Source organism: Plectrocnemia conspersa, unplaced genomic scaffold (assembly GCF_051122295.1).
Source record: "Plectrocnemia conspersa isolate PC_06_02 unplaced genomic scaffold, ASM5112229v1 ptg000003l, whole genome shotgun sequence".
In the NCBI taxonomy this organism is placed as follows: Eukaryota; Metazoa; Arthropoda; class Insecta; order Trichoptera; family Polycentropodidae; genus Plectrocnemia; species Plectrocnemia conspersa.
The window spans coordinates 10,721,754-10,843,649 of record NW_028277167.1 but is presented as its reverse complement, the minus strand read 5'-3'; the positions used below and the strand labels follow the sequence as shown (position 1 = coordinate 10,843,649).

The window sequence follows — 121,896 nt, the reverse complement described above, 5'->3', positions numbered from 1 at the left end:
CCAATGCAATGTAAAATGTTTTCAGATAAACCTATAAAATTGGTTTCATATTTCGTACTTCGAAATGGTGCGCTCAGAACACCATCCGAGTTGAACAAAACCCAAGGCTGTGGTGAGCCTGACTCGCATAACGAATGGTAAGGGTTAAGAGCTAACTTATCAGCGCTTTAATTTTTTTTATTATTATGACTGCCTCCTTTGATTAGTAGACAAGATTTTGAATCCAAAAGTAACAAATTGATATTTTAAATGAAGTTAGTTTAATACTAATTCAGTGTATTTAGATTGCTATAATAAAAAAAGTCTTGATTTGTTTTTTATGACGAATTTTGTTAGTAAAGTAAAACGCAGTTTGCTTAAAAATATATTTATTACAATTTTAATAATTTTTATAATGTGTCAATCGATACAAATGAGCAAATCTTTTAGTAGTGCCAAAACTCATATAACCACTGTTAGGAGAAAAGTTCAACGTCGTACAATAACCGTAATCAGCCGGGTATGTTGGGAAATTAGAGAATACTTGAAACGATGGTATATGTGCTAATCTAATGGCATTTGTATAATCTGAAGAATAAAACCCAAGTAACTCAGATTGCGGATTGAACCTCAATCCTGATATTTTTGTAGTCAAATTCGATAATATCTTTTTAGGCTTTGGATTTTTTGAAGATAGTGTATCTTTAGTTTCATATATGTTGACTATTCCTTGATCGCTTCCCGTGGCGAAATATTCATTAGACGGACTAATTGTAATAGCTGAACCGGAGATACAGCCGTCGTCCATCCAACAATGAGTGACTCTCAGCGATTTCATGTCCCAAACGGAAACAGTTCCATTAGAGCTGTGAGCGAATAATTTGGAAGTGTCAGAGTTGAAGCACATGGCTTTAACATCACCTTCTTGTTTCAACGTTTTAATTTGCTCTTTCGATTTCGCGCATAGAATATGAATTTCTCCAAATCGACCAGCAATGGCCAAGTATTTTCCACATGGCGATATTTCAAACATGGTCATTTTCGTGATGTTGTGAGGCAGCGGTATTCGTAAAGCTTTAGCATTCATCAGATCATATACGAAATAATGCGGCAAGTTCGATCCTAGATAAGCGTGTTCACCATCGGGTGTAAAATGACCACATATGATCGGATACTTCTTAAATGATACACAATGGAGTTTCTCATTGTTTCTTCCGTTGACCGTTAAGAGTGATAAAATCCCAGCCGTGCCCGCTACTAAAGCGACGCTAGATTTAGAATGAAACTCGACGACTTTGATAAGCTTTTCTTTAAGAAATGTGCTTGAATTTAAATGCTTAACTTTCTTATGCGCGATAATTCCTTTTTTAAGATAAGAAGATCCAGATTTTGTGATATGACCGACTCTTTGCAAAATATCATCGTCGCTATTATACCCTTCTTGATTATCTAAGTTAGCCCAATCCGGCGTACCAATCATGGCTGCAAATTTGTTTTTTAGATAATCAGAATACTGCTTCGAGTGATCATTTTTACCTCCTTTTGGCAAACGTCTCCCCTGTGCTTCCAAAGCGGTTCCTATATTAATTTCATCATCGTCTTCGTCGTGCCATGCTATTTTGTGTTTATTTTTACGCTTCAATGAGCTATCTTCGTCGTCAGCCTCATCTAGCTCAATTTGCTTGTCTTTGCTGCAATTTTCGAGTAAATTCTCACTATTGCCGAAGAGGAGACGCGATATTCTAAAATAAATCATTAAAAATATATGAAATATATAATTTTATACAATAAAAGTTAATATAAATTACATACTTGGCCTCTTCTTCAAATTTTGCCATTTTTGCGGGCAACATGTTGACAACGATATGTCAAACGGACGTTTGAGGTTATGTTACCGCGTGATGTTTTTGAACATAGCACGTCACTGTACGACCAGTACTTCATTTAAATTATTTATAACTAAATATAATTTTGATTACTATTTATTTCTATTATTATGAACAATATTTAATATAATTCAATATTTTATTTAAAAAAATAATAAGTTATACAAGTATTTAAAATAAAATAAAATTTTAATTATATGAGTAATATTGAAATAATAGATTTAGCTCCATATTTTGTCATATACGGCCATAAAAGTTTATATGAAAATTATTTATCTCACTGCATATAATGCTATAAAGTTGCGTTAGTTATGCCTAGAAAAAGCTGCAAAACTCTTAGTGAATGAATGTTACCCCCTTTCTCTATTATAAATAAAATTTTATTTTATTTTTTTAAATCAAAACAGCATCAGTCATTCAGCAAATTACTTAAAAAAATGCTAGAACACAGTCGCCATATTAAAATTTTGTATGTTTCTTGATTTTATTAATTTTTACATATTACGGCTAAAAGTTATATAAATACTTTATAAAATACAACTATTAGGTCATCAAGTATAAAATTTGTAGAAAAAAACAAAGTTTGTTAATGTTTCATAAAAATAAGAAATGGTTTATTCATCAAAGTATACACCTATGTTGTCTATAATACACTTTTGCCATTTCAGCAGTAGCTTGTTCAGTCCGGTGGTGTAAAAGCCTGGAAATAGAGAGTCAACGAAATCTTCGAAGGCATGTTTCACAGCATTGTCGGAATTAAATTGTTTTCCTATGAAAAAGTTATACAAATTCAGGAAAAAGTGAGGGGCAAGATCCAATCAGTATGGTGGATGACGGAGAACTTCCTACTTCAACTTAAATTTGAATGTATGTATTTTTAATTTTGTTAATTTTTTTTATAAAAAATAGTAAAACACAGTTTTTGTATGTTGACACCAAAAGTCGTTTATAAATGGCGTCACATGATTTTGACTATTTTTCTCTTTTCTCTCTCTTATTGGCACATTTCGTCACGAAATCTTTGACCTTTCCTGTTTAAATTATGTGAAATTTTTGTCTATTCAAATAAAGGTTAGATTTTTATAGTATAATACCATTTTTCATATTTATATTAACAAATATATTAGCCTCCTAATGAACTATTAATTATTTTATGTGAATCAAAAACAATTATGGATATTAAATATTATACCGCAACATTATCATCGTAGTGTTCACGATATATTATATAAGTACGCAGTATTAATTTTTTTATATTAAAACTGTACGAATGTCGCAGACCCATCTTATTTGTGACCATGACAACGCGGTCAATGGTGCAAGCGTCCTACGTGAGCGAACTCGACACGAACGCGAATCGAAACGGTGCTACGCGAAAATAACAAACAATCGCTACCGCTTGAAGTGTCCTACGTGACCAAATGCTTAAGGGTGGGGTGCGGTGCGAAGCGAAGCGAACGCGATCAGTCGGTTTGATATTTTCAAACACGACGTAGACGTGAACGCGATCAGTTGATATATTTTCACACGCGACGTAAATATTTATTCATTATTTTATATTAAATATATGAGTTTTCCATTAAAAATGTACTATGTCAAATGGGCTCAGATATTAGAACATGGAACAATAATACTCTCTTTGAGCAAATATAAATATTTGTTGAATGTTGTTGAATTTTCCATATTTTTAGTTAAAATTAGATTTAAACTTAACATTTTTATACAAAAAATAAGCATTAGCAGAATTTGAGTCGAAATAGTATATATAATATATATACTATTTCGTATAAATAAATAAACTATTATTTTTCTTCAAGTTTTTGCTCTAATTTTTCAAAGCGTTGACAATAAACCTATGCAGTAATCCTTTCACGAAATTTGTAGATCAGGGGTTTGATTTGTAGAAAGCCATCTTTTTTTCCGTCTAAAATTTTTATAAACAGAAGTTCAGCGGTTTATCGTCAAATTTTAAGGGTCGTCATGATCCCTTTGAACTTTTATATGCGCAATTTAAATTTTCTAAGCCAACGCTTGTTTACTGTTAGTACTGCTTCGTAAGCTTCTTTAATGACCATAGTGGCTTTGCTAGCATTCATACAAAGAGAGTATACAATGCCTGTTGTGTCCTTCGTCAATTTCAAGCTCTGACATTTTTTCCTGGTGCTTAACAATGAAATAAAATTTATTCCTTAAACAATAAAGCGAACTAATGGTACTATATAAAAAATCTTACAAATAATGTTCCTAAAAGCAATGGTGTTATTTACAGTCCCTCAATATATACATACATATATATATATATATATACAAAAATCTACACAACGATAAAGATATTTATATAAATAAATATAGAAATGTTCATTAAAAATAATGCATTAAAAAGGTAGATAGATAAACCGTTCTAGGTAAAAGCGTTGTATTTATTTTTCTTCTCATTTTTAAAAGCTCATCATTGATTGCGAGATTTTTATTTAAAATAAATAATTCATTGCTTAATCAAACTTTTTGTTTTTACTTAATTTGTTATAAACTAATTTTAAAATATTGTTACAACAGGATTAAATAATATTGTAAGAGTAAAAGAAGGTACAATAAGGCACACTTGAATTGTCCAAATATTTGCTTATGAGTTTAGTAAAATGATTATATGGATCATGAAAAGTATTTTTGAATTAAAATCGATTTATTGTATATAAAATTGCACTGCTAAATAATTTTTGGAAGCATGTATGTATTTTTAATATTTTTTTATATACATAGCTATATTTTTTAATCTTTTGTACGCCCTTAATTTGGTCCACATTTGAAAGAGAGTTTAACAGTACTGTGAAAATTTCAATGCATCGTTGTAAAGCTTGTTTTCCAAAAATAGAATGCCTTCGTTATCAAATCCTATTGTTTCATACGCGATCCTTTGTTCGACCGTCCGCTTGAAATGAATGCATAGGCATTTTTATATGAAAGTACGTGTATTTAAAAAATATTATATTTTCCGAATTATATTTGTAATGTTAACTTTATTTTTACTTACATCTGCCACTACCATTTAGCATGTTTATTATTAATAAAATATTTTTACTATTTTTTCATGTTTTATAGGCAAAACATATATAATAATGTATGCTCCTAGCTGTCGTATGATACGGCCGGGGTGGATTCCTCGACGTCCCCCTGTGGGATTTTTGCTGCAGACTGTCTGGAGACAACAATACATTTATTTCTCATTATGTTTAATACAAGTTTAAAACAGTGTTAGTCTCAAGGATGTCATTATAAACATTTATGAGAGCAATTAATGGGATCAATAACGCAGTAACATAGGTATCTGTATCGTTAAAACGTTAGGGTATACCCTAACGAAAAACAGTTAGCCCCAAATTGTCATTGATCAGGTGTCGATATCATAATTGCTAGATTTTCCCAATTTATATTCAGCCTGTTTTATAGGAATAAAGTAAAATAAATATACGTATTCAATCAGTGGTTCAAATTTTTTTAATTTTCGGTCCTTGATAAATTAAGGCTTTCCCAATACAGCATATGTCAAATTCTAACAAACACATTTGGATTAATTTATATAATTAACACAAATTTCACGAAACTTCTATAATATCGTAGCGCCCACATGGCTTGAGATAAAACAATTGCCACATTGACCGTGAACAAAAGACGCATATACGCGTTAAAAGCGCAATAAAAAAACTATTAGTCTTTATGACTCACCCGCAAAATTTGTGAGTGACGATCAATAGTGCAATAGCAAAGGAATGTACACCGTTAAACTATTGGGACGTATTCTATAAAAATGGTCAGAATCGGATTTACCAACGGTTTTATGTAAAATTTTAAGCTTTGCGAAAATTTTGTTATAGCTACGCTTTTATGAGAAAGCTGAGGCTCACTAGGGTGCTGCGGCATATGGTAGTAGACAAAAACAAAGATTATAGTTCTCCCTTTATTTGCCTATGTCAAATGAAGATTAGAAATAACGTTGGTTTCCTCCCTTACCTCAATTTCATGCGAGTTAAAACGCTGCCATACTACATCACTTCCATATCACTTCGCTTCCGACTTGGATTATATGAGATTTTAGCTAAGCGTAGCGACACCAGTTTGTGGAAATACATATCAAAGGTAGTAAAACCATGTATTTTGGATGAATATGCCAATGTGCTCTAGTAAAATTAATACATATATCAATCCTTCAGTGGTCTATCTGTATACAACTCATGTGTCGTCGGAAACTTGTGAGGAGGCAATTAAATAGTACAATATTATATTCATTTACTCGGCCGAGTACTACACAATACGTTTAAGATATATGAGTACTCGGCCGAGCTCTGCTGAGCACACGTTTTGGGTTTTTGTGTTATTTTATTTTTTCGACCATTTATTATTTAAATATTAATTTAGTTGTTATTAAGTAATTAGTATCTCCAGCAGATTTAATACTAGTTTTATACAACGGTTATTAGTATGCGTTTTTTATTGTAGACTGTTTAAGCTTTCTAATATTTCTAAAGCGATTGCATGATTCAAAATATATTTTGGCAAAATCTAAATTGTGTTTATTGTTACACAGTTAATTTTAAATGTCCACCTTGTTTTTATTTTCCTGTCAGATGCACATCAGTAATATTAAATGTGAATGGATTTTTTAGCAGCTGTTTCGCGTGATACGCTCATAATCTTACGCTAGATAATAATCACAAAAAGCAACGATAGTCGAGTAAAAGCCTAATAAAACAGGCCGCAATTGGCAAAGCTATTAGTGATAATCTGGTCGTGTTTGGTCAAATACGCGCATAAAATATTTATCTGGCATTTACAACAAAATATATTGCGTTTTCCATTGCTTTATGATTGAAATCATAAAAATATTGTTTTATTACGTGGCTGAATTAAATTTGGTAACATTATTAAAAAGGTTTTAATGACCACGTATAAATTAGAGTATTAATGAGGCATTAAGAATACTATGTGCGAACTCAATAAATGTTTCGAGAATAGATTTTTATCATTTGAGCAGTAGTATTATGATATAATTAAAAAATGACACCATGTTGAATTCGCCCTTAATCAAGCGAAACCATATGTAACTGTTTCATATTGCATTGTTATTCAAAGATCAATTTTTATTATCTAAAACGACAGTCTCATAGACATGGTACATATTTTCGGACTCAATTTATATGCGCAAAAATCCCATCATAGCGGACAAACAGCCGCGCCGAAAATATTCATTCACTACGTGCAAAACATACTTTCAGCCAACCCTGTGCGAAAACAGTATCCTGATTGCGTCATAAGCATGCGCCCTCGAGCTTTGCAGTTATCTTCTTTGGGTTCACATTTTCCACGACCGTCGAAGCCTTCGCTCGTATCGCACGCGGCTCGGCTGAAAGGACTCTCGTCGCGAAATAGGTCACGAGTTTTTTCTGAACAACCTGTACCTGGTGGCCGGTCTAAAATTTGCATCCAGTGACCGAATTCGAGTGACACAAGTAAGTGCAATTAAATTTTGTTATTATAAAGAAGTTTTGAACTTTTGAACAAGATTTGATTAGATTATTTTTAACTTGAATGGGAATCAGAAATATGATTTAAATGATTCATAAATAATATTGAATCATATTTCATTTCACTTTTGTAAAAAATATTTTACACAGTATTTTTTTTTATACATATATAAGCTAGCATATGTCTGAAATTTTTCAGCAGTCTTTACTGATGAATGCAATTTTTCAATTAAATTAAAATGTTTCAAAGTTGTTGTTATTTATGTTATATTTTTGTTCAAATAATTTTAACTGTACTATAATTTATTATTAAATGGTTTCTAATTTAATAATAGTAGCATACTTCTATAAAGATAATTATTACTTCAACCGGAAGTAATTAAAAATGTGAATCCATTATATTAAATAGACATAGTGTATACAACATTTATCTTACAAAATAATATAATAATTTAGGAAATCCATTTCATTTGCCTTTTAAAAAAAAATTCTGCGTGACGAGAAAATGACGAGTCAAATACACGCTTATTGTGAAATATCATATAAATATACAATTTAACCCCTGACATTTAAAAAAAAAGAATATATTATAATATATGTATATATATATTATTAATAAATAAAATTAATAAGATTTTAAACAGACATAGTAGATTATTAACATTTCAGTTTCATGCGTTGCTTGGGCAATTTTGCGTCGGAGATTTCTTTATCTCTCGTTTGGTCGCATGAATGACTATTGTCACCCACTTAGTGTTAAACGTTTGCCATATTTTCATGAAATAAAGAGTTGGTTGAAGGTTTTTGGACTAGTATTAGAGTACTATTTTACTTTTCCAATGTTTGGTTTTGTTAATTCAAGCTAAATACGCTTGGCAACTTTTCTCCATTTTAAATACATATTTTTATTGTGTTAAAAAAATTGGATGCGTTTAGCAAGGAATTATTTTAAGGAATATGTGCATTTAAATAAGTAATTTGTTCCATAAAACGAATTGTTTGCGCGTTACAATAATAAAAATTGAGCATTAAATAAATATACTTATGTTCAATTAAATTATTTTATTTAAAATATAATATTACAAAATGCGCATTAGTTATATAGCATCACTGTAACAGTTGCGAAACGTTCATTTGCTGTTCAAACCCAAACCCAACTTTACGAAAGTCAATAATTAAAAAGAATATTGAAAATAGTGTAATACTCATTTTTTAATATTTTAATGCGCAGATAATTCATTTTAGTGCACACTACATATAACATGTTGCTCAATTAAATATTTTTATTGAACCTAGATATATTTATTTAATAGTTTTTCTTTATTATTGTAATGCACATTTAAATTGCCCTCAAAAAAATTGAACGAGCGATTGTTTTTACAACATTTAGTATCTTATTACTGTATGAAAAGCTATAAAAAATAATCGCTATCTCTATTGTTATGCATGAGTTTTATTATAAAATAAGTAAAAATAAAAAATGGGTCTATTGAAGATAAAAGTGAAATGGGTGACTCTTGTCATCCGCGCGATCTTTTGTGTTTGAATAGTGGGCCAAGAAAATTCAATGGAGGGTTAAGAAAAGTAGCAGTTTTAAAACATTTTTTTTATAATAGTATATATTATAGAGGTTCACGGAAATATTTTTACGGTCCGCGATTAAATTTATTTTCTAATAAAATTCTAAATATCTATTTTTATTATTCGCAGCTACTAATTATTTTAGTTAATTTCTTCGTACGAATAAAATCACTTTTGAAGTGACATGAAATTACTTAAATTACCTGCTCTTTAATTTGCCCCCTGAGATGATAGAAAAAAAAAATGACCCACAAGCTAAAACAAGTAAGACAGCGCTGGATAATAGGATTCGGGGATTCATAATATTTATAAACTTCAAAAACAATGGCGGTACTTTGAAAAATCACACCTCAAAATCATAAGCTAATTTTATTTTATTTAAAAAATCATCAAAATAAATGAGTTGTCAATATAGTTTTTTTTCCGCGTGCATAATTTTTTTTAAAGTATTCTATTCTTATTTTTATATAATAATATAGTCTTTGTGTGGTTATATTTTGATTTTTTTCTTAATTATTATGATAGAATTATTGTTCCGATCTAGCAGGCAGCATGTTTATTTTTATAAATATGCCAAAGTTATTTAGTTAAAAAATATGATTATTATTGTGCAAGAATATGAGTCTCGTACACTTTGTGTAATTATTATAAATACGCGTTTGCATCTGAGGCATTCAGACGTCTTTGAAGATCGGACTGGGTTGACGTGAAGTGGGAAGCGGCCGCTTTTTCGGTCGATGCTTGACGTATATTTGTTTGGTGAACTCTGAACTCTCGTGTGTCCCGAGTCGGAAGTAACTAATGGAAGTTCTCTATGGAGGTTTTCGTCGGAAATGATTTTTATTGTGATTGATTTGTGCGTATAAAAACGCATAAATCAATCACAATAAAATCATATATACGTGTATTATACGTGTCAACGCTACATTTCAGAAAAATCTTTTTAACTGGTCAAGCGTAACGATAAAATTAAATTTAGCGTAAAGCCCATGTAAAGGTTGCTCAATACAACCTTTGTGATGAATCGTTCACGGTGTGTTGCCTACAAAACGTACCCATCACAAAGCATTCTTTATTGTAAAAATATCGACCGGTCGATAATAGAAAATACAACGCAAAAATGATATATTGAATATTAAAATGGAAACGAGATGGGCGTCGGAAGTACGCGCGAGATTAATTTCCGCATGTAATTTCATTACAATTGAAGTTATTGTTTCAAATCGTTTTCGCACAGCTGTTATTGATGATAAATTAGTTTTCAATATTATGTGCCTCCCCTACAGCTGACAATGATGTGTACAATGAATTTTCATTGTTCTGAATAAGCAATACTTTGTAAGTTTACAGTATTATGGCATAAATTTGTATCATTGTTTCTATAAATTTATACAATATGTCTCATTTGACATTGTTTTATAATACTCATGTAATAAATACAATTTTGCTCCCAGAGGCTTCTAACTTTCTCTGTGTATCGTATCCCTAGGAAATGTATGATTTATGTTCAACTACAAAATATGAATAAGGGTGTAAAAACTTGTCTGAACCCGAGTTTATTGCACAAGTTCGGCGCACTAACTGCTCAATTTGAAATCTGAAGCCCGACTTATCGAATCTGTGTGAACGCCAATTTCGCCGCCTTTTCGCTCTGTAACAAGGCGGTGGTCTCGAATATACATGGCATGCAAATACGAAATATATTTATAATGACAGTTAGGCACTTGGAATAAATATATATGTACATTATTTTTCATGCCATTTTGAATTAAGTTGTTAATTCCTGTTCTATAAAGACCTATAATAAAAATGTCATTATAAAATTTTGTCCAATGCGTAATGATTAACGACAGATTGAAACGGAATATTGGAGATCGGATTACGTCATTCAGTCCTTATAATTATCTCTCGAGAATAGTAACTTAAATGCTTTCCCTTATGAGTTTTCTGAGAAAAAGGGTTAATGAAATGATTTATTTAATATTTATCTCTTCTACTAAATTGAAGATGTTTATAAATACTATCATTAAGTAATGATCGATGGAAAAAATAGTATTTGTTTGGAAGTCATTGTATTTTATATGACGCAATTTAATTAAGGATATGATTTTACTACCTAAACTAGAACTTCTCGTATAAAAGTATTGATCCATTCAGTAGATACTTAATATCAAAACAGTATTCGAAAGAATACATTTGTATTTTAAATAATATTATTATTAATCAGTAATAATTCTATGGTACAAGCATATGTAGTTGAAAAATTGAAAATAATATTTATTTATTATTAAATTTTAAGAACTAATTTTCATTGATGAAAGTATTCATTTTATAATTCTACATGTTGTTTATTATTAAACTTGAGATAATAAAATAATAATTTCATTAAAAGTAAATTTTATAAAAGTAACGTAAAACTATGTAGTAATGGAAATAAGCCATTTAGGCAAGACAATAGAAAGAAGTTTTCTGAAGTTACGCGCGGGATTAATTTTATTATATGTCACTACCATTTTGTTTTATAAAGATCTTTTTGAAATTACTTAGTCAAAAATTACGTTTCAATAATGGAAAAAAGTAATTAAGATGAGCTCATGATTGACGTTTTTTTGCATTTTTTCACGAAGTAAAAATATTGATTCATTAGATTTAATTCAAGTTGATTGCTATTTTATTTAATAAAATAATAAAAATATTCTTTGTCCGGAATAATCTATGTCCGCAAAAACTCCTGTTTAGAAAGTTTCTATCCGCAAAATTCGTATCCGGAATAATCATGTAACCGAACCGTCTATATATGATTCGAACCCAGGGCTTTCAGGTAATAGACATCGACTCACACTCGTCTATATTGCTGGAATTTGTACTATAATTCTTAAAGTGTGCTATAATATTTTACTGAAAACTCGTAATATGACTTTTACACAATGTTCTGCTGTGAATTTATAAAAAAAATATTTTAACAAAACTCTATATAAATATAATAATTTATATAATTATTCAAGTTACAAACATACAGGATATATTATATAACAACTAAATGCTTCTAAAATTAGTATTACTTGCGCCAATCAATGTGAAAATTTAGGAAATATTTTATTCGCTTTAAGAGACTATGTAGCTAGCATGTTCCTTTAATTATATTGAAAATATAATGGTTTCAGAAAAGCTAGTAATTACTCAATTAATTAATTATATTCCATAAATCCAAGTGGATTACCTCATCAAAAACTAATCCTCAAGGTTGTAACACTACTATACAGCAATCTTAATAATCATTAGCGATTTAAATTATCTTTTGAAGCGGTTTCTTATCTTTGCTATAATAATAAATAAGTCATAAGAAGGGACGCTCAATGTCACATTAATTTACTTGAAAGAATAACGCTTCTCTCATTGATAATATTATGTCGCAATTTCACTAAAGTATATGTATATGTTAAGTACATAAATAATATATTATTCAACAATTGTCAAGTGATAAAACGATATGATATAAATGGGAACAAAACGTGAGCGAACCCGTGTAAGAAATATAAGCAGAATAATAATAAAAAATACATAATTTTGTATTTATTTATATACCTTTTATTAAATTTCATTATTGCTTTTTTATTAATATAACTCGTTTATTTCTAATATTATATTACAAAAATGCGAAATTCGAGCACATATTATTTATACAATACGTATTGCTATTTTATTTTGATACAATCAATCTTGATATTATGTGAAGTGAATATCTAGGATTTGATCTCAGTGTTGTTGATGATTTTATTTTTTGATATAATATAGCATTGCGTGTAGTACAATATAAAAATAGCGATATATTTTTTTGACATAAAATTGTATGAAAATGGGAAAATTCATGTCACGGTGGTATTGCGGGAACTGGAACATATTTATTTTCAATTTCAATTTATATATTATTTAAATTTATATACATACAAGTGGTGTTGATTATTTAGATTGTGTAGTCTCTGTGGTGCGGCTCTAGGAATATTGATAGGGGCCCATCTGCTAAGTTGTCACATTTTAAAGTAATTTTCATTGATGAATGATCACGTATCTTGCCACTGAGGGCATTAGAATTTCGTTGGTGTGACACATGTTGGACGCCATAAAGGTATTCATATTAATTTTAATTTTATTTAAATAAACAGTCAAAAAATGTTAATAAAAAACATTTGTCAGTCAGTATAAAATAGGATTAGGAATGAATTAGAGAAAACCGAAATGCGGTTCCGGTTTGTTTAAGTTATTATAAATTATGTATGAATACAAACACCTAACTACAGTAAATATGCTATTTTAAGTTTTACAAACGCATTTTATTTTGTCAGTAGGTTTCTGTCATTATTCTTTATAATTAATATGGTTGTTTTTTGACATATTTATTTATTTCAAAGACTTTACAATAATTTAAAACACTACTACATTACACCAACATAATTAAAGTGAACTGTTGTCGTGTTCAAGATTTTCAGAATCACCGGGTTGCATTTCAATTATTTCAGCGCCTTTGAAAATGCTTTGTATATATTTGTATACCCATTGACTATGTAATATAATTCTTGGTATTTACATTTATTTGAATACCTCACGGGCATTGTTAGCTCGGTCACACAGCTTACTTTAATTTTAATCAGATTCTTACATAATTATTGTAGTTTATATATAAATTAATATTTTGCGCTCGTACCTCTTTAAAGTGGTTTATTTGAGGGTACTTCCACGAAGTATATCTTTAATTCAACCATAAAGCTTTAATGGGAAAAGGGTGTCCCTTTTGAGTCACGGTGGGTGAGCTGCATTTAAATATTTTTCTGTTAACCATACCGAATTCATTTAGTATGGTTAACAGAAAAATAATTAATATTTAATTATACTATTGTATTTCTTATAAGAGAATAACACTATCATTCCGCAGTTATTTTGATAAACGCATAATGTCAGAGAGATAACGCAAATAAAGCTCTTAGTGTCGCACGTATTTTTTATCCGCTTGACCCACACGATTGAATAATAGAAAATAAAATAATACGCGATATATGTACAGAAAATATATATGTATGTATGTATGTGTCACATGAAAAATTACTGGGCTGAATTGTATCAGTTATTCATCCCAAAGGGTTTGTTTGATCCGTTCGCATTGTGTATTGTTGCTTTCGAATCCTAATACACTTCGAGTGGTATTATTGCAAGAAAATTGAGGGAATACGCAATGGGAATATACATATGTAAAGGTCTTTCAACCATAGCCTAGTCTTAGTATTATTATAATAAAAGCCCAATCCCTATTTATAACAGAGTGTTAATATATTTAGCATGTATTTTTAACTAACCTTTGTTGATTCAACCATAATATTTCGAAAAAGAGCTGATGTATTATATGTATATATATATATACTTTGATTTAAATTAAAAATAGTATTATGATGAAAGACCTTGACGTTATAATATGTAAATATTATATGTTTTATGTATATGCCCTCAGCTGCAGTGATATCTATTGATTATAACTTGTATAACATATAATAATGGCACCCCGACAAAGCCGCGCAGGACAATCCCGCGCCGCCTAAGCCGCGCCGTCATAGCCGCGCAAAGTGAAAACAAAATTCATTTTATAACATGGTTTTTATTAATTACAAATATATATAGAAAAAGGGAGGCGTCTCGCTACCGCTCGCGCCGACTTTCACTGTAGAACCAAACAACCTAACCTTTTTTTAATGATATTGTATTAATTTATTCTCATTTCGGTATATTTTGTTACTGTCCAGCATCATCCAATCTATGACTAACTGTTCAAAAAGCGAATTACTAGTGATAGAGCTGTCCACAAAACAAAATAATGAAAATTAAAAAAATCATTTTCTTTCATTTTATAATTTTGATTTGCGCGGCAATGTCGGCGCGGCTTTATCGTCGCGGCAATGTCGGGGTTGTATTGCGCGGCTATGTCGGGGCGGCTTAGTCGGCGCGGGATTGTCGGGTCCCCTATAATAATATAGATGTCACCGATTCCTAGATTTTCAGTCTGGTGGTTAATACTTAATTGTAGGTATTCATTAAGTGTAAATGACTTACTAAGTTGGTACAGAGCCAGTTGTCATGCACTGGGCTTACGCCTGTCAGGTTACAATGGAAAATTAAAAAAAAATTAGCAGTTTTTGCAGTTTCTACACTGGCGCATGAGTAGATCACTGCAAAAAATCTGTCAGAGACTCTCCTAGAATATTTACAGGATTTTTAAACACCTTCTTATGAATTGGTTATTTTTTTCTTGTTTGTGTGAGCTATTCCTCACAAATATCATCCTATTGGCAGATTCTTGATTAACAGACTGCCGTGGACCATTGCCTGTACCTTCCCTTTTAGCCATATTCAATACGGCTTTATGCCACAACGAAGCACTATCGATGTTCTTCGTGAATCTGCAGAAAAAAATAAGGACGGTTTTTAAAGACATAAACTGATACTCGCAGTTTTACTCGACATCAAAGGAGCGTTTAATAATGCACGATAGTTACACGGTGTTGTATTTTATAGGCCGGACATCTATCCCGCATGAACGACTCGTTGCCTGCAAAGCGGTTAACTATTGAAAAGTCAAGGATATATTTGGCTGCGTCAGGAACTTATGTATTTCGTTGCTATATCGCCGTCGGCAAATGCCATTTTTCTCAGTACTTTTAACTTAAAAGTTTGCAGCCGTAGAGGATTGTTGATGTAAAATAAAACAGAATCAGTCTTACTTAATTTTATAAATGTGTATTACTTATTTTAAATATGCAAATACTATTGAAATATTTGTGTAGATTTGACATTATAATACAATTTCTTACTAACCATGTTTTTAGTTTATAGGAAAGATTTTTATATAATTTGTTTTTATCACAAAATTCAGGATTATCTTTCTGAAATTATCAAAACTAAATTCTTAAAAAGTTAGTCATTTTGAACATAGTGAACATATTTCAGAATATTTCTCTAGGCTATGTTAGAATTGCAAATTTTTTGTAGTAAATTATTAATTTTTTAACGTTTCTTAGTTCTTAACGCCTTGTCTCTTGTGCAACACAATGACAATTATGATATACGTGATGTGATATTTTCGCTGTAATGTTGTATCGTAAGAGCCATAAAGTCGTCTCAAAGTTCAAATCTTAGAGATTCGGAATGACTGCTTGGCTGGACCAGGAAGTGGAAGCGGCTGATTTATCTGGACTTATAAACGTAGTCTCTGTCGATTCAGCGAAAGCTCCACATTAATGTAATCAGTACTGAACTTTTGTAGTAAAAATGAAAGTTTTTCTATATATAAACTAATATATCAGCATTTTTATACATCATAAGTGAAACGTTCTTCCTCAATATCTTGATTTATATATTAGACCCCCCAATAACACGGTAAATTGGGGACGTGCTATTTGTGTGCGTATAGTTGGTGGATTAGAAAATACTAACAATTTTTTGCAATTCGTACGTACGAATAGTGAGATATTTTCCCATAAGTAACGGGCATCCAAATACTTCGTCCTCAATTTACCGTGTTATTGGGGGGTCTACTGTATATTGTAGATGATTTGGGACAGAACTGAAGTAATTGTTATATTTTATTTTAATTTATAGATTGCTCAAGTTTGACAATAATGGAATTTGTATTAGTTCGAATCAGAGAGACGGTATTTGGCTTGTCATATTTTTTGTTTTTGCTAAGAAGATGCACATTTGGTATTATATTGTTCTTAGTTTATTTTGGGCCGCCGCTAAAACGCCGATACTTTGCAAATTCAAGAAGCAAAAATCAAGTACTTTTTGTCACGCTTTTGCAATGCGGCGCTTATGGGGCCGTATATGTTTCTGTGGAACATTTGGTTAACGAACTAAATCAGTTTACGGTGTTGATTATTCAACTAACGATTGATTAGCTTATATTTTTTTATTTGAAAAAAAAACGTAGGTAATATGGCTTTGCTATTTTAAGTTTGTCTGCCCAATGGCTCAGATCCGTAAGAGCAGAGTTTAACGCAACTCTTTTTATCATCTCGAAATAATCTGTTGTAATACTGTTCCACTTTTAAAGTGTCTTAAAGATACGTATTAAGAGTTAGTATAGCTACATGGTCTGCCCACTCGAGATTTTGAGCTCTGGAAAATGTCGATAAACGGACACATCCATACATATGCAGTAAATCTAATTTTCCTCTTGGGAATTATTTGTTATTTACAGCAAAATAACAATACAAAAATACAATATTCGCTATATTTCATTTTGTGCGAGGTTTACACCCGTCAAAGTCAATTTGGCGCGACTGAAAAGGTTCGGTTCGGTTCTGGAAATCCTCAAACACAATTACTACCCAGATCCCGGTGGTAAAAATCACGTCCGCATTTCTATCGGCTTGCGTGATGCTTCGGAACTTTATTTTACGAAAATAGAACTCGGTAAAAAAATAGTATTATTATTGTTCGCGATTACCGAAACGACACGATATCCGTCAAATGTGACCCCGTGGTTCTTGAATGTCCTTAATGTGTAAGGTAGTTATGATAAGACTGAGCGCTTTCCGCTCGACCTCAGATAAGGGTTTATGAAGCCTTAGTGCACTTCAAAACGTTTCATTTTTACCTCTCGTCTTATAAATGAAGCTCACATATAAAATATCATGGTCCCAGAAGAGTATTTAGATCAAGATAAGTTTAAATTACATTACCGCCTCATCGGGTGCTATACTTAACATTATATTCTTGCAGTGGTGCGTAAATTTTTATAGCATAAGGCGGCGCCTGTATCTCTTTTCTTTTTATTTCTTATATAAAAGGCAAAATTAAGTTATGTCTGTCAGTACTGCTTTTACCTCAGAAAGCATTGGTAAAGCTGAAACGATTTTGATGTGGTCTTTTTCCCCGGAAAGCTTTTAAATCGGAAGGGTTTTGCTAACGCGAATATGTAGTTTTATTATATAGGATTCAAATAATTACATTTTCTTGTAACCAAAATATATTTTCTTTAAAATCAAACTTACTGTTGTGTTTTAAACTTATCTATATATTATTATTAATATAATATAGCAATACATAGTTACTAATTTCATAGCAGATATGGGGGTGACTTAATATACTTAATTAGCCGCATTTATCACTTTCTAGAACTTGTTGTCGGGCAACTATACGCAAATCGATAATAAATATAGATACGAAACAAAATGAAAGCTCATAAAGAACCATGGATTTTTATGCATGGACCAAATATATAGCATATACGAATATTCGATCAATTATTCGAATAATCGAATATTCGTATATTTATATTATCAATGATCATCTTAAAAGTCTTGTTGTCAAAGACGATGGCTTAAATGACTTATGGAGAAAAATTTCGGCATTGGTATAGAAACAATCTTAGTCAAGCACTTAGTTTGGATTATCCGTATTTTTTAATTATCCGTATCATTCGTTTCCAGTATTAGCCAGGATAATTAAGAGTAGTATTTTTCATCATATATTATTTTGTCAATTTAATGCAACTGTCATAATCTCTTTAATTTAATACTGTAGTATTACTCATTATTTAAGCTGAATTGTTTTATCGAATACTAAGAATGATGTAATTTAGTATTTAACTACATAAAATCGATTACTAAACAACTGTATGAATCACACAGGGAAAACGTACGCCGTCATTAGTAAATATATTTTTTAAAATGGTCTAAACATGAAAAGAGTAATTATCTTTTATATATTAATAATTTAATGATAGCAATTATATTTTATTTTTCACGGAGTTTTTCAGTTATTGTAAATAAATTTACATTAACCGTGTTTTTGTACCTCAAGCAAAAAGAAATTGAACCAACTACGCGTTAGTCCGTTTGCCTGTTTGATGTCAACAAATAAAATTAAAAAAATAACCATTTGAGAAATGGTGGCATATTGCTTTGGTATGCGTTTAGTAGCGTTTAAACGTAGGCGATGTACTTAATTAGATACGTGTTACGATTTCCTGAATATGTAAATTTAAGGATAGATGCGTTCGACGTTGTGTAAATATTTTTGCGCTTTCACGTTTAATCAGAAATCAAGCAAATGTTATTTTCGCCCTGCGTGTTTTAACTGAATTATTAATTAAAGCGTTCGATTTTTGATGGGGTTAGTAAATTTAATAACGCGTAGCAATTATAAAGTAAAAATTACTGACGCAATTTAAGTTTAGCTATTAATATTGATCAAATATAATGAAATTTGCAACAAAAGCTGATTTTCAAAGCCATTTAGTATTCGATATAAATAGCTATGCTCAGATATTTTGGATGAGAAAAATTTTAATCGCTCCTCTGATTTCAAAAAGAGCCATTGAACTACTGTATGCTAGAGCAAGTCAGTATATTCGACTTCCATTTCTGATGAAAAAAGTCACGAAACTGACGATTGTTAAGTTTACCGCTGACACAACTGGTGCAATAACACATGATAGATTGAGATATATCCCACAAAGAACCCGCTAGTACAATGAATATTAAGTATGAGCCTCAACTTGTTCCGAATATATTTTTATAACCATCAGATGTGACACATTTTTAATGTTTTCTCAACTGTATTAAAAATATTTTCCAAACTAATTTTTCAGTCACTTCAAATAAAGTATTGCTAGTATAAAATAAACAGCTGCTCACTAGAGCACCGCGGCTTCCTTACAAAAGTTTTATTAGTTTATAATTTCCATGTGGTACAAATTAGTAACCAACTGTTTTTGTAAGCCTTTAAAAATGGTATTAAATTATGTAACTCTTTAATTATACAACATATTCGTTGTTTGGCACAGTGCATTTGATAATTTGACATATCTTGTCTTTAGAAAAAACGGAATTAACAAGGGCGTTGAGAGTTAAAATTTATGAGGAAAGTCAGAAATAATCTTTCAAAATCATTTCCTTTGCTATTAAATTGCCTATTGATGTTACTCACAATGTGCTCAATATTTTTAGCAACTACTCACATCGAAAGACTGGTAGATGAAAATAAGGCTGCGACAATCATACACGATAAAAAAAAATCCTTTTTAAACTTTGAAACTTTTCTTATCAGTTGTGATTATCGTGTCGAGTGCTTAGTCTGGTAATGCTGACATATATTGTATTATTTTAGTACAGATATAATGTTGTCGCAAAATTAGTAATGCTTTGTCATCTAATTCGACAACAAAATAATTCGCTATTCACTCTGCTTTAAAAACACGACATTTAATGTCCATTACTCTCTTTTTTTCTTTTCTTCTTTTCAATGACAAGATAAATATCCACGGGTATCCATAAAATTAGAACAAAATATTGCAAAAAGCGTTACACGGGACACTGAAGATAGTGAATTGCGAAGCAATAGGAGCACCACATATAGGTCATATAGGACATATTTTACAATTTTAAGGAGTTTGAAAATATGAATTCAATTCCCAGCTCGCAGCTTGGATGGTTTGGTGACCTCTGATCTAAACTACAAAAATTACCCTAGATTAACTATTAAACTGTTTCATCACTTGAATGATACATTTATGTATTTTATTATGTTCATGACAAAATTGACATTTAAAGTTTACAATAAAAATAATTGCTCTAGATTCTAGCTTATTGCGTAATATTTTACTTAAATGTCAATGATATGATACAGAAATGTCAAGCATTACAAAATTATTATATAATATAGCAAGCTTTTAATGATAATTTAAAATATATAAATTTGATTAAGGGTTAGATATGGGTTGACATATATACATATTAGATACGTACGTATTATATAATAGTAATAACAAGTTCCCATAAGTAGAGGGCGGAAAAATATTTAATTGTGTATGTAGAGTAGTCATTATATTAACACTCTATTTATAGCTCAGTACATTACACATATTCTTCGTATCAATTTTCGGGCACGTTCGCAAACAACTTTCCTCACTTTGACAATTTTCTTCCAATCGAATCAAATCAAACTGACGCGCACTGGCGTAACTTTTCTCTTGAAAGCATGAATAGAAAATCGTGAGCATTTTTCAAAGCATTTACATTTGAATTCATATACATACGCATATAAAACATATGTTAAAAAGTGATATAAATAGAATTTCGATACGTGTTTATATTTATCACTTCAGCCTTGAAATATGATATTTAAATTAGTTTAATTTCTCGGTAAGTGAGCGTAGGAGAAGTTAAATACACTTTGTAATATGTTAACTATGGGATTTATCCAGGGGAATTTTATTTAAAAAATATTATGCTTCATCTTATATATAATAATTTGTTCTTGCTTTACTGTTCTGCACATGTGGCATGCTGCAGCAATGCAGTCAAAAATAAATCTGAAAGACAACTTACAAATTCAACAGATGTAAATGAATATCGAAAAGCAGTCTAGCATTAAACTAGCGCGTACTCGTGTTTATGTCTCGGAGAATAATAAACTTTGCTGTAAATTAGGGGAAACTACAACTTAAACTGTTGAAAACTGTATACGACACGTTGAACACTTAAGTCGTTCCACTTTGTTTGAATGGTTTAAACGTCTCAAATATGGACGTGAGGATGTATAAGATTACAATATGTATAACATATTTAATCACTATAGTTATGGTAGAACATATCGTTATTAAATTACGGCAGAAGTTTAAGTTTCTGTTTTTGATTTAAGCAAATACATAATTCAAGTAAATTGTTATGAATGTTAAGGTGAGATAAAGATTCCGAGAAAAGAGTATTTTTTGTTTCACGAATATTTTTCATTAAACTATTTCTTCTTAAGTCCCCCACCATATTATATTTTACCTTATTTAAGTGAAACTTGTTTTCAAAGGGAAACTATTTTAGAGCGTATATTATTTGTATCCTTTATTGACTGCTTTAAAATTTGTATCAACCAAGGTGTACGCCTCACTTCCTATATAATATTATATGTTTGCAAATACTTTTAAAGATATACTACATAATATCACGCTAAAGAAAACTACTTAACGCAAACTAGGACTCTCTATTTAAACATAACGCGATATGAGGACCTCCAGAAGTAGAGATCGCCACAGATTTTCTAGAACCTAAAAATATAACCTCTACTTGATCCTCCAAAAAAAATTGTCTATATTAAAAAAAATATTATATAATGGCGTAAAATGATATTGAAGCCATAAAATAATACTCATTTATAAATTGTCACCCTGAAGAAACACAAACGCACTGGATGACAAGAGTTTGAGGGCAGAAATTGGCCATGTAAAATATTAATCTAATGACTGCATTCAAGGATAAAAGAAAACAATAATTTATTAGAAGAATATAGAAAAATGTTGCGCTGCACGTCAAAATACACTCGCAAAATTTCTACAACATAGTCTCGGAAAAAGGTGCCATATAAATTTACAAAGTCATTTATAACAGCTTGTAAATAAAGCGTTAGAAACTATGAAAAGCAGAACCATAATTAATATTATTCCAGTTGTCTGCAAAATAACAAAATTATACTCATCAATAAAAGCAAGTGGAAGGAAAAATAATAGGCAAATATTATTGACCACAGAGTTGCATTAAAACCCATTACCTGAATACTATCGCCGTACAATGAAGAACACAACAAAAAGTTTGTTGTGCAAACAACATAAAACTCTCGCACAAGAAGGATGTCTTTTTAAAACAGGAGCGTGCCAAAAGAGCAGTGTCTCCTTTAACACGGATGTGAAACTTTAACTATACTCTTGAAAAGCATGAATAGACTCGACATCAAGGGTTCACAAACAGTGTTTTTTTTTGAAATAGTATATATCTGTATTTATATAAATTAAAAAAAGTAGATGCTGTGAAGATTGCTTGAAATTTGGGTGCACTTCAGTTTTTATATTCAAAAATGTTATTTACAACGCCGAAATTGATAATAATAGTTTATTTTATAGATGCAATTTATCACAGTATCGACAGTGTTGTATCACGAATGCGGCTCTTAAAAGTCAGAGAGTTTTATATACGCAGGGTCAAACGTATGTCTCTGATGCCTATCTTCTTTTAGAAATTCTAGTTTTTGTGCTGCTAAGATCTCCATTTCGTTGTGTTATGTACTTGATGATGAGATTTCTCTATTCGTTGTTCAAGTGGTCATTATAGTGATCTCTAAATTGTGTCCAATTGTGTATGTGGTTCATCTGGTGAATAGTTATCATGCACTGGTATTAAAAATATTTCATTCAATAGTGCAATCAAATATTATATGTATATGCACGGCTATTCAAATGGTAGACTTCACATGACTTAGAATCACATTCTTCTATTAAGTGTTGTTTTATTACACAGACGTGAGCTGACTCTCATATGGAATAGTCTTTAGTTTTTTTTCAGTCTAATAAGGCAGAAATTAAAATTCATGTCAGAATTATTAGAGGTGTGGATCATAATGCCTGCACTACACTCTCTGGAAGTTGTCCGAACCGAAGTCGGCCGAGACCTATGACTTCGAGTAAGCGACCACACTGTCGCAAATTTCATATGGCGTCCGGACGGCGGCTTCTGTCACGCACAGCCGGCATATTTGCGCGCGCTCGAAAAATGTGCCAAATAATCGCAATTTTTAAATTGTCATATTATTAAAATTACGCTACTGATAATTATAAAAGTTTGTGTGGGCACTCACCAATACAATATCAGTGAAAACTTTTCGGTCGTAAATATTCAATTTACGCAAAATCTTTGTCGGCTTTTGCAAAATGCCATAAGGCATAAAAATGATACTTCAGAATACGAACACCACATCTGTGACTATCCTAGAATTTGTAGCCATCGATTCTAAATAAGAATTCGTTATGATATTCGAAATGATTTTTACCAAAATCAAGTTTCACTAATTATTTTTAAATATTTAATTTTACATGAAAATTGCATGTGGTATTATAACTTGACCACGTGACCACTATGCAGCGCTCGACGTGCATGTTAACCATAGGACGCATACTGAAATTGAACCGAAATACTCGTTCTATCTCAGTTTGCGAAGTACCATATCATTATCTCTCTCTCTCGTCACTTAGCACGAGAGAGAGCGAAAGAGGAAGTATCTCACCGCTCGCGCTCGAAAGAGCAGCTCCGACTTCGGTCCCTTTGACTCAAAGATGAAATAATGCCGACAATATTCGGAAGCGCTCGAAGCTTGCCAAGTCGACTGAATTACCCCTACTTCCGAGAGATTTTAGAGCGGGCAGAACCGAACTCGATCGAAGTAACCCACTATATTCTCCGTCCTTGGCTAACCTTGGCCAACTTCCAGAGAGTGTAGTGCAGACATAAGGATTTTTCAAATGTGTCAAAGCAACCACTGCTATAGACAAAAGGTAGAGGCTTTTTTAACTTTTTATGGAGCATTTTTAAAATTTTATGATACCCTAATGGTGTATTCTAAGAACTTTGCCCAAGTAAAATGGTAAAATATAAAGTGAGCATTACATTGGATAAAAAAATTGTAAATGAAAAAGAAGCAAAAAATATCATCTGAGTGAGCAGATCAATCATAAAAGTCTATCTTAAATCTTTCGGAAGCCGTCGTACATGATACAAGATCGTTTAACACCGTTTTGAGGATAGAGCCTCGTTTTATTATATTATTACATAATAATAATATATAATAGCCAGATTTAAGCTGGCATTTTGTCGCTGGCTTTGCGCAAAGGCTCTGTGTATTTTTTTTATATTTTAGACAAAAATACATTTTATATTTTTTTACGGTATCGTTCAAAATTTAATCCCCGTCGCGCATTCAAAACGCGAGGCTCAAAGGCAAGGCGGCAAATGGAATTAGGATCTTCTGTGCTTTTGTCTGCCAGGAAAATTCCGAGCTGTCGCTGATGGAAAGAAAATAATTTCAACGACGGCGTAAAACTGAATTAACCGCTTCGACAGATGGCGTCACTGTGACGTCACGCGGGGGGTAAATTCTTTGCGAAGAAATGTCGTGCCGTGTTTTTCGATTAGAGGGAAGCCAAGCGATAGTTTGCGGGTAGATAAGCGTTAAGGCATTAACTTATTATATGTTCACCTATAGCAATTTTACACAGTGACAGTAAAGCGCCAACGATTTTAAATCAAAATTTAACGTTACCCTAAAATATTACAAAAAATATATAATACTTGCTTTCGTACCCGGTTTGATTCCAGTTATATCGTATACTTCAATACTTGAACCTCTTTGCATATATAAATATGTATTTTAGATGCTCTGCTCATCACATTGCGACACAAAATTGACACGAGGGAAACATTCATCTCTTATGTAAATTATTGTAACGTTGAGTGACTGTTCATGGCGTATAAAACTCGATTTGGGAATTAAAACGAAAAGGCAAATCGCTATGAATCGATACGATTCTGGGAATAAATATATGTGGTCAGTGCCTTTACTACTAACCATGATTTATTACATTTTTAGTGGATTAAAATTTTTCAGAAATAAACTAGCGGTCACAATCCAACTAGATTAAATAATTTAATCGTTGTAATTTCTAGCGTAGTTTTTGTCGACTCTCTTTTGAATTGAGTAGTTAAATGAAAACTTTTTTTTTATAGTTTCCACTATAAATTTGATACTTTCCACATAAATACTTAAAACGCATTTAGTAAAATACTGTGAATTCTAATGAAATCGGAATATTAAAAAAAATACCTCAGACCAGCCAATTTTGCCCTTCCCCGCAAAAAAAACTGAAATGAGTTTTCTGTATTAGACAAATTTGTTTGTAAAAAAACAAAATTGTATATATTTTATGGGCCAGGGGCTTCAAACTATATTAAATGATACAATCATATATTATAAATAATAATTATTAATAATTAACTATAAGTATTTAATATATGATAACAATATAGTGTATTCAACGAAACATATGTAAACAAAGCAAATTCGTGTGTTCACGGTTGAATTATAGAGGATTCTTAGGTATATCTAATTATTAATGTAACTCTCAATGTATGTATTTTCATTCAAATTATTTTGATTGTCTCGTAGAATAAACTTCAAGCCAGAGAAAGCCCTTTCAACACTAACTAGTGTTGCTGGAGCTCCTAAAACCAGCACTGCAATTTTGTATAAATGCGGATATGTATTTTTATTGCTCTCCCAAAATGTTTTTTTCTGTATAATATTTGTACATGGTTAAGGTTATTCAATATGAATCAATGTCCACATCTGTAGAAATATGAATATTTGTGTCTCTGTTGCCAATTCTTTACTTCTAAAAAATCCTTTTCATTGGATGTTTCACTAGATTATGTTTGAGGTTGGAATTGATTTCTTTAAAAATTATAATTTGTTCCAGATATTTTTTAAATGTTTTGGGGCTGAACCGAAATAAACTGATATTTTTTCGGTTTTGCTCTGTTATCGGATCAGTTCTGGTGCAAAGCCCTGATAAATATATCTACAATAGTATACTGTATTATTATAATCACATACTATATATTACATATATTTTTTTATTTTCAAATTTTTTTGAGATTTCTCGAAAAAATCAAAAAGTGTATTCATTCATGAAAAACATCGAGAAAAAACTACTCACATTATATCCAAATCATATTACAATACGCAGCTAATAATAGCATTTTCCAATTGTTCTACATAATAACATCGTCAGATACCAGTCAATTACATACATTCATTCAACAATGATCAATATACACCTATTCTAGCAATTAGTTGTCAGTCAAATATAATTGAGTTAGATCAATAACTGACGCAATTTCCATACATTATACATGCATTTACATGAACGACAAACACATATACATAATTTATTGCGTTCGACTGTACCCGCAATAAACGCTTCGATGTTCATTTATGCAAATCAAATTAACCACGGCTCGGCTAAGAACGCAAAGCGAATTTCCCGCGGGAATTCGTATTGAATCATACAATACCCTTTGTGCGAAGCCCTTATTTTAAATAAAAAATGTACATAATGCATGACTTGATTATTAGCGCTCTAAAATCCTCTATTAAGAACACTAATCGAGTTTTAGCCGTCGCTTAATCAACGAGACGCGTCGTTAGGAAAATTTGAAATTGCGCATCATGGCACTAAATTTTTTTCATCTTGCTTGTATTCATTATTAAAAAATATTATATTGTGTATTTTTTAATAATAAAGGCAAACAACAAAAGAGGAACTGTTAATAAAGAAAATTAAAATTTATTCATTTCTCCACGGTAAATTTGAACCGAAAAGTTAAAAGTACAGTCATTGAAAAGTGAATAAGCCTCGAGGCGATTACATATATTATATTATATAATGTTTGAAATTAAATTAAACATTATTCCTATTATGTTTTATAATAGGATTAAGACTTATGATTTTAACTATTATTCTCAAACCACATTTTGTCTATCAAAAGTTAAGCTTTTAATTCTGAATCTTAATGAAAGGCAACACATAGGCGAACCATGTAATTATTATCTAATCCTTAACCTTCCACCGTTCTTTGCTCAAGGATAAAATTTCGATATTCAATTTGAGCGAAGAGGGAAAATATTAAGCAAGAGCCATTTGATAATATTTAATTACAAATTAAGTATAAAATATTAATTAAAATTGAAAATATAACCAGATATATAATAGAGTACAAAAAAAAAAACACAAAAAATCAACTTCAAAATAATCATACTATGTATATAACCAAAGATATATTATTATTATAGTGAATTTATATTTAAATTATAATTTATTTTTAATATTAACAAATATAATATACAAAGAATACAAAATTAATGATAAAATAGGAAAATTTGGTCAAAAATTACGAAAAAATTATTATTTAATTCTAAAACATTATGTTTTGTAAAATTATTTTAATATCTTTTATTACCACTAATATATAGTATTTACGTAAAATATTATTTTTTGCACCACCTTTAGCTTTAATTACTGCAAAAATACGGAATAGCATTAAATTTATCAATGATTTAACGAGTTTTTGGTATAATTTGTCGTGGCAAACTTTTTTGGTAACTTATATTTAAAGTTAAACTTAACTAAGTATTAGTTTGCTTGTTGAACCGTGTAATCGATTTTCTTAATCATAGTTAAAAATATTAAATTTCATATATTTAATTGAAGACTATTATATATATGTATTTTTTTGAGTTTTGCTTAATTTTTTTTTTATTTTATCTTAAATGCATTAATTGAATTGATAAAATATACATTACTGAATATTTTACATAATAAAAGGTATATTGTTGTAGTATAAATAGAATCCCTTTTTACTATTCCGTCAATGAAGTGGATACCTTCCATTCCGGAATATAAAAAGCACCCTCAGATATTTGTCTATCTGAATTCTGCACAGTTGCATGAAGGCAATTTACGCTGAATCCTTCGCCAATTTGACGATAAACTTACTGTACCTTATTTGAATCGTAGCTGCTCTTTCGAGCGCGAGCGGTGAGATACTTCCCCCTTCGCTCTCTCGCGTGTTAAGTGACGAGAGTGATAAAGATAATGATATAGTGTTTCGCAAACTGAGATAGAACGAGTAACTCGCTTCAATTTCAGTATGCGCGTAGGCGTCCTATGGTTAACACGCATGTCGAGCGCTGCATCGTGGTCACGTGATCAAGTTATAATACCACATGCTTATCGGGGACTTCAACAGACTCTTACTGACATCTTTGAATATTTTAGGGCACCAAAAGGGATTAATTATATTTTTGATAGTATATTCTTGTAACAGATATCGTTATTATATTTTTTTTTCATATTAAATTGAATAATTAAAAAATAATTAGTGGTACTTAATTTTGTTAAAAAAAATCGTTTCGAATATCCATATGTATTTTCCTAGATCAGTTTATATAAATGTCACACCATTACGATTTTTTATTTAGAATCGATGGCGACAAATTCTAGGATAGTCACAGATGTGGTGTTCCTATTCTAAAGTCTCATTTTGATGCCTTATGGCATTATGCAAAAGCCGACAAAGATTTTGCGTAAATTGAATATTTACGACCGAAAAGTTTTCACTGATATTGTATTGGTGAGTACCCACACAAAGTTTTATAATTTTTAGTGGCGTAATTTTAATAATATGACAATTTAAAAATTGCAATTATTTGGCACATTTTTCGATCGCGCGCAAATATGCCAGCTGTACGTGACAGCAGCCGCCGTGCGGATGTCATTCTCGACCGCCGTCCGGACGGCATATGAAATTTGTGGCAGTGTGGCCACTACTCGGAAGTCGGCAACCTCGACCGACTTCAGTTTAACTTCGGTTTGGACAACTTCCATAGAGTGTAGTGCAAGCATAAAACAATCTACATTTTGTATCTATTAAGCCATTAGCATGCGTTTTAGACGCATTTCTATGGTCATTAATGGATGTATACGACTGTATACTGTGTAAACCCATTTTTTCTACAAGTGTTGTCCACATTTGTCTGTTTATCAATATGCTCAAAATACTTACCAGTAAAATTTACAGAATATACTTTTACGAAGGGTTTATTTTCACACTTGGCCCAATTTATTAAACCCATTTTGAAAATTTTCTAAAACTCTTTGGGTATAACCGACAGACTGTATTTTTTTCTGTTATTATCTATTGAGATCTAAATTATGAATACACAGTAATGTAACAATTTTTACTTTAACTAATTTGTGGACCAAGTAATTTGTTTCACCACGAAAGCTGACGATCAATTGGCAAGTTAAAAATAAATAATATACATATTAGTTCTATTCTTTATTATTTTTACTTGCCTTAGACATTAGATTTTTTTTAATAAGAAAGTTTTTTATGTTTAGAATCTATTTTTTTATAGAGCATAAGAATATTTGTAGATGCTTATCTTAGAATGTCAAATATTTGTTAAAACAAATTAGTTGTGTTATTACGGTTTTATGTTTATCCCTCATATATTATAACGATATTTATATAATTTTAAATCATAAACCACACGCTAAAAATAAACATAGGAACATTTTACGAACGTTTCATTATGCTAAACATTACCTTCGACGTCATAAAAGCTCACACACGAGCTTTCGCTCCCTTCATAAAACGCCCATACTCTCTACTTTTATCTCAAGTTTGCATAACTATATTTTACATCTTCAAATAAAATGCGCAGTATGAACTTTTTTGCGCTAACCCATTTCATCCATTAGGGACACATTTTTTCCATTCACATCTCTAAAAATATTATTATCTTAAATCGTTCGCTTTAAGTATAATTGGTGAAAAACCTAATTTACCATCACAATATCTACGATGTCTGCGATATAATTGACTTTTTAAATTAATATTCTGAATAGTCGGACGTCTGTCGGTGACAGGGCTTTTCAAAATAGGGCAATCTCTGTTTCAAAGGAAGTTCATGTTGTAGTATAGTTAATTATGTTTCTAAACTGGAAGCGACTTTGGTTATAATTGTTGTGAATATTATACATATAAAAACTAAGGTTTAGCAAATACGACGTTAAAAAAGTTGCGCGTAGCAACGAGGGAAAACTTCCATATGAATTAATTATGGAGCACGTGTGCTTGCATATAAAATGTTTATATGAGTATACGCAAATTAACTTGGTAATGGTGAACGACCTTGTAATGTATAATGGACGCTAAGTTTTAATGAATTGGAACATTATATAAATTAATTTAAGGGGTTAAGTAAAATTTAATTTTCTGAAAGATTAAACAGTATCAATTATATTGTATGTTAAGTGTTTGGTATTACACATAATTGTCTCTTATTTGCATTACCATATAACAGCAAAATTACATTTTTTTAATTATAAAAGGGTCAGTGAAAAACTCTATTGAAACCATGCGATATAAAATATAAAATACTGGCCCTGAGCAGTTTGTCCTCGCTTAGTAGTCTTCACTTCAGTACATTGTGTTGACTGAAGCTAAGCCCAACCTCCTACCTGGGTCGTCGCGAGTAGCAGCAGCTATCGGGTAAAGGTCTCCACTAACTTTACTCAACCATACTAGGATGCCCTCAAAGATTCACAGTGTTAAAATCGTTATTTGTTTCCAATAACTTCATATATATATATGAAGCTATTGGTATATATTATAAATTATTAATATAAATATTTACATATATTCTAATAGTATAAAAACGTTAGTATTTATTATTAAGTTTGACTTTTTAATCGTTTTAGTGTGGTTGTGGTATTCAATATTTGTAAATTACTTATAAGGTGTTTTATATTAAATTTATCTCCCTTAGAAATGAACTATAATATAATAGTACCTGTACATTCCATTATATATTTTAAAAATCAACAGCATCCCTCCATGATTTATGGGTATTGTGTGATATAAAAATAATTGGGTCATACACAACCATGAGGCTGTAGTGAAGCACGTATTTTCCACGACCGCGTTTTTCCGACGCGAAACATGAAAATTTTCATTTTAACCCCGTTTCCTCAAAAGCGAAAAACGTCTAGAATTTGCTTAAGCGCTTCGTGTTTCCGCTAAATTGTCTTCTAACCGACAAGTCTAACTCTGTCGAGTCTTATAAACGCATGTAAATAAATTTACATAAACACGTCCGGTCCCGAAATAGTTTTCTGTTTCGGAGATGTATAAAAATACTACATTGTGAATAATATATATTCTGCATACACGAGTCTGTGTCGTCTGAAATGTATTATATTATATTTTTTTTGTAGCCGAAGGGTTAAATTGGATCTCTATGATTTTTTATGCAAAAGATAAATATTTATTTACAGAAAATAAATATACAAAAGGAGTGAATATTTCGCTCTTTACTTAATAAAAAGGACTTTAAATTTGTAAATGGATATTTTTGATATATAAAATGTGCCAGTTCAAGGAACATAGCATCGCAAATTAAAAGTTGTTCAAGGTGTGTTTAATGGCCTTAAAAATTAAAATACAAAGGCTCATTTAGTCATCAGAAGGTTTACATTTACAAGTCAATAAAAAAATTGCTTATTTAATTATATTTCATTAATATTTGCAAAATATTTAACTTGTTACAAATTGCCGTCAATAATTCTTGAAAACACATCGATATGGTTTTGAGTTACGAATGTTATTTTAAAAATCTTAAGTTAGTTAAATACAAAATGTATAAAAAATATTTTTTTTATTATTTTCCATTTATAAAAATAGTCGTTGCAAGAAGTTTATTTATTAAATTTATTTGAAATATATGAACAGTTTTTTTAAGTAAAAAATAAAATAACCGCTCCTTGCTCTCTTTATCCGAGTGCTGATGTGAGTAAGTGTCAAGTCTTTTAAGCTTTTAAACTACTCGTGGGTCGAAATATACACATATTAGACACTATATATACAATAGTAAATTTTTAGGCAAAAAAATCATACTTAATTAAGCCACATTGCTAGAATTTTTTTAAAAACTGTTATGGAAAAGTTTTTTTTTGCTTAGAATGAAAATTTTGAATACATATATACTATTATATTATTTGTAAGGAATGCGTAAAAAATTTTTTAGAGAAATGTTACTAATTTAAATTGAAATTTTATTAATTATGCTTCGTGGCAACGCAGCACATAAAAAATGCTTGCAGCATAGTGATATTTTTGTTAATTTTTTGTATTAATGACATTTATATAGACTTATTACTAAAGTAATAACACTGTTATGCTGATTTTTAAAAGAGTTTTTTTTAATATTTTTTTTAATTAGAAAATGATTATAAACCAGTAATTTGTACTTAATTTTACTTAAATATACGAGAATAAAAATGTCATATGCTTACACCTATCTCTTGATTTACGTGGTAGATAAGTTCCTGAAAATATCGTGTATTCCAAAATGCAACTTCGGACACTGCATGGGCAGTGGAAGAGGTTCCATATGTAAGTCAAGTGCAAGCAGTGGTAGTAAGCAATTAAATGCGCTTCACGTGTAGTACATTATATGGTTCTATTTGTAGTATTTTAAAAAATGTTTTTTTTAAGCCGAGTAAAAGTGAAACAGGGTGAAGTAATGCGTAAATCGAGTGACAAGTGTACTTTGTTGATTGTTTTCTATTTTGCTTCTATTACAGAATACTCAATAAAATAATATCAGTTAATTTATGAATTTTCAATATAATTAAACTAAAATAAAATATAAAGCCGGCGTTCAAAGTTTTATCGTTTAAAAAAAAATTGTATTACTTTTTACTGCAAATCGAGTTGAAATTGCTTAATAACTAATCCTTATCTGACTTGTAAACCGATCCCCTTTTTTCACAATGAAAATTGCAAAATGTCTCAAAACGCATTATTAGATGGTAAAGTTTCCTTGCGTGTAAAATTTTTACACGCAATTTTCTACGAAGGTCGCAGCCAGAAAATATTTGACGTCCGCCTAATGGAAATTCGCTTCCAAATAAATCCCACGATTAATTTTCTCTTTCGGTCTTTTTCGTCGTGGAGAACATCCAATACCACGGTAATTTGATCGTAGGTAATTACTCTTAGGGAGTCTCCGCCCTTAACGAGCCCGAAGGCATTGAAAGGAATGTATTTAAAAACATTTGCAAATATATACCTACAAAGGTACACATCGACAAAGTAAATCTAAATTAAATAAGGATAAAAATATATCTCAAGTGTGTATTTTTAGTCACTGGTTGTGTAAAAGATCGGCAAATGAAGGTAGAAAATAGCCACCGATTGTTTTTACTCTACTTTTGTGCAAACAAAAGATTGGAACAGTTGTACACATATACACTTTGTGGCATTTCCCTCTAATAAACGACTGACCTCCATTATGATGAAAGCTTTAATAAGACTAGTTTTATTTCTGACTTTGCATTCAATTGGTGCTATTGTAATGGATGCACTCTACGAGATGACGTCATATTTTATTCCATTCCGATTTTGCATAGGATCGCATTGAAAATCTATTTCAGTGACTTGAGTAAACATAAAAGCCCGCAGCTAAATGAAAAACCTTTTAACTGTAAATATGAAAAGAAGGTATTAAATATTCTCACAGATTCATTTATATGTAATAGAAATAAATTTGACGTAAATTGAAATAAAACTAGATTAATTACATAGTTCAGATACGTACGAGTATTCCACATAATATAAAGAATTTAATTCGAATTCCATTGTGGTAGTTAAAGAATTTATATTGGATTGTGATGCTGGACTATCAAGTGCTTTTAAAGTAGTAATTGAAAGAAACAAATAAAGTTGTTGAATATATATAATGTGTTAAAAGAATTTAAATAATAACATGTTAAAACAAAGTAAAATGGGGCAAAAAACTGAATCGCCAAGAATTGGCTAATGTGCTGTATGTTTCATGTTATGTATCAGGGCAGCTCAACCTTTTCGTAGTTGCAATCTATTTTTATAAAAAATCAGCGCGATCTACCAATATATACTGTTTACAAATAAAGAATATTTATTTAAAATTTCAGTACAAAAAAATACAATTTAAAATATAGCAAATAGTAAATTAGAAATTATTGGCAATATTTTTCTTCTGGATTATATGACGAAAGATTGTAATTGAGTTAATTTCTGCTAATTCAATAACAAATTTTTGCTTGCTAATTGTGGGTAACTATAATTTTTTATGTTTTATAATAAATTAAAAACATCACGGATAATCGATTTCTGCTACGCCAACGTACATTAGTGTACAACAAAAGTTCCATTACATTATCCTTATTTTTGATGTAAATATGCGTCTCTGAAGGGCACTGCTTCGAATAGAATATTTTAAAGATAATTTCCATAGCATTATGTGTATTAAGTTTTTTTTAACATGAAACTTTGGCGGATAATGTAGTGGTATGGTTAAAAGTTTAGATGATTATCATATTGTTGGCACAAAACCTTTGAAATGGAAATAATTTATAAATAGAAAATTTCGTTTCTAATATAAAGTTATTAAAAACTGTAAATGTATCTCCTCATCTCGATTTCCGTGCATAGTTATTATTACAGTATTACAGATAAATATCATTAATTGTAGACTAACCATAATATTTTTTTTCTCAAACCGAGAATTTTGGGAGTTGCTCAAAACAGAAAGTAACGTGTCTTAGTTTAAGTACATAAATAAAAAATAATTACGTAGAAACAATTTTTAATTCATTTTAACTGAACATAACTTATTAATGAAAAGTTAAGCATATTTATCACCAGCTTTAACGTTTATTAAAAATCTTTATTTTTAATCGCATCGATAAATTCACTTCAATTTTGTAGCGCAATAAAGCTTTTAGTGTTGATTCACCCATTCTACTTCTTTGATTTTCAAAAACACCCTTTCCTGGCAGGATATGCCTGATGTGCCTGGCAGGCTAAAAATGTATTCTTTAATTTGGGCAAGATTTGGCTATGAAATGTTTTTTCCACGAAATGACTGAATAGTTGTATCCATTTTCCTTTGCAATTTGTATTTTTCAAAGTGTCATATATTGCCGATCGAAAAACTTTTACAATCACAACTTCATCAAACAGTTCATTCGTATTTATTGTATTATTTGTAACAGTTTCATTATTTTTTACCAGAAGTTTTAATATTAGATCAAGTTAAAAGATTCTAATTTTATATTTTTTTAAGCTTAGGACTGTTTTTAACTATTTATTATACTTGACTGGAGAGCTGGAGCTACAGAAAAATATATTTATACTTCTATTCTAAAGCAAGATGTGTTCGGACATTAATTTTTTATACTTAAATTTATGTTCAGTATTTTCATAATCACCAATTTTATATTATGGTTTCGAGTTGTTTTTATATATAATATTTTTCGATATGATTATGGCAATGTTTTTTAATTGTTAGTATTAGAAAACTTGTTTTAGTTTGTCAAATAGACTTTTTTAATATTAGTATACAAAGGTGTGTTATATATTATTTTCGATGAAGCTTAGAATGTATTACTGACTTAACTCTTTACTAGGCAAGCGTATGTTATTACTAGTTTAATTAGCTGTTTAAATAGTGATTATTTTGTTAAAGCAATGTTTAATATCGATTTTTAAGTTTTGCGATATGTTTAATGAGCGATTTCAACATTATCTTTGTCGGCACTATATACAACATATTAATATATTAGTAACCGTTTTGAAAATAGCGGTTCTCATTTTATTAAATTTTTGCAATGAGTTTATCAGTGTTTTATATAAATAAATGGACTTTCTTTGATTATTCAGGTCTTTTGTTGTTTATAATTCACGTTTTATAACGTCATTGTCCAACAGAAACAGGCTGGAGATGAATTTCAGTAGTCGTTTATCATTTTATTTTTAAAATTTGAAATGCGTGAATATCAAATAATGTATTACAACAAAGTAAATCTAAATATAACCATTGTGCTTACACAGTGGAATAACTCGACCGTGGTTTAAGATTTGCATACATAACGAGAGATATATTCCAGGTTTTAATTTTAATCCTAGAACACATTTCATCCTTTACACCTCGATGGTTTTCAATAGATGTTTTATTAAGTTTCTTGCAAACAATTTATTTTTTAAATCGCAAATAGTTTGATATTTTATTGCTATGAAAATTCTTATTATATAATGATAACGATATACTTTTAGAATATGTATTGTAGTAATTTAATTTGTAAAAATATCACATTAAAAAATATTTAACAATGATATTTTGAAAAATTTTCATATACGAAACGTGACTTTTCAAAGCGCATTTTGTAAATTTTTTAAAGGTGAAAACTACTCTTTATAGCAACTTCATTGATTTATAAAAAATAGGTCAGGAAATAGAAACGATCGATGAACTAAGAAGCGTTAGTGTATATAATAAAATGTCTACGAATTAATTTACCATCAGTAAATAGTTTTCCTTTATTGCTTATTAGATAAGCTACCCGTGAATTTATTTTAGGTTTTCGCAAAAAAATGTTTTAAGCTTTCCAACTTTTATGATCGTTGCTTTTTGCGAGCTTTGAATATTGTTTTGGGTGCTTAGTCTGGTATTGACGATGTATATTGTATTGTTTTAGTACAGACATAATATCATCGCACAATTAACAATACTTTGTTATCTAATCCGATAGCAAATTAACTCATACTCTGCTTTAAAAGCATGAAATTAAAAGTCCACATGTCTCTTATTATTTGGCTTTGACAGTGACATATTCATAAGTAAATACATATTGCAAAAATCACACGGGACACTGAAGCCGCTGATGAAATATAATTACGTAACGTTACAGCAGAATACGAGCAATAAGAGCACCACACACGGTCTTAACTCGACATCATCGATAAAAATGGTTCATACATAATTGATACTATAACATTATTAATTTATTTCTGAATTCCCAAATATATGATTTTAAAAATACATTTGAAAATCAAATACAATATTTATTAGTACAGAATGTTAATATTGCAAATTTTAAGTAATAATATAAAATATTTTTAATATAAAGTCTATGTACTTTAAATAAATGATACCGTAAAACCTTCATTTAACGTGGAATAGCTATAAAATAAAACGAGATACAGACAAATTAGACTTTAGTAGTACATTCAAAGCAACGAACATGAATATTTTTCAAAGAATAACAAGAAGCAATAGGCGTAACCGAAAAAGTTTTATTAAGAAGAGAAATTTATTTACTAAAATAAAAAAGCACGTATTAAATTACCATGAATTATTTATGATTTAATTCTAATGTAAATTATTAGTGTTTATTTATAAAATTACGATTCACACAGCAATCTTTTAAACAGCTTTTTCACTCGCCCCAATGTTGTTGATTGTTATTACCGGTTTTGAGTAGTGGAGAAACGCTTTTTGCGGTTGTTCGAGATTAATTAGCACGCCGGAACAATAAAATTTGATTGTTCAGCACAAAAGATGGGTTGGTCGGACAAGATGGTGCGTTTTGTTGTGTGACGCCAGCAAGCCGACGCTTTGCGTGGGCGTAAGCTTCCAAAGCTTACCCATCACGACTCTAACCATCCCCCAAAAACACCCTTGAGGTGCCTTTTCGGGAGGAAAACGCCTCCATAGACCACCCCTCTCGTTCGCCCACGCTCCAAACGTCCAACGGCTTTTCAGTTTAGGGTGTGTGTTTGAATTTACCAAAGACAAACGCGTTTCGACAAATATGCCTATATTAAAAACCGACTTTTTTCAAAGTAATCTATGTATTTGGTCATTCTTTAATTTGGACTAAAATAGACGAATGTAATTTGTACTATGTATTGTCTATTAGAACTGATGAAACAGCACAGCTATCCTAAATAAGCATCTATTCAAATTAACATCTAAAATAACATAAAATAGTATAAGACTAGACATATATATGTATTACAAGTAACAATACACGTTGAATGAATATTAATCATAAAATATGATAATATTATAGTTATTTGATTTTTTTATATATTAACTTAAATACTTATTAATGGTTTTTGTTCATAAATTTTATATTGTGACAAAATCCCTCGATTCTAAAATCCAGACTGATGTAGCCTATACCGGCTTTCAAAAAGGATCAGACAAAGTTTGTCATGAACTACTTCTTCAGAAGTTAATCAACTTTGATTTCTAAAACAGCCTTGTTAGTTCAAGTTACCACCGTCAGTATGTGGACTATGGTAGTCGTCGCTCATTCTAGCGTACCACAAGGATCTAATCTGGGTCCTTTGTTTTTTTATCTTCATCAATGACATACATGCGGCAATTAGAAACTCGGAATAATTATTATATGCTAATGATGAAATATGGATTTTTTTTTTTCAAAAAAAAAAAGTCGATTGACAATCGATTCTCCTTCAGCACCCCCAAGTGTCACGTTGTCACATTTTCTAGATCCAGCGGAATTTTCCTATAATTTTGTCGGAGGTGTTTTAAGCAGAAATACTTCCGTAAATGACTGAAGTGACATTTGAGCATGGATGAAGATTTTGTATGCACATTGTCAAAGTTTGAAATAATTCGAGTTTTGTACAATACGCTAGAGTTCTCGAATATACCTTTGCGGGTTCGTCAATTAAACCATCTTCTATTCATAATCTAATTTATTAATAAAATATGCCTGTTCGAGGCTTCTTTGGGCGTACCTTATGACATAACTAATTAAGTTACAAGAAGTGGCGTAGCTATGGGGGGCGGGCCGCCCCGTGCGGCACTTGCTTAGGGGCGGCATATTCGCGATGGGATCGTCTAGTGTGGTTCTTAACCCTGAATGCACTAAAACATATATAAACCCACGAATAACAAGAGCTTAATATTAAGCAATTTATTATTTAAAAAAATGCTGATTTTATGACCCTGCAAAAAATGTATGGGTGGGGGGGGGGCGGCAATTTTAAGCGGCACATACCATAGCTGCGCCACTGGTTACAAGGTACACGCCATAAATCAGAAAAGATTTAAATATACATCGCCATGAGGAGCGATAAACCGCAAATTCTGGTTAAACCTCAAGATGACCGTTCGTAATGTTTATTGGCTAACAGCAATTAATTTACAAAAAACCCTTCTATAATTAGTCATCCTACTGAAAAGGAGCAAATTAAAAAAATATCATGGATATAAATACTAATACGCGAAGAACCAGGAACTTATCACTTCATTTCAGACACATCTAAGGACCTCCTCTCTGAGATTTTATCAAACACTACTAACAGCTACAGTTGAATATCTTATAATTTTTTAAACGTATAAAAAACTATAATTTTTAAACGTTTTTCTTGGTTGAGTTGCTCCTTGGTCGCGATTATTTTTTTGTAGTATGTATTTATATGCAAAGTTTTATTACCCCGACTTCTCAAATTTTGGAGAATTCTTAAGAAATTTTAATGGATAAAAAAATGTATGCAAATATTGCAGCTACATTATTACATATAATTCTTAAAATAACCCTTTAAAACACATGCCATCTAAAGTAGAATCAAACATCCTTGTCCTTTTTTTGGTAAAAATATTTCTACCGTGGAAAAAATCCTCTCGTTTTATGTTGATGTTGGTTTATTCGACAACAAAGCTTTAAATAACCACTGTAAATTATTTCTTCTCTTCCCCGTCGATTAAAATATTTTAAATTATTTTTCCATTAATTCGTAAGATGTTGGTTTTCTTACACTACTTTCTGTAAGACTGAAAGAAATTTCTTTCTCTAATTGTTGCGCCAATGATACATTTTCATTTTCTTTAATGGAGTTGCGACGGTTCTTAGAATTCGCGGACCATTAAATAGTCTGCGAATAATTTCTTTCCCCATTACATATATTTATGCTTTTGAAGAAAAACTAAAGAAATCAATTTATACAGAATTGATATTTTCCAATCGTTTCAACAAAAAATTTAAGGGCCCTTTGGCTGTCAAAAATAATCGTGAGACAATTGGCAATAATAGCTGTTGCTTCTTCACAAACAAATATAAAAGAAACTTTTTGGATTATCAATAAAGAAAAAAAAACCCTCAATTATTTTGTATTCTCCCCATGCGTAATTTTTTCTTATCAGAGCGGGTTTTTAGATCATCAAAGCAAAGATAAAGCCGCCGGCCGGTTATAGTAATAAAAAAAATCGCAAAAATTGTTGGTCATTTAAATAATGTAGATCTTCCGAGAAAGTATGCATCTTTTCAAACATTTAATTATCTGAGTGTCTCATTTTATTACTTATGCAAAAATAATTCGAGTGTTGAAAATTTTTTAATAATATTTTACAAATTTATTTTTTAAGAATTAAACATTCCCAGACCCCTAAAACCTTTCAAGAAGTTTGCATATTAGGCATGAACCTATCTTTTTAAAAAGGGCACTGGTTGTAAAGCTTTTAAAAATATTAGTATAAATTAAATTTTATATAATAAAAAATGACTTATAAAATTTCTCGAGAGATGAAAATTCTCGATTTGACATTTTTCTCAAAAAATAATATTAACTATAATATAATATTGTTTTGATCTTAAGTTGATAAATGAAACGAATGGTCTGGTATCAATTTAAGGTAACAAATAAATGATTTTGCATTATATGTCGATATGATTAATTCAATAAATATTTTTTTATGCTTCAAATGTAAATATCAGTGATATCACACATGGAAAAAATAAAAAATTGGATAATGGATGCTGTAATATTTTATATAAAGAATAACTAAAAAAAAGTTTAAAATAAAGTTGAAAACTCTATAGCGCTTCAAGATGATCATAACATATTTCTTTATATTATATTTGTGTACCTTCCTATAAAAATATAGATAGCATGGGAAAATACTATTGAACTACCATTTTGCCTTTTTGATAAGAGGCGAGTCTATTAGGGGGTTTGATAAGATCATTTGGAGAGCTTACAAGTGTGGTAAAAGGTAAATTGATTTCTGAAGTATATAGAATTATATAATACTATACGTATATTTCGTTATACTATAATATTAAATTGATAAAATAATATACCGTACCATTAGTTTCAAGATAAGTAATAATTTTCATGTTCTAAAGGCCAAGCAAGATTTGCACAATAATGAGAATTTCAAGAAAGGATTTTCTTCATTCTTTACGCTCTATTTTCCCATGAAAAATGGAAAATAGCTCCTTTGAGCTCATTTATCTTGAGATGCATACAGTATAAATCTTTACAACGCCACTATGTATCCTTTCCGAGAGCTGCCTTATATATAAATATTGTATACTGTTTACCCTTCTAACAACCCTGTAAATATGTTGTTTTTATCATTTATAATAAATATTCTCCTGGGAGATATTTAGTTCTTTAGACATCCAGTAAAAAACAGTAACAAATTAATGACTCCACGCAATAGACATAGTCGAAATAAAACCCCTTTTTTGCAAAAAGGTCGCGCATAAATTGCGACCTTTAAAACATACGTCACATAAACATATTATACTTATATACCTACATATTGGCAGTATTTGTGAGTTTCGATTTCGAAAGAACGTTAAAATTTTCCACCCAGTTTCCTGTAAGCTGAATTTACGTATCTTTTTTTTACGTAATGCACGAACACCCTTTTACGTTTTACGACTTTGCGTAAATTGAATACGCGTGTATGAGCGCGAAATGTCCGCGCCGAATAGAATTTGAGTTACTATATTTTTGTTATGAAATATAAAAAAATATATATATGGACATTGCAAAGGGATCGAGAATATCTAATTTCAAGTCACCGGCACAATAAATAAAGGTTATTGATTTTTCACGTTTCTAATAACGGCCAATACCAAAAAAGAGGATATTTATTGGTTAGATTGAATTTATTCTGCTGTAGAATTAAATGTTTAAATAAACATTGTAAAATATCTTACAATACAAGAAATAATATAATCATGATATTGAGAAACATTTATTTTAAAATGTTATAATGAAGTATCTCTATTATATTTTGCAAAGAATATAAAAGTGTATTAGAATAGTTTTTGATATATTTTTTACAGTCCATCTTCTGTGTATATTAAGTTGATATATCATTCTTATATTCTGTTTAGAATATGTATCATATATATATATTTAGAATATGTAATAATACAATACAATTTAGGATCTTATCTAAGCACACTTTGTTATTGATTATATCAGAGTTTTAATCATAATTTTTTCCTGCAATGAAACACTTCAAAAATCATAAAATTTATGCTGAATTATTAACACGTATTTTCAAGCTGTTTTTTGATATTTCAACAGACTTGACTATTTTGGCAACTGCCGACAGACTAATGATAGTCGTCTGTCTCGTCGAAAAGATAGCCCTTTTTTATCGCCAGTTATTATAAGGTCAAACATGTTTGAATTTTATTTGTGAAACCCTGGATTAGATTGTTTATGTATAAAATACATTATAAAATATTATTAAAATTATTTATCTGCTCTCTGAAAAGATAAAATAATTAAAATTATGATAGAATATGGTGTACAATCTTAATATTATAATATAAATATTTTATTTTTTATTTCAGGTGCATAATGGGTCGCTTTGTGATATTATTGTTCGTAATCGGTGTAATGACATCTCACAAAAGTTTTGTGGATCCAGCAGCGCTACCCCAGACTCATGCAGATAAAGGTAATTTCTTTTAAATCGTTCACAACCATTTCATAAATATTAAATCGCTAATTATAAGAATATTTATTCTGAAAATAACTCCCGAACAAACAATTGGCTTACGAATAATGTGAAATTATCAAAGATAACTTCAATAAATAACGAAAATTAAGTTCAAAATGGAACAATAAGAATATTCATTGTAAATATCAGGGATTGGATTTAACAATGGGAAATTTTCATACGGGGCTTAAATTTTGTGTATTGTTAGAGTTGAATAAAAGAGACTTGCTATAAAAATATAATATCATATTTAAAAGTATAAATCTTAAATAAAATTCATTTTAATTACTTTCACAAGTACTACAATCAGTATGTGAATGCAAATTATCTACTTGTTTTTTCCATCATTTCATGAATAAATTTCGCGTTTGATTTATTGCCGTTGAACCTTATTTGCATCTTAAAAGACGACAGAGACAATCTCTTTGCGACTTTCACACGTCAAGTTAAGGTCAAGCTTTTTTCATAATCTAAAACTCGAGTGTTTAAATATATACATAATGATATAAAATATGGTAATATATTTAGCTTTAAAAGATAGTTCATTTATCTACATATTTTATTATTTTTTATTAAAAGAGTAAAGCGCATATATTATTATTTATTTATAATAAACAAATAATAATATATACGCTTAAGCTAAATTTCTTTCAGCCCCGTAACCTGATATACTATATATTACATAGAACGCAGAAAGAGCTTTATCGAAAGCTTTTAGTAGATACTAGATGATATTTTAAATAAAAATGTTGCGTCAAATGAAAAGACTACTATTGTCCAAACGGTATCGGGTGTAATCTTTTTTAAGAGCAACTTTACCAATTTACTAGAGCTTTAGATACAAGTTTTCATCCGGTTAAGATTCACAATCTGTGATTAGACCCGCATTAAACCCACGCAATGTTGATCCTTTGTATCACAATAATGTATGTTGAAAAAATTAATATAGCCAGCTTCAGGCCACGTCCGCTAGTGATCGATTTATGAGATAATAAATAAGGGATGTACGCAAATCATCTCATGAAATTTTAATTAAGTAAAGCCACTGAGAGCTTTGCAAAACTTAGCAAGCTTAGCTTTAAAAATTGTTTTCGAAATATTCACGCTACGGTGAATAACAAATACAAATGTATTACGGTGTTCATGATAAAATAAATTTAGGTGAAAGTAGCTGATTTAATTACTAATATAATAAGTCAAATTCAGTATTATATTTAATAGCTCGATATACAAAAAAAGTTGGTCTACATATTTTTTCAAAAGAAAATTTTTAAGCATTTAATTTACCTGATAACAAATAGCGTATTTATAAATATATTATGATAACTATTATTTTCTTTATTTGAATCAATCCATAACAATGAGTATTTACGTTGACAAAGGATTAAATGTGTCATGTTATCGTTAACAAAGCCAATCACGTGTTGATTAAGCCTCGGAACTAACGAGAAAATTTTAACAAGCTGTATCCATAACTTTGGGCAAGTGTATCACGTTTTATTCCAGATTTTATTTAATCTTTATATCTGTGATGCTTAATAGTTTATTTTATAACAAAAGTTCACAATATGTTTTACAAAAAAATATTTACCTTATTAAATTAATATTTTTCTTCTGGTACAAAATAAAATTATAGTAATAAAAAAATTATACTCCACATCGTCTCTCTTCCTATTTTATTTTCGAAATAATAAAATTTCTATGTTAAGTACTGTGGTGAACTTTGCTAATGTTGTCACACATGTGTACTCGAAACATGACTTATACTTTTTCTGTAACTTTCACGACAACCGCCCTTAGAACGTAACGTAATTTAAACCGCAGATCTCTCGGTATTTACATATCAAACAACTTGCGGTATCTCATTGTCAGCATCACTATTACATATTCGCACAATAGAAAAGCTATAATTAAATGTGAATCATTTTAGCAAAAATCTTTTAGATCTGCTTACAGATAGATTGATTAATGGCTGTTATGCTATATTAACAAACAAAGAAAAATAAATATTGATCTCTTCCATGATAGAGCAATAATCATTAACGTCAGTTACAATAAAATATGCAACAACAATTTTTTACATTGCCTGTTTTTCTTATAATTTTTTTTTTATGTATTTATATACAATTTGCATATATTTACCTCTTAAGGATAACATATTCTATCTAATAAAAACATGTAAAATACGAAAAAATATTAAAATTAGCAGAAAATTATGAGCAAATAATACAATAACAATTATATGTACAGTATTAATCTTCATCACTCGTGACACATTCACTGTCTATTTTAATATATTTTACTGTATTATTATCTGATGTTGAATTTTCATTAAATTGGCAGGATCTTGAAGGTATGTTGTTAAGCTTAATAAATTAGATTTTTTTGAGCCTTTAAAGAAATAGCTTATATGCTCGTAAAAACTTTTAATGAATGATCAATTTTGGATATACGAATTTGTCTAAGTTTTAAATGTTGAATGGAAACTTGGTTTATGAGTATTTTTCATAGAATAAAAATATCCGTTTTCTAGAATGAAAAGTATTGGTGTTTTTCTCTTCTTCAAAATAATTTTTTCCAATCTTTTAGTATATCAGCAAGAACACTCTTTCTGTAAGGGTTAAATAAATGAAATTCTGTGTTGTTTGGTAAAAATTGTTGACCTCTAATTGGAAAAATGTGTATTAAGCGATCATTATATAGCTATTGGTAAATACCGATAAATACGTGTCTCTGTTCTTTGACTTTATATTATAAAAATGCTTAAACAAACTCATTCGAGTGATTTCATCTGTAAAATAATTTTATAATACATATGATACATTTACAGTAAATAACAATTATTATGAAAAAAATAATATTTTGACAAAACACTATTTGATTTTATTTTAACATGAAACAGAAAATGGTTCATTAGGTATTATGTTACCTAAAATTCGTCAAAATTAGTTTTTTTACAAAAAATAATAAATTACTTTTTATTTTTTCCTCATATATATAGTATGTATATATGTTAATGTGTCAATTGTCAACGAAAATAATGATAAATTGTTTGAACTTTCTATCTTAATTTCTTAAATAATACTGCAACATTAACAATAGTTTAACATAAAAAAATATGGTTTCATATTCCATATTAAATGAAATATAAATATTACTTAAATACATGCAATTGTGAGAACTTCCCTTCACCTTTGCCATTCTAATTAACTCTTATTTTTTTTAAATGCGTTTTTATTTGTTTATTAATTTTTTAATCGTAGAATTTTCCATTATAGAATGTAAAGTGTTAAAAAATCACAACCCAATCACTCGATTTGCAATTAATGTATTTTTCAAATTTAAAATGCATCTGGTTAGAGATTATTTGTATATGTTGTACATTTTTTTGGTTATGTAATAAATTAGATCACCTCATTTAAAGAAACGGTATTTTATTGATTTAACAGAAACATGATATGTGCGCAAAGACTAGAGAATATCTGTTTCGTATATGCACGTGATGCGTTTGCTCTTGTGTTTTTGCGGCGTTTTTGTAATATGAGCTTCTCAATCTTTCTATACAAAAAAGGGTAGACAGTTTCTAAAATTATACATACATTATTTTATTCTTTATTTCACTCTTGTAATTGTGATCAACTTCCATTTAACAGAAACTAGGTATATACAATTTGTTGTACTAAATTATTATTATATTTACGCAAAATATAAATAAAAAATATTTTAACCTTATTCATTTTTAAGAAAGAAGACATACATATTTTATCATTTAAGATAAAAGATCTTCAAATATATAGTTTAAAAAAAAATATTTTTTCTTAACCGCATTAAAGTGAAACCGCATAAATCGATTATGAATTATGAGATTATGGTCAAGCAATCACAGCGGATGCGTATTAAAAATTGTTGCAATGACCTAAATAGTCCATGACAAATAAAATATATATCATTGTAAATAAGACTAGTCAGTTTTTACAGTGCTTTATAAATGATAAAAATATAAATTTCGGGTGACTTGATTCGTCGCCGCTAGGGTAATTGTATCTCCGATTAATATTTCACTCATTCTGGGGTACCACAAGAGTCCAATACTCTGCTTTTTTAGTCTTTATCATTGATATACATGCAGAAATTATATACTCGGAATATTGATTATATGCTGATTATCTGAAAGTGTTTAAGAGTATTAGCACAAATTCAGATTCGCTCTTTTTTTAAAAAAATACCTGAAGTCGTTATCATGGTAGTTGTGACAATCGACTATTTCTTAGCATCGCCAAGTGACACTTTGTCACATTTTATCTAGATCCCGTTGTCCGACAGAATGCTCTTACAGTTTAAACGGAGGTGTTTTAACATAAATATTTTCGTTTACTTACCAAAGTTTGCGATAAAGCGTCGAAGATGCTCGCTTTCATTATGCGGAGCGCTTGTTACTCTAATAATTTATTGTCGATTCACGTTCTATATGATGCAGTAGTTCGTAGAGTTCTCGAACTTGGCTCCATTCTCTGGAATTCTAAAGCAGAAAAATACTCCTTGTTGTTGTAGAGAATTCAAAGAAAATTTGTACAAATCGGAGTAGGGGTCTTATCCGTATTTATATCCTAGTGCTTTTTTTTATAAGAGCGTTGAGATACAATTAATTGCACTTTCGGCATAGCATATGCAATAAAGCACTTTTTAAAGTTGTCGGGGAGCGGTATCGACAATATGACAATGTTTGGGTATTCTTAAATACAAGTTTAAAATGCCCTAGAAAGTCGCGATTGCGCCCCTAATTCTTAACGGCCAAGATGTCAGCGCTCGAGAACGCTTCTTTTGCATTAGACATCCAGATTCTAAGCGGGCTTGCCAAATACGAGGTTTTGGGCGATAGCCATGAGAAGTTGGAAAACTATCTTAGGTGTGCACCATATTTTTTTTAATGGACAGTAATGATCAGATTTGTAATAAAAAATAAAAAACTTTTATTGTTTCAAAAAATAGTACATTGTAAAAAACGGTTGTATAAAATGTTTTTTTTTGTGTTTGATGACATATGTTTTAAAATTGAAAATATAGTCAATTATAACGCTTATAATATATTATTTTCTATGGTTATGTTTAATTTTTGTATAAATTCATATTTTTAAAATTGGTTTCATAATTAAATACTTAAAGTATTTTTTTGATTAAATATTATTATTTTTAATATTGATTAAATATTACATTGTAACCACAATACAAAATAGTTACAAGAGCACATTACTAGACAAAGATAGTGGGGTTTACGTGTTGGCACAAGATATCATGTATTATTAGACTTTGACAGTGCAACTTAGCATAGTAATGAATTCATGAATGAATATTTGTTCGCGAGTGTGAAACAACGCAATTATCGTTATCAAACTTGCTAAAGTAAACATTGCTCAATAATGAATTACAATATTCGTGGCGATTTATCGATCCTTGAAAATCGTATTAAAACGTACCACAACTGGCCTTCGAGTTTGGCAGACAGGGACAGATTTGCTGAGTCCGGTTTTTTCTACACCAACTCAACGTTGGAATGTTTTGCTTGCGGTACTTCACTATTAAATTGTAAAGAAGGAGAAGACGTGGAACAGACACATTTGCTCTCGTCGCCTAATTGCCCTTATGTGAACCGACCCAAGGAAAATCAACAAAGCAGAGAGGGTTTTCCTCATTACGCAGACTATTCCACGCACTCTTGGCGATTGAAAACGTTTAATAATTGGCCTCATGATAGTCAACGTAAAAATATATCATTGACTGGACTATTTCATTTAGGCGAAGGAGACAAGGCCATGTGCTATTGGTGCGGTGGAATAGTGTATCACTGGAACACGAACGACGATCCTTGGAAAGAGCACGCTAGGTGGTTTCCGGAATGTTACTACATATTGCTCATGAAAGGCAAAGAGTTTGCTGAGGGGGTCAAAAACGAAACTACTTTCGAAACTGTCTCGCTGGACCGCAACATCTGCAAGATATGTTTTTCAAAGAATATGAGTTGCTTGTTATTCCCTTGTGGTCATGTAGCTACTTGTACGCTATGCGCGCAATCTGTTAAAAATTGTCCGATTTGCCAGAAGGAAGCTAATTCCACGAGGAGAATATATTACTCTTAATTGTGTGTGTATTAAAATACAGACGCTAGAAAGCTTTCAACCGCTAAAGTTGGCGACGTAAATTAATGAAATTATTTACTGTAAGCGATTTGAGCTGAGAGTGCGCTGTGTAATATAGCACATTTAAGCTCTAAACTATGTACATACACAACATTTGTATTTTATGAACTTACATTAAAAATATACGTATACAAAACTGTAAAATCATAGTTCTAATTTATTTTATTGCTTCATAAAATTTAATCTTCTAAGTCTTTTAATTTGTTTGAGTGTATGCGTATCACTAAATATTAGGTTAATGTTAATATTGTTATTTTTAATATAGACTCTCATTTATATTAATAATAAAACTTGAAAAATCAATGATAAAATACAGACAAATAATAATGAAACTCTAATAATTGTTAGGACAATTAATATATCTTAAAAATCGTTTTGAAAAAAAAAGTCTGATACAAGTCGGTTTTATCACTGCCACCGCCACGCATACGCAAAAGTCGGCTTATTTATTCGTGTCTTCATAGTCTGTTGTATTATATATCATTATTTATTTTAAATTTTATATTTATATTTGCATATCCTTTCTATAGATTCGGTAGATCTCTGCCATTTTAAAACAACTTTGTGTCCTCTGATAAATGATGCTTGCCCTACAAGCATTTATATTCCATGGTATATTTAGTAAACATATTTACGATTTATCATTTTTTGTGGTTTACCTCTTATCAATTTTTATCTCTTAAAACCGCGTAAACAATTTTTGTTATGTATTTATATATCAGCTCGACGAACGCATTTTACAGAATAAATTATGTTATCTGATCCTTCAGAGGTTTTCTGCATTTTACACTAATGGTTGTGCTACAGACTATAATTTAAAAAATCCGTACCATATTTTTTTCAAATAATTTAGTTTAAATATAAAAGTAGGTTTAAACAATCACTTATGTTCCATTTTGATTGATGACCTTTTTTATTTTTTTTTGTAGCAAAAATATTATTTTTTAAATGATTTCCGGGACTTTATTTCATCAAGAGTTCAAATAAGTTAATTTACAAAATATAATCTGATGGGTAAGGTCATGAATTTATACAGAAACCTGCTGTTATGGTGGAATATAATAAATTTCTCTTTCTGTCAATCGCTTCTATTAGTAGAATCAAAGATTAGTTTGATGGTAGCATCTTGTAGTAGACGATATTCTTTCAATCTTACCAGATACATAGCATAGCCTTATTTGGGTGTAATTCTGCAAATTCCGCAGTCACCATGATCTTTTTTTACTAATGTTGTTATGCTGAATCCATTTTTCATCGCTTAAATGGTACGTCTATAGAATCCAGTTGTCTCTGAAGATCAAGTTGAAATTTAGATTCTGGACGTAATAGTTTGACCAGGGTTGAGGTGAAGAGTGAAGCAGCTGCTTTTTCTGTCTTCAGCGTCTTTGTCGATGATCGGCTTAACTCTACTTAGTGAGATTCGGATGTGAACTCTCTTGTGTATTAAGTGGAGGATATCAGATGGAACTCAAATTTTAATGTATGTGAATTTGGAGACGAATATACTAGATATTTTGTTTGTTGTGTTATAGTTGAGTTATGTTGTCAATGTCTATTTAATTGAGCGCAAATAATTTGTAACATATTGTAGCGGCTTATACATAACAACACAAATCAAAACCTAGCAGCCGTCAATAAGTATGACTACGATCCCTTCCAATATACACGGCTTACTCTAATGATGCTGTGTACTTTTAATATTGTTGAAATATTTGTCGTTGCGTGAGCGTTGGAGATTTGGCAACCTCTCAATTGCTGTCCCGCATTCAACTTATTGCCAACTTAATACATTCTTGTGCGTGTTTACAGGGCAATGTTGTTAGCTTATATTTCTTTTGTTATGTATGGCATAGCAAAAAGCATACCGATTCACTGGCATGACTAATGGTTTATGCCGCTTTTAACGCAAAATATGAGATTTGCTTTTTTTCTCACAGTAAATTTTAATGAAAGCTTCTTGTACCCGCTGATAATCGATGGAACCACTAGTAGTAACATATTTCTTGATTAATCTTATTTGTCAAATGGCGGTTACTGTCAATCATCTTGATTTATCTACATCTGTAGTGACAAGGTGTTTGCTTTACCTTTATACAGAATAAATTTTGCTTTTACCAAGCGGAAAAACGGGACGGATATATGTTATAACACCACATTTTTATCATTCTTGAAATTCTTCCCATACCACATTTAAGAGAGACAGATTAAGTGATTTAGGTGAATGTAGAGATACATTAAATCTGCATGCATCTACGAATTTTAGAATCACCGTTCATTTTTTATTAATTAGTTCATTAGTAAGAATGGATGATTTCACTCATTTATTTGTAATGAACGTCACCTACTAAATGTTGTCAATACGTCAGAAGCAAGTTGTCAAAACATTTCAGCAGCAGTTCCTCATAAAATAAACGAACCTCTTACTTGACGGGATTAGATATTGACACGGACATTTTGAGCTCAATGTTGATGTTGCGAAGGCCCTGTAAGCTCATCACCTAGTGAAAACGCGTGTTTCAAATATTACAGCTAAAGTTAGCATTAGAATAAGTCTATAAATAATAATACGACGAATTTGAGTAGCAAAATAATAAATATCATTATTCGCGGCGATCTGTTAGTCCTAGAAAATCTGATTAAAAGGCATTCTGGTTAAGTAGACAGGAACAAATTGGCTGAATCCGGTTTTCTCTACACCAACTCGGAGACATTATATTTTTGCTTGCGGTACTTTTCTATTAAATAGAAAATCAGGAATAGACATTTGCTTTTATCGCTTAATTGCTCTTATGTGAGCCCACTAAAGGTAAAGTTGGAAAGCGGATATCCTAATTACGCAAACTTATCCACTAACTCTTGACGATTGAAAACGTTCGATAATTGTCCGTATGAGTCTGTTAATTTATATGTATAAGACAAGGTTATGTAATACTATTAGGGTGGCATACTGACAACGTGAATTATGATTCTTATAAAAATAATGCTAGATGGTTTCCTGGATATTACTATGTAGTGCTTATGAAAGACAAGTATGCTGAGTGGGTTAAAAACGAAATTATTCTCGCAACTGACTAGCTGGACCACAACACCTTAAATTTATGCTTCTCAAAGGATGTGGTCTGCTTGTTATTCCCATGTGGTAATTAAGCTGTTAATACGGTTTTACAGTATCCTCTATAAATGTTTTCTATATTCCAGAAGGAAATTAATTCCATATATTTTTATTATTTGTACAATATGACGGCAATTTATTAATGCAAAAGGTTTGTGCTTAGAGCATTATGGTGTAACTAGTGTTTTTCATTTTTGGATGTTTTCTATTTCTCGAGAAATGACAAATTGTGCCAAATTTTTCGGGACATATAAAAGTATTAGGAAAATATCTTTGTATATGTAAAGTATTTTAACTGGTTTTATTTACAACAATCTCGTCTAAGATTTATGCATGTAAATTATATTATAGTAAGTGTTTCTTCTCAAGTTTTTTTCGAGAAAAATGCTAAATCAAAATTCTCATTCCTACAGAAATTTACTGATTTCTAGAGGAATGAGTTTTTTTTTGTGAAAAATTAAATTTGAACGAAATATGCATTTGAAAATGTGCGTAGAAAATACCAAAAAAATGTTTACGATTTTCATAACAACTCTAATCGGCCTTATCTTTGATGAGATAATATAAGAGCTACATATTTTTATTTTCACCATTAAAATTGGTCTTAATGACCAACTATTAATTTTAGTATATATTTAATAATTTATATTTTGAACACTATATTCATGCATTGGCGAACAAAAGTTTTCTGTTCTATACTACAAAATCACTAATAGTAAATGAGTTCGAAGTCTTTTAAAGTTGTTCACATTGAGGAGTTTGCTGCCTCGATGTTGACGTGCTGTTGGAGCCTCGTTTCATGTTGCGAACAGCACTGGTGGCGAACATTTTGCATTATTTTAATCATTTTAATTGAACACTGTTTGGCACATCCCCAGAGTTGTATGCCATAGACCCAACTGCTTTTAGGATTTAATTGTATTTTGATAGTTTAGAGTTTTTTCCCAAAAGTCAATATAAGTAAGTTATTCTGTTATATTTTTTATATGTTCCTTCCACGCAGTCCACTGTCATGCGAAGGTATTTACCTGTATTTCAAAATGGGAAACTATATTAATAATAATAAAAAAAACACCCAGCGTGAAAATTAGCAGATTGCATTTGTATGGAAGCTATCCTTCGTTATTCTTTTCACTGAAAATTTCTCAACAAAAAAATAAACAAGGATGGCCGATACCATTTTAGATTGTATGTGTTTTATAAAAGTTATTTTAGGAATTATGTGTAATAATGTACATACTAAAATGCTTTAATAAACGATAAATGTTTACCTATTTTTCAAGTTCCTGAATATTTTAATAAATATTATTAATATAATTAAAATAATGCTAAAATATTATTGTAAATATTTTAAATTTATAAAAATATCTACAATATTATACTGTGGTATTATAATAATATATACTTTTATGATTTAAATTTTATTAAATGAAATATAAGCGAACGTAAAATATGGTAATACATTTATTAAAACACATGAGTACATACGTATGAATGGATTAATTGACTTAAAATATTCACATTAGAGATTATTAATATTCTGATTGAAATATTTAATGAATGTTTTATAACGGTCAGTTTTCATCTCACTATATTTTTCGTATGAATTATATAGCATTTACATATAAAAATTGACTCTTGTTTCATTTAGCCAGCGAACGAATCTTAGCCAATGACTCAAAAATAAAATCACTCTTAAGTTATTATTCTTTGCATTTTAAATGTTTTATTGTCTAGTAAATGTTCATAGAATTCGAAAGAAATTGTTTGCTAATCATAGTTCCTAGAGTATACATACAGTAAAACATATTGTCAAAAAATTTAAGTCTGTAACGCCTCAGACTAGTAATTCTGAGGTTTCGGGTTCGAGTCCCAGCAGCGGCTCTGAAAAAACTGTAAATTTAGCTATTAAAATATTCGTTAAAATTATTTTTTTACCAAAAACATTTAATGGGAATTATTGGGAAATAATAAAAAAAAACTTAATTTTACATATTTTTCTAAAAATTATTAAGAAGAAACACTATGTGTAACATTTGTATGTGCACACATACAATTTGTATTTTATTAATATAAAATTTGACTAATAACAACAATATTGACTCGAAATCAATATAAAGTAAATTACTAATATGTAAACATATGTCGACAGCATTAATAATTTATACAGTTGTGTACAAGTTGATAAACCCAACAAGTTTATTATTCTATGCTTAACATTTTATTTCCACATATCTTGTCGACAAATACGGTGTAGAAAGCAACGTCAACTCACTATTTCTCATTAGCTTTCTAGAGAAACTAAATTAAGGCGTTTAGAATTTATATGGTTTTATTTATGATATAAATCAATATTTATTTTAAGTATTTTACTAACGAGATCTGAGCTTTAACAATAAGCATTAATTAATAAATTGTAATTATTTATTTCTCGTTAAGGTTCTAAAAAACTTTTTGTATTAATAAAATAAATATTTTTAAAAGATACGAAACTTATTACATCATTAAAAATTTTGTAACATTGTAATTGCCTTTAAAAGTAGTTTAATAATTATATTAATGCAATATAGAATTAAATTTCTATTTATATTATCTACTCATAATATTTACCTGATAATTAGTCGTGTTTTCAACGACACAATTTTATAGCTTCTAACGTGAATTTTTTTCTTCTGACAAGGGATAATTGTTTTTGCGCTCTCCTATTGATCAAAATTCGATTATGAAAATACTCACCACATAAGAAACGTTGCTTATCCTGCTATATCCAGAAGCAAGATTGAATAAACATTTTTTATATAAATTATGTATTTTATAAATGCTCTGTTACTAAGTAAAAAGCGTATTGTGGAAATGCGCATTTTATGCTTAATAAACAAGACTAACAACGTAGATTCACATAAAAGAGAAGAGACCTTTCCAATTCTCCTCTGCGTGTTCAATTTTCGAATATCCGTAATTCATTATTAACGAACATGTCTTGAATATATAATACGAGAGTAATTATTTTATAAGATGATACCTCCGTATCGAAATTTGGTTATTAATGAGAGCAAAACTTTAATGTTCTGAATATGAAATTTAATACTTTATATAGCATTATACAATTATTCATATAAAATTGGCATATATATGTTTGTGTATATTATTTTGTAAGTTTGATAATATGGTAAATATGAATATACGCTATGAAATCGAGTATACTGTTAGGAGTTTACGATGTTGCATTTGGTTGAGAGGTAATTTGATCTTATAATATCTATCTAATATGATCCGTATTGACAAAGTGTGCCAGATAAGTGCCGGAACGTGCGCATCTATTGGAAAATATTGTACATACAAAGAAAACAAACAAGCTTTTGAACTAAGGCCTTGTAATATTATATATACGGTGTATTAGGACTTTAAAATATAGCGAATAAAAATATGTATCCTTTATATGTGTGTTTAATCTAAAGTAGAGGTTTCATAGTATTTTATACAAATATGAGTTTGCTCAATTTTTTCAGTAAACATAGTTACGATCTGCTCATCCGTATTATTTATAGTTATATTACTAAATACACTAGGCTTATTATCGGTTAGCTTAACTATAAAATGTCCATTTGTATATATAAATAAATTATAATTTAATCTAAAATATTTGGCTGTATAGTTTTTAAGAAATATTTCTTAAATGTGTTGCTGTAAGTGCGTTATTTTATTAACCCCTTCGTTGCCGAAATCTGATATATTGGATTTTGATACTTTGGCGAGAATTGACGAACCGGTGTTATCATTAAAAAAAGAGTCGAAAGTCTGGCATTTCTCATCGTTGATATATTCAATCTTTTGGGTGCTTTAATGACGTACTTTTGAGTAGTATGTAGTACCCTTTACAATACTAAGGATATTCGTTTGACAAAAGACTTTCTTCAATCTGATTTTAATCCGTTTTTGTCCTAGGGAATTATGGATAGACTGGTCAGAATTTGCTGAAATAGTAAATTTATAGAATCATTTGTTCGTAATCTTTTAGTATGATACTTATTTATCGTCTTGATTTTTATTTATTAGGATAACTCTTTCAAGTTTTTGATAATAAGCATTGAAGTAAGAATAGTTATTCAATTGCGTTGAACATAGTTTATATATGAAGTTTGAATGGTCTGAGATTACATTGCAGTAGCAAGGGTAGGAATCATGTTCATGTGTGAAGCTAGCGTGAATACTGAATTTTATGAAATATTTCCAAACATGGTTCAAAAAAAATTTGTACGGAAAATTGTATATGTAATAGAAAAAAATCTTTACGTTAGTTTATCCAAATGTTTGAAGCTGTTAGTAATGAATTTGTTGCCATATAGTGAATTTCTAGTCCAGGTCAAAAGCAATAAAATCAAGGCGTTTATATTAAGACTTTTTATAACTATATTACAAGTCGATTAAAGCACATCTAAACCAAATTTTGCCCAATAGGAGAGCGCAAAAAACAATTATCCCTTCTCAGAAGTCAAAAATCCACGTCAAAAGCAATAAAATCGTGCCGTCGCAGTCGCAGTGGGAACGCTCGTTACCGAGCGTTCCCACTGCGACTGCGCCGACACGATTTTATTGCTTTTGACGTGAATTTTTGCCTTCTGAGAAGTGATAATTGTTTTTTGTGCTCTCCTATTGACCAAAATTTGGTTTGAATATACTTTGATCATCCCTCTTATATTAGAAATGCATAGTATATCGATAATGATAGCTATCATATTTTTAAATTATAGTGTAATATCAAAATGCAGATAAACTGTGGAGCAATATGTGAGATGCGATGTCTGTCTGTACTTATACTTCCGCTTATTTTCTCTGAGAGATGAGTTGGTTTAGTTTGCATTTTGGTCTTCACCTAATGAAAGCTATAAAACTATTATGAGTTTTAGAACTTTCATTAGGTTAGGTTTGGGTTTGAACAGCAAATGGACGTTTCGCAGCTGTCAAATTGAGTTTCATAGGCATTTTAGAGCAATATATTAGTAGAAATATATATCTACTGTTGACTACTATTATTTAAAATATATCTTTAGCAAAAAATACACATTCGCTGTAACATTTATATATCGGATGTATAAATGTTACATATAGAAAAGTTGAAATCATATTATTTTACTAGCACCTGCCAGGTAATTTATATTTTCACTAGAAAAAATATATATCTACTAGTGAATATGTATTCCGATATGATTTTACTGAAATAACATATTTTAAAAATATTTTTGGGACAGATTCGAGACTGTTTTTAATAGATTTTTGTTAGTACATGAAACTGAATGTATTTATTTTGGTGCATTAAATCTATTTGGCAAATTAACGATTAAATAATTTATATAATTCAGCTGGTGCTATTGTTGATTTTTCGTTATTTCTTTGCTTAGGTATTTGATCTGAATTTTCAGATCGAATACCTAAATTTACTACTACCAATTTACAATTTACATGTCTAATATTTTTTAAACGTTCAATAATTTATCATTAGTATATCAAATTATGTGAAGTTGTTAGTAATGCCAATATGGTTTAAATAAATTATAATTATAATTATTAGTACAAAATACAAATACCAGATTTTAATATAAATGTAAGAGATTTAAAATACGTACTCTATAAACCAAGATTTTAGTAAAATACTGTATTGAATATTTTAGAAGGTAAAAAATCTATAAGGTTTGCCTGAAATTCAGCGTTCAAATTAATATTCAGAGTTTTTTGTGTGACGGCTTTCGCTAATTGAAGTCTCTCGTGAAAGGTATAGCCTTTGGGAAAGGTCCTAGGGACGTGAGCGAGTTTTACGAAGCCATAAAACACGTTACGTGACCATCGTTGACTTATTAAATATATTGGCATTTTTAAATGGATTTGTTTAAGCGAGGGATCGTTTTCACGGAAGGGTGAAAATAGTTTAACGTCGAGGCATTTGACTCGCATTGATATTTATTACGTTTTCGGAAAACTTTTCCAATAACGACGTGTTGCAGCTTGGAAATTGAAAAATTAAACTGGCGTGGAAAGTTTCATTATTGTTCTTTATATATACATATATATTATCAGGTAATAGAAATCGGATCGTAAAAAACGTTAGTTTTATTTATGTATAATACGGTTGCCACAATTCGATTCAATTTATTTAGAATAGAATAAAATTCAATTTAAAATTCATTATGTATTAATAAATATACTCATAGTTTATAAAATATGAATCTAATGTTTAAGCATACATAGTTTACTGTTTTAATGTGTTTTCTAACAACACAACGCTCTTAGCTCAAATTGCTTACGGTACATAATTTCATTAATTTACATTGTTAACTCTGGTATTTTAAATTTTCGAGTACCTAGACGTTTCTAATATACATACAATTAAAAATAGTATATTTTCAAACAATATAATAGCTAAAATCGCAATTTGCTAATTGTTTAAATACCGAGTGGTGAATATAGCAAGTATAATTTTAATTTTATTCGAGGGGACTTAATCAAAGCAATATCCGTAACAAATTAATTATCGATGTCACAATGTTCAAACTGCATTATAAGCTTAGTGAATATTGTTTATATTAGTCAGATCAGGATATAAATGTAAAGTAGATGCTTTTGAGTACCTTAGAAACCGCTGAAAAGAGCATTTTATTAGAAAAGGTGGGCTAAAATGGTCAATAAAGTTGGATATCGCAAAGCTTTCAGTAAAGGGACCATTTTTTTGTAGTACGATTAAACGGTTCGGTTTCTAATAAATAGATCACACCAGCAAGACCACATGGCCTTTTCTTTTCTACCAAAATGAAATAAAGTAGTTAAAGAGTGCTTTCTTGGTTTTATTTTTGTGCTGAGAAAAAACCTGTCTGTTCCTCAGACTCAATGGTTAATATAGAAGTAATCAAATTTAGGTAATTTGTCCTATTTTACGAAAGCCGAAGGCCAGTTGTTGAACGTTTTAATCCGATTATCTAGAAGCGATAATTCGCCACGGATATTGTAATTCATTGTGCAATATATACACATTCGTTGGTATGATAATGAAATTGAGTAATTGTATTGCGTTGTACCGCTTTTGTACTTAGTTGAACTGTCAACTTGATAAGCATAATATTTCAACATGAAAAAGTCAGCTCAATTTTTTACTGTTCACCTAGCAGAACGAATAATACTCAAAGAGATGCTGTAAAGCGTCATGCCTGCACTACACTCTTTGGAAGTTGTCCGAACCGAAGTTACAACTGAAGTCGGCCGAGACCTAAGACTTCGAGTAAGCGACCACACTGTCGCAAATTTCATATGCCGTCCGGACGGCGCGGCGGGCGTAAATGACGTCCGGACGGCGGCTTCTGTCACGTACAGCTGACATATTTGCGCGCGAACGAAAAATGTGCCAAATAATCGCAATTTTTAAATTGTCATATTATTAAAATTACGCTACTGATAATTATAAAAGTTTGTGTGGGCACTCACCAATACAATATCAGTGAAAACTTTTCGGTCGTAAATATTCAATTTACGCAAAATCTTTGTCGGTTTTTGCAAAATGCCATAAGACATAAAAATGATGCTTCAGAATACGAACACCATATCTGTGACTATCCTAGAATTTGTCGCCATCGATTCTAAATAAGAATTCGCTATGGTGTGACATTTATATAAGCCGATCTAGAAAAATACATAAGGATATTCGAAACGATTATTTTAACAAAATCAAGTACCACTAATTATTTAATTTTATATGAAAATAAATATTATAACGATATTTGTTATAAGAATATACTATCGAAAATATAATTAATCCCTTTTGGTGCCCTAAAATATTCAAAGATGTCAGTAAGAGTCTGTTGAGATCCCCGATAAGCATGTGGTATTATAGCTTGACCACGTGACTACGATGCAGCGCTCGACATGAGTGTTAACCATAGGACGCCTACTCGCATACTGAAATTGAACCGAGTTACTCGTTCTATCTCAGTTTTCGAAGTACCATATCATTATCTCTTTCACTTTCGTCACTTAACACGTGAAAGAGCGACAGGGGAAGTATCTCACTGCTCGCGCTCGAAAGAGCAGCTCTGACTTCGGTCCTTTTGCCGACAATGTTCGGAAGTCGACTGAATTACCCCCACTTTACCTCCTATTCTCGGTAACCTCGGACAACTTCCGAGAGATTTTAGAGCGGGCATAACCGAACTCGACCGAAGTAACCCACTATATTCTCTATCCTTGGCCAACTTTGGCCATATTCCAGAGAGTGTAGTGCAGGCATCATGATATCTATAACTAGGTCAAGTATTTGCACTTGAGTTTCGGTCTAGTGTGCTTCAATGATGAAATAGTATTATCGTTCTGTGTTGCGTTTTCCATGTCTCCATGATTATAAAATGCATCGCAAAACTTAATCAATGAATTGGAAATAGCAGCTATTTTGTATATGTAAATGAAGGTATCATAATTAAATGAGATATAGTTCTTATTGGTGATGATATAAAAAGCAATATTGAAAGTAGTTCATAAAAAAATGATATGCAAAAACTTATAAATAGAATTTTTATAAATATAAACTCAGACGTTAACGATAAGAGGCTTATAGAGTAAATCGCTACAATTTAATTCACAACGAGTCAAAAATAGGACGACTATATATAGAGCTTAAATTTAATATGAAATTCTTTTGATCTGTTAATGACTAGATGAAAAGAGGGTAAATGAAATTTTTTTATACATTTTTTACGTATTTTTTAAATGTATTTTTGTTAAATGTTTATTAAGAAAAGTTAATTTTAGCGATACAATTTACTGAGAAGTACATGACAGGTCGAAACTTCGTTGAGTTTATTAGGTTAACCAGAGCAGGAGGAGTAATGAATTATTGGTTTAATTAAGAGTTGTTATATAAAGTTGAGAGATAAGTACATATAAATATACGTTAAAGTAAATAAAATTATCCAATGGCAGTTATATATAGAGGCGAATAATATAATATACATATAACCAATGTGAAAAATACGAAAAAATATACATTTGTGCTTTCCAATTACTTTCCCTTCACTGCAATGTTTCTCTTTATCAAAATAAATTTGGTTATTATAATATAATAAATACAGAGTCGATCGATATCAAAGTAATTATATAAACAATAACATTTTTTTCTGGTTTCGTTTACAAAGTTTATAAAAACGAAGGGTAAAAATTATTCACACGTCAAATGAAATATGTCCCTTTGACTGGTTTCGTTGTTCAATTAAAAAGTTCGTTAATGAGAAACGTGCTAAAGGGAAGAATTGAGTAATTTAAAATTGAAAGCAACAAAAAATAAACGAATATTATGACGATTTATTTTTTAAAAGATGTAATGAAAACGACCAAACGGAATATCCAATTTCGATTTTGGTAAATATTGATGTATGAAATATATTGCGTGGTACGTCTTGCACATGTTTGCTTATATTAATTTGTTTACTTGTCGCCTGTATACGTATTATAGTAATCATACATTAGGGTTGATATTTAATAACGAAATATATTCGCAAAAAATTATTGGAAATAAAACATATCATATCTATATTATATTTTGACTGATCTTTTTGAAATTTAATAGATCTAATAAACTTTTACAACGCTGAATTTTCAAGGAATATCATATTTTCTTATATTTGTTGGGTTTCATAAGAAAGTAATACATATATTTTTTCACATTATACAATATAAGCCTTTACACGTGTATTGAGAGTTGTGACCCAAATGCCAATACCTTCCAAGGGATATAAACAGATTTGTTGATATGTTGCAAGTGTTTTTTTTATACGGATTGAGGATATACACACAATGTTTCTAAAAGCACCGTATTATATTTTATTCTACTAGAAGCTCTCAGACTTTAATCGCGTAATTAAAATGGGAAGACGTCATGTGTACTGTTGAAACGAATGTTTGCGATTTTGAATATATATTTTATTTATATATTACGTGATAGAGTAAATAAAACATGCGTGAGACATGCAAAGTGTGACACTACATCCTTCAAATAGGATATATATGTATATATTTATTCTGTTTATAAAGTTCAAGTTGCATGCGATTTAGAATAAATTATAAAAAAACAGTAAAGCCATTTATCAATCACTAATATATTTTCACGTACATATATTATTATATTTATTCATTATCAAACATAGTAACTGTACCAGATTATTACATTGTTTGTAGCATAGTTAGCAGGCGGTCCATCAGTAACTCTCTATCTTATCTACTACATATACATTGTACAAAATTATATTTCCAGCGTAATTGTGAGAACCTAGTATTATGTTTGATGAATTAGTCAATGCGCTGAATTGACAAGCAAATACAATAATATTATATTTGAAAGGAAGCTTTAAAAAAAATGGTTTATTATATTAAATATTTCATGGCTTGTCAATATAATATCTAGCATCTAAAGTTTATTTTCAGTAAAAATATATACCAGAAACAGAATGAAAATAATAATTTTTTGATGTACAGCGTTTGAAGCAAGTCAATAGAAAAAAACCGTCAATAACTGTCACGTCTTTCTACGTCATGCGGAAAATTTCGAGCCATAAATTTTATATTGTGTTTATCTCAAAACTATACAATAGGCTACACGCCTTGCTGATTACACTGCTGTGTGCTGTGTGGTACACACCCTTTAACTGACAAAACGTTATGCTATATTTGTTCAAGAAAATATTGAATATATAATTTGGTGCATTAAATGTGCATTATCAAGTCATGAATTTTATATTGTTCCCTTTAAAGTAGTCCCTGTCATATATGTACTATAATACTTAGGCTAGCATTTTTTTTCAATTTGTGTGAAACGCGCAATTTGATATAGTCTGTAACTCACTTAGTGATTTTGGCGCTATATCATCTATTGTAGTTAAATTGTGTTCTTTTTACTTTGGAACAAGAAAAGTTGCCGTGGGACTAATTTTGCCAAAAAGTGTGAGCCGGTATGTTAAAAATTTTTTTGATCTCAATCCTGATTTATTTACAAATATGACATAAAAGTGCATAGTAATTATTCATAAGGAAAAGTAGTAAGCTTGACATTCGATAAAACTTGACGAGCTTTTTGGACTTGGGTGTTTAAGAAGCTTCCATTAAGACGATTGAAACTTTGTTTTAATATCATAACCAATAAGTCCTTCGGTTATGAAGCTTTAAAGCAATTCAAGTTGCTCATCAATGTGCTGTTTTTATTTTGAAATTTTTTTTTTCTGCCAGCCAACGAGATCACGTTTCTCCGTGCGCTCGGAAGAAATTTTAATAAAACTCTAATAAAATATAAAGTACTACGGTGGGTGCGTCCCGCTCATCTGGCCGTCACAAGCTGGGTGTCCGCCCATAAGGGTTGGACTCGCAGGGCCCTAGTACCGGTACGGCAGTGTTGCACGCAACGGAAAAAGTAGTTACACTTCCTATTTCAATATATTAATATAGTTTATAAAGTATGTAAGCACTATGCATATTAAAAATAACCATGCATTAAACGTTATTAATTTTGTCTTTATTGTTTCTGAACTTTTGTTCCTCATGTGTTTTGCCATATATTTAAATTACTAGTACTATTTAAAAAATATAAAATCCTGTATAAATATTTTGTATCAGTTTCTAGTTGAATAAGCATAACATATTATTTTGCTGCTGTATGTCCCAAATATATAAAGCTGCTTTTAACAATTTAACAATTGTTATGTAGAAGACGAAATGAAAATATCAGAAGTAGTTTTGTATAAATAAAAACAAATAGAAGTTTTATCACGTGTTATAAAATGACAGAATCTTATGTTTGCGTCAAGTTAACAATACAATTTATGTTGCTTATAGATTCCAAGAGTATTATTAAATACCTTCATTTTTTTAACTTTAAATATCCTAAGTAGAAGAAAAAAGGCTGTAGCCAAATACAAACATTTATCAGAGAATTAGCGACAGATTTGGGGTTCAATCATCCTTTTCTTCGCTCAGAGTGCATTTTTATATCTTTGCTAAGGGTTAAAAAGTTCGTTATTTAAATATATATAAAAAAATATTTGGACTAACAAAATTTTTGCTTTTTGCGAGAAAAAACTGTGCTTTAGATTTCATATTTTAATTCGGTCTCTGAATTATTCGTAAAAGCTTATGAATTATTCGTAAAAGCAAGGGATGCGTCTTCAATATTAAAACCTTGAGAAATATTTAAAATATACGAAGTATCTTAACTCAAATTTAAATTTTTTTTTATTAAAAATCAAAACGAATATTATTCGAAAAACTGCCCAAATATTCTAGTAGAAGAAAGCCAAATATATTCGAGTTAAAATCTCAACTACCTCACAATTTTTTAGTCACTTCATGTCTTTACGGCCTTCTTTGAAATAACATTTATGTTTATAAATGCTTGAACATAGCGTCTTTGTATAAGCTTAATGCTAACATAATTAGTTAATGCTAACCATAATTGATTAATGCTAACCTTAACCCTTTGAGTAGTGAGTTAATTTATAAACATTTGTTAATTTGTTAGTAAACACCTGGGAGTGAGTTAATTTGAAGTATTTTTCCATAAATATTTTTGTTGATATTTATTTATTAGTATTTATATTGCATTTATAATCAATTATAGAAAAAAATCAGTGCTTCTTTTCGAAATCTGTGTGTAAAAAGTCTGTAATTTTCATTTTTTCATTTTATTTGAAAAAGTCTCCGTTGAGAAGAATTTCTTCTAATCGATTTAATAATTTTAAAATCAATTATATTACACGTTTTGTGTTTATATAAAACAAATTTATGAATAATGCAGTGAAGCGCAAAATATCTGAAAAACCTACGTCATTTTGACATAAGGTAATAAATCAATAATTGGGCTTTGATTGAGACAAGTTTTAACAATGGCAACTGTATCTCAGTTATGTATTTCTAGTTCTTCTTTAATAGAAATATCAGTAAAGATCATTCTAATAAATACTAGCATTTGTACAATATCAATGACATTCGCTTATCCTCTCAATTGTAAGGAAAATAGTATACATTCATTAATAAATCACGAGTCATTCATTTAATTTTTTGTTCATTTTTGTATTTCGAGATTTATATCTTGCTTTTTCTTTCTGTTTTTGATGTTTTTAAGTAGTGAATCCGCGGATTCAATTTATGTTTCCTTAACAAATTGTTTCTCAAAAAAACTCGCTCGTAAATTAGCAATTGTTGCAGCTCTAGATAGATTTATTAGCTTTGAAAACATCTTTTGTTGTCAAAGTTACACTTTTTTGGCCTCAAAACCGATTGAGAATATGTCTGGTTGTTCCTGATCGACTTTCGTAAAACACATATATTTTTGATGTATTTATTTCTACAATTATGCTGATAGTTATATTGTTTTATACAAAGCTTCTTTTTAAAAAAATATCTCTCAAATAATCACATTGCATATTATGATTTTTATTTTCTTTTGAGATTGAAATATGATATAAGCAGTTTATTATTTTAGTGTTAATTCCTGTATTAACATCAACTGCCGCTTCTCAGATTAGAAGCCTAATCAGATTCATAAGTTTAGCATAGCAACAAATGTAGATAAAAAATATCTCTATGCGGCTTTGCTACTAAGCCACTTATTATCAGAATAAGCAGTAGTTTCCAAGAATTGCTCGTTTTGCCTTTTTACTTATTTATATTATGTAGCGTGTTAATAATTCATTTAATATAGCATAGCAAATGGCACGCATTCGGGTTGTTTGTATTATACTATTAAACATAATATGGAATTTGATGTTATTACTTTCAGTTTGATATTAATTATTTTTCCAATTTGGCAATGGTGTGATACATTGCAATTCCCTCATAGAACTTAATCGATAATTTGATTAGATATGGCGTGAAAACAAATTGTCTTTATTTAATAATACAATTTAATCAGCACCATATGATAAATGTCATGTTTGCATATTTTTATTATGAACTTTAATTAATTTATGGTAATTCGTCGATTATACTCTTCACAGAGCATGTAAGGTTTCGTCGTCTCTTTATCTCCCCAGGGTAGTCGCGGTCTTCTCGGCGGTCTACTAGAACTTGGTTCGCTTTTCAGTCGATCGTTTACCCTCTATGTTAGTCACATAGTTTGCACGCTTTAGTGTTTGAGCTCTGGAAAAGGTCGATATAAGAACATCTTCATACATATTAATTATTTCATGTTTTTCTCTTGGGATTTCTACTAACAGCGTCCTAACATGACCCGAAGATCCTTGTCTTGACCCTTTTCTCGAAGCCGTCAAACATATAGGTACACATATACATGATTGATGATCGCCATGAAAATTAAATGTATGAGAAAATGTTGTTGCATCATTATTTTTATATATTTTTTTCCGGATATGTCAGATACTCATTAGACACATATTGTGGCAATATGCAAGAATATATTTGCTAAAAATTTCGTGTGCTTATTCAAATCAAATTACATTGTATAAAAACAGCTAAAAGTTGTAGATACAGGAAGTGAAAAAATATTAAATGAATTTTTATATGGAAGTCAAGTTATTATTTATTAATCAAGGCTCTGAAAGTTCGCCCGTGATTTTTTTTTTGTATTAAAAATTACTTAAGCATCAAAATGTTGCTTGGTTTATATAACGAAATGTGATATTTTTGAGTGTTTTATCTCTAGCTTTGGTATTAATTACAATTTCCTTTTAAATAATTAAAAATTGTATATTAAATATAAAAATAAAATGTTTTTAATATTCCTTTTATAAATATTAGAATAGTGTATACAAAAAATAAACCACCTGAAAGCGGTTGGATCATATACTACGTTTTTTGCAATTATTACTAAAAACACATGTTATTTTTGTCACACAAAAACGGACAATATTTAGAAGTGTGTGTAACGAATTTGACCCAAAGCTGGAAACCGTTTCCTTCGAAATAGGTAGAAGCTTCGAGGCAAATTTACAGATCGTTAACGAAAGAATGTTTTTTTATGTATCATTGATCGGAATTTATTTTTTTCGCTTTTCGGGTCAGTCTGTATAATATATAAACATAATAGCTATCAAATATGAATGAGAAAACTTCGCTCAATATGTAAATTATTTTATAATAAAATCAAAAATGGTTAATGGGAAACTTATTTATTTGCATGAATGAATGATATTGAAATTTTAAAATCTATTATTTTAGATTATTATTATTTTATTTATATATACTATACAAAAATATTGATTATAATACCCCTGTCATTTTAACTCCATAAATAAAACTAATTAAAAGTATTTTACAGCATATAATATAAATAACGTACAGATGGTAATGTCTGTTCAATATTTTTTCTTGTCTTAATTTGAATTTAAATCGAAAATTCAATGTCGTATCGAGGAAAATGGGATGATTGTCGCTTTATTGAGCGTCTGTTAATACAGTGAAATGTTTTGCCAATTCCCAATAAATTGGCAGCTACGATAAAGGAGAAAATACTGTGTGGGTTTATATATCGAAACGTGTATATTACGTTTGACGACGTCGTTATCGTAAATATCATTCATAAAAATATACGTTCAGCAATTATATTTATAAATAATATCGTCGCAATATTAACGTGACGCCACGTAAAGCGAGAAAATATTGCGTTAAACATTATGTGATAAATCCAGAAATAGATTATTACATAGAAATCAATTATATTACTTTTATTTTGCTGTAATATAATAATAATCCTTTTTTAACAAGCGAGTGGCGATATATTTTCACGAAAAATAGATTAGTTGTAGTTATTTTCCGGAATGGTAGATTTGTATGTATGTATGTGAAAGAGAATAATTGAAGTTAGAATATATTTTTAGAGACAGATAACGGATATTATGCTAATGAAATATGTATAGCATTACTCATGGCCAAAAATTAATTTTGCTCTATATAACAACATAAAAGTGAATGAAATGCATATGTTTTTAATTTTCACTGATTTTTTACCTATCATGGTGTAATTTATAGACGTCGATAAATATATGCATGGAATCTCGTGAGCCCTGCTCCTGACTAATAATCTTGCTCACGTTTAGCCGCTACACAAATAAATTCATTTCAATTATATATAATAGTAATTAAATAAAAAATATGGTTTATTAAATTTAATAGTTCAATAAAATTTATAATACGCTATATATCACTTAAAATAAAAATCGAGTTAAAATACATATCAATAAAAAAAAAATATACAAATATTGGGTTTTGCTAAACACTTTAAGAAATAAAAGTATTGCCACCACATTTGACCTTTTGAGGAGTATCGCCGTACATGGACGGCGGTCGATCTCTTACTGTTTTGAGGTACCCCAGATAGTTACCCCATATATAACTGATAAAAATAATATAGATAATCGAAAAACATTTTTTCTATGAACCAAGTACCTCGGCTAAATTTTTGTTTTGTATTATATAAAAAAAAAACAAATTTAACACGTCTTTTAGATAATGTAGTTGAGCTAAAAAGAGCCTTTGTACATTTTTAAAATGTCATTTTCCACACTATTTACTTTTTAAATTTTATAAAAGCCCCAATCAAATTCATATGTGATGTGTACGGTAAAGGTGCTAACCAAATAAAATGTTGATATATTTTGTGTATAACTGCAAATATTAAATTCGGTACTCATAGCAAAATGTCATGAACTAATCAATCGCAATGGTGTCGTTTTTCAACACGACAATGCGCGGCTTTATTCTGCAATGATGACACAGCATAAATTAAAGGAGCTCAACTGGGATGTTTTATAGCATCCATCTTATTCTTCTGACTTGTCTCTTTCTATTTTTACGTATTTTAAATTTATAAAATAATAGAAATGGAACAGGGGAGGTAAAAACAGCTCTGGATACATTATTTGCATCAAAACTTAATAGTTTCTTTTCTAATCCGACAATGCTGGCCAAAAAATAAAAGACCGTCATTAATGTAAAAATATAATTTATTTAATCAAATGATTTAATATCGTGATTTATATATTTTTATTTTAAAATACATTTCTCATGCATCAACATAGATTAACTAATCGTTGATTTATGACAATGAGATTGCAAGATGGCCATTAAAAATAAAATATATACAAAGCATTAAAAAACATAATTTTTATATATAACTGTTCACAATTGCGAACAGTAAAACATATATTATTGCGTATAAATTTTGTTAAAAATAATCCCATTTTACATAAAAACGATAACTTAAAAGTAGCAACTTATTTTTCCGAGTACATATATATTTTAATAGCAATGAATGTTTTTAAGAAGTTTAATTATACAGGGAGATAATCTTTATTTTAATACTTATTTTTTCTCTCCTGTTGATATCAACGATTTTACGGTGTATGTAAACAATATAAAAAGTAGTTAAATACTTTGTATTGTAAATTTGCGAAATAAAATAAAAACAGCTCTTTTTGTATTATGTAACTGTAAATTATGTATCATGCATAAGTAAATTAGTATATTTATTAAAATTAATATGTTGGAGTAGTACTTAACTTTTAAAGAATTATTACGTTTTATTATTTTATCTGAAAAAAAGGATAAAATCTCTAACCATATTTATTATTTATTCATATGTACTACGTTCGCCACGTTGGTCTTCTTATGTATCTTAATATATTTTGGGTTCCGCCTAGATAAACAAATTCCTAAACGCAATATTTGACTTATATTCCAGTTGATGGAATCATGAGCGACCCACACGAGAAAAAAAAAGATAATATGTCTCAAGCGCATGAGCTCTTTAGCAAAAAAAAATACTCCAGGAATGCTTGGAAAAACAACCATGTCACATTTCATCACATTTTTTTAATAATTGTAATGAAAACAATTTGAGTCGTTGAATAAACACATAATACTAATTTAAAAAAATAGTGCTGTACATATTTCATTAGCACAATTTTTCACTAAATTTTTTTACATAATACCAGTAAAATTAATATGGTATTTGAGTCACGCGGTATACATAATATATGTATGTTGATTCATGTAGCGGTCCCTTTAATTTTAGATTCCACTGGGACTGCTAATATTACATTATTACCAATATAATTTAGAAGGATGTACTGGAATGATTGTATAGAATGTTCATTTATACAGTCGTGATTGCGAGTCGCTCATCATTTAATTAAACCCGTTATCCTACCCGTATTAAACATGAATTCTAATACACACCGAAACCTTCAAAGGATCAAATTTAGACGGGTTTGTGCGTATCGGCCGTTAATTTTACGCGAATCACACGTAAGCGGCTCCTTTTATGATCCCTTATTTCACCCCTGGGGGTTGTGTATATGTTCATTCATCCGCCACACTTTCGTTCGGTGTATTAGAGGTACACATATACGAATGCAAAAGGTTGAAATGCTTTTTATTTCACGCCAAAACATAAATTTCGACTTTAACGATGTGAACTTTTAACCCCTTGTCGACAGCGTGGCTTTATTGTCATTCTTTTGTCGTGTAACGACGGTTCTGTTTGACTGCTGGAATTCGTGAAATTTGTCTGCAATGCAGGAGCAGACTAAAAATATATTGTGGATTATAATGTGAAATAACGAGTGTTATTCTAAATTAGCATTATAAACAGTCAAAAAGTTCATAAATATTTATTGAGAGTTATTATTCATTTTGGGATCAATTATTCTTCATAGTCCTTTGTAATCGATATATGATTATAAAAGGTCCACTTAAATTCACAGTTAAATATAAGATCATTCGCACTTGTGTAAAGGAAATTGCAACGCGTTTTGACAAAAGGTCGAATAACAATAAAATAATACTCAATACCAAAATTGCATAAATTAAAATTGTATTTGAACGATCGTAATCTAAACACAAAATAAATTTGTTAAGATTAAAGCAAATTAGTTGATTGATCTATGTATATGAAGAATTTATTTAACTGTAGAAATAACTTTTTTTTTTGTAAAGCTTTTGAAAAATGGTTTTATTTCATTTTTAAAACAAAAACATCAAAAATTTTGATAAAAAAAAGTAATTGTGATACTGTCTTCAGGGTTCAGTAGATTTCCGTGCTTTGTTCTTATGTTTATAACTGAGTTTAAATATTATAGATAAATTGTTACGAAGTCAGTGGCTTTTTTATCGCTACGTCGTGCACAGTTTTAAAAGCTTTTACAGCTCTTGACAACTAAACGATGACATATATACCTTGTTTACAAATTTAATGCGTGCGAAGTTTAGGAAGTGCCCTATAAATCTTACAGGGTCCTCTGGTACAGCAACTTCAATAAATCAAATGTGTCGGCAAAAAATAATACATGCGTCTCAATTAATAATTTATACTTATTTATTTTTACCTAATTTCTTGACCAGAAAATTAAACTATTAGTAAATGTTTTACAAATAACAGTTATAGACACTTTTTGACATTATTCACATCTATCGTAAAATGCTTAGCAAATAGTTTTTGAATAAGTAACAGATGATCTTTTTCCATGCTTTAAAATCGTTTAACCGTTTTGCAACGTTTTCTTGTTTATAAAAACAGTTTTAAAGATAGATGCCATTTGTGAAAGCACAAAGTTTATCGATCCTTTAACGCCTATAAAAAATTTTTTTTTTTTTTTTTTTAATGAGTTCATCTGCAAACTGACTAAAAATAGGATAGGAATTTAATTTTTTTTTTACTTTTTTAGATTTATGACAGTTTATCATTTCCTATAGAAGATAATAATCTTATCAGTAACAAAAAAATATATTATCAACTAGATAAAAAAAATCGCTTTCATTTTTACTGTTATTGTTCTAACATACAATCACACACATCATCTCTATTTATTTGTATATACTCTGGTTGCTTTAAGAATGTATTACTCAAATGACTCATGACATGAAGTGTTAAATTTACTTACAATTATGACGTAATTGGAGACATGCGTATTACGAAATATTATTGTCTTAGGTGATACACTTTTAGTTTAAGCAAACAACATATTGTATAATATATTAAAATCAGTTGGATACGTAGTACGACTTTGTGCGTTTTACAGAGCATTTTAAAGATCTTTACTTGAGGCTGGTTGAAAAAATAATTAAAAATACTTTATAATAAATAAGGTTGGTAGAATAAGATACAATTAACAATTCACAAAGGTAGTTAAATTTATTTTAAAATAAAGTAAATTGAAATCTGTTTTTAGTTATAATGTAAAAAAATATATTCTTTATAAAAAAATAAGTTAATAAAAAAAATTGGAATTTATTTTATAGACCCTGGTCTCAAAATGGTTATAAAAATATAATTTTAATTAAAATTTCCAGTATTAAATTTTTATGGTTCCATACCATTTTGCTTTAATAAAATAAAAGTACTTGAAAGTTATAAAGAGGACTTAAAAATAATATAGCATTTTATATGTTATAGATTTGAATGGAAATAATTGTAAATTTAAAACATATTTTGCATAAAGGTTTTACAGTATCGTTAAATAAGTATTAATTTAAGCAAAACATACAATATACGTAAAATTGAATCGTAAAACTTCTCTTCGCTACATCAAGTTTGCCTATTATATTTATAAAATAAGATAAATAAAGAATAATTATTAATATATAATATATAAAATTAAAGCTTGAGTGGTATTTCTATGCAATTTATAATTTAAATAAAGAAAAATAGCGTAAATAAATCGAATGTTTTCTATATTTAATACTAATGAAGAATTTATTCATTATACATATTTAAATTTAAAAAGTAATAATTTTGATGTTGTATTTTATAAAGCACGTAAAATTTCAATGTCGTTTTTAAAATCAAATTATTTTTAGACTACATAATGTCAATATAAAATAATATTTATTTTCTTATATATATCTTAATAATAATCAATGTAAAAAAATATTGATATGGTTTGTTGAAAATTTGTTAATTTTTTTTATGTATATAGACCAAATTATTTTACAAAGATACATGTATTCTACAATTTATTAATAAATTGTATAACAGTAGCTTATATACAATATGTGGATTTTATCTAAAAAGCTTGAAAATACAATCATGAATAAAAAATAGCCACATGAATGTGTGTACTAGAGTTTATGAGGATTCCTTTTGAGTATATCACATGAAAGCCATTTTTAAAATATAAAAAAGTATATGTCTCCGTAAAATATATTATTGTAGACAATTTATTTTATTTCAAGTATTAACTCAATAGAGAACGAATAACGAATGAAATGAACCAATTTTCTTAGGTTTAAATCAAGTTCGCATTCATGCTATAAATTCTAAATAATTTGATATATTGTACATTGCTTTCCTGCAAATTCAATACAAACTTCCCGACTGCTTTTATAACTTAATAAACTATCCGGTCTATTAAATCCTTTCATCTATCATACTATCATGTAAAAGTATTTAATTATTTTTTTATAAAACTTACATTTTATACAAAATTTGTGCTCCCAACTTTGACACCAGTCGATTGTGGAAAACTTCAATAATTGATATTTCAACTTGTTAAGAAGCAATTTATTCCCGAGGAGACAAAGCCTCGTTTGACTCTTTCAATTTCGAAGTGTCATTTAATTAACGCAAATAAAATATCAAGACTTTCAAATGCTTTTCAATTAAGTAATTAAACGTTATTTTCAGTTGCAAAATAATATATTTTTACGAGTGTTTAACGATTACGTTTTATTCACTCGATCGTAAACATTATATTATTGTTTAATCAATGATTATAAATAGCCTAAGAGGGTACACTTGATTTATTGTTATCGGGTATATTATCATTTACGTAGAAATCTCGTATAAATTCACGGGCAATTATAATTATAACGTATATGCTATCGATATGCGCCGCATTAATGAACGTTATTTACATTCGACCTATATGAATTTTTTATATTACAATTTCAGGTGGAGTAATGAACGACCACGTTAACGGCGGCTCACCTGAAAACACGCAGGTAATAAAACATATACAATTTTATTATTATATATAATACGTTATCGTTACACACACGCGTTGTGTTTGTAACACAGTTACGTGATGTGATATATTACGTTTTTTATCCGTGAAAACATATAGAATACTATCATATTATATGCGCGTTGTGTTTATTATTAATATCTAAGTTAAATAAGCTTGACAGAGAAGCTTCTTTCAAAAAATAATGTTGTGTTATGCTAAAATAACGTTATTCACTGATATTAACGTTAAAAAAGATGCAAATGAATATCTATATAATTAACAAAAAATTAAAAATTAGTTAAAAAAAAAAATTTAAAAGTTTGTAACACATTTTTTTGTAATCGTCTTGTGGTGTTAGTTAAAAGCTTTTCAGCGGTTAGGAAATTCATAGATTATTTTTTTACTTTCTATATAACTGCTAGGCATTGGTAAGTTTCAACAAAAATCGTTTAAAGTTATAGATCAGTGAACGTCACATCTTCCAATTTTTACATACATACATTCGTGCGTGCTAAATACGTCGTACAAAAATACGATTGTGTGTTGTTTTTGTTTCTACTTGGGCTGCAATAACGGTTATTATCGGGAAACTGCAGCGTATCGGCATACTTTAGAGAGTTAAGCAGAAATCGATAACAATTTTACACGTATGATATATTATTTAAAAAATAAAATAAAAAACATTTCAAAAATTAATAAAATATTTTTGTTATCTATATAACAAAAATATTTTATTAATTTTTGTAATTTGTATCATTATTGATACATATTCCGTCACTTTTTAATGATGTAGAACAAGAAGATTGGTAGTTCATTTTCAATTTTTAAATAGTTACTATGTGCACCGAATCCAAAGACAGTTTGCTGTTTACTGATACATCGAAAATTCCTAATGCAGTGCATCAGCGTTTTTTTGTTAAGCTAGGGAGAAGCGATACATTCTCGCTTCTCATGTTAAAGTGCCAAAGCTTATTTCAAGGTTTGTCATCTGTGTCAAATCCAGCTATAAAAATAAATAGTTCGGCCCATTTCGCACAAAATAAGTAAAAACATAATATACATGTAATATCACAGTAACTAGTTGTCAGCTCCTACCATATCGTTATGTTAGTTCCAGCGTCTGTGTGTTTTGGGTAAGAAGTGGAAGGTGTGACGCTCACTGTTATAGGTTAAATATGCATTTTTGAGGAGCACATGCATACTTGTTCTAGTAAAAGTACTTTAAAATGTCCCGGGCAGACAGTTATTGTTCAGTAGTTTCAATCTGTTGGCAACTATGAACCATACCTAGTCTCGACCTCCTACCTGGGCTGTCACGAATGACTGCCGCGGTCCGTTTAGCCGACGTGGAATTATTTATGGAACTCAGAATCATTAATTAATTTATGAAAGAGGGAGAGTTAGTGCTCATTCGCGCTCCACGTATCTACGAATCACTCTTAATTAGAACGAAATCATTCAACATCGCATTATCTCCGCTTACTAAATCAAAAATACTATTTTCTTAGAGGAGCGAATATCGTCCCGTTTCTTATAGACCTCACATAGATGCTACCAAAAAATCTGTGAAATGTGAGATTTGCACGTCTACTACTCAAAAGCAGGCACACCCAAAACATAACATTGGCAGCCTGGGTCATTTCTTAGACAAAATCTGGTCTCCGTGACCCGTTAAGAACTGGATGGTCCAGAAAGCCTTGTGTCAAAACCGAACTCACTTCTCAAAAGCAATTGTCTGGTTGGTTTGGCATCTGCGCACGGATTATCTTACCGAAGGAAACACTATAATGCATACAATTGAATATGAAAGCTCGCAGTCTTTAAATGGGGCGTGAAATCGATTGGGTACATACAACGGAACCAATGTTATGAGTTGAGAAGAACAGTCTGTGATATTAGGAGGTGAATGTGAGCCAAACCAAATTATGTCCTCTAAGCATTTTTAGCATGTGCTACAAATATAGCCCAATACATCCTTCTCTTCACCCACTAAGTGAAAACCTAATGCGTCCAAGTAGGACTAATTTGAACATAGCATTTCGGGCTCTTTCTGGTGTGGAGTTTGGTTAAAAATATTTATTTTTAGAGCTCTGTCGCGTACATAAAATAGACTACCCGTCAAGTCTAACCAACAGTTCTAAAATATTTTATTGAAATTGACGCACTGAGCGTGAGTAACAAAACACCTTACGCATACAGGCAATTAATCCATTCATTCATGAATTTTTGCAAGTTTTGTTATAGTATAGTAAAGGACAGCACTTTAGGTTTCAAAACAAAAATTGCGAGATTGTTAAATTTTAACGGTCGTTTCAAACTTGTTAAAAACTTTACGCAACGGTTACAAAAATTTGTATAAAAAAGACGGGAACACAACTATTCGAATTACACTTCCAGATCGTTGTAATTGGCGGTGGTAGCAAAAAGTGGGCGAGCCCTAAGCTTCCCTCAGACTTGCCATGTGCATAAAATCAGATTTATAAGGCCAAAATCGCAACTTCTATCCATGGCACCATCCTGGCAACATCGTACAGAACAGTTTATTAATTATGAGCAATTAATATAAATATTTGTTATTGGATCAGTACAGGTTTCATTAAATAAATTAGTGCTAAGGCGCTAATGTATTATATTTGCTTTTAGTACATCTACAATATTATATGCAAATTATTCAAAAATATATTTTAAAAAGCTCATTTTTATATCTAATGAATTGTCAATGTTATATTATTTCAATTCAAGCTCTTGTTAATGATGTTTTAAAAAAGTTCACCATTAAACGAATATTAGATACATTTATTTGAAACATAGTATTAAGTTCGTTATGATTGAGTTTTAAAGCTTTATAAGTAAGTGAGTAGAAATGTCGGGTAGTCTCATGGTTAAAGACCAGACGTTTTCCCTTTAAATTATTACGTAAAGGCAATAATTATTAACAACGTTACTTTTGGTAAGCCGATGAGGTCGTTAAATCAACGGGTCAATAACTACATCACTGTTCCCAGATAACGATGACCCAATTATCTCCAGTCGATAAGCGTGACGCAACCCTTTCATAACGGGTTAAATGTTGATTAACGCAAGCTTTATGATGTTAATTAAACCGACAGGTGTTTGCCATGTTCCATAATCGATTAAAAACTGACCGGTGGAAGGTTATTTTTATAACCAGTAAATTAAACACGAAATGTATTCTTTTGTTTACACACACCCCAAATCCAAAATGGGTGGGTTATCGGTAAATTTGAGGCTAGTGTTAAACAGATTGATTCGCTAAATTTAGGAAATTCATATTTTTGCGAAATAACAATTCTTGAAAATGTTTTCTATGGATCACGTGATCACGTGACAACAACAAACAAGTGTGTGACATATATTGTGATTGGGTACGTTGTTGATACTTACTAAAAAACAAAGTCGTGCATGAAAAATAAAACGAAACAAAATATCTACGACGCAGCTTTTACGCAAGCAAAGTAGGGGTTTGCTTATGAATTTATTGTCTAAAAACTTCTACAATACTTTTGAATTGAGCCTCGAAGATTATGGCTTCCTTTGTGTACACACTTCGAAAGGTTTTGTTCAAGTGAAAACTCGAAGCGAATTAATTACACAATATTGAAGATTAACTCACTGTATCAGCAGCGTGCTCATGATGTAACTTTCGTAACAAACAGTATAGCAATATATTTTCTTTATAAACTATCAAGTACTGTAGTGCTAATAAATATCAAAATATATCGGTGAATGTCAATAAAGAAAACATTTAAAAAATATATTTATGTTATTGATAGTATAGTCACAGATCTTTCGTGTTCGGTGTAAAACGATCTAAGATAAAGTGTGCTAATCTGTTTAGGTTTCATTCACCTGCACAATTTGTTATATAATGATAATTTCGAACAAACGAAAAAAAAGCAACAAGTCTCGAAAGTGCCACACATAATATATTCACATCTTGTGACCAAATAAGCTATTAATCACCCAATAGCATCACCGAAAACTACTCTTAGTTTGGAAAGGACGCGCACTAGACAATGCATTTTACCCTGCGTACATTACTAGTGTCCTTTGACTCTTTGGTTATTGATCGTCTGGCCATCTGGGCCGTTACGCAATGCAAGTGTCTCACAAACATCCCCATCTGGGATTCGCCAGAACTGTCCTGTGACACTGGATCAAAGCGAGAAGCTGCACTGGCGACATGAAATCACAGCCGACTGAAAAGTCACACCCCTTCAGTCTGAACCTGACAAATCTTTGTACGTCAGATAATATATATATATATATAAGTTAAAATTTAAAATAAAAGATTCGAATCAAGCTTAATTTAAGTACAATTTATTATGGATGTTTTCAATCCCAGACATTAAGTAATCAAATATGTATCAAAGCAGTTTTTCCCTTTTCAGTTAAAAACAATTATTATTCATTACTTTTAAGCATTGAAAAAATAGCAATTGTATATGTATCGAGTTTTATTTGGTTGAAAGTAAAGTGGCCATTATTTTTTTATGGTTTCAGGTGACGCAGGTTTGCGTTTCTTATATAAATATAAAATTGTGTTTTTATTTGTTTCTGATAAGTCTTCATTATTTGTATTTTAGTTTATAAGCAATTTAATATATAATAGTAAGGGTCAGAGCAATCAACGAATATAAATAGCGAAATAGTATTTATTACTTAAACCACAACCAAATTTATACTACATATATTTTATAAATTGTTTATATTTTTTATGGTTTTATTATGTAATATTTCATGTTGTTGTGTAGACAAATATTCACAATAATAAATTATTATTTATGTTAAGTTATGCTACAAAAACATTAGACCGTCAAGAAAGCCATACTCTATCAAGCCATTATTCAACACATATACCAGGCGTTATTATAAGGGTGTGATTTAATATATATTTATTTTAAGAGACATATGCATTGAAATAAATATTTTGTTCCATAAAATTAATTATTTGTGCATTTATGTAAGGTTAATTTTCGGATTTTTTTTGAAAAAGGATTCGTTGCATACAGTTATTCATGGGGTATTCACTGTTCTGACCAATGCTCAATTGGAACAATAATTTTATAATATACCTGTATAACTAAACATAACTAAATTCATTTTCCCCACTGATAAATCCTTTTAGTGTATTATTCTTTATTATTTAGAATTATATTATATTATTTTATATAAATATGCACATGCTAATAAAATATTATACATTTAAACTTTATTAAAATATTATACATTTATTTTTATTTAACTTTATTTTTATTTCATGCTTCTTATACTTGCATATATACTTTTATTTTTATTGAAAACTGTTCTCATATTTCTCTCATGCAATTTTTTAATTGTATTATAATTATCTTATAGTCAATACTGAAAATATTTCTTACCCTACTAAATACGCCAATATTTTGCTTATTTTTTAACTATATATAAATTACATTACTCATTTAAATTTTCACCTGATTCATAGTTTGTAATCATTATTTTTGTCTTTTGTACATTTAATTTATCAATCTTCAATCAAGATTCAATAATTACAATACCAGTGTATTGTAATTATATAATTTATAAGCAATACTTATCTGAAATAACGGGAGATGTTTCCAAAGTTTAAGGAATTTCGTTATTCTATTTAATATAACTTGCGCAAACGGAACAGGATTCTTAACATGCTTACTGTTAATTAAGAATATAGAAAATTTAGTCGCTTTGTTAGATTTAGTTATATGAATTTGTAATAATTTTGAAGCACTTGATTTACACAGAGCAATTATTTGCTTCTTGTGTAAGGAAGGATTAAGATTCACTTTTATTTACACTACGACTAAATTCGATTAAGAAGCGACGAGGTAAGGTGCAAGCTCGAGCTTTATTAAATTATCCAAATGCAAGATCATATACAGGCTTACTATCGAATCACACCATCTTTGGTTAGCTAGTAATAAAAAAACTATTCCAGGCAAACATTATCAGTTATTTAATGAAGTAAATAGGACGATATGTAAGGGAATACTTCACAAAACATTTTTTTTAAATATGATTAAATAATAAAATTACAGAATACTTCATAAAAAATAGGGAAATTGTGTAAAAAAAATATTAATATATTACAAGACATACATACATGTTTCTTATTGTAAACATATGCATAGATACTGTTCTAATTACAAGTATCTACATTTTCCAACATTTATAGAATGTTTTCTATAATTGTATTTTCAGTCAAAGCTATTTCAAAATTCAGCTAGCACAATTTTCTAAATCTAAATGATTTGATGCATTGTGGTGAGAACCATAACTGGACAATTCAACTGCAAACAACTAAAATATATCATCCTTATAGGATGCCAACTATATTTTTAAGTTTTAATAGAAATATGAAATAATAGTTTAACATAATGTCGTAATTATTAAGCAATGTGTATAACCTAACTATTTGTATAGTTATTATTTGTTAAAAATAAATATTTCTTTCAAATTAGTATATATTTGAAGTACATTTTTTTTCCTCTTATACAATTTGATTAAATTTTCAAACACGTAGCTATTTCTCTCTGGTGTATTCAGAAACTTTGATTTGTTATTCTGCAAATACAAATATCTAAAGTAAAGTTTTATTTTTTTCCAGGATGTGGAAGTGCGAGAATTGGAGAGCTTGAAACACCCACAAGAAAAAGAAGGTGATATATTTGTTTTATAAATGAAATACATTTCAACATTTGTATCGTCACAAAAGAAATAAACACATATTATATATATACAATGGTACTCCATTATATTATATCAATGTGTTAAAACAATGATACCACATTTAGGAAATTCGATAAACGCTTGTTCTCAGAATGGTTTATTATTTTATTCATTCGTCTGTGTTCTAACACGATTTTCCCATTGAGACATCTCCATTAAGGGGAAGAAAACAGCAAAGTGGATCATTAACGAGGGTTAAAATGATTAATAGTCCTATAAATAATTGGAATATTTCCTGAAACCATTAACGCATAATTTATAATATTTTATTGATGCAGGTAAAGCGGTACAAATCGTCAAAAGTCAATCAACGTCGATTATAAACGAAAATGGAAAGCACAACGAGAGGCATGACTTAAGCGAATATAGTAAGTTAAGAAAAACACATTAATCATCATTATCTTCTTATTTTGCTATTTAATAAATATTTCAATTTAGTCGACGAAAATGGAAAATTAGTAGCTCGTGTTCATCAACATTCTGAGTCGTCGAGTGTGGTAGGTGGAAAACCTCACGAAAAAATCAGTACCGAATTGGAAGTACCCAGCGAAGGAGTTCACCAGACTATAATTCATGACAGCGATAACGAGGGTCAAAAGGAGAGTGTAAAGGTGTGTTATTTTATTATTTAGTATATTAAATTATTATTATTAATTTTATTATATATGTATTAGATAAATTAAGGCAATAAAAATAACATTTACATAAAATTGATTTGTAATTTAAAATAAGTACGAATTTTACTAGAATCATATTTTTTGTAAATAAATTAACAGTATATTAATTACTAACTAGTGCTAGAAAATAGTATTGTTGCATTTTATAAATCATATGTGTTTTTTTTTTAATTATTGGTAGGCTTTTCCTGGAGCAGCTCGCTTAATGACACCCAACAGTGATGCAATCCCACAACCACCACCAATTTTGGGAGTACACGAAACCACAGAAAATGGTAATCGTAGATCATTCAATGCTGATATAACACAAGAAGAAAACAACAATGTAAGTTCTATATTAAAATATTAATAATACGAGTAATACATCATTATAATATAACAATAAATTATTATAGGTGGACCACTATTCTTCTTATTCTGGAATTCAATATTCTCCATTGGATATGGCTGAGTATATATTTTGGACTGGCGATGAAAAAGGCGTTACATTGGCTATAGAAGAATTCTTACAAGATGGATTGGTAAATAATTATATCATTATTCAACGTGATTATAGTAAAACTAAGGAACTTTAATACACTTATATTTAATATACAGTATTGTAAAACTAAAGTCTCTGATTAGTAACTTTGAGGTTGCAGGTTCAAGCCCCGGCACTCAAATTTTTATTTATATACTAATATTAATGTAACGCATCGGGCTGACGCCTGTCAGGTTACAACAAAAGATTTAAAAAAAAAATATTGTGATGATTGTCATAACGGTTCTTTCACGCTATTGAATGAGTACAATACATTGTGTAGTGGTGATAAGCGGTTATAGAGTTTAGACCACATTGATTAATGTTTATGGTCTTGGGTATTCAATGTTGACGTTTTCTATTTATTGTGTGTTCATATATGGCGATTTCTCCTCTCAATATTTTATTTATGAAATGAAGCTTTCTAACAAGGAAATATGAAAATTTTTATATATGTACTTATTACTAATGACTTACAGATAGAGAGAGATTTTACCCAGCAACGTCTACAATTTTTAGCATAGCTCTACTTATAATTTCTAGTTATATTGAGTGACCTTTTTATTTCGGAAACATGATTGAAAATACTAGTAATATATATATTTACATACTTATTAATATTTATTTTCATCCAATGTTACAATGAATGTGTATTTTTTTATAAAGTTATATTTTCACTAGTAAAATCCAAATATATTTTCACCAAAAGATATGTGTTTCTAATAGCGAAAATATAATTTAACTGATAGGCGCTAATATGCTCCTTTAAAATGTCTATGAAACTCAAGTTGACAGTTGCGAAACGTTAATTTGATGTACAAACCCAAACCTAACCTAATTAAATTTCTAAAAGAAATTATAGTTTTAGAACTTTCATTAGGTCAAGTCCAAAATACAAACTAAGGCAACTCATCTCTCAGGGGAAAATAAGTACAGATAGAGATCGCATCTCACATATTTGTGGAGCAATATGTGAGATGCGATCTCTATCCATAGTTTGTCTGCATTTCTATACTACACTATGTTTTAAAAATATGATAGCTATCCTTACCGAATTTTATGGACTTCTAATATAAGAAGGAGCATCAAAGTATATTCTCACTCGTAATATTGTTATAAAAAGTTTCACCGCGATGACACGTTTTTATCGTTTTTGACCTGGACTGAAAATTCACTATATGGCAACACTGAGCAGCAAAGAAAACATGACTAATTATCAGATAAATATTATGAGTAGTTATTTTTAATATTTTTTAATACATAATTAAAATATTTCGCATAAAATATGATTTCAGAAAATATGTCGCAACGGTGGCTAATTTTTATATTTATTTTTAGCATAGAAAGGGTTAACCCATACCTATTATTATTTATTTAAGAAATTATATTACGACGTTAAAAAAATATAATTACAATTTTTGTCATGAGGCCCGGAATCATCGTTTTCCCAGGGCCCGGGTTTGCTCTTGGCGGCCCTGTCCGTGAGATCAGGAAAATCCATGAAAACCTAGTTTGCGATTATCAATCGAAATTATACTTACATAATAATCATTAATTACAATTTTCCAGTGATACGTGATTTTTAAATTTATTTAAAAGATAGTGCAAAATTTTAGTGTCACACTATTTCTGTCAAGGTTGTATGGAAAATTTGCTTAAGAGCTCCAAAATTAACCCACTCTCATTTCGCTAATGTAAATAGTAATTAATGCTCACTTGAAACAGAAGACCTTCAGATTATGAGTCATTACCACTTACCACCGTTTATATAATGCTAAAATCTCATGTTTACAGATGACGCGTGAGGAAGCCATAGCATTTCTTCAAGAAATAAAATATAATATGGATTATCTCCAAACTCACTATGCACAACAAAGACTTAGGAGTGCTGCCGAAGAAAGGTTACAGCAAGATAGGCAAATGCAAGAATCGCAGTACAAAGTAAGCAATGTAATTTATAATGTGCAATGTATTTGATTTATTAACGATGTTGTATTATGTTTGTAGCAAAATTTCGACTACAACAGCCAGAAAGCAAGTCCGTTGAGGAAATTTAATCATGAAAATATGCTGAATACTATCGCTACGGGAGTTTATGAAAGGAACAACAATATAGCGCCTTTGAATGTGCCACAGATGCCATTGTTCTCTGATATGAGACAAGAGTTATACAAAAAGAGCGTTCAAGATAATTTATTACAAACAACATATAAATGTAAGTATTATAATACATTTGTGAAAGTTTATTACATTTAGTAAATATATTTTTTTTAATAATCCAGTACCAGAGCAATACGAAAAAGATGTATCGCCTGCGATAACTGAAGAAGAATATGAAGAAATGCTGGAGAAGTTGAGAGTTGCTGACGTTTTATACACTGAATATTCTTTGGAAGAAATAATCTATCAATTGGCAAAGGTGAGTTGGCAATAAAATATAAAAATATTTTTTAAAATATGTACTTCAAAGAAGTATTTCACCCTTTCTAGAGTTCCACAGGGAACCACTGTTATTTATATTATTCATAAAAATTATTATTGTCTTTGAGATGGACTGCGTTTCGAAAAGTGTCATATTGTGTCATTTTACGTTTCGAAAAGTGTCATATTGTGTCATATTGTGTCAAATATATATATATTGTGTCATATTGTGTCATATTGTGTCAAATATTGTGTCATATTGTGTCAAACGTTTCGAAAAGTGTCATATTGTGTCATTTTACAGATATTTATTGCCGGTGGCGTTTTATTATTACCTAGGTAAAAATTAACTGAAACATGAAAGACTTTCATTAAATATATCATAATTACGTTTGATAGAAACTGTATTTTTTTCTAAACTCCCTTTGTAACGCACTGGGTTAACGTTTGTCATGTTATAATAAATAATTATAGTTTAATTCAATATTTTATATAATATTTAAAATGTAATTCTTCATATATCATGTTGTTTAATTTCATTTTATTCTATAATTTTTGTTTTCGACCATTGTGACGCATTGGGGTAATCAGTTAAATCATAATGGTATAAATTTAATAAATAAATGTATATTTTAGGTGATGTTTTCTCAGTCGTTGTCAAGAGGCTCAACGGAGGCACAACTGGCTTTGCAAAAGTTTACTAACTACTTAGAAGCTGAGGCAGAACAGGGTAGGATTTCGAAAAGTCTGGAAAAAAAAGTTTTAGGTAGTTATACACACATATTTATTTATAAATATATTCTTGGTTATAACAAAGATGTTTTTTTGAATAAAACAACAGATGTCCTAATCGAGTCATTAACTGATACTTTGACTGAACATCCGGAGTTTGTTAGTGTCGCCAGGACTGGATTGGGTGGAAGTAACTCCATTTTACCTGGAAATAAGTATGCATTAAGAAGATAATTGCATTTAACAGTATTAATTAAAATCATTAGTAAACTCATTTATAAAAATCACAGGGTTTTGCGTCAACTTTTGGAGATGAATTCACCAATGCAGACAGGAATGATGGGGAACTTTAGAGAAGAAGTGTCGAAGGCTCAAGTGCAACAAAACAAGGTTATTATAAACATAGTTTATTGTGAATCCTAAAGAGTTCATGATTGTGGTCCGCGGACTGAAACGGAGTGCTGCCATAGTGCAATACTAAAATATCAAACACCAGAGGAGTTATGCTGAACATTTTTTTTTAAAGCTCTTAGTGCTTTATAATAATATGTTAGTTTATATACTATTTAAAACAAATCAATACATATCAAATTTTGTTTCAGTTCATGCATGTTCCACTATGGATGAAGTCTAAAGAACAATCAGTCGGAGAACACCAGTCGTCTGTCATACCAATGCAAGCGATCAAGCGATTCAAGATGTCTATTTAAAGGAATAGTAATATAGCGGAAACGATTAATATCACACTTTAGTCATCAATTGAGTAAATCGTTTATGATTAAAAAATCTTCAGAGCATCATTAAAAATGCGGGTCATTATGAAAAAAACCTATCAATGTATTTTTAATTACTACTATAACGATCAGAGCAAATCATATTAATATATTATCAAGAGCGATCTGAGCATATCTGTAACATTTCTCTCAAACAAGATTTTACGTATTTTAATCTAAGGCTGATGTTGTGTACATATATAAAAAGAGCATCTATGTAGTGTTAAATATCAAATATATATATGATAAAGTATTACATATTATGATACCAAAATATTTGTACTATGTATTTAAATTATATACACAAATTGTAAACGTACTTTTTCAATTTACTTTATTTTATAAATGAATGTTTAAAATACATATAAAATAATATGATAAGTGGTATGTATCTTATATGATAATGTGTTTATAATTTTATTATAATATATATTGTAAAATAAGCTATTGAATGTAAAGAATGGATTCTGTTTGCTTACGAATACTTTCCTGTGATGGAATGATGATTGTATCCTTTGATTTTAACACCATAAATAAGATTGGCCACAATTTTTTTTTATTGCTTTATGCTGTATAACCTATGTCAGCGGCTCCAATCATTTCCTAATATATCCATATATTTATATATTGTCAATATTGAGCGGCAGTGTTGAATATAGAAGCATCAACTTCAGGTTAATCAAAAGGTTTGTAGAAGGTTGTTGTCACAATCTCGAAATGAAAGCTTCAGCTCTTAGAAATTTTCTTTCAAAAAAGCTTGGACGAAAGTAAAAATTATTATTTAGGCCGTATTGTTAGATAAGTTATGGTTACGGTGATTAATGTTTATGGTTTTCAATAGTCTGTGTTCATCGTTTACTTCTTGCTCTTGGGTATCCCTAATATGACGATTTCTCATGAGGATTTATCCGTAAAACGCAAATGTTAAATTTTGAACCTTTCTAGTGGAAGTGTAGGATTCCTTACAAATCTAAGATCAACGTGCAAATATTAATTAAATTAAAATTAACAAATAATAATGCTTGCTTTGAATTATATATTGATGTACATCCATAACTTTATATGAAATATTCGGTAGTGTTAGTTAAAGTGAGATACCTACGTATACTTTGTGGAACTGTAGAATAGTATGAACGATGTAGTGTGTTGATCCATGATAATTTATTCACTGTTTCTCATAAATTTTCCATAACAACGCCTTTTATGTTACCATTTGTGTGTTAAACTTTCTAGGACACTAGTACACTTGCTTGAATGACATACATGCATCACCCTACTGAAGTTTCACTCATTTTCTTCTAAAAAACTGTTCCATGTTGGTGCTCTTTTGAGACCCATGACTATTGAATTTCTAGCACTCATTTAATGTTTTCATTTGACTACCTCACTATGAAAGGAAAGACGATTTTATATACAATATAAAAGTTTATTAGGTAGTACAAATAATCACTCAATGCAATACGCTACATCTAAATGACAAAAAATAACACTAAAAAATATGCAGAGAATATAAAGGATGATCCAACATTAGTGTTTCAGAACTTTTTAGAAAAAACATAAAAGATATATTTATTAATCAAACATTTGGTGTATTTCATTAATTAAGAAAAATAATATTAATTAAATGGGCGCTTCTGAACCTTTTGCAGCAGCCGATCCTGGATGACTTTCTCGTACACTTTGGGCGGATATTGGTTTTTGGTGATCTAACGTTTCGGGTTTGTTGGCGTAGATACAATCTTAGCTTAACCCCACAAAAATAAATCCAACGATCTTGCGGCCATTTGACATCACCAAACGTGAAATAATGCGATCTGGAAATTTTTCACGCAAAAGATCCAACGTTGCATCCGATGTGTGGCAAGTTGCGTCATCTTGTTGAAACCACAGCAATATTTTCAATTTCGTGCCAAAAATAATCGATCAAGGGCCTATAGCGCTCACCATTGACCGTTACAGTACGATCTTCTTCGTTTTCAAAAAAGTAAGGCATGATGATGTCGCCTGACCACAATGGCACCAGTCACTTTTTGTGCATGTAATGGTTTCTCGTGAATCACATGAGGATTTTCCTCGCCCCATATGCGAAAATTTTGCTAATTAATATACTTAGAGAAGTGAAAATGTGCCTCATAAGAGACATTTTTTTTGAAAAATCAGCATCAACTTCCTGTTGCTCTAAACACACAATCAGCAAAAATTCTTCGCTGTCTCTGTTCTTGTGTAATCTAAATAATATTTTAATTTAAAAATCCAGATCTCAAAACAATTATTTTTGAGTATTTTATTACAATGATGAATTCCATTAAAAATAAAAAACTAATAATAAAACTAACGATATCATAATACAATGACATAAGGAAAAAATTATTGTATGACTTTTTTTATAATATATTTGTGTAATAATTCTACACAGTTTTTTTTATTTTTGTGGTAAAAATAGTTTTAAAATGTAGTGATGTAATAATTTTAAAATAAAGTAGAATATACAATACATTTAACGCATACATTGTGAATATATAAATATTCAGACTAAAATTAGCCTATAAATCTGAGACATATTTTCCTTGAATATAATATAGATTCAATCGATAGATGTCTCTAGCGGCACAAAAATGTATTTTATGTGATACATTTAATTCGGTGGCGGGGAATCGATTATGAGCCGAGATTTACTAAGCTTGACAAATTATCATTATAAATTTAGGCATGAGTAATTCTAAACGTAAGTGCAGTTGGTTACAACAGGGTTACAATTAGCACTTACGATTAGGTATAGAAAAGACACTTAAGATATAATGAAAAATTTAATGAAATAGTTATAATCATGCAGCTCAGATCGATTTTTATATAAATAAAAATTAGATTATTCTGCAGAAATCAAACATAAGGCTACGGACTATCCGTTTATATTGAATGTGGTTAAACTTAACTAAACCTAATTATGAACATTTATTTCATGCTTTTCAAGGTATAACAAATTTACAAAAGCTTTTTCACATTTGTCACATTTAAATTGTACAAATTTGCTTCCGAATATTTCTTCTATTTTTTTAGAGTCAACAGAAATTGATTTACAATTTTTGAGTACTTCTTTATCTCTGTTGTCTTCAGATTTAAAATTATGATCATTACTATATTCTACTCTACGACCAAACTTGTGAGTCAATTTATGTATCGCGAATTCACGTTTACTTTTTAAAACTTTTCCACACAATTGGCAAGGATAAAATAGGTGAGTTTTTTGGTGCTTTCTAAGGCTTCCTATATATCTAAACGTTCTTTCACAATCGTGGCATTTCAGATTATAATCAAATATGTGAGTCTTCATGTGCGCCACGAGGTTGTGTTTAATATTAAATTGTTCATCGCATTGTTGACAGTTAAAGATTACTCCAGTGTCGGAATGATTGATTTTAATGTGTAGTTCGAGGAATACTTTGGTGTTGAATTTTTCTCCACACATGTCACATTCAAAATGATCAAAATGAAAGTGAAATCTTTTATGAATAATGAGAAAAGATTTTTCCTTAAAGTTTTTTCCACAAATGTTACATTTAACATAGCAAGCTTGTAGAGAATTTATTTTATGTTTTTGTAAAGCTCTACTGCTTAAAAAAATCTGTCTGCACTTTTTACACTTGAATATTCGGTTTCCTAAGCAATTCTTCAAGTGATTATCTAACCACATTTTACTTTTAAATTCTTTTTCACATTTGCCGCATTTAAACATCTCATTATATATTTCATGAGTAGCTAAATGTCTTTGGAATAAATCGTTGTTTAAGAATTCTTTTTTACATATATTACATGATATTCTTTTACAAAGGCCTCTGTATTTATGCTGTTGAAGATACCACTTCACTTTGTATGTTTTTCCACATAGGTCACATACATATTTAGGTAAATCAGCTCCTTTATAACATTTGTCAACTAAAACAATAATAATTCATATTAAATTTATACATATAATAAAATAATTCTGATAAATTTATATTAATTACCAAAAGAGTCTTCGTGTTCTTCCTTACAGATCTGAAAAAATAAAAGGACAATTTAAACGAGCAATGTATAAAATAATTGTTCCATAAAACAAATCGTTAGTGCAATATTGTTGGACTGATTGGTTAGAACAGTGTACACATTATGAATAACTCTCTGCAACGAATCCTTTTCCAAAGAACAAATCCGAAGATTTACCTTACATAAAGTTACAAGAAATTCGTTTTATGGAACAAATTATTTATTTAAGTGCATATATCTCTTAAAATAATTCCCTGTTAATCGCACTTAAAAATAATATTTTACTTCAATGTTTTCAAAAAATATCTCTATATTTTGAATAGTATCTATGTTAATAAAACTATGCGCAATGCCAAATATGTATAATAGCTTTTTGCGCAAATTTACGAAAAAAAGAAAGAAATTAGGCTGAAATAGTATTTATTTGCTAACATAATATAAATTATACATATAGTGACAAATCATAATAAGTTTTTAACAACGACAGATACTGAAAAAACAGAGATACAGACAAGACTAAGAGAATAAATGATGTATAAATCCAGAAATAAATACAAAATACAGTTAAAGTAAAAAATAACATGAGATTTTTCTGAGAAACGCTACCATTTATAATTTGATTAAAGACATTTTATTATTTCTAAACTCACTACTTTTTTTATGCAATAATGTAAATTAAATATAATAGACAAAAAATATTTTAAACACTAAAACACTGCTCGTGATAGTTACAAACTCATTATGTTTAAATATTAATTGCTCTTATTCATCCTGTTATTACAAATTAATTTTATTACAATATTTTTAGTCTCTTGTCTTCACCTAATGCAGTAGCACGTTGCTGTTTAACTTTACTTTCAACTTAAAATTTTACTTTTACGTTAAATTGATTTTATTATAAATTAAATATTTTATTATGAAGACCTATTTATTCATTTTGTCAAAAATTAGGTGGCACTCTGGTAACACCTTAGCGGATCTCTCATTAGTCGATCGGTGAAGCAGACAATTAATTTATTGTTTTAATAATTGCAAAAAAAGTTTTTTCTTAATTCCTGCAATCACAAAAGTAGCGTTGAAGCATATGCTAAAAAATTATCGCCTCAAACTACTATTTTGTGACACACGAAACGGTTTTTGTATGGGTTTTTTGTCATAATCTACCAGGAGTGCATATGAGTGAGAAGGTAGCTGACAATTAATTTATTATTTTAATTATTAGGAATACTATTTTTTTTCAATTTCTGCAATTATGCTTGGATTGCAAATGCACCCCAAGAGTCGCGGCAAAGCATATTCAGAAAGAAAAAACGCTTCAAACTACCGTTTTTGTATGGTTTTTTGTCATAATCTACCAGGAGCATAGAATACGTGAGGAGGTAGTGGAGCTAATAAATTATTTATTATTAAATATTTTGTTTTAAAAGCTTTCTGCTATGAAATAATAGTATCTATTTACATATACATAAAGCCTATTATTGCATAACCTTAGTTTTCAACGGTTTCGACCAATCAGAAAAAAGAATTTAAATATTTTAAATATCCATGGAGACGCATGATCTTAGAAAACGGTTACTATGTACATAAATAAACAAAATACACAAGGCTCACTATTGAATGCGTGTATTATGTTATTTTTTAAGTTTAAGAGCTTACAATGAGTAATCATAAAATATAATTGAAATAATTAATATAAAATAAAAAAGATGGCCGATAACGCAATGACATCTGTTGATAAAAGTATTTTCCATTGATTTACCGATTTAATATAATTATTCGAATTGTAATTAAACCAGGTATGTGTAAACCAGGTATGTGTAAACCAGGTAAACATGTTATAGATATTTAGTATTATGTACGAGGATTGAAAGTTAATGCGGATCAAACTACCTAAATGCTAATAAAACGTATTTTTTATCTTGTGATATTCTGGGATTTGTCATGGCGATCACATAACAGGCGGTTATTTAACTGAATAAGTTTGGTTCCATTTCGGCGTAGTCATCTTATTAATCGCTCATGGCTTCTGAAAAATAATTATGAACCATAAAAACTATGCACAATAATTAGATTCTAAGTGCAATATTCCCAAAGAGAATTTTTAAATTAATTTTATAATCGTCCTAAAATATCAGTCGTGGGCGCTTGTCTTCTTTATTCTTACGTTTATTGTGCTATATAGTGATAATCAGTGACGGCTGGTGAAAATAGAAACAAGTGGAGCCAAGGGCCAAGAAATTATATTTATTTTTTATCGAACTAAACATAATATGTGTTATACATATAGGGACAAATCATAATAAGTTTTTAATAAAGATAGATCCTGAAAAACAAAGACTCAAAAGTGTACTCGTTCATTTCGAGATTTTCAGGATACTGGCTCCTCAAACTAGGCACAACCGACATGTATTTTGTTTCATTGATCTTCAACCTCATTTTCCTGGCTGATGATTCAATGGCGTCAAATGTTTCTCACCTTTTCTAGGGCAATGTTGAACAGATTATTATTATTTATTATTTGTCATTTCTCATTGTGAGTTTCACCGAAGAGATTAGTTTTTTTAGTACATACTACTTCCTGCCACTAATTCTAATTATTAATTCTTCCTGCCACAAAAGTAACAACGAATACATTATTGGGGGCTAAAGTAGGAAAATATATAAGTTTGATTATATTATCGAAAGGTAAAACAAATATTTTGTGATTACTTTTGCATATTACAGCTGATGCCATGTTTAATAGTTTGAATAATTTTATAAGCAAGTCTACCTCAAGTCGTTTGGAACTATTGCTGTGAACACAATAAATCATTAGCATCTAAATATATATCAACAGGTTTGAAAAAACATTGTCAATTTCATTAAGGCTCATCCACTTAATTCCTGAGTTTTTAAAGTTTTGTAGGAAGAGATGGGAAGTCAACATAAACATCTATTATTATACACAGAAGTACATTGGTTATCACATGGAAAAGTGCTCAATCGCTTCATGGAGCTTTATGATGAATGATATGATTATTTTTAATAGATATAGTATTTGAATTGAGCGAATGTTAGAATGATTTTTGTTAGTTAGCTATGGTTGCTTACTTTACTGTTATTTTAACTTATTTGAATGAACTCTACTTGAACCTCCAAGGTTTTTAAGTAATGCCAAGTTTTGGGGTTGTTTTGTTACTTGGTTTTTTGATAACCATTGCATTTGGCGTTTTTGTTTTTATAGTTTTTTTGTGCTAAGTTACCATACAATGCAAAAAATGTGTATTTGTTTCTTGCGCAGCTAGTGTCACACATTCGAACACATGTCGCTTTGCTATTATCCCTTAATGCGTGGGTAAGTGGGTAAGTCAAGTATTAAACAGGCCCAACGTGAGGGAGGGACCAGCCCGTCATAAAAAATGATCTGGGCCCCAGTAAATAACTGGGGCCCAGATCATTTTTTATGAAGTGAAAAAATTACGAAAATTTTATTCTTAATTTGAGCGATCTATCGATATATTTTTATAAGAATAAAATACATATATAGAAAAAAATAAAAAATTGTGAAAGTTTGCAACTTTGATTGTATCATGTGCACTTATTATTATATGATGTAGACCGACAGAGAGGTATAAATTGCTTTATTTCAGAGTCTGAGTTTCTGAATACTGGGTCTCCATTTCTTTTTCTATGAGAGATTTAACAGGGAATTATTTTAAGAGATATGTGCATTTAAATAAATACTTTGTTCCATAAAACAAATCATTTGTACATTTATGTAAAGAAAAGCTTCTGATTTTTACTACGGATAAGGATTCATTACAGTTATTCAAAAGGTGTTCACTGTTCTGACCAATGCTCTCTCGCATCTAATCTGTTCAACAGTAGTGCACAAACACAGTAATGAAATTATTTTATATATTGCTCATTTAAATTCTCCTTTTTATATATTAGTGAATTAGTCAATGACTTTTTACAATTTTTATGAGTCAGATGGTAACAGGGGCAAATGGTTTTTATTTTTATTTATACAAGAAAATGTATAATTGTGGGAGCTGTTTAAATATTTTATTTTAGATGTCACTTAAATGTTAGGGGGCCGGGGCGCAGTAACAATAAGCACCATGGCCCAATTTTTCTCTCAGCAGCCACCAGAAAAAAAGACTGGGAATCGGTGCCATCATATTATTAATTATAAATTATTATTGTAATATTATTTATAGTCAATAGATGTAACTTTGCAGCTGGGTCTGATTTTTTAAGTTGCAACCGACAGTCAAAATTAGTTAGGTAAAAAACGAAAATTAAATAGAACAGCAAAGGATTTATGTAAAATAAAAGTTTCATTTTTGATATTATATGAAAATTTATTTTTCGAATACTTTAATGATATAAAAATATTTTTTTTTCATTCCAAGTATCTTCTTAAGGTACCGTTTCTTTTTTAATGTTATTCACCATTTTGCTATCTTGTTCTTCAATATTCATTAACTCTTTCATTTCTTCTTCCAAAACCCCATTATTCATTTTAATTAAACACTCGGGCGGAATCTTGAAATTCAGCTCCATTTTAGCTTGATGTCCGAACATAGCTTTGTATGGTTCTATTTTATTTGTTTCATGACATGCTATGTTCATTTTCCATTGAACGAACCGTAGTCCAACTGACCAGGATTTTGTATTGTTATCGCGCATCCAAGCGGTTAATAAATCTATCATAGATAAATTATTCTCATCGGCTGAATGTCTAGGCTTGCCGTTAATTATAATTAAATCCGGCCACAAAGTTCCTAATTCTTTTATAATTTCAGCAGTAAATTCCCTGCTAATATTTGATTGCAACACATACGGGGCTCTAAAATCTAGAAATATATACAAGAGCTCTTTTGCTATTTCCGCAGCACTTTTTGAAGTCAGCGGTCTTAAAAAGCTATATTTGGTCAAATTTTCTATATAATACAAAATAAATCTAAAGTTTCCATCTGATAAACATTTGAACTCTACTAAATTCGCTTGGCCTCGATCATTCAGGTCTTTGGAAATGATAGGACGGACTACTTCCATTTGAGATTTCCTTTTCATTTTTTCTGAACATCTCTCACATTGTTCAATACAATGCTTAATGATAGGCATTGGGATGTTCGCATAATGTTCGGATATTTTTTTATGTGTCTTTTTTTCTCCCTTATGCCCACAAGCTTCATGCAAGTCCTTAATAATCGAGTACACATTGCTTTTAGTAGCCATGATTCTATTGTCTTTAATTCTTGACACTTTGGTGATTCCTGCATTTTTTATTAATTTAAATGCACTTTTGATGTGATAAAATTGTCTACTCTTGTTTGGATTTTTATCTGTTTTTAATATGCCGATTACGCGTCTCTCATGCTCTTCCGTCCATAATTGGTTACTTTTGTAATTGCCAATAAAATTTTCCATGTTCATAGGCAGCTGCAAGGAAAGTTATATATGATATTAATGGAGGATATTTTAAGTATAGTTATTGTTGAGAACTATGAGTTGTTGGCAAAAAGAAAGGATGTGCAAACCACGAAATTTGAGTCTCATTCTTCCAATGGTGGTCCGGGATTTGAAAATAAACTTACATGGGACAATTTATATCGTAGTGACACATATACAATGTTAGTCAGGAGACTAAGCAGACTGGAATATGAAGTTCCGCTGAGCTATGCTCGCAAACTAAATGGCTCTCTACAATGACGTCGCATTCCTGTTACTTCTTACAACGCGCGGAGTAGGAATACATTTGACACACCCGACTGCAAAAATAATGCAGTGCCAAAACCTCACTCGACACATTTGACTCTACTGCACCTCGACGCTCGGATTACATCTTCGCTAAACGGACTCCTTCGAACCCTCGCCTCGTGTCTGAGCAACCATCTCCAGGACACGCGCTCGAGACAAATACTGACGACTACTAGAAGGGTTTAGCAACGTAGCAAAGGTTGACCCTACGTCGTTTCATAAGGGCCACTTTGTACAGTTCGCTGTACAAACGTTCTACTACAAATCATCGACTGGCACTGCCGAAAACTTTATATCGAAGCGTCAACGACCCACGACCTGAACGCGTCAATATCAAGTCAATACGAATTTTGGTGTATGCAGATGATATTGACATCATATCCAAGGTCCAAGCAAGCTGCTATGGAAGCATTTATTGACCTGTAACAAGCAGCGAAAGAAATGGGCTTGGTCTCAAGAGAACTGAATGCACAACGGGTCCGCCTTACAGTCAACAGAGATAATTGAGAGAGTTGTTAATTATTAAGGAATAGATTAATACTTTATAAAGTTCGAAATAAATTATATTTTCAATGTGTAAGAATTATAGAAAGCTTTAAATTTTTACTCTTCTTAGATGAAATAAAAAAATAGCAATTCTATAAATAAGGCCATAACACATTGACAATAATTTTAAAATTTTTTTGCCACTAAAGTAAAATAAATTTTTAATTTAATTTTATTGGCAAAAAAAATGAAAAATTATTTTTTTAAAACATCTTTGTTAACAAAATACCTAAAAATATTTTTAGTTGTATTTGTAAAATTAATTATTATAGACAATGATACATAATAGTAATTTATAAGAGATTTTTTTAATATAAAAAAAATAAAGTTTTTGTATAAATATTGTAATATTTAGTTTATAAATCATGAGCTTACTTTGCTATCGCGCATTTATTTATATGACACAAAGTTATTTAATTTCTAAATAAACACAATCAAGTATGATTTGTGTAGTTAGTTTCTGTCAGCATCTCGTAGTCTCTAAGGTGGCGTCCTACGTGAGCGAATTCGACGCGAACCGCATCTCATTGTGATCGCGCCGCTTCGCATTTGCTCACGTAGGACGCTATGTATGTCGTTTCCAAAGATTTGAATTTTTGAATTTCATATCTAGATCAATGTAGATCAGTACGTGAAGTGAAGAGTGACTGTTCGCTTGGTGCGAGTTCGGCTAAAATCTCAGGTGTTCCAAGTGGGAGTATCTGGTGAAGCGTATTCCGAAAGGAAGTGTCGTCAGAACATTACGATCGCGCTTATATTCTCTTTTTAAGATAAAGGATTCACTCCTTCATTTTCTTGACTCTCGAGCCAATTCAACGATTAGGATGTAAGCATACTGTTTTGTTATCTGTTACTTCTCTTATAAGGATGCTTTTGTATTGACTATTTTACAAATAGCTGGAGATTTGACTCCCCGGTGAATTTTTTTAAAATGCATAATAAAATTAAATGTTATAGTTAATACGACTTACTAAGAACAAATATTTGTCACAAAATATTTGTTCTTAGTAAGCCGATTTGGGTGGATTAGGATCACTTGCAAATGGACTTTAACAAAATAATTCGATGGCGATGCTAATAAATACAAAGGAATGCACTGTCTCTACAAGTGTCGACAAATTCTAGCAGATAACTGAAATCACAACATTGCCAAATCTCTAGCTGTTTAAACTGTGATAGTTACGAAAAGGCACAGTAGAAAATAAGTGAAAAACAGAAAAATTAAGCACCTTCCTTAAACATTAAAGAATTTATAAGCAGAAACACAGCATACTAATGGCACTTCCACCAGATACAAGTCAGAACATGACATTTCTATTATTTCGCTTCCGACTTGGGAGACACGAGAGTTAAGCCAAACTCGTACTAAGTAAAGCTACGCTGACCAATATGAAATTAGGAAGATCAAATAGCTACTTTACTCTTAATGCTAATCTTGATACAGCTACACAAGCAAAAATCAAATGGTTTAACCCAATCTTGGAAGACTTCGAGAACATATTTCAGTACTAATTGCATAAATTATACGTAATTTAAAAACTGTTGTGAAAAGAATAATAATTTGATAACTTTGTATTTTATTATTTATAATAATAAATTATGTAATCTTATATATGGGACAAATATCTTATACAGCCTAATTATTGTTTTAATTTGGATACAAGGAGTGAGTTTGATGACAGACAAGATACGTAAACAATGCTTCTTATCAAGTTGTTTATGGCTCAATCCAATATATTCAGTTTGTTTAGGGGTCAAATTTATTCTAAAAAAATATTTCTTAATTTAATTTATTTATTTACAATTATAAATAAGAAATTTTAAGTAGATTCATGGGGTACTTACTGTTCTAATGTATATAAGTAAATAAAATTGATCCTAAAGAGAAACTGAACCAAGTGAAAATTATCTTTTCTTTTAGTGAAAAAGAGTACAATAAACACAACTATTGGCGCATAATATAAATCAGAACATTGGCAGAAATTGATGACAAAAAACACTTAAATATATTAAATGGATTCATGGATTAATAGCTTATTGTTATACAATTTTAGGGAATCTTTTAAAACTGCGGAATTCAAAATTATGCTTGTATTCTCACCTTAGTGTCAATCTGTTGAATATTGTCGTTGTTGTCGATTTTTTCTTTTTTAATTTCTGTTTTAATATCAAGCATATCTGAAAAGAACATTATAGTATTTGTTACTTAAAACATGCTATATTATAAAAAAGTATTGCTTACCTATTTCCAACATATCGTCCACATCTTCGTCGGTATTTTCGCCGTTGGGCTCATATTCAATTTTTATATCCTCGGACTGAAAAAATAAATAATCGTTAAGATATTTATTTAAGTTTATCAGTATGATTAATGCGTTTACCTTAATGAAACTGCAGGTAGTTTGTTCTTCGGGTTCAATGTTTAGTTCTAAAGGTAAAGAATATCAAAATTATATTATATCATTTATAAATTGTGATTTAGTTTAGTATGCACATACCACTTTTAATTTTACTAAAACACGACATTTTAACAACTTATCATTTGAAAGAGCAAAGAAATATTTAATAAGGTTCGGTTGCAGTTAAATGCTTGACAACTGTATTTCTTAGGTCCAAACACTACGAACCGACGTCCATGTCGTATGTGATGTATGGCAACATCTAAAATTGGATATAATTGGTTCAATTTTTAATATTTCATTTTAAAATCAGTGTTTATTATTTTATTTCTGTATAATTATAATATATGTAATTGCATGAACTCCCACAATAACTGGATACAACAAAGCATTATTATGAAAAAATATTAAATGATCAATAGTTTTGTTTGTACGAAAATAAATTTCTTATTTACAATCAGTTGATATCAGTTCATCTACGTAGCTTGCATCTAATTGCCTACGTATCACAACACATTTGATTAAAGCGAAATTTTAACACCGCCTCCTCCCCCCCTCCTAACTATGTGTAACGTAACAAGGTGTCACACCATGCCAGATACTCCCTCTTTCCGTACGTCACGTCACAGTACCAAAATTAATTGCAAATTACTATGTATAGCAAATAGACTACGCACACTGCAAAAAATTGTTTGTAATTTCCAATATCAAAGTAATATATTTTAGAACTATATATTATCAGATTGTTCCATAAGTCTTTGCGCGACGGCACGCGTCCGAACCCTTACAAGCTTGCCGGTAGAGAGAGCGAAACCGCCACGCAATGCCACTCTAGCGCCGACCAGTTTTGGCCATAACACATCTAAATTCGGCTCCCATATAGGATTTAATTCTTACCTTCAGTAACAATTCAATTCAAAAATTAATCTTTCTGTTGTAGAATCATTAATTATTGGCATAATGAGATTCACTGCGCAAGGTTTTTCTCAAACAAATTATGAAATACTCATAGTCTGCAAATTAACACATTAATAGTCAGTTCACAGACATTTAAATAAATAGGAAATGTGTTAATTCGACACATTGAGCTCGTGGATATTCAATGTCAAGATTCCCGAAACGAAATTTTTAAAACCATATTTGACACTTCTTAAATTTAATCTCATCCATGCCCATTGCATTACAAATGTTTTACCTGCTATTGTCGCACTATGAAGAGGTCAGCGGAATTGAGATGGTCTGTGAATAAATTGGGGGGGGGGGGGGAGGGGAAAGGAGGGTCTTTAAAAAATGTGACGTCACTAATTATAATTTATTTATAAGAAAGCCTAATGTATTTTTATTAATTATTTATTTAATAAAACATAAAATGCTCTAATGTTTTGCAATATTTCATATCCCGATTAGATATGAAATATTGCAAAACTAGTATATTTTTACACCTCATAACATAAATTGTTTTAATAAAATAAATAAAATCAAAATGTTTTTTTTTTTCAAAATGACAACACTGTTACTAAAGTCGCCAAACACTAACCTTAAAATTGTGTTCTCAACGAAGTTGACAGCTGCGATTTGGCTGGTAAGTTTTGTTTGTATTTAGAATAATGTATTAACGATGCATGAATTAAGTTAATATTGATTAATCCACCTTCAATATATTATTAAGTTGAATTTAACTCAACTTTGAACTGATTTTATATCCATAAAAGTACTCAAGTGATTTTTATTTATGCGTTTTTATTAATGTGCAGTAATAATGAACGCCGTCAATAACTACTCCCAGTCTGCGGAGAGAGCAGCGCAAAACCAACAAGGATCTATATTGGCTCGTATGGTTAGTCTCAGGGACGATCATGTCTTGAACAGAAGTTTACTCGCTAACAGCAATTTTGAGATCATAATTGAAAACAACGTGTCGAGTCCGCTCCACGAAATATTAATAGCGCATTTGAAATGCGTCAAAGTAAGTTCTTAACTATTGTACAATCTACTAGTCAATTATTATATTAACAATTTGTTATTCAGGCTCTCTTAGAAAGAAAATATATGGACGCTTACACACATCAAAGTGCATGCACGACTGCCGTTTCAAAATTATTACAATACCAAAAGGATGAAAACTGGGGTCTACCTGTAATGTACACAGTGTGCCTCGATTTACGACAGGTTGCTCAAAAAGCTGAAAAATCTTTAGGTATATCTAATATTATCATTCCCAGTAAAAAAATAATATAAAGTAGATACAATTAGTATAAAAATACCATCGGCATGCTCAATTTTTTTAATGATAATTAACCCTTTCACTACGGATGGCTTCTATATTTGTCATCAAGAAAATCGCCAGTACTCATTGGGCACCTAAAGGTGCCATAAACCTTTGAGCCTAACAATATGGTTATTTAGTATAATTTAAGGCAGTAAATCAGTTGAATTTATTGAACCATAATATTTTTAAAAATATGGCGTAAATAGGTGCCCTCTTCATATTAACAGATTTCGAAATGTGAAAGGGTTAAAGTTTGGTATTCTAACAGCAATCTTATATTCAATTTTTTTTATTTCTTTTTGCAGGAGTGTCTCAGACACCTGGAAGTATTTTAGAAAATGCTGCAGAATGTCTAATGGGTTGCTTCAGAATTTGCGCCGCTGATAGTCGAGCTTCCGATATGGATACAAAAAGATTAGGAATGCTCAACTTAGTCAACCAACTGTTCAAAGTATACTTCAGCATCAATAAATTGCATCTGTGCCGACCTTTAATCAGAGCTATAGACTCGTCGGCGTATAAAGATCATTTTTCATTATCGCAACAGATCACGTATCGCTATTTCGTCGGAAGAAAAGCTATGTTCGACTCTGATTACAAATCGGCCGACGAATATTTAACGTACGCTTTTGAAAAGTGCCACAAGATGAGTAGAAAAAATAAAAGGCTGATATTGATTTATCTAGTTCCCGTTAAAATGTTGTTGGGATATATGCCGTCTAGAAGCGTTTTGGAAAAGTACGATTTGTTACAATTTTGGGAGCTGGTGGAAGCGGTCAAACAAGGAAATTTGAAAACGATCGATAGCGTGATTAATAAATACGAGTCTTTTTTTATTAAAGTTGGAATATATTTGATCGTTGAGAAGATAAAGATATTGGCGTATCGCAATCTATTTCGGAAGGTGTACCTCATTGAGAATACTCACCAGATTCCTGTGAGTTCGTTGCAAGCTGCCTTGGAATTTACGGGTCAAGTCGACGTCGGATTGGACGAAACCCAGTGTATTGTAGCCAATCTTATTTATGATGGTAAAATAAGAGGTTACATTTCGTACCAACACAGAAAAGTTGTTGTTAGCAAACAGCAGCCGTTCCCAATTTTAAGTAGTCTAGGGTAAATGTGTACTATAGTATTAAATTATTTAAATAAGGATTGTAAACATAATTTGTATTTTTAATTGCAAAATAAAAACAAAAACATATTTAAATGTTTCTTTGATACTGAGTGGTGGGATTTATTCACATTTTTAGACCCTAAAGAGTCCAGGTTGATCGTCATCATAATGGTGAAACTAAAGAAAGAGTGGTAAGTCGCTGATCTCTGCTGATCAGCCTGGTATTTTTCAAATCATAAAGCAACGAGGAGTTGAAGTCAATAAGCCGCCACATATTAGGCAGAGTCAGAGTCGTTAAAATTCGACCGACTTGGACTCTTTTCTTTTCTAATGAAAAATGTTAACGATTGGGTATTATTTAAAATTCTGAGAATTTATGTAGAAAACAAACACATTGTATTTTAAGAATCCCTGTTCTATTTTAACACACATATTTCATTTGGTATAATTACTAATATAAATATATTGTGGGGACAAAATTTTTTAAATATAAAAAGCATTTATTCAATAATTATTAGAAATAAAATGATTAAAGCTTTAGATTTCACATATTTGTGCAAAATTATTTTTTATAAAATCCACAAAATACAATAAAGTTAGTCAAATTATTATTTAAATTTTTTTATAAAAAGGTAGTTTTTATGTAAATTAACGTTAAATATAAATTTATAAAAAAGTGTATAAAAAATCCGTTCGCGTTTATATTATTCATTTATAATATTTTTTTATTTGACACTTACAAGCTATGGTCAAGATTAATGCTCTTATGTCTGAAATTTGAGGTTATTTTTTGTTTGACGTTTAAGTCGCCATGGAGGATATTCCGCCAGAAACTGCGCGCCAACTTTTAGAAGAATGTGCAACTTTGGTTATATTGGGAGCTCCGAGAGGATCTTATTTTGGGATGGACCTTAAAGCTTGGAACACAGAAGCGGAGTTTAGAGGACTCAAAATGATTCCCCCTGGTCTGCATTATGTGCATTATTCTTCTTCAGACATTGACACAGGAGACACAGCGCCTAGGTTGGTAAATTTACACACTTGCTCATCAAAAACGTACATTTTTGTAGAGCTTTATCATTATCTTTAATATTGTATATTTTAAATATATGTATATCAATCCTTAAATATGAATTGTACATTTGTTTCAGAATCGGGTTTCTATATAATTTTAAACCGAAAGAGATGCTAGTTAGAATGTGGGATAAAAAAACTGAAGAATTGAGTGATGAAGTAGTTAGCGACGAGACTATAGCAAGATTACGCACAAATTTATATAATCTCGATAAGTTTCTAGCGCCTTATCCTTACGAGATTCTAGCAAAATGGAATTCTTTATCGTTGCATATTACAGGTATGATTTTATTATTAGTATGAGAATTGTACTTTTTATAGTTTATAGTCTCGAAAGAAACAATCGAACTGTATAGTCCATCCAAGATGTTAGCGCTCATCATCGTTGTGTTGGAAATAAGGGTGCGTGTACGCATGCATGCATACATACACAGTTTTCCGCGAATTTATTTACACCGATAGCAGAACGTTACCAATATTAAATCAGGGCTGTTTTAAGGGTAGGGTGACCATACGTTGGAAATTGAATTAAAAATTATAATTTCATATTTTTATGACAAATTATTGTCATGTTGTGGTATTTTGTAATCAATAAAACAATTCCTGTAATATTCTATTGGTATTTAAAAAAATATTATATTGAACAGATATTCAACTTGCGATGCTTTCAGTCTTTTATTTTAATTAAAGCGTTGTCTTCATCTATGTCTATATATAATATAAATAAAACATTTTCTAATGCATTTAATGTATATTTATAGATGAATTAGTGACAAAATTAACTCCAGAAAACGGCTGTATTAGATCAGCGCTGGAATTAGAATCTTGTAAGGATGAGGATCGTCCAAAGGGTGAAAATAGATCTAAATTGAAAATTACTGAAGTAGATAGTAACGAAGAAACAAATTCAGAACAAAAGTTGGAGTCAAACGAAGAGTCAATTGCCGATGAAAATAATAAAGAAGCGTCAACCTCAAGTACTCCCGATAATATTAATTTGATAAAGAGAAGGAGTCGAACATTAACAGCAGAAGAAAAAGAGGAAGAACTACTACCTAATCTAAAACCAAAGCCAGGTATTATTTAATTATTTTTTAATTGAAAAAATATAAATTATAATATAATGTATATTTTAGGAAGCTCGATAAGATTTAGTTCATTTCCTGAAAAAGTTTGTCCAGATGACGCTACCCCTGCAGAAATTACTAAACATCATTTAGATCATTCGTATGTGTTGGATTTGATAATCAAAAGACATTCACGGTAAATGAAAAAAAATCAATATTTGTTTTTATTGTGAATTTGTTTTTCTAATACTATTTTCTGTATTTATAGGCCGATCGATATCGTTGGAGAATTGGAGTTTGCATACGTATGTTTTTTAATAGGACATTCCTTAGATTCATTCGAGTATTGGAAGAAACTTGTTCATTTGTTCTGTTCATGCGAAGAAGCTCTAAAGAAGTATTGTAATGTGTACATGCATTTTATATCAGTGCTTAAAGTTCAATTGACTGAAATACCTGAAGAATTTCTAGCAGACATTGTGATGAATGAGAATTTCATTTACGTTTCATTAAAAAAGTTCTTCAGAACAGTTTATAATGCTGATATTCAACCAAAATTAAAATCAGCGATAGAGTTCTTTCAGCAGTGTTTAACTGAGCAATTTATGTGGAGTTTTGGTAATTTGGCAATTGAAGAAGACGACGAATTACCAGTTATTGTACATTTGTGATTAATTAAATTTGAATATTATTTTTAATGGCTTTTTTATTTTTCCTATTATCATCATACATATGCCCAAATAAAATTGAATGATATTTATCATGTCATAAAGTTGTATTTCATATTAAATACAATTATTTGCCTTTAAATTATGTATTATATAAAAAAAATAATTGGGTTTCTACAATATATAAATTCTCCATTGAAGAAAAGTGCTTTGCTAAGCAAAAACGCAAGAGAAATTATTATCTCGGAACACCCAAGTGCATCTAAACATACAATGGCTATACAGACTTTCGAAAACTCGCTCTAAATTTTTCTATTGTTTATAAGAATTTTGATACAATAATGAAAAATAAATAATAATTATCAATTGATTAAAGGTATGATAATTAGAACTATAAGTATATTATATAATATATGATAATATAATTTATTCAAAAAACATGTAAACAGTAATTTCATATATTCACGATTGAAGTATACAGGATTCTTAAGTATATTTATTTATAATTAAAAAAGATGCAAGTCTTTTCTAATTATTTATATATTATATTCGTTCTTCTGGGCCTGATTTGATTCCCGATCCATTTAGAAGGGTTGTGAAATCAGTCTCGCTGTTCCTCTAAAACGTATTTTTGATCAAATTCTCAAGACATCGTCATTTCACGATCTTTGGAAATGCACACTAATCATAAAAAGGGTGACAAATTGTGCATAAAGAACTATAGACCAGTAACAGTGTTGTCAGCTCCTGCTAATACGTCTTTAATTCGGCAAGTTTTGTTGGACCTCTTTTTTGTGTATTGAAATAATACAATGTATTGTTTTCAACCATAGTGACGCATTGGGGATAACCTGTTTGGTTTTGATGGTCTAAATTTAATTTAAATAAATAAATATCTTGCAATGAATTTTCATATAAATTATTTTGATTGTCTCGAAGAAGGTCCTTTTAACACTAACTTTAATTTCAGATTTTTTAGGAGGGGGCAAAAGTGGGCCAATCAGTGGTCGTTTTGTAATATTTCAATTTTATTAAAAATACATAGTACTTTATTAAATGGAATGCAATTTTCTGGGCAAAATTGAGGGAGATGCAAATGACGTCCCTGGTGGACACCGTAGCTAATATTGCCATTTTCAATTTGGAAATATAATCGCAAGTTTTGCAAATTTGCAACACTCGTGAAAAATGGCGTCCATCACGTGTCATTTCCGGTGTCATAGACAATATGCGCGAAAGCGTGTATTCGTGTCTATGGCCGGTGCCGCTGTAATTACAGCGCGACCGACCGGATAATTCGCTTCAACTATGACAATGGCGCGATACACTGGTGGCGTCACTCAATCACACACCCACAACACAACGGATGACCTGACCGCGTACGGTGCTTCTAATAACTATCCCCTAAATTGAAACCCTTTCGATGTCACTCTGGTTGTTTAAATACACATAAACTTATTGCCTTTTAATTTAATAAAATACCGTATACTGCACTTTCGGCCGAGTAGCGAGATTTTTTTGAAGTTATATTTATTGGTTTCAGAAATGGCTCAAGCAAAAAATAACATCTATTTAATGTAAATGTTCAAGTAAACATATGTCTGGATGTTAATATATTATACATATAGCAGTAGAGTAGCTAGGGTATGTGCCACCCAGGGCGACCCTTAAAATTGCCGCCCCCCCATACATTTTTTACAGGGTCATAAAATCAGCATTTCTTAAAATAATAAATTGGTTACTATTAAGCTTTTGCTATTCGTGGATTTGTATATGTTTTAGTGCATTCAGGCTTAAGAACCACATTAGACGATCCCATCGCGAATATGCCGCCCCCAAGCAAGTGCCGCCCGGGGTGGTCCGCCCCTCCACCTCACCATAGCTACGCCGCTGTTTATAGATTATGAAAAAGCTTTCAATAAAGTTCTATGCTGTAAATAAATAAAAAAAGGAATTGATGATAATGCCATCTGCATTATTAAAAACCTGTACTGGAATAGAATAAACAGCTAATTTCAGCCAATATGTTTAAATTAAATGCTAATTGAGAATGATGTGGAGCTTCTATTGTAAACCAACAAATAATATTAGATTCGTGGATGATACAGTAATATTTGCAATATTGTCAGTTATCTCTGAATATTGGTAAAAAGGTGGTAAAACTCAATTATTAATTGCAAGAAAAATATCACTTTCTACATCAAACACAACAAATAAAACGAATCACACAGTACAATTAGTTTGGTATGTAAATGTGAAATAGATCGCATCTCCAGAAGTAAGAGCTCAAATATAAATGGAAATATGTGCATTTTTCAGAATAAGACTTCATTCATTAAACGTGACCCAAGTCTTCAGCTGAGAATGTGCATGGTTTGTTGTTATATATTTTCCCATTCTCCTTTACGGAGTGGAGGTATGGACCTTAGATCAATATTTAAAGCGAAAAGTAGAGACCTTTAAGATATAAATATTTATTATAGATGGTATGCTTAAAATTTCCTGAGTGGTTAGAATTACGAATATTGAAGTCCTCCGACGTATATACGTATCTATATAAGAAAGCTTTAATATCTCGGCCATATTACGGGAAGAGCAAAATAAAAACTAAATTAATTGATTATTTAGGGGAAAATAAGCGGAAGAAAAAGTATCGGCAGGCATCTCATCTTATGGCTACATAATTCCGTAAGTAAACAAAATCAAAACTGTCATTATGATGAACGTGTTTTTGTTAATTTTGCTGTAGGCCGATTTACCGATGCCTATAATTTTATTATTTTTTGTTGTTGTAATTATCGATATGACGCCAGTAATCATAAATAATAATATTTTTTATAGCGATTCTTTGAAAAAATATATTGTTCCGGACGACAGAGAAACTTGTTTGAATCACTGTACTGGCTCGGGGCGGCACACTGTCGGAGACAGATGAGAATTTAAAATTCTAACATGTCGCCCCAGTGACACGGGATCCCCCACCGATATTCGTCGGTTTTGCAATGGTATTTTTCAATTTTAAATTCGTCAGAGATGAACCTCACCCTAGGTCCTATCTGCGAGCTGTCCTTCGAAAGCCCAAAGGGCCGACGTTTAATATGTTTGCCCTGCCACTCGACACGATCAAATGCCTCAATCGTACGCTTCTTTTTCATCATACAATCAAAGCGGGATTACTTGGTGCAAGAATTTTTCAAGAATAGCAAACCAGTGAAGCAAGAATAAATAATGGATAAAATAATAACAACTACATTTAAATTAAATTAAATATATATGGGAATACGAGTTTTGAAAAGGCATTTGACAAGGTTCGTCATTGGTTATTAGTAAAATCACTGTCGGACCTCCGTTGCTGGGATAATTTAACTCGAGTTATTTGAACGATCGTAACTTATGGCGGCCGATTATCGATAATATATTTTATCCCCAAGGGTTTCTAAAGGTCCAACCTGAGTTTTCTGCTCTTCACGTTATTTATTAATGACATAAATACGCCAGTTACAAATCTAAGTTTTCATCTATTGTATATAGATATAGAATTTAAAAAATACCGAATATGTCCTGGTTTTTAAAATATCTACGCACAATAATATAATTCAAAGTACTAAGTCCTGAAACATACTGTTTCGACTGTTCCTTTGTGTTTGGAGTGTAGTGGTGAATGTATGTTTTATCATCGATTATGTATCGACCCAGAAACTCGTTAAAATTCAAACGTCATTGAATTGCGTTTATTCTGCACTGTGAGCAAACGCGGCTCACATCATCTTTTCAATATCTTTTTCATACCCAAATTTTCGTAAAAAATTGAAACCACTGAGCTATGTGATATGCCTGTGGCCTTAACAAGTTCGCGCATTTTGTCGATCATTTTTGGCGTAGTCACCTCAATTGGACGTCCCGAAAGATGTTCATCACTTGTGGATGTACGACAACGCTTAAACTCATTCACCCAATTGTAAGCAATTTTAAACGCTGGTGCAGATATGCCATGAACTTTAATTATTTTACGGTGTTTTGCTTTTTAAATGAAAGTATGTAATCACTACACGAAATTCGTTTTTTCCATTGTTCGAAAATATCAAAGGTTGTTTGCTTCAATGGATTGTAAAAATGAAAGCACGCGATGGAAATGACTGAAAATTTGACAGCAGTCTCTCTTAGATTTTCTAAGGAATTATTCACCTACCCTCGTATAATGGATTTCAAATACAAGTGATAGTGAAGATAATAAATATCTTACTTCATATTTAGTTGGTCCCATTACACCGCCATGATATTAATCCCATTTCACCACTTAGTATTAATTTTTCTACAGGCATAAAAGTCACAGGCCCAAGTTATTTTCAGTGCCATTCAATTTTTGTTAAAGAAACCTATTTTGGCGTATATACACTAAAAATTATAGCTGGAGAATTACTAAATAATTATATATCTAATATATCTATGTATTATATTACGTATATACATATGTATGCTTTCTAAACTTTGTATATAGAGATATGATTTTTGTTATACATATATTTATTGAAATAACATTTAGAATAGAGAGCTCAAGACACAATATAAACTTAAAATAATTACGTGAATAATTTTTTCTGACACCTGAAGAATCAGTTATTTTAATTTGAAAGTTAAGGACTTGACGTGTCGGTCTTTTATTTTTCAATTTAATGTCTGTATCAACTTAGTTTTGTTATCAACCGCTGGCTTGTCGATCTAATGTATTTTCAGTTTATTGAACGGATCTCAATCAAAGCGGATCCTGTTCATCGCAATTCTGGTTAGTGTTTCGCGCTTATTGAATTATGGATATTACATAATTATTTCGCAAACTATCGCGAAAGTTTGGCCATGTCGAACACAAAGGGGTTTTCCATTTGTATTGTAGTGTATCCCGGAATGCCGTCACCTAATAGCAAAAGGTGGGAGGGCGGTAAGTAACTTTTAATTACGTTTACCCTCTCTGGAGAGTGGTAAGTTAGTTGGGCGGAAGTTCACTAGACTCCACCGTCCAAGATAACTAAGGAATAAAAACGGCACATGAAATATTAACCTGTTCATACCCAAAGAGTTACGCGAATAATGTATAGGATGAAACATCAATGTTCTACTTCGTACTCTAGCATGTTTTTATTTATATAAATAAATCTCAGATAAGTATGAATAAAGAATAAAATATACAGTCATGAAGTCTCTTAATTGTATACACCTCATGAAAAATGTATCTAGTTCAAACAACATGTTGCATACGCGAAGCAAACATATATTTTTTAATAAGCAAAAAAATACTCATCCCCTTGCATATACTATATATTTTCTAAATCTGACTTCACCGAGCAGAAAACTACATTCTTGCATCTTGAACGAATTTACATAGTGCTCGGCGGTAGGATTTTCCGCGAAATTCTCGTCAGCACGGCGTCTCTTTTGAAAAGTTCATTCGCTTTCCAAAATCATTTGCAAATGAAATTCGAGACGAAAAGCAAAACTGCAGCCGAAAATTTCCCAAGAGCTTTAAGCACACAGCGCGGGCGGAAATTGCGCCGACCATCTCGCATAATCAATGATTTATCAAGAGCTCTAATGCACTGCGCTCGCGAGAGCGTAAACAGTAATAATTCATCGGTAATCATAATCCTTTTTTGGCAAGGGGCTATGAAATGGTAAAAACGTGGACATTAATCCAATTAAAACTTGTGCCTCGTCACCTGCGATTTTAGCTTAATAGACTTTTTGTTTTAATTTGGAAATTCTGCAAAGCATTGTAATAAGTTACGCTTTCCTTATCTGGAGAATGCTAATAACCTTCTGTAATGTAAAGAACATCAATAAATGTAGCTTAAAAATATTCAGTCATTTAAAAATTTACATGTGCTTAAATAATGATGATAAAATGTTATAGAACATATTATTTTATCCTTTTTACTTTATCTCTATCATACAATAGTTCGTCTTTGTTTAATTGTCATTATTTCTTCATCCTAATTATACTATATATTTTAGTTACCAAATTAGATTTATATAATTTAGTAGTATTTATGTGATTTATCACAGCTATGGCCATAACAAATAATTATTTTATTTTTTATTTTATTAATTTATTTAGCTTAATAGCTAATCTTTACATCTAACAAATTTAGTAAACATATATAAAAATATATAAAAAATACATAACAGAAAGAAAAAATATACAATAATAAAGACTTAATATTATAATATTTTATTTCTATATGTACGAAGGTGTTTTTTTATTCCATTTATAAACCCGTTATATTTTTGCTGTTTCGGATTTCTCTTGGAAGACTATTATATAAATTAAAACCTCCGTACATAATTCCCCTAGCCGTACTCGTTTTCTTATACTTAATTATCTTTAAATTTTCTCTATTTCTAGTATTATATTTATGTACATCTTTATTTCTTATTAAATACTTATTAAAATAGTGTGGTAACATATTATTTTCTAACTTATATATAAATACTAAAACATTCATACTCAATATTTCTTGAACATTCAACCATTCTAATCTATCAATCATACTTTTACAATTAGTTAATCTATTTTTATTTAAGATTACTCTCATTGCCCTATTTTGTAATTTTTGCAACATTTGTTTATCTAATTTATTCAACATATTTAATAGTGTTGCACAATAATTAAAATGGGGCAATATTATACTATTGTAAATTAATTTTTTTGTATTTATACTTAATATATTTCTTAATCTAGATAATAAACCTATTTTTCTACTAATTTTTTTTAATATGTAATTACAATGTTCTTTAAAGTTTAATTTTGTATCAACAATTACTCCTAAATATTTTATATTATCCACTATTTCTATATTAGAGTTATTTATTACTATTTTGGTACTATCATCTAACACATTTTTATAATTAATAAACATACATTTAGTTTTATTCTCATTTAATTTAAGTACATTATTCTTTAACCATATCTCTAACACACCTAATTCATCATTCAAATTACTCACAACTTCTTCAATGTTATCACCCATGCAATAGATCAATGTGTCATCCGCAAATAGATGAACTTTACATTTTCTTACGTTATTAACTATATCATTTATATAACCAACATACACAATAAAAAAAAATACTCTGTAATTGCCGAAATTCCAAAAATTACTCATATTTCTAAGGTAATATTGTGCAGCTGTTAAGTTTGTTTAAAAATTAGATGCCTCGTTTAAGAAGGGCGTTCTCAAGTACGGTGGGTCAAGAATAAGGGACGCGATCGCAACTCTTTAGGACACTCTAAAGCTCGCATCTGAAAGTCACTGAGCATTGACGAATTGTCGACACCGCCCCTCATTGATTGGATGCTACTTTGAAAATGCAATCAATTGTATAGCAACACTCTTAAGCATTAGTAAACAAATACAAATACGGCCTGTATTAGCTTTTGTAAATATATCGCAATTTAAAAAAAATTCTCTTTAAGAAGAAGGAGTACTTTCCTTTAATTGAATTACAGACAATAGAGCTATATTCGAGGATGTTATGAACTAATGAAGCATACAAAACACAAATCGCTATAATTATTTAAGTGACACGCGCTCCGCATAACGAAAATGAGCATCATCGACGCCTAATTGAAAACGATGTTTTAGAATTTTTTTGTCAAGGGCTTTGACGATTTGTAGAACAGTTCAATATAAATTTAATAAAACGCTTCGAAAAAAATATATTAATTAATAATAAAATGTGTACGTCGTCATATTTATAGTTTTATATTTTTTGCCATTCTATCTACTTTGCTCAATGTACGAAATAAGTAAAACAATTCCTGCCTAATTCATGCATTCGGCAGATAATTTTCATAATTAATGAATGAAGCAACGGGTTTACAGTTTTTATAATTTAGGCATATTTTTACCTATTTCACGCAAAAATCGATTTCTCTGATTCGGTGTAACATATACAATATTATGAAAAAACTCAAATAAGTAGTTAATTAAATTTATAAATCAAGTTGTCATTGTATTTGTTCCGACTTATATTTGTTTATTTATATATGTATATTTTTGTGTATTCATATATTTATATATCAGAATTCTATTTCGCTATTAAACCGGAAACTAAACCTTTGCATCTGGAAATTCAACTAATACCATTGTGATATTTCCGGTCTAAAACAGTATTATAGATTTACTTTTTAATGCACTTTTACTGTTAGTTTTACTGTGTGATTAACGTTACATCTTATCAAGAATAGATTAAATGTAACACCTATATATAAAATATTTCATTAGCGACTTTAAAATCATATAGTAGCTCCGGAAAATAAATATTCCCGATGTGACGGCTTAGAGCACATTTTTCCACGTGCAAATGATTCCATTAAAAAGGGATTTAAACTCTACGCCAGCAGAGGGAAAACCCCGCGGAGGATCAGTGTCGAAATGGAATTTTCTGGCTCCGGCTGATCCTTGATAATTCGCGAGCGCGTTTCCCTAGCTTGCCCGATAATTACCGCGATTGACACGACGAAGATTGAATCATCCGCCATATTTGGCTGAGAGACATCCACTGCGTGATCGGCATGATTTTCGAGAAAAGGAAGAACAACCCCAAGACCGAACAGGGATGGGGCGCGCAATCATACTTCGGGGACTAGCCCGATACGTGATGCCAGCGCCGATTCATCTTTGTCGACGAATTTAATACAAATACCTCTGACCCTGTGCGTCACACGTACCCCGGTCACGAAGTATATACATCATAAATAAATTGGTTAATTCTACAGATTAGCGCAATTATCGGACATCGCCCGTGGAAACAATGCGGCCTAGGACGTCGGAAAATATATCGGTGTTTGATTTTTTTGGCGTTCGTAATAAAAACGGATAAATAGTTGTCTTGATTCGAGATGGAGGGGGTTGAAAGAACACGTACGTACATCGAAAGGCGAAGGGTGCACCTTGGGGAACACCTTCCATTTGATTACCGTTCCGTCTGCAATTTACCAAAAGAGGGGTTGCAATTCCCTCATCTTTATAGCAGTACGAAGGGGCATCAGTGCGGACTCTTACGGTGTTTCTGGGTTTAGGGATAAAAAAACAAAAATATTTAAGAGGGTGTAGGTATCTACATACATACTGTATTAATATATATATATTTATATGTAATTGCAATGCTATAAACATGTAAAAAGTATTGCAATGCAACTGCCATTTAAAATTATTACCGATTGAAATATTTATAAGCATACTATTTTTATATGAAAATCATCTCATTTCCTGATCCTTTATTAATAAATATATATTATTCCTGTCAATAGTTGTGTAAGAATATTTTTTATAATTATATTATACCAAAATGTAACGAGAGACTTTTTTTATTGATGTAAAATTATGCTGAGATCTGTTATTTCATAGTAATATTTCACTCACTTTATTTTTTTAAATCAGAAATTGAGATTGTGTGATTCATCAGATGTATATACTGAAAGCAAGAATACAGTTTTTACGCGTTAAAAGCGGCATAAAGCAATCAATCAGTTTTTACAATACGGTGGGAATGTTGCCGTGCTGTGAATATATTTTGAGAGATTAAGTCAAATGTATCGACAGCACATTGGGGAAGATTTTAGAAATGTTATTGAATATATTAACAAAGGGCAGCGCGTTGGGATTTGAAACAACAGGTCCCGAAGTTGTCGGATCTCAAACTTGCTCAAAATATTATACGTGCTGTAACAATCCAATAACGGGTGGAGACTGACAAATATAATTACTCACTCAAGTATTCGTATTAGGCCGACGATGTAGCAAAAAGTGGGCGAGCTCAAATCAAGCGCTTAAAACACATGCGCAGCGCCTAAATTTATTCTTCCGTTGTAACATAACAAACTTAATGGGTTACAATGGTGCGAATTTGTACCAACTAGGTAAGTCAATCAGACATATTGAATAGCTACAAAAAATTAAGTATTAACCATCAGAATTTTCAGTATGGGAATTGGTGATATCTTTATAATTAATTTTATCATGAAAAAGTATTACATATAATTAACTTTTTACACTAGGTTTATTTTTATATTTCTGAAATTACTTTTGAAGTTATTAACTAAATTAAATGAAGAACCCATTATACTTTTATGTATATAAATATTATTATTTTAATAAAAAAAACGCGTTTTCTTTTATACAATTTTTGCAGTATTATCCTTTAAAATTGCAATGCTAGAAGTATAAAGAATTGCTGATGGTGTATTTCTTTTGATCAAATTGATTTTACTTTATTCCATTCAATTCAAGTTGATTTACTGCAGATAAATAAGAAAAACCTCTAAAATAGAATAAACCGATTTATATAGAAGAGTACTAATATATTTTGTTGAATATTGATTAACAAACAATGCCGATTCACGATAAACGGGTGAAGTAATTTTACCCGAGTTTGGTAATAATTTATTGTTATGGCATAATTGCTATGCCATAAAATTATTCAAAAACTTTATTATAATATTATATAAAAATTAATGCCTTTTATAACTGCTAAGTTTCATTGCCGGATTTTTAATGAAAATATATACCGTCGTAAAAATTTTACAATCTCTATCGAGAGGGCAAAAAGTTTTTCGACTCACTCAAAATCCGCTTCCTTTTCAATGAGTTTTATGGATAATAAAAAAAGTAAGTTCGATCATCGCATAGTCCACCCGCGGATATCCACTTCTTTGAGAGTTTTCTCCTTTTTCGGCCTTTTCTGCGAACAAGCGCCGTTATTACTGATTCAGGCGGCGATTTTGGCTTACCGTATATTTTGCTGACACAAGCGTCGCTTTTGCATATTGCGAAACGTTCATGGGAATGATTTTTAAGTAATATTTCCGAGGCTTACGTAACGCTGAGAAATTTTTTACGTACTCAGTGCCTCTTGCCTATATCCGTTCTTTACAAAATTAATGCGCTTTTTATTATATATTGTGGGTAGCATATTCTAAATCGATTTCTCAGTATTAAGAATTATGGCTACTATGATAATTTTTAGCTATGACTTCCAAAGCGGTCTGTTTTAAGCCAAAATAAGTATCAGTTAGGTTAATGTGCTTGGAATCTAAACAGTGGCGTAGCTATAGGGGGGCGGAGGGAGCGAGCCGCCCCGGGCGGCACTTGCTTGGGGGCGGCATATTCGCGATGGGATCGTCTAATGTGGTTCTTAAGTTTGAATGCACTAAAACATTTATAAATCCACGAATAACAAAAGCTTAATAGTAACCAATTTATTATTTTAAGAAATGCTGATTTTATGACACTGCAAAAAATGTATGAGGGGCGGCAATTTTAAGGATCACCCTGGGCGGCACATACCCTAGCTACACCACTGAATCTAAACTAACTAACTATACAGGTATTTTTTTTAAAACCGGCATAAAATGTAATATAAATATATTTATTCTATTGTCTTGTAAGAATTTTTATTTCAAGGAAAATGAAAGATATCTGATTTAAAAAATAATAAAAAAATACTCCTGGCTCACCAGGTATATAATATAATATGTAATTTTCAATTTATACTCCTCATTCCGTCACTATTGACATTCACCCCCGCGGGATGATTACTTTCGGCTCCGTTAGATGGATTTACCGTAAGTAAGTTAAATACGAGCACTTTTCAATGGGGGAACCCCGTCAGGAAATTGTTCGATTTGAATTCTGAAAGGATGATTCATGGAAGTTTAGCCCCACGCACATTCCTCTCGTGATGCACTGCAATTTTAGAGGATTAGGGAGTCCTTTTTTAAAGAAAAAAAGAAGCGAAAGCGACTCGTTTAAAACGCCAAGAAAACACTTCAAGACTGTATTAATTTATTTCTGATTTGCCAATATTATTTCTAGGGGATGAAAATCCAGACTTGCAGCGTCCCATGAAATATTCATTCGTCCATAATCTTTCTAAGCCAGATTAACGGCGATGCAAATAGCTTTATGAATTCAAAGGGAAAAGTATGGGAATTGCAGCAGTGCGCTGAAAAAACAACTCGGTCTCTTCTTCTGGTCTATTTTTTAATTTGCACTGTAAAAAGATTATCTTTTTATCAACTCTCGGGCGTAAACTAGTATTTTGTATATTAAATTTATTTTTATTAAATATCACTCGGTGTCATTATTTATAAGTGGATAGTAACTCTTATGATGTTAAAATATGCTAAATCAGATTAAAGGAATGTTTGCGGTTTCGAGATATGCAAAAATTATTTCGCCGTCTTGAATTTGTTTGTATGGTGGGTGAATTTGAATGCAGACATCTCGAAAGGATAACTGTGAAGAGGGAATGTTTCTTTTAATATGGAAATTGCTTTAGAATAATCTCAATATATATTTTATTATATAACTGAGGTTTGAGTCGGCAGCTTTGGAGAAGTTGCATATTTTGAAATACTCTTCATGGGAAAATAAAGTAAAAGTAGATTATTTCACTTCTTGTGTTAACATATAATTTATTACTTTGTAATGATGTTTGTTAATAAACATATTTATGATTTAAAATAAGAAGGGATGAACTTAACATTACTTTTCTAAATCAATAATACATATCTTGTGAAAATTAAAAAATTGCATTTATAGCCATTTTAATTATATATATAATAATTATAGTGTTGATTACTTTTAATCTGCAATAAACTTTTTAATGTATACAGTGATAATTGGATATCTTTTTTTATAAAAAAAGTTAATTTTACTTATGCATTTGATTTTCATTCTATTTATTTTCTGAAAAGGATAATTGATTAAAACATAACTACGGTGTAAACGGAGCTTAAAAAAACTGAACTATGACAAGGGATATTGTCGACAAACGCTACTCGGTTTTAAGTGAAACCTCAATAAAATATTTAGTTTTTAGATTTTATCAAATAATAATTTTCTGTACTGCTCAGAATAAGGATTCAATGAAAATAAACTTATTTAAATAAAACATTACGCAACAAAAACGGTTTTACGAAAAATAAAAATGCTTCCTTATTTGAAATAAAAATTAAAAACTTTTTTAATTACCATCTTTATAAGGTCTTAGTTTTTGGTTTACTTCGCAATTTGTGAATACTGGGCTCCAAACCCGATTTTGAAAAATAAATGTGCAAAGAGATCTATAAATAACAAAAAATGTATGTTTAATATAATTTAATATTTTTATTTATGACAGGCGTAAGCCCAATGCGTTACAACGGACAAATCTGTACCAACTGAGTAAGATGAATACCTACAAGTAAGTATTAACCACCATACTGAAAGTATCGGTTACATCAATATTAATAATTATAAATTATTATGTGCAATTGATGTCACTGCAGCTGGGGCCGCTGTCGGGGCTTGAAATTCGAGTGCCGCTGCCGGGGCTTGAACCCGCAACCTTAGAGTTACTAGTCTGAGACGTTACGGAATACGCTATTCCGTACTTATATATGTGATAATTCACAAAAAATGCATTTTCATTAATGATTTATCACATTTTAGTAAGAAAATATCAATAGAAAATAAAGTACGTCGACGACAAAGGATATTGTATAAAAATAGCTTTGCTTTTTTCACTTTAAAACTAATGTTGATAGAAGGAATTCGCTAAAAGTTAACGTAATATTAGACTATTAAGCGATTGATAAACATATGCACATTAAATTTAAATTTAGAAAAGAGCTACATAATTATGAAATTAGATCTGCCGATGATTTAAACATCCCTCAACCAATTTCTGTGAAGCTTGGCACAAATTATTAAAAATATATTGCATTTAAAACATATAACAATTTACCAAATCAACTAAAAATAATTTCAAAGAAATTAAAAAATATTTTTTTAATAAATTCATGGATCTTTGGATATTTTTAAGTAATACACATATCATATTGTTTTAATTTAATATGCTTCGTATTTTGAAGAATAGTTTAAGTGTTTTTATTATATTTTCTTTAAGTATAAGTATTAATTTATAGTTTAAATGTATTAAATTATAACCGCAAAATAAGTGGGTTTTTACTCATGCGGAATTACGTAAAAAAAAAAAATTAAAAAATGGCGTTATAAAAAATGCCGCTTACAAATTATGATAATATATTTATAAAAATACATTAATATGACCAATGCACATTGCAAGCAGCACTGTTTGAAGTGCTGTGACTTATTAACGTTTACTTGGAAAATTCAGCATTCTAGTGCAAATTTTGTGATGAAGATTTCCGTTAAGATAGAACGCTTTTTTTTTGAAAACTGGGAGAACGACGAACCCTTACTTCAGGTTTGAGTTTGCCACAATGCAAACATAAATGTATGTAGAATAATGAAAGCACTAGTAAATATGTCACTGGGTACATGGTATTAGAAAAATCGTGTCTGGGGGCGCAGACCTTCGACAACGCGTCTTCGAAGACTTCGTTGACCGTAGCTTTAGAGCTATTCTTCGTATGTGGTAAAATTTAATTCGTTACTAATTAAGTAAATTTAGTTAATATTGGTGTAATTAATCACAATAAATTACATAAACTTAATTTTGAACCTTTCTGTTTGTGAAAATACATATCATTCAGATAGGCATTAATTAAATAAAGCTTTTTGCCTCGACGCAATTTATTTCGTCGGAATTAAACACGTTATTTGTGTATTATTATACCTAGCGATATCTTTTAGGGGAGACGCGAGAGTGTTTCTTATCTCTCTCAAATTGAGCGCACAGACGTTCCAACTTTTTGAGAAGACAGACATGTGCAAGTTTCACGACTACAATGACGATTTACAAGCTTTATTATTATTGAACGAAGAATCACGTGTAATTATTCTGATAAGCTCATAGCGTTTACGATTTTTAAGTTAAGAATGAGATTCAATTTCAAGAGTATTATAAATTCGCTATAAATAAGTAAATAAAATTATTGCTTAATGAAAAGCGAATGGGCGAGTTTTAACGCTGATGAGATTCCCTTTCACGATGTCATTTCATAAAATAACAACTTTCGGCCATAATCGCAGAACAAGAAGAAGCGAGCGGGTTTGGGGTGTCGTAAATTCGTATTAGGGCAGATAGATGGGGTGGACTTTCGGAGGTGGCCGAGAGGAGAGGAGAGAACAGAGGGCGCTAATTAAGTGTTACATCATTTGGGGATTACATTATGAAAGCCATTAATGAGAAATATTTTCGTGACTCGCACAACTTCACCGAACGCATTCGTTTCGATATAATACATGTTATATAAATAAATATAACTTATGCTGAAGTGTGTAATGTGAAATTATATTTTGAAATTGCTACACGGTTAAAAGGGCAAAGAAGGCTTACTTTTTATTTTCGAGAAAATCGTATGCATATAATCTAAATTAGGATGAATGTCCGAGGGCTCTTAACCCTTTTTGTGTGTGGCGCAGGTTTAAGGGACATTAATCATGGGACTAATTAACACGATAAAAACATAGCACCCTGCGGAACGCAACATATTAAACCGTTGGATAAATATATACATTTGGCCCAAAAACATAAACGAAAATGTCTTTTTTTTATGGATGAGTTGATTATGCGTAAGTTTAATTTAGCTGAAATAATTTTTCTAAAAAAATGTATCAAATGCATATATTTTGTAATTCATAATTATGTATTATGTATTAGACAAAAATATACAGAATTTACTACTAAATTAAATATTACACCGGAAGACCGGAGGCAATATGAATTTTGGCACGTCCTGCGGAAGTTACCTGTGGGATCTGCTTTTAACTTTTGTAACTAAATCCGGATATAGCCTTTCATCGTTCATTGAAAAAGTTTTGGCAGCGTTTAAATACGACCATTGATTCTAGTGTTAGATAAGATAAGTCTAGACCTATTGATTCACAGTAAATTGATTATTTCATTAATAATACCACATTAGATTTATTTAAAAATTTAATTAATTTAATACATAATGGAAAATATTATACGCGTTTTAAATTTCAATATTACATGGTATAAAAAACAATCCATGTGTCATATTTGTTTCATCAAAATCTAGTAGAATAAAGGCAGACAAAATAAAAATAAAACGAACATAGCTGGCAAGAAATAAAAGTTTACAGCATTTTCAGGGCGAAAACGTGTCCTCTGGTCGATGATAAAACATTTTATATTCGGTATGTGACAGGGGACATGTGGAAATCTCATGACAACAATTAAACGCAGCGTTGAAATGCTTTGCATTGGGAAAATAGTGCATTGAGCGTTTTATTTTTAATGGAACGAGCAAAAAACATAAACGCAATTTAAATCGTACAAAATTGCATAATATTTAAATATATAAATATAAATACAAATATGTTTTATTTTAGATAAATATTATTTTAATAAATATCCATAATTCACGAACAAGTAATAGTATAGAAAATTAAATAAAAAATATTAAAATCAAATTGTACAAACCCATAACTTATTTAAAATAATATGGGTTTTTGAGATATATCATCTTAAGCTCATATAGTATCAGTTTATTTTTTAAGGAAAAGAACGGAACCTAATATGCATAATAATTATTTATTATTACAAGGACAATAAAAAATATACGACTATCATTTATATTTTCTTTAAATTCACTTGTATTCCAGACAATAAAGCCATATTCAAAGACGTTACAAATTTGCGTATGGTACATAATGCGAATCGGCATTAAATTATTAAAGTGACTAGTGACGAAGCAAAGCATCCTCGAGTATATAGTTTGAACTTTCCACCTTAAAAATAGTATTTAATACGACATT

At 30.2% G+C, this 121,896-nt stretch overlaps 6 protein-coding genes across 10 annotated transcripts; 4 read left to right on the top strand and 2 right to left on the bottom strand.

Moving 5' to 3' along the window:
• Positions 1 to 351: 351 nt before the first annotated feature.
• wcd (U3 small nucleolar RNA-associated protein 18 homolog wicked) lies at positions 352 to 1,897 on the bottom strand. Its single transcript, XM_088183283.1, has 2 exons — positions 1,792 to 1,897; positions 352 to 1,721 (listed from the first exon to the last, which is right to left on the bottom strand). Exons 1-2 carry the CDS (start codon positions 1,830 to 1,832, stop codon positions 380 to 382), a joined length of 1,383 nt encoding a protein of 460 aa, XP_088039409.1. The 5' UTR covers positions 1,833 to 1,897; the 3' UTR covers positions 352 to 379.
• Positions 1,898 to 7,214: 5,317 nt separating this feature from the next.
• On the top strand, positions 7,215 to 86,292 carry LOC148236578 (uncharacterized). The gene is made up of 15 exons (XM_088182371.1): positions 7,215 to 7,369; positions 42,915 to 43,021; positions 74,295 to 74,344; positions 80,993 to 81,044; positions 81,393 to 81,482; positions 81,553 to 81,725; positions 81,973 to 82,116; positions 82,187 to 82,312; positions 84,106 to 84,252; positions 84,319 to 84,526; positions 84,594 to 84,730; positions 85,369 to 85,498; positions 85,574 to 85,679; positions 85,755 to 85,854; positions 86,067 to 86,292. The coding sequence occupies exons 2-15, from the start codon at positions 42,922 to 42,924 to the stop codon at positions 86,172 to 86,174; spliced, it is 1,671 nt and encodes a 556-aa protein (XP_088038497.1). The 5' UTR covers positions 7,215 to 7,369; positions 42,915 to 42,921; the 3' UTR covers positions 86,175 to 86,292.
• Positions 48,333 to 49,401, top strand: LOC148236579 (baculoviral IAP repeat-containing protein 7-B-like). The gene has a single exon (XM_088182078.1). It carries the CDS (start codon positions 48,481 to 48,483, stop codon positions 49,195 to 49,197), a length of 717 nt encoding a protein of 238 aa, XP_088038204.1. The 5' UTR covers positions 48,333 to 48,480; the 3' UTR covers positions 49,198 to 49,401.
• A 1,350-nt stretch (positions 86,293 to 87,642) lies between the features above and the next one.
• On the bottom strand, positions 87,643 to 99,174 carry LOC148236577 (KRAB domain-containing protein 2-like). Of its 5 annotated transcripts, XM_088182660.1 has the most exons (6): positions 99,053 to 99,174; positions 98,936 to 98,982; positions 98,797 to 98,872; positions 98,656 to 98,732; positions 90,242 to 90,272; positions 87,643 to 90,170 (listed from the first exon to the last, which is right to left on the bottom strand). In XM_088182660.1, the coding sequence occupies exons 1-6, from the start codon at positions 99,078 to 99,080 to the stop codon at positions 89,176 to 89,178; spliced, it is 1,254 nt and encodes a 417-aa protein (XP_088038786.1). In that variant the 5' UTR covers positions 99,081 to 99,174; the 3' UTR covers positions 87,643 to 89,175. The 5 variants fall into 5 exon arrangements, with proteins under 5 accessions (XP_088038786.1, XP_088038788.1, XP_088038790.1 ...); XM_088182662.1 differs by lacking the exons at positions 87,643 to 90,170; positions 90,242 to 90,272 and adding an exon at positions 90,664 to 91,315; XM_088182664.1 differs by lacking the exons at positions 87,643 to 90,170; positions 90,242 to 90,272 and adding an exon at positions 92,483 to 92,736.
• A 1,282-nt stretch (positions 99,175 to 100,456) lies between these two features.
• On the top strand, positions 100,457 to 102,422 carry PCID2 (PCI domain-containing protein 2). Its single transcript, XM_088182039.1, has 4 exons — positions 100,457 to 100,535; positions 100,708 to 100,919; positions 100,982 to 101,150; positions 101,528 to 102,422. Exons 2-4 carry the CDS (start codon positions 100,713 to 100,715, stop codon positions 102,340 to 102,342), a joined length of 1,191 nt encoding a protein of 396 aa, XP_088038165.1. The 5' UTR covers positions 100,457 to 100,535; positions 100,708 to 100,712; the 3' UTR covers positions 102,343 to 102,422.
• Positions 102,423 to 103,084: 662 nt separating this feature from the next.
• On the top strand, positions 103,085 to 105,175 carry LOC148236575 (protein AAR2 homolog). The gene is made up of 5 exons (XM_088182172.1): positions 103,085 to 103,362; positions 103,491 to 103,693; positions 104,175 to 104,489; positions 104,550 to 104,676; positions 104,749 to 105,175. Exons 1-5 carry the CDS (start codon positions 103,151 to 103,153, stop codon positions 105,149 to 105,151), a joined length of 1,260 nt encoding a protein of 419 aa, XP_088038298.1. The 5' UTR covers positions 103,085 to 103,150; the 3' UTR covers positions 105,152 to 105,175.
• Positions 105,176 to 121,896: the final 16,721 nt, after the last annotated feature.

Coding starts and splice junctions, on each gene's coding strand:
- wcd (XM_088183283.1), bottom strand. CDS start 1,832: ATGTTGCCCGCAAAAATGGCAAAATTTGAAGAAGAGGCCAA. Junction 1,722..1,791: donor AAATTTGAAGAAGAGGCCAA/GTATGTAATTTA, acceptor GATTTATTTTAG/AATATCGCGTCTCCTCTTCG.
- LOC148236578 (XM_088182371.1), top strand. CDS start 42,922: ATGGGTCGCTTTGTGATATTATTGTTCGTAATCGGTGTAATGACATCT. Junction 82,117..82,186: donor CACAAGAAGAAAACAACAAT/GTAAGTTCTATA, acceptor AAATTATTATAG/GTGGACCACTATTCTTCTTA. Junction 84,253..84,318: donor TGCAAGAATCGCAGTACAAA/GTAAGCAATGTA, acceptor TTATGTTTGTAG/CAAAATTTCGACTACAACAG.
- LOC148236579 (XM_088182078.1), top strand. CDS start 48,481: ATGAATTACAATATTCGTGGCGATTTATCGATCCTTGAAAATCGTATT.
- LOC148236577 (XM_088182660.1), bottom strand. CDS start 99,080: ATGTCGTGTTTTAGTAAAATTAAAAGTG. Junction 90,273..98,655: donor TTCAACAGATTGACACTAAG/GTGAGAATACAA, acceptor TTATTTTTTCAG/ATCTGTAAGGAAGAACACGA. Junction 90,171..90,241: donor AGAACACGAAGACTCTTTTG/GTAATTAATATA, acceptor TTATTGTTTTAG/TTGACAAATGTTATAAAGGA.
- PCID2 (XM_088182039.1), top strand. CDS start 100,713: ATGAACGCCGTCAATAACTACTCCCAGTCTGCGGAGAGAGCAGCGCAA. Junction 100,920..100,981: donor CGCATTTGAAATGCGTCAAA/GTAAGTTCTTAA, acceptor TTTGTTATTCAG/GCTCTCTTAGAAAGAAAATA. Junction 101,151..101,527: donor AAAAGCTGAAAAATCTTTAG/GTATATCTAATA, acceptor TTCTTTTTGCAG/GAGTGTCTCAGACACCTGGA.
- LOC148236575 (XM_088182172.1), top strand. CDS start 103,151: ATGGAGGATATTCCGCCAGAAACTGCGCGCCAACTTTTAGAAGAATGT. Junction 103,694..104,174: donor TTTATCGTTGCATATTACAG/GTATGATTTTAT, acceptor GTATATTTATAG/ATGAATTAGTGACAAAATTA. Junction 104,490..104,549: donor TAATCTAAAACCAAAGCCAG/GTATTATTTAAT, acceptor TGTATATTTTAG/GAAGCTCGATAAGATTTAGT.